Source organism: Brachyhypopomus gauderio, chromosome 5 (genome assembly GCF_052324685.1).
Source record: "Brachyhypopomus gauderio isolate BG-103 chromosome 5, BGAUD_0.2, whole genome shotgun sequence".
In the NCBI taxonomy this organism is placed as follows: domain Eukaryota; kingdom Metazoa; phylum Chordata; class Actinopteri; order Gymnotiformes; family Hypopomidae; genus Brachyhypopomus; species Brachyhypopomus gauderio.
The window spans coordinates 5381707-5525885 of record NC_135215.1 but is presented as its reverse complement, the minus strand read 5'-3'; the positions used below and the strand labels follow the sequence as shown (position 1 = coordinate 5525885).

Genomic DNA, 144179 nt, shown 5'->3' with positions numbered 1-144179 from the left:
TGGGATTTGAGTGAGGGGTTTCAGTGGGACTGAATGGGGGGTTTCAGTGGGACTGAGTGGGGGGTTTCAGTGGGACTGAGTGGGGGGTTTCAGTGGGACTGAATGGGGGGTTTCAGTGGGACTGAGTGGGGGGTTTCAGTGGGACTGAATGGGGGGGTTTCAGTGGGATTGAGTGGGGGGTTTCAGTGGGACTGAATGGGGGGGGGGTTTCAGTGGGATTGAGTCAGGGAGTTTCAGGTCCGTATGACGCATGTTTATGCTGTGTAGTTCAATGTGTGTACAGGGCTGTACATTTTCTGGTAAAATCATGCGTTTGTGGGTCTGCACTGGTTGTTCCATTAAAACAGATAGAAGGCTGTTTCATTAAAAAAAGAAAAATCGCCAGCTCTTTGGGGTGATAAATATGTTCTAGAGGGAAGCTTAATTAGTGAGCATGTGTGGGTAGCTCGCTATATTCTTCACTCCCCATGGTCCATACGTGAACCCAGTGGCACATTAACACTTGGCTCAGATTGCTGCTTTTGGCCATGATTGATGTTCCCCATAATGTTTCGACACCATAGGCAAACCCCAAGACCTCTAGAGGCACACAGAACATGGGGGGGGGGCTTTCCCAGCTAGAACCACAGGAACCTTGCTGATGCACATTACGACCACATGCGCGTTAGAACCACATCAGAAGACCACGTGCTTCTGGTTCCTGTCTAATCACACTAGGCGGCCGAACATCTCATAGTTTCGAGCTTAGTTAAACTTTCAGCCATGGCGAACAGCGTTTGCTTTAATACCCTTGATTTTATTTCCTTAGACTCTCTAATTAATAAAACTAAGGTTTTATGAAACAGGTAAATGCCAGTTTTCTAAGTGGGTTTGTTATGTCATCGGGAGTGGTCAGCTGAACAGCCTCGCAAAACAGTACAGAGTCATCAAAACAAGGATGTCTATATATTGCACAGTGAATGTGACCTTTTGAATGTGAAATATCTTAAATTATTTTTTATTACCTTACTTATTATTACTTAGTTTGATAAGTAATTAATAATTCTCATTACAGTGACATTAAAGAAATTCTAATTCTTATTCTAATTGGAGGTTCTGTTTAAGGTTGCACCCCTGCCAGTGTTTATCCAGCTCAGATCTGCGGGCTTGGCCGGACCTCCGTCCTGCATCTCGTCTGCACAGACGGGGGAAGTCGCGGACGTGCTGCAGACATTGTGCACAGGGTGCAGTCCGCATGGCCCGTGCTTGTGGAAGCGAAACCGATGTGCATGCATGTAAAACATGAAACGGGAGCAGCTCGGAAATCGGAGAGAAAATGTCAAGGAAACAAAGACGGGTCTTCCACCGTCACCAAAACCCAGCTGACCTTTCAGACACTGACCGATTGTTTTTCATTATAAATATGGTTATGTAGTGGTGTTTACTGCTCACAACGTTTCAAGGCCTGGGTTTTGATACACTTGCTGTGATATTGCACACTTGCACACATCATGATTTTATTGAGTCCAGGCGCTCAAAGATTTAGATGATCTATGATTATCTATTATCCAATGAATGCTAAGGTTATCTATTGCTGACTATGACGTAGACTGCTTAGTGCAATTACTGTGAGTGCAGGCCGATGTCACGGTATTGGACGTTCCCAAAGCCTACGGTGTTAATGGGGTTCTGACATGTCGAGGCAGTCCAGCTAACTGCTGGACTACGTGGGATCGGGCGCACAGGAGGAGTCTTTATAGAGCAGTGTTTGAGCCTTGACTTTGACACACCGCCATTATCTCTGCTGTCATACACACTATGTGCCTCCACGCACACACACACACGCACAGCTGCGTTAAAGCCCTCCCCTGTCAGAAATGATGGGTTTTATTAGGTGTGTGGGCGACATCATGAGCCCTGAGCTCTTTGCGGAGAGGAGACCAGTAGACCCCCTTTGCCACAGGCCTCTGCTCTGAAGCGTTCTTCTCTGGCCTGATCTACCAGGCGTTTTGCCTGGTTTCTATTTGTGTTATAGGCTTGTTTTGAAGGATCTTGGTAAGGGCGTGTTGGTTTGCTGATTTTAGTGGAGCTGTTGTGTCACTGGGAAGATCTGTTTTGATGACTCTTATTTTGGCATTTAGTGAGTTGTGTTTGGGTTTGTCGCTGCAGCTCTTCAGACGACCAGAGCCGGCCTGGCTGGGCTGACCCGGTGGTTCTGCTCTCTATGAAGCAGCTGTTTGTCCTTCAGTTGCACTGAGCATCTCCTGGCTGCCTTACTGGAACCTCCATGTTTAATGACTGCTCCCACTTACAGGAATAACACACAGCTCAGACATTGGACAGGGCCACTAGGGGTTTGTGTGGGTGTGTGGGTGGTGTTGGTGTGTGTGTGTGTGTTTGTCTGTCCATGTGTGAAAGATTAATTTTTGCTCTGCATCACATTCGGGTAACTTGCGCTGTGGGCTAATTAGGTGCTTTTAATAACAATAATAAAAAGAAATGCACTCTTACCTTTTCTGACTCAGATATGAGTCACACTCTGTTAACGTATGATATATTTAGCTTTATTGACCTCCTCCGACCCCACCCTACACAGTTCCTCTCTGTCTTTCACAAAAGCACTCGATGTGGTGTCACGACTCTCCAGGCAGTCTTCGTTCGGGTATTTGATTGGTTCCTCTTTGTAAACATGCTGGAGCTGGATAATAGAGCTTCTCATAATAAGCACGAAAGAGTTGTGGGCAGTGGAAGAAGCCTTGTGGGCCAGAGCAGTGCCTAATATGTTCTATTAAGCCATTGATAAGAATCTCATGATTCACTAGCCCTCAAGTAGATAACGAACTCCAAAACTCTGAAACTCACACACAAACATACAGGTGCGCATGCACATATGGGTGGGTAATTATATACAGGGCAGGATAACCTTGTGTGCGTGTGTGTGTGTGTGTGTGTGTGTGTGTGTGTGTGTGTGTGTGTGTGTGTGTGTGTGTGTGTGCGTGTGCGTGTGTACATGTGAGAGTCAAGTACCTGCAGTGTGAGTAATGCTTCCTCTTCAGGGAGGAACATATCCTCCTCACCTTCTCCTCATCCATCCTCAATTGCTTATTTGTCCTTGACATGTACAGATGGGCTTTACGGACCTCCCTATCTCCTGCTATCCCTCTCAGCATCTGCTCAGTGGATCCAGGGAACTCATTTCGCCAGTGGGGGCCATGCCACCTCACTCTCGCTGAAAAGTCGGACCAAACGGAGGCAACTGGAAGGTTGGTGGTACTGATCCGTATGTGTGTGCGTGTGTGTGTGTGTGTGTGTGCATGCATGTGTGTGGGTTGGGGTCTGTGTCTGTCTCTGCATGTCATTTCCTGGGGGAGAATGAAAGGGGAAGTGGAATGACTTGGTGTTGGGAACAACACCTCCATGGTTGGCCTTTCACACACACACACACACACACACACACACACACACACACACACTAAGATGTGTGTCTATATTTAGTCAGTCAGTGCTACTCTGCACTGTTGTAGCTTGTTACATACTGGTGTCGTTGCCATGGCTTTATCTGAGGTTTCAAACGGCAACACTGCCCTCGTTTTATGTCTGACAGAACTGCAAACATTGCAGCTTCCTGATTTCCCAGTAGGATTTAGTAAGAGTTTATCCACATCATCGGATACCACAGGCTATTCAACAGCTCTATTCTGGCAGGACTTTAATACAGTTTATTTACTATTCTGCTCAATTCCCCAGTCCTGTCATGTCCGTGTCCTGTGTTCCTTGGCTCATGCTAGCCTTAGGGCTGTTTACCTGCTCTTACATGTGACCCACAGTTTGAAGTTTTCATTCCGGGAGTTGATAACAGCAGCGTTCAGGAGAGCCTCCGGGGTGAGGAGGGTGAGGGGGTGAGGGGTGTGGGGGCGGTGGCCCTCGTACCGCTTCAGAGATGGGGTGCGCTCGTATGTTGCCACAAAGGGGTGAAAGTGGGGCTTGATGTCGCACCTGGAGGTGAGCTGGCAGGCAACAGCGGTTTAGCGCCGGAGAGACGTGATGGAGAAGCCATGGGGCGGCGGCTCCGTTGCTAACGTGCCTGTAGGCGTCGGGCGGCTCGGCGTGGCACTGGAGCGGCTGGAGCCGCTGTTGGGCTGCTCGTTTGGTTAGACTGTCACTTTAAAAACTGTCGTAATGTCAGCTGTGGCTGAACGGCACCGTAGCACTTGGATCTGCGTAAGCGAACAGAATGACTGCCGAAGAGCTCAGAAGATCTCCCCACCCTGGAATTGTTCCCACCAAATCAACGAGTGCTGAAGAGAGAGGTGTAACAGTAGCTTAGTACTGGAGTTTCACTAGAAAACGATAATTCACGCATGGGTGAATCTGGAACACAGCCTGAACACTTCCTCAGAGAGCCACAGGGCTGCTTACGCACCATTGAACACACAGGAGACTAGATGGCACACTAGTGCTATGTAAAACCGGCCCCCTGGTCACCACAGCAGGGCTGTAAGCAGAAGCGACCAGGACATGAAGCTGGAGAGTTAACCAGCTGCTGAACAAAGTCCAGGCCCACCAGCAGAGGGCAGCATTCTGCGTTGAAAGTGGACACCATGTCAAGAGCTTTGTGTGACTCATCATTTCCAGGTATTGGCTGTGGCCTTCAGGAAGGTGCTGACGTACTTCTTCCACACCTGTGAGTGGAGCGCGCAGTCCCCCCGACCAGCCCAAAGAGACTAAAATATGTTCTGTGACTCTTATAATCATTCAACAACAACGACAACAAAAGCAAAATCAGAAACCAGACCCGAATGACATCAGCACTCAGGGACACACCGTGGTGACTGTGGTGTTCGTTTACATGGAGACAAGCACTTCCTGTTAAAGTGGGCTACCTACTACCACGACCTTTCTCCTTCCCTTTCATAGCATGAACATGAAAACATCAAACACAAGTGTCAATAGAAACATTAACCCTCACCACCTGTAATTTTTTAATTACTATTATTATATTACTTTCACATTTCAGAGGTCAAGAAGACACAACGCTGTGTTAAGGAGGTTGGTTTTTTGAGATCACATTTGAGTTTATGTAGTACTATAGTATAAGCTTGGTTTGTTTGCTTTTCGCAGCACAGGATGTGACCCTACCTTACTGGTGAAGAGAATTAGTTCCCCTTGAAGCCTCCATATGAACTCAGTAGGCTAAACACTGAATTTCTACATGGAGAGTACCCTCTGGAAGCTTCACATTTGTTAGTATCTGCATCTGAATCTAAGGTTGAAATTAAGCTTGAGAATGATGCTATAAAAATGTAAGCCTCAGTCATCATGGACCCATGTGATCCGCTTCCAGTCCTGTTGTGAAAAGTCTTCTCCCAGATGCTGGTTTCAAATGGTGGTTTAGATGTGTTCTGCCAGTGTCTAGCACCATCTGAAATCAGTGTTCTTGAAGAAGGACAGCGCCCAGCATGGATCATACAAGTCCCCTGCTCCACAATACGTTTAAAAAACATCAAAACATTTACCATGGTAACATTGTTGCTTACAATACGATCACAGCTCAGCTCCACCACAGCCCAAGGCACCTACTGATTAAATTACTTCGGTTTATTGTCAACAGAGTCACTTCCTGTATAAGTTTGTATAGCGATGAAGGTTTGTGTTGTATCCTGTGAGCATAGCAATGTGGGCCTGTGAGGAGAGAGCTGTCTCTCCTTCACTCTCTCTCTCTCTCTCGCTGCCCCTCCCCCCACTTCCTCCCCACCAAACGATGACTGATTTCCTTTGGTGCTTAGAGTCCTGCATAGCTTCTAGCACCATTTGAAATCGGTTATAATGCCTGGGGATCAATTCTTCAGTCTCCCGTTCACCTAAGCGAGTCCCTCCTTCCTAGGAATTGTTTATTAAGTTCTACAGACCCGGTATGAGTCAAGTTTAGACCTGCCTAAATCGTCTACTCAGACACTGAGTTGCTTGTGTAAATAAAGTTGCTGTGTCCACTGCATAGTTGAAGTTATATTGCCCTCTGCTGTCTGAAATGCAGCATTATACAATCCAATAAAGTACAGTACTCATCATATTTTGTAAATACTGCTTTCTTAACCTAATGTCTGCACAATAGAAAAGAGAATCTTACTGGTTAAGATATATGAAAAACATCTGTTAAAGACTAAAAACTGTGAATTGAGAAATGTCTGGGCTCCCACAAAAATAAAAAATAAGGATGCAGGAATGAAGGTATGTTTTTTTTCTGAAAGTGAAATACTATATTTATAGGATGACATTACCAAAATTATGTGTGCCAGAGTAATAGATCACTAAGGAATCATTTAGGCTTTATTTTTGTTATGGAAGCCAGATCTTTGTGCTGTCCTGAAACTGATGCAGTGTTACTTATGAATCCACTCTTCCATTTACATGATGTCTGAATTATTTCAGAAGTTTATAAAAGCTATTCTATAATATGCTATTCCATTTAGATTAGAATCACAAATGAACTTTGTGTTAAAAAGCTGCTGTGGCACCAGAAACAATAGATTGTATTTAAATATGACATCATAAAATTGTGACGGGTAGGGTGAGCGAAAATAAATGGAAGCGATCACGCCAAGTCTCAGGGAAATAGGATGGTTTAATATGTAAAGTGCGCAAACCAAAACCCGTGAACTGATCTGAATTAAGGATATAATAACCAGCGGTCAACTGGTACAAAGACAAGACATATATAGACGAACAAACGACCCTCAGGTGAGACGGATCGCGGGCTCCGCCCACCTGAGGGACGAACACAACACCACACCCACAGGACAAGCTGCTGCTGTAGACGGGGGCGACCAGTAGGGGGCCGCCGTACCGTGACAAAAATTAGAAAGGTATTACATTGATTAGCATGCACAGCTCTTGGACTGTGCAACCATCTGTGAGTTTGCTAAAGCACTTGCATGAAATAACTGGAATAGCCAAATACTCCAGGTTTAAGAATGGAACTGCATTGAATATGTTGCGTGTTTATACAGTGGAGAGCTAAATTGATGTCTAATCTCGACGGCATGTTGCGGAGAAAGACAGGAGAGACTCATCTTGCTTACCTGTCTGAGAACGAGTTGTGTCCAACTGCAGAGGAAATTTACGAGAAAACCAAAGGTGGGTCTAAGCTTTTCATTAACCCAGAAGCAACACTCTGGTGTGTTCTTGTTTTGTGATATGTGGATAAATGAGTTATGCAGACATTTTGACAGAATTACATAGTCTTAACTAAATGAAAATTAATGCTCTTTTGAGAGTTTGGGACTCTGGAGAGGTCTGGGACATTCTAAGGAAAAAGTCATAGTTGAAACTGGCCCGCTTTGACACATCAAATGCAGCACAAGCACAACTTAAGGTGTGCTGTTCAGAGAGAGCATAGCTGACGTCTAAGTGCTTCTGGGCCTGCAGCTGGAACAATGTCATTTGCTCCTCCATCTGTGAAACTGTCATATTATGAAATGCACGTCTCACAAAGCTTCGGTGTTTTAACATCCAGCTGTTCTTGACAATATTACTACACCCTCAAGCCACTACACAGATGTACTCCACCCCACCCACTATTAGTAGACTGTAGACAGTAGAATAGTGGGTCCAAGTGGGCCCAGGTGCTCTGTTCATGACATGGGCCAACTGGACTTTGGAATGGTCCGAGTAGCCAAATGATGACGTTGAATCTTTTCAAATACATGAAGGCAAAACCCAAATGTCTGATCAAGGGACAGAACAAGGGACACTTGTTCTGACACACACACTTGACAAACTGTGACATTTAGAGTGGCATTTAGATCTACTAAACAATGACTAACATAGCCTGTTTGAGCCACGTCATCCCTCTCTCCGCTCTCTCCCTCTTTCTCACTCTCTCTCCATCTCTCACTTCCTCACTCAGGTCTATACTGAGCATATGTATATATGTTGTCCAAGAAGCTTCTGGAGATTTGGGGTCAGTGTCGGCACCTGAGAAGGTACACTTGCTTGGTACTGATGTACAAGGCCTCCAAAGCTAACACTGACCACACTGCCCTACTGTTAGCCACCAGCCCCATTAAACACCCCACAGAGGCAAAGGGAGGGGACAGCCCAGCCAAATACCTGCCCTGTGGCATATACAGTTGTGATCAAATTTATTCAACCCCCAATGCTGCAAAGGGTTTTATGGAATTCAGTGCACATTTGTAATTGTGTTCATAATGAAATCTTACAAGGACTTGTTAAAGAACTAAATGCAACTAAGATAGCATCAATTTTTTTTGTCATAAAGTATTAAATGGCCTTTTTGTGATTTCTTCATTGACACAATTATTCAACCCCTTTACGACTACCACTCCTAAGAACAGAGGTTCATTCCAGTGTTTTCCATCAGGTATTGAAAACATCTGTGGATGTCAACGAGCAGCAATCAAGCATGATAAGCACCAATTAGGCAGATTTAAAAGGACTGTGATACTCAGCTCCTTCTAGACATCTACTGGTGTGTTTGCAAGCATGGTAAAGGCAAGAGAATGGTCCCAGAAGACAAGAGAAGAGGTTATTGCTCTTCACAAGAATGGCAATGGATATAAAAAGATTGCGAAGTTGTTAAATATTCCAAGAGACGCTATCGGAAGTATCATTCGCAAGTTCAAGTTAAAGGGCACAGTGGAAACGTTACCTGGTCGTGGCAGAAAGAAGATCCTGACCGCGACTGCTGTGCGCTACCTGAAGCGTAATGTGGAGAAAAATCCCCGCGTGACTGCTAAGGAACTGAAAAAAGACCTGTCAGATGTGGGCACTGAAGTTTCAGCTCAGACAATAAGGCGCGCACTGCATAACGAAGACCTCCATGCCAGAACGCCCAGACGCACCCCCTTGCTGACTCCAAAGAACAAGAAAAGTCGACTGCAGTATGCCAAAAGTCATGTGGACAAGCCACAAAGGTTTTGGGACAGTGTACTGTGGTCAGATGAAACTAAATTAGAACTGTTTGGGACAATGGACCAGCGCTATGTTTGGAGAAGGAAGAACCAGGCTTATGAACAAAAGAACACCTTGCCTACTGTGAAGCATGGCGGGGGGTCAATTATGCTTTGGGGCTGTTTTGCTTCTAATGGTACAGGAAAGCTTCAACGTGTGCAGGGTACCATGAATTCCCTTCAGTACCAGGAGATCTTGGAGGAAAATGTGATGGAGTCAGTCACAAACCTGCTGCTTGGGAGACGTTGGACCTTCCAACAGGACAATGATCCGAAGCACACATCCAAGTCCACTAGAGCATGGTTGAACATGAAAGGCTGGAACATTCTAGAGTGGCCATCGCAATCACCAGACTTAAATCCAATTGAGAACCTCTGGTGGGACCTAAAGAAGGCAGTTGCAGTGCGCAAGCCTAAGAATGTGACTGAACTGGAGGCTTTTGCCCATGAAGAATGGGCTAAGATACCCATAGGTCGCTGCAAGACACTTGTGTCAAGCTATGCTTCACGCTTGAAAGCTGTCATAACTGGAAAAGGATGTTGTACTAAGTACTAAAAAATAATGTCACTAGGGGGTTGAATAAAACTGATAATGATGTGAGCACAGTAAAGACATTTGTGGTTATTCCATCATAAATATTATGTTATGTTTGTCTAATTTATAAGTGCCTCTTTGATATAATTGTAAATAAGATGACTGAAATGATCAAAATCAATGTCAAACTGGCCAAAACACTTTATTTCAGTGGGGGTTGAATAAATTTGATCACAACTGTATGTCAAGATACTCCACCCAAAACAACACAAGCTCCCATAGTTGTAAGCACACTTCTCTAGCTCTCATTTTCTCTCATCTTATCCCAACACTGATGTGTAAAGGTGGAAACATACTTGCTGTTTGCCCATGCGTTCGCGTACACAACCGGCTGCGTTGTGAACGTAACATACTAGCCTATGTGCAACGCGTGAAACTGGAGGCGTCCACTAGAGGGCAGAACGTAGAAAGGGCTTCGGTATTTTAACGATGCAAACATGGCAACACTCGAGGAGATTAGCCTTTGGGTAATTTTACGGTCACGGCAGAAAAAACGACGACAGCGATCCCTTCGTAGGTGGTATGTAAGGCCGTTAAATCAAAGACGTTGTGAGAATGGCGAGTTTGTGTCGTTGCTTATCGTTGTGTTCATCTTGATGCTGGTTAGCGGCTACACTGCCCCTAGCGGTTTTGTGTGTAGTGCACCTCGCGTACGCGTCGCGTTAACTTTTGGAGGACGTGCAAGACCTACGCGCCAAACCGACGCAGGATACGCGAAGCAGCCATGATGCGTACGCGAACGCGTAGTTAACAGCAAGTATGTTTCCAGCTTAAGTCTGCAATGCCTCCTCTGAAGGATCCCATATCTTGGCATCAGCACACTTTGCCGTCTCTAACGTATCCAGTTCGAAGGCTCACTCGGTCCCTGAAGGACACCAGTGGCTTAGGCAGCAGGTGTGTCTTGAAACCATCACTCGTTCCCTAAAACCAGCAATGCTGTGTAGGGCTGGGTAGTAACAAGTTGGGCTTTGTTGAACACAGTCACAGTGCCCAATGTCATTTTAATAAGCTTCCTAGCCAATGACCGAGGCCCAGAAGCACCTAGCTGTTAAGTATTCAATTACTCTTCAAAGCACTTCAGTCTTGATGGTGTGGTTATGTGGTTATGTGATTATGGAGTATTTATTTTTGGACCACCTTGTAATTGTAAGGGAATAATATCCACAGATCTCCTTTAGGACCACCACACGGTTTCTCTGGCTGGTTCTCTGTGCCAGAGCCCTGTGTATTCTGCAGCGCTCATGTTGAAACAAAAAGTGACTTATACTATCCTTACCTTTCCTTAAAGATAGATAGATAGATAGATAAATCTTTATTGATCCCTTTGGGAGGTTTCCCTCAGGGAAATTAAGATTCCAGCAGCATGACAGTAATAGAACAGTGATAAAAATAGAAGATTAAAAAGAGATGGTGATAACAGAGATTAAGCTATTACTAATAATAATAAATACAAACACAGAATAAAAAATAAACAATACTAAAAAACAATGTCACATAAAAACAATAGGATATAAAAACAATAGAATATAAAGAGCCAAAGATGAATTGCACATGCTTTAAAATGTTATTGCACTGGATATGTTGTAATGAGCCTTAAGGTTATTGTGCGTAGTCCGGTTAGTGTTGATTGGTCAGTCCATTTTCCTGTGGCCCCTCCTCCCCTGCAAAGAGGAGTTGTACAATCCAATGGCATGCAGGACAAAGGAGTTTTTGTACCTGTTGGTCCTGCACTTTGGAAGGAGCAGTCGGTCACTGAACAGACTCCTCTGGTTACTGATGACAGTGTTCAGAGGATGACTGGCATCGTCCATGATGCCCAGCAGTTTGTCCAGGGTCCTCTTCTCTGCCACAGTCACCAGAGTGTCCAGCTTCATGCCGACCACCGAGCCAGCCCGTCTGATGAGTTTGTTCAGCCTGTGTGTGTCCTTCTTGGATATGCTGCTCCCCCAGCACACCACAGTGTAGAATAGGACACTGGCAACTACAGACTGATAAAACATCCACAGTAGTTTCCTGCAGATGCCAAACGATCGCAGCCTCCTCAGGAAGTACAGCCTGCTCTGTCCCTTCCTGTACAGGTGATCGATGTTACAGGACCAGTCCAGCTTGTTGTCCAGCCACAGCCCGAGGTACTTGTATGAGTAAATTGTTATAGTTTGGATTAGGGGTGACCTGCAATAGTCGCTGATTCCACTATAGTCGACTATACCCCCTAGTCGACTATGAAGTCATAGTCGAATGTACCATTCTAACTGCATGGGGGTGCCCAAGGATGCTGCTAAGCATTAGTTGTTACATGAAATGTTTTCGTTATATATAGCCTTTTGTCAAATAAAATCATCCTAATTTCTGTTAATAAATATTTTTAAATGATGTTTGCGCATTAACAATAGGCATCTTCCTTACTACACATTAATAAATCACACCCTGCAGTTGCACAATCCAAATGAGCGGAGCTGAATACGCTACACAATACGCAGCATCTGCCGAGATTATAATGGCTACTAAAAAACTTCAAAAGTATTTTGAAAAAGATAAAGATGAATCTGCTGACGAATCAGATTCGACTATGAAAATCCTTAGTTGAATACACCTCTAGTTTGGATCTTTTTTTAATCTATCCTAAATATTAGATATTTACATATGGGCTTGGTTGACATGCCTACCTGTCATACCCTAAAAGGGACGTGATATTGCTAAGCCATGAGTCATTACTGCTCTTATTGATCTTTCTCTATCAGGTTCTCACGCACAAGCAGAACAGAGCCGTAGTGGTCCTCTCTGCGAGCCCCTTAATCTCTCGTCCCTCCTGAGGGTCTCCCCGACGGTGACTGCACCAGGACGGGGGGCATTTCACCACGGGCAGCCACCGTACAGGAATGCCACCAGTAGCACTGACGCCCAGTACACTTACCACAGTGGACACAACTGAGTGTCCTGTAATACATGTTGTGGGAACCGATCATATGTAAGGAGTGACGTCTTTTTGGATGTTTTTGATCTTTTGCTGTCACGGTGCGGCAAAATTTGTGGATTGGTTACCTGAAATAATTTAACAATGTTTAATGAATGCATTGATTACTTTGAGCAATGTATAATGAATGCATTGAGCAATGTATACTTACCTAACAAATCAAAAGTAATCTTCTGGCTTCACATTTGTAATATTGTAATGTATTACTCTCTCATAATTTAAATGTATTACTCTCTCATAAATTTCTTCAAAATATCTCTACATTATGCAGTAGGTAGTCATTCCCAGACTTTGATGGGTGGTTGATTTCTGTGTTATATATTTGTTCTTTAAATTTAATATTGGAGTGAACTTTGTGTTACTGATGAACATTTCAAATAATTACTCGTGGGTTGCCGTTGGAGATGAGTTCATATTTAGTGAAATCTAATGAGTTGTTAAAATGTAGGGGGGTGGGGGGTAGAGGAGTTATACTAAGGGGGTTTTGTTCATTAGACTACAGCAACTAGAAAGGAAAGTACCACACTGATAAACTGAGTTTCAGTTATAAAGCATTTAGATGTGTTTGGTAACAGGCAGCATCCCTAAGAATGTAAAATATGTTCTGTTCTTGGAGATTTTATGGTAAAAAAATGGGATGCTTTTAGAACAATTTAGGATATGGGGTAGAATGACACAAGGATCATTTGATTTTATGATGACAGGTAGGCACATACAGACATCTGGACATTTACATAGCTATGTTTAATCGTCTTTCTCCGTGACACAAGCAACCTGTACGATTCATAGCAAAATACAAGAAAATACTTAAGGCCTCCTAGCGCATAACTGTCACTTTACAGAATTAAAGCAACTAACCACATGTAAGTCACTTGATTTTAACTAGCATTAAGAACCAGAACGTGGCAGTACCACGGTTTTTGTACAACCTTTCGATAGCCTTTGTACAGCTTTATTCAAACGTCCAGAGGGCGTGTCCTATCACCTCAAACAAACATTTAGTACACAGATAATAACGCACACACTGTTGTACAACCACGCACACTGACCGCGTCACGGTGCGACTTTAAGAAACCCCGCCCATGCTCATGCGTATCCTAGCAACCATGACATACTGCGTTTCCTATTGGTCCCGGTTCAAGTTTCCGCCATATTCAAACTCGTCCTTGTCCGCTTGACTCTCTTCACTTCCCCATATTGTTTTTTTTCTCCATTTCCTAAATATTAACATTTGATTACCATCGCTGGCACGTTAGCCGCCTAGAACAAAACGCTCTACGGCCCCTTTGTTTACACTGCAGCCACCAGTCTCGGCCAAACGCCTTCAGATGGAGGACGCGGATGAACAGGGATGTCCGGAGTCTGCGAGCGGGAGGGCGGACAGGACGGGCCGCTGTACGAAGCGCCGCGTCTCGGTCGCCGAGTCGCCGCCCGGGAGCAGCACCGCCGCGACACGGTGAGCGGACCACGGCGGGCCGGCGACCTTCGCCACGTTACGATGATGAAAAGTGCGCGAAAACACGCGGATACCGCACGTTTTAACGGCGCTCCGTGCAGATACCGGCAGGACTAGACGCAGACGTGAGCTGGTACAGCCGGTGATGTAAGATGGCGGCCAACCGTCTGTATCCGCAGGGACGCGGTAGCTCACATGCACTAAAATTAAAGTTTGGGGGATTAATGTAACCTTTTTAAATTAACTTAATGGCTTATGTCAAGGTATAAGTTGTTTCAACACTCCTTAAGCGTGTTTAGAGACGCTAACGTACATTTACGGCGTTTGACAGGCGCCCTTCTCTAAGACGATGTACGACGGTACATGCACTCCATGAGAAACGCGCCTTCTCCAATAAGATAAAGCACAGTTAAACCTGCTTTAACTAATTAAGCCCAATTAAACCTGCTTTAACTAATTAAGCTTTTAAGAGACGACATGGATAATCGACAGGAGTGATTTTTGGCCACACGTAACAGGTTTATGTGGAGTAAACAATGTCATTTTGTTTTGTCGCCACACGATGGCGCTGTGTTCATGTGGGTGAACTGCTTCGTTTCCTTTGCGCCTTCTAAACCCTCAACGTCTTTTGCAGGTGTTTTGCCAGCGAAATCGGTTAAAAGAAAATACATTTTTTGTAAAGTTGGCAATAAAATCATATCCTCATATTACTAGAACACAATGACCTACTACAAAGAAAACTTTCTTGAAAGGTTTATTCGCTGGAAGTGCTATCTTGTTTTTGTGAACTAATGATTAATGACATGAAAATTGACCAGATCTTATACAGCAATAATTTAATTCATCTCCAGTCTGAAGGAATTGCAATATTCTAGCAAGTTTGAGGTTCTCATGATTTATATTTTTAAATAAAAAGCCAGCATAATACAAGCCAAAACCTTTTAGCAAGTCTCCAATAGGCCCTTAAGGGCCTCAGAGAGCACAAGAGGGTTCCAATGTAAGCCGAGATATTTATAGTGCTGGCTAATATTTCAGACTTTTGAAATGTAAATTCATAAACCATTAGATCTCACAGGAAAAACAACACTGAGTTGGATTTATTATGTAAAACTTGTGCTTTTCTTGTAAATGCTTCTGGTCTATTACAGGTACGAAACAAAACCTCACTAATCAGAATAAAGAGTAAAAATGCATTATTCCCACAGCCATCAATAATTCTCTTGACTAAGGGCCCCACTCGGGTATACTAATCAGCAGAATCTGCTTGTCCTCTGGGCTGTCAGGAACTGATTATTCTGCCCTCAGATACATGGTGGAGGTTTTTCACTGACAGATGTTGGTGATTGCTGATGCAGTGCTTTCTGGGGAACTGTGGGGACCTGATTTGTTTGTTTTGGTGGACAGAAATTTACATCTACTACATTTAGTAGACACTGTTGTTCATATAAAAGTATAGAACTGAACATTTATACATGATCATATGTAAGTTTGGGAAATAAACCCAAAGACTTTGCTGGTGTTTTATTTTTTGTCAGCATTACCAAATTCTCTCCGTCACCTTACGACAAATGTCAATTAGATTGTAGTTTCACTCCACTGAGAAGGTTTTTTATTCCATCCTTAACGTGCATTACATCACAGTCATATCACTATAACACTGATGTCGTCATTGACATAAGCACAAGCATACTTAGAAGGCAGAGAAGGAAGCATTCTCACACTCTGAGCTCTCTGACAAACCTGAGGCTGTTCAAAAGAGTAATAAAGAGAGCGGTGTTATTGGCGCTATCTCGTGTTACACAGGCATTGTTGATCACACAGCTCACTCTTTAACTGTTTCTGGATCTTGTGGCAGCTTGTAGGTTTGTGTGTGTGTGTGAGGAAAGGTCCGTGGCTATGGTATGAGGGTCTGATGTACGCACCTGGGTGTGTCAGTGGTGCTGCTCCTTCACACAGTCCATGCCTCTCATACCAGTGTCAATCTAGTTTCCTGGGAAGACTTGAGCATTTGCTCATGAACACCAAATGGGTCCACATCACACATGCACACACACAAAACCGAGGTTTAAATGCTGGTCAGTGTGACAAGATGGCAGAATTCTGACGTCAAGTTTACATTCCTCACAGCTATAATCCCCTTTACCATTGAATATTTTGAGTACTCTTACCTGTATCATTGTCTTTTTGGCAGATGGCCGATGCGTTCAGATTGGTCAACATTACCTCAGAGTAAATTATTCTATGTTAACATGATCCTTAGATCACGCCCCTCTTAGCCACATGCGATTGCACCTTTTCATAGAAACAAGGTTCAGCAAGTTGCATTCCATCTCGGGGATTGATGAGATGGTGCTGAGGTTTTGTGTGAGAGGTTTCATCTGACCTGGCCTTTCTTCACGTTAGTATTACTGTAGACCACCCACAGTGATCCCGCTCCATGTGGAACTGTAAAACAAAGCTCCTTACCCATCATCCTGCACATCCCACCTGTTCTCCAGTTCTCAGATGTCTCGTATCATAGCTCACTGCCTCCCCACACACACACACACACTTTGTGGCAGAATCACTGTATTCAAGCGTTGTTTTTGTGTGTGGGGGGAATTAAACCCAAAAGCTCATCATGATGCAGGCATTTCACAGTACACAAGTCCCCTGTTTGTGCTGCGGGATCTTGAAGCGTCATCTTGTGGGCTTGCATTTGATCTTTCTGAGTGAAGTGCCTTCATTATGTCTTACAGCGTTGGAAAAATGTAATATTACGTATTTACTAAATCATGAAAAATAAGGTATTATAAAAAGACAAGTGTGGTGGTGGAGATGTGAAACTGACCGGGTGCTGCAGCAGGCTCTGTTTCTTGTGCAAATGATCTCCTCCCAAGCGTATGCGTGTAGGCTATGTACTCGCACACCACTCAAAATGCTGGGCATTCCTGCGATTCTCCCCATGCCACCTGCACACATTCCCTGGGGGCTGATGAGCGTGGTGGAGGGTGAGGGCAGCTGACCGCACACACAGCCTACAGGCCCACGGGGGCCCAAGCACCTCCGGCACTCGAACCCAGAATAAAAAAGATGGACATGGGTGAGAGGCTCACAAACCCTCCCCGCTGCCGTGAGGGTAGTGGGACGTGTCTCCTCCACAAACACCCTGAAGAATAAAAGGTTTAGATTTTTTTTTCACCTCCTACGTGTTCAAAAGCATGAATGCTTTATTAAAAGTTGTATACTATTTATGAAGTTTTGCCATGACCCCCGCCCCCCAGGATCTAATCAGTCACTCAGTTTGTTGGACTTTGAGCGATACGTTCATCCCTGTCATCTTCACATTGCAGATAAGCTGATGAATGCGAGAATATTTCTGTGCACTGGCGGGAGGCCTCACCTGTGTTTCTGAAAAAGGACTCTTGTTATCTGTGTAAACATGACCCCACAGGCACAGTTGTTAGCGGCTCTCACATAAAGAGAGCAGCACAATGCTTTTGTGGGGCTCTAAAAGCAGAGAGAGAGAGGGGCCGGGACGGGAGGCAGTGCACTGGCTCTGGCAAACGGTCCAGATATAAGGGCACAAAAGTGAAGATAAAGGTTTGAGACGGGCCTTGATGTAAGGGTTAGTACTTTAGAGCTCACTGTCTCTGGTGAGTCTCGTCTGTCTTCTCTCTCTCTCTCTCTGCCTTTGTGCTGAACATGCATCGTCCGGGGAAGCAGCGCTGCACCAGGCTTGGCGTATGGTACGTATGCCCACAGCATGTGTCGGGGGACCCAGCATTCTGGCTGGGTGATCGAATCTGTGCTGCAAGGTTGGGGTCGTAATTCGGGTTGGTGGCAGAGAAAAGCAGACGTGGACGCGCCAGACAGGTTGTGTTGGTCTCGGTTATAGTGGAAGTACTTTCAGTTTGGAAATAGCACAGATAACCCTTTGAATTCGTATTCGTATTGTTTCAGTTGGTATTCATCGTTTTATCTTATGCGAGTAATTGTTTTGAGCTTTAACGACTAACGCATTCTCCCCTTGTCCCCTCTGTAGGCCTTCTTTGAGACGAGGAAGTTCCTTCACATTTCGAACACCTGGTCCCCAGTGGGACTTCAGCTTGGTGAGTTCATCGTTTTATGTCCTTTCTCTTGTTCACATTCAAATGCACTGTAGTAAGAGTCTAAGAATAGGAATTACGGGACTACATCATGCACTTCAGCTATTTATGCACAAGACCTTGGTGGAGGATTAAAGTGCAGGACGTCTCACGTGTTTGTAAAATGACCCCATGCCCCTTTCCCCACTATGGACAAAAGCAAGAGGCCCTCAGTGCGTGCGTGTTTGAGATTTTGTGCAAAGAGTACCTGTCAAAACTTCCTCTTCCTCTCAAGTGACATAAACAAGATCCTGGTGTGTGTATGTGCCTGCTTGTGCATATGTAGTATATCAGGATTAGCTTAGCTGTAGCTTCAAGATTTAATGCTTTATTCCTTGGTTTGTCTAAACATACCTGTTTTCTGTTCATGAATGTGTAGGCATAGATATTATTTCGCAGTTGTTGAGTTGGAGATGGTATTTTTTGTGTAGTGCCTTAATAAGTTTCAAGTTTTCATTTAAGGCCTAATGTTGCAAAAGGGCTGTAAATTATTGCCCATTAACAGAACTGTTCTTCATGGGTGCTTTGATCTCCCTCTCTCTGCTGTTATAGTTTGGACTGTGATCTACATTTGTTATGATGTGGAGCGGTAGCAAGTGACAAAACACGCTGCTTTTGTTTCCTCACCAGCTGGTGCCAACGGTGGCTTGTATGCATTTGGCTTGTGAGCTGGACAAAAGGAACAAGCAATGATTTGTTTTATTTTACACTAACAGGTTAGGCAGGCAAATCACAAGACAGCAGCTCAAGTTGAAAAGTAAGAGGATTACTGCATTAGGTATTTTAAACACAAAGACAACTTTTAGCTGTGCTTATAACTATGATAAAAACCAGAAAGGGCTACTTTGAGACTGAACTGTATCATAACAGTGTCTGTATCTGTCTAACGTTGTTAAAATCTTCTGTCAGAGACACATTAGGGAATAGTAAGACTGTGGTTTCCTGGTGAAGGCCCTTGCTGTATTCTGTTGTTGCCAAATCCACTATGTTTTTGCCATTTGCGTCTCCCTCTATCACGCTGTAGCTTCCAGCTTGGTAGAGTGAGTGTTAACACATGCTTGCTGCAAGACATATGTGACCAGCCACACTCACATCACTGGACAGCTGAATGCATGTGGAGGAGTTGTTAGTCCTGCAACCACACACACACACACACATACATACATACATACATACATACACACACACATACGACCCTGATTGGCCAGCATTGCGACAAATGTAAGACCACCCTCACCCAGAGAGTAGCTTTCTTAGACCAAACATCACATGTTGCATTATATGCAGAAGTATAAAATGGTGAAAATGTATCTGTATTTTATAGTCTTTGCAAGTCAGGTTAGAATTAACCCAAAAATGAAACTAAAAACAGGTTTTTTTCTTCCTCTGTTGCCTTTACATAAGGTTTAGTTTTTCACCAGACAGTAGTTCTGTCCCAGAGTGATGACATCAGCAGGCCAGACTAATCCTTTCATATGAGCTCTAGTGCCGTTGCGTGACTCTGGCCCAGCTGATCTAGATAAAGAGCTGATTCTCTGTTGGACTTTTCCCACAATCCTCCTTCTCTTCTCTGCAGCATAATAGAATTAACATAGCTCCCATTCCACCTGGATCAGTTAAGTGCCATTTGAAGTAAAGGTAAACTGGTTTCTGATTAATACCAGAGAGCAGAAGGCTAGATTAGAAAGGCAATAAAGAAACTCTGGACATTCCATAGTTTATAAAGGCTAAGTGAAACTCTATCCATCATTCATCTGAGGAGAACGAGGGCAGGAGGGGAAGAGGTGGGGGCTGCTTCATCCTGTGCCAAAATGATTGCTTTGAAATGGAGGACTCGAGAACGCCTATACACTTTAGCTCATCACATGGGACTCATTAAACTTCCAATTGGAGCTTCATTATTTCACCGTCAAAACCTTGTAGAGGTAAAAGATGGGCGTGTAGCCTTCTCCTCCACCTTGGGCTCCACCTTTTATGTCATCTAAGCAATCTCTTCAAGTGTGAATGACCGAGGCTTTGATGTGGGTGCCATCTCCTCAGGCTGAGTTAAGGCAGATTAGGATGGTGGTTCGGTTAGCTGGCGTACTCGCCGATGTCCTCACACAGGGAGATGGGCTTTGAGCTTCTGTAATGTTGAGAGAACGTGTTGGTGTTCTTGACCTGTGCCAAACAGCACTTGAAGCTTCAGTCTTGGGTATGGGGGTAATTACACGAGGATTTGCCAGCACTGTCTGTTTTTAACACAGATGAGCTTCTTGATTTTCAAAGCATATTGTTGGAAACTTTCAGCTCCATGTATGATGCAGCACTGTTTTCATCAGCAGGCTATGTTTGTGCTGTTAACTGGGCATACCCTTAGTATTTTGGGCTTAATGAGAAAGCGACCAGGCATACTAGATTATTTCTGTACCCTTTCCCAAAGTAAGGCAAGGCAAATGTTGACATTTATTATTTTTGGACAGGGTATTGAGCACGGTTAATTCTAGTGTCCCTAGATAACATAAATAAAGCCATGTGCTCAGAACTGCCAACTCCCAATGTGCCAATTTCATATCAAGCTCAGCTGTGTGGAAAGTTGAGATAGAAACAAACACTTCAATCGTCCATCATGGGGAAAATGTCTAATATCTTCTCTGTGCAGCCATTCCTGTGAAAGTGTCCATTGGGCGTGTTGTGTATTCAGGCCGCAGAAGCCCCTGTGTTTCCATTTGAACCTGCCAGACCATGGCACTAACACAGAATGAGGGAGCAGTCCGGTGGGGTGGGGGTGGAGGTAGGGGTGGAGGTGTGCTCCTCCCAAACAGGTCATTTAGGTCCTGCTAGTGTTTTTAAACTTCTGAAATTGGTTTCTATCATCATCATTTTTGGGGTTCATTAGGGTTGGGGTGGGTAAAGTTGTACAGTCCCCTTGATCTTAGTAGTGTTAGAATGTGTGTTTACAGTGAATATATCATTCACCTTATCAGAGATGATTTTAGAGATTAATGATGTTCTCTGAATAGTCTTAGCTCTCTCTCTCTCTCTCTCTCTCTCTCTCTCTCTCTCAGAAACACATTCTCTCACACACAGTTTCTACTTGTGTACCTTTGCTTATTTGTATTCCAACTTATAACTATCAGCTAAGCATTTGCATCAAAATGGGATTATCTTTCATCTCATCTACCCTTTTATAGTCCAATTAACAGTAAATGGGCCTCAGAACAAATAAAGACAGGAAAGCAAGAGTGGAGTGGTTTCAATATCAATAATGTTCTGTCCCACTCTCTTACTTGAATATTTAGGGAGGATCATTTAACCTAATTTTCTTTTCTGAAATTATAAATACTTGCATTGTAGCATATTTGAAAAGCCTACACCTTTTAAGATATATTTATAAAGGCCTGAACCTTTTACTTTGAGAAGTGCTAATCACTGCCTCTGTCCTTGACAGACCTGTCTTGGCTGCAGTCTGCTAGCTCTCTTCTCAAGGGGCTTCGTGTTAATGAAGTGCCACAAGACCACTTAGCTCACAAATGGCTAAGATCGAGTTTTTGGCCCTTAGGCAAATATGGTGGGATGGAGCTCTTCTCCTCCTCTTGTTTTTCTTCAGAAGCTGAGGATGAGGTTTTGTCAGCTTTGTAAATGTGTAAAAGCTGTAATTGGGCCCCCACTTTAAACCATCCTGGCCAGTCTTGCGTTACCAGTCTTGTGTAGTGACTTTGTGTAGTGAACCAATCTGCACTTTTAACCTGCCGAGTCTCAGTGCAGACATACTCGCACCGTCGCACACATACATTAACTCACTTAGACGCTGAAACCTCCCGGCGTTAGTGATTCTCTTCCTGATGACGATGATGGGCCCTCCTTTGGGGCATTGAGGAGACGCCCAGTCTTCGGGCCACTGACACAGAGACGGCAAACAAAAAAACAGAGAGATTGAGTAAGGACTGTAGTCCCATCCGCTTTGTTCCTTGAAGCATGGTTGTCCAGAAATGTTTTGACGGGTAATGCAGTAATGCTTGGGTTCTCTAAGCAGACCTGAGGGAAAATAGTTCCACTGTATGTCTTAATTATTTGATGCAACAGCAATGACCTTGTGCATCTTTCCACAGAAACGGAAGCGTCGAGATAAAGATGATGACGCAGTCAGTCTGTGCAGCTTTGACTTCAAGGTGAGTGGAACAGGAGGGGCGGGGCTAACCCAAAGGCAAAGGGAATAAGAATACTTAACCCTGAACCAAATGTTTTGGCTCAAAGTGCCTAGTGTGTGTACTGGACACAAACAACATAAATCAAGAGTATTCTGCCTTATTCTGGCTTCCCATGAAAATTTGTCAACAAGGAGGGGGGAAAAGATCAAGTTTCCCAGGAACATGCTGGACTGTAAAGACAAATATAGATTGAGCGCTGCTTTGAGTCCTTTCTTAATAACTTGAGTTCTGCCTTAAGATCATCTCAACAAGAAAGTGAAACATACACAATAATGTGAAGCAATACTTCCCAAAATGTTCTTTTGCTTTAGAACATTTTGAAATGCGTCATGTATGCACCTTCTGAGGAAGGTCCTCCCACCCAGTACATCCCAGTACACTGGTGTGGGTAGGTGAGAGTTTCCTTTTCTTAGTTATAGCAACGGTAACTATTGTGACAGTTTTGGAATTGGCTGTTGTCAGCACACCCAGATTAATCACTCAGGCAGACAACGGTACAAAGAAAACTTTTTGTTTTGTTGTTCTCGCATGGTTAAACTGAGACAGCGTTTTCAGTACACTGTGATGAAAAGATTTTGAGCTTCTACATTCTTTGTAGTGTTTTGATTGTTATTAACTGTAGATGTAATCTGAGACCAAGTCCTTATTCCTCCCTCACACGTTTTAGTTTCTTTGAACAACTCTGTTTTGTCTTCTAGTGATCTAGTGTGGGCTAGATTAAACATATCAGTTCAGAGCAATGTTCATTCAATCGCCACGTAATGACCACTAAGTCTCAACCTGTAGCAACTTGCCGCCCACCCCAAAACACTCCTTGGCCCACATGAAAATGTAAATGACCTTTTAAAATGTAAACAAATACAGCACAAGCATCAGCATAGCCTGTTGATTGCATAGTCACCTAAAAAAAATAAACACTAAACATATACGCTAAACAGTTAAACATGCATATATAGGCCATAGGACCCCTAGCAGTACCACTGTGAGGTACAAGTAATTTGAAGTGTGACTTTGTGCACAAATGTAACTGTGTGAATACTTAACCCACTTGGGATTCTGGGGACCATATTCTTGCTAAGACGTAACTAAACACACTTGTTTTTGCTGGAGTAAGGGCATCTTCAGGTGTTTCCTCCACTATGCTAGTATTACCTCCTGCTGTCTAATGTTGAGGGGCTGTAAGAATGAGTAAGCTCATTTTTATTGCTAATGCAAATTGTGATGAGTGATAATTCTTTAAAAACCTGGTTATACCCGATTTCAAACATCCTCCACACTCATGCAACTGCACATGTTTCAAACCTGGACAAAGGGATGGTTATGCGTGTTAGCAGACATTTATTTTTATGTTTCTAGTAGAAGAAAAAATATAAGGCCCAGATGTGCTAAATAGTTCACATTCTGGTGAATTCCATGTGTTCACCAGCTTTACAAATTAATAAGGTTTCCACATAATGCACGGTGTCTGTGTTAAAGTGTCATTGTTAATTGTGGTTACTAATTTGAATTAGGCTGCCAAACAACATAGCAAGACAAGCCAGTGTGCTGTTGTAGCAACATTAGCTTTGTGTGATTGGGTGAATGTCAAACTTCATTTAGAACTACCTCTCCACTCGATGTAACGTCTGTATAGTGAACCACGTCATGAGGTTCGTCACTTCACGCCGCACGCATCTTCTCACTTACGGGGTGCGTTTAGCGTGTTCTAACTTCCAGAATTTAAAATGCAACACGGACACTGCTCCCCCTTCCCATCTACTCATAAAAGTAAGCTTATGAGAATCTCACCCGCTCAGAAGCACGATTTATCTGGAAGTGGATCATCCTACTTCATGATTCAGTCATCATTGTAGAAGGATCATTTCTCCTTATTTTCTATATGTTTAGTGTGCGGAAGTGGACCGTAATTATGCAATACCCATATTATTTGTTTCATTATGATATTTATATAATAATTCATGTCATTTTCTGGAGAAGTTTGCATATCCTCCATTGTCGTCATTTGGGGGTAGAGGCTTCGTCAAAAAAAAAGTAGCAGTGCTGTCAGAAGGCCGTCTGGTCGTCCAACAGCAGGGGGCAGCAGAGAGCTCGGATGTGGCACGTCAGCTGTGGCATCACCGGCAGCGGTATCTCAGGTTAAGGCGAAGACCCTTATATAATCTGGAAGGGATGTTCAGCTCGCTAACCAATGGCTCATCCCGGGCCAGGCAGGCGAGAGCGCGGTGACTCAGTCGCGCGTGTGGGTGGGTGCGTTTTGTTTTGGGAGGTGTGCAGGGTCGTCATGGTTGTTTCACAGCCATTTTTCCAGCTGTTCCAGGTGTCTGGGTGTTAGCCTGCAGGAGGCACCCAGAGCTGACGGAGCGGGGCAGGTCCAGCCACGTCTGCCGGGCAAGATGGCCGCCACGCCCCTCCGTCAGAAGAGACGGGACAATAACGTACGGCCCTTCCCTGTGAAGAGTGAAGCGCGGGGGCCATACTGCTCTCTGACCGACTCCTCTTGTAGTCGGCCTCATTTGAACCAGGCACCTAATGAGAAACGATCGAGTGGAAGTTTTAATGAGTGAGAGCAGGCAGCTGGATTCTTGGGGGGTGAGGGAGGAAAGGCCCCCCCCCCCATGGCGCGGACTCTCACACTTCACTATTGACACAGCGGGGTGAGCAGAGAGTCACCAAGCCACCATCCTCCCCATTTGCTCAGAGCACACTGCCAAGCCTTATTTACACCGTTTTACACCTAGCATGCATGTACATACACAGTGCACCCGTCCATTTGCACAGCTGAGATTCCTGTTTCTTGCTGTGTGGGAAGGCTGCAGTAAATGGCCTCCGGACGTTTAGGCTGGGTTGTCCCAGCTTGCAGTGGGGTCATTTTTGTCCTCCATACAAATGTAGACGAACCAGTTGTGCACTATTATTGTGTGTGTGAGTCTAGATCGAGAGAGGTGTGTGGTTTTTTTTTTTTTTTTTTTTTTTTTTTTTTGTTAAAAGTTTTTTTTTTTGTGGCCCCATTTGGTTTCTGACTTCTGTACTGTGAAACCTATTGTTACCTTCGGACCAGACTCCCCTCTCCTTTAATCAGTACACAGAGACCAGAGAGAGAGGTGGGTGTGTGTTTGGTGGGGGGGTGTGGGTTGAGTAGTGTGAGTGTGTGTGTGTGTGTGTGTGTGTGTGTGTCTGTCAAGCCTTACCCATACAATCTTTGATTGGTATTTGTATCATCACTCCCCGTCCCCTGCCAGATTAGAGTGATAACGACTCTCTCCTTCATTAGGCAAATTTGAGTAAACATACATCTGCCCTTTGCACCTTCTCCTGGCAGAAACCACTGTCCCCATTTCTGTCTCCCCCTCTGATGAGCCCCACTTTCACTCTTCTACAGCAACCATCACCTTTTTTGTGTATCAGCAGTTCAGCAGTCAGGGCAAAATGGAAAAACTGACTTGCTATTTGTTTTTCAGGGTTGTAGAACCTGTTGAGTTTTTTTTTGTCCCAACAGTGAATTGCTTAAAAAGGTTCCACAACAGTTGTGTTAATTTGAATGATACCGGTCAATTTAGTTTGCCCTCTATGTGTATTAGAGGGTGTGGAGATGTAAAATCTCTTATTGAGCAGAAGTGTTTTTAAATATTTTTAAATGATGTAAAACTGGTCTGAATTTTATCAGAGCTCAACCTAAAATGCAGTATTTTAACATCAATCACTTAAGCTTTATGAACCAAACTTGTTTTGTCTGAATTACTCAGTGAACCGCCAGACATAATCTTTTATTAAATTCCTGCTCAGTATTTTAATTCCTGTGTGTATATTAGACAGAAGTGAGTCTTGGGGTTTCTCAGCTAAACTCCTGCCCATTTTGGACCGTTTTGCTTAATCCCACCTCTGGGCGGGGTTTATAATTTAGTCCCTTCCTTCCTAGAATATCTATATGACTGTTGGGTTCCTCCCACGTCCACAGAACAAAGTTGGAGGTTGTCGGAGCATGCTGAATGTGAGCGTGCCTATGTGTGGAAGTCAGACAGTACCGCTCAGGCGGACAAAGTAAATTTAAGGGGTCAGAGACTTTTTTTTTTGGACCCCATCCTAGAGCTTTTTTGTGGATAAGTGGATTATTTCTAAATCTTGGAAACAGCAGAAACACACCAGTGGATTTTATTGAAAGAAATGGTGGCTTACGATGAACCTGGTGTGGTGCCTATCAAACGGACTCTACAGAAGATAGACTACCATAACCAGGCTTGCAAAGAACTTGAGGTGAGTTTAAGAAAGTTAAAGCTGACCTCATACAACTTCAGCTGGTTTGTGGATTTTTTTTTCTTCCCCATTTCCTGATTTACACAACACTGTTTCGCTACATGGTGTTATCTGCTGAATCAAAGCCTTGCCCAGTCTTATCTGAGTACCGTTCATTGGGAAGCATAAGTGCTGTACAAGTGTGTTTCTTTAAGGCGTACGTGCGTGTGTCTGTGTTCACCCAAAGGAGGACAAAGGTCTTTTACCTGTGGTCCCAGTTTTCGGTTATTCTGACTGGTTAGTTATGAGATGCCATAGAGCGTTGCTGTTGCTGTTTAGACGCTCTCCTGTGTCTAACTTGAACAGCACCTGAGGCAGGTCAGCTGTGGACTGGGGGCTCGGGGGGGGGGGGGGCGCAGTGTGAGCACACACACTAAGCCTAAAGCGTTCCAGCAGCTCGGCGTCCCTGAGCAAATGTGGCGGCTCGCGGCCCGTGTGTGGAGAAGCGCGGTGGCACTGCGAGGAAAGAGGATCTGGAGCTTCTCTGCTCGGAGAACCGCTTCCCTTCTGTGGTTTCAGCTCCCTTGATTCGGAAGTAGCGAGACAAAAATCAAGTTCTCAATGAGAAGTCAAAAAGAATGTGAATGTGTTCTTTCTTTGCCTTTTTTTGTTTGTTTTTAATTACGCGGTGGTTTGTGAAGGATAACCCTCTTTTTGAGGAGAACTTTTGAACATTCTGTCTGGTCTGCACTCTGCCGGCAGGGGACTAGACAGGAACACAGATGATTGCCCACCCCTTCACCACCAGTCTCAACAACGGCGGCATTAACTTTTTTTTTTTTTTTTAGACAGCAGAGCCAGAAATAGTTGTTCCTATCAGCCCATCGGGTTTGCCTGTTTGGTGCTCTTTCCACAAGATAATATACAGTTGAGTGAGAGTGGCCATTTTGTTATTACAGGGCAGACTAAAATGACAGGAAAAACGCAATCGGTGGCTGAAACCTTGCCAAGGTTTATTTAAGGCTGCTGATCTCATCAGTTTGTAATAATCTTCATCATCTTAATTTTAATTGACTCGGGCTTCAAATCCCACTCCCAGCCTTAATTTAATACCTCATTTGAGATGATGTTAATGTTTACTTTATGATCTTTTTTCATGACTGTTTTGTTGTTTTTATTATGAGTGGTTTTTTTTGGGGGGGGGGGGGGGGGACGGGGGGGGGACCGCCAGTGGGAAAGGTTCAAATGTGTTCGCTCTACACAGCAGAGTGTAGTGGTGGTCTGTCTGCCAGATCCGTTAGAGCTCTGACTCTGTCTTGTGGTCACTGTACCGCCAAATGCAGGTGGACCTCAGTCACGGCTCTGTGTAATGTAAACTAGTGGATCTGCAGCTGTTTGTGCTGCTCTGAGCCTGAAGAGTGGGACTGTTCATCAGTCTGACCGAGACAAGCTGGACACAGTCTCTCATACTGCTCTAGACAGCAAGCCAAGTGGCCAAAATGAATAGTCAATTTCAGAGTATACACATGGCCATCTCTCTGCCACATTGGACTTTAAAGGCCCCCCCCCCTCTCTCTCCCCTCCCTTCAAGCCCTGGAGTGTGTTAGGACTGTGGTTACAGTGTAAGTAATCCTGCTGGGACTGGTAGTGTGAAATCACTTCTTCAGGTCTGCTTCGCTTTGATTCCCCAAACCCCCCGCCCCCCAGCACGCTCTGATTTGTTGAGGTTGGCTCCAGTCCCAGGTGTGTTATGGGTTTGGGGCTGTAAAGCCGACCCCCACACCCTCTGCTGAGAGGTTCAGGTGTTCTCCATCTCACGCGATAAGGCCTAAAGGGCCTGCCCCAACACGAGGACATCCACCTCACTGCAGGATTACAGGGGAGAGACGGAGTGAAGATGGACAGGCAGTGTAGAGATGGGGGGAGTTAAGTGCTCCTTGTTTACCAGACCTGGGTCTCTCCCACCTCCTGACTCACTGGTGTCCCCACACACACACACGCACACGCGTGCGCGCGCGCCCAACACTCGTATATCATCTATGGAGCCCAGTCTCTGTTTACAGTGACTTAAACAATACAGCGGCGAGTTAGTTTCGCTCTTTCCTGAACTCACACCACTTCACTGAGTGTTGCGTGCACATGGAACAGCTGAGAGAGGAGTCCTGCGCATTCCACGGATGCCTGCAGAACCCCAGATCTCCGGAGTTGAAGTCAGAAAGGGGCCTTTGTGCTGCCTCCCCTCCCCCCAACGCGCGGCTGGGTCGTCCTCACGTGATGTGCCCGACAGCTGCTGGCTTCGGGGGACCTCGTCTGCTGCTTGCAGCTCAGGAAACGCCAGCCAGTCTGACCTCAAATCCACCCCTACGGCTCGCGCTCACACCCCCTGACTAAAGTCCTCTGAGCCGCAAAGCCGTGCGGTCTGGAGGGAAAGTGTGTCCTGTGACCGGTCACGCAGCGACCTTCTTAATCAGCCTTCAGGCTGCGTCCTTAATTTCCGAGCCCCACTCTTGATTGTGTCATAAGAAACAGTTAATGAAGTAAAAAATAATCCACTTGTGGTCATGTAACCGGGTGCGGAACTTGATTAACCCATTTCTCATTTTGCCCCCCCCTCCTTGTTCTTCAGGAACCCAGTACCAAGCGCGTTCGGCCCCTCGGCCGAGTCACCTCGCTGGCGAATCTCATCTCCCCCGTGAAGAATGGGGCCGTCCGCCGCTTCGGCCAGACCCTGCAGGCGTCGTTCCGGGGCGACGGGCGGTCCCCGAGTGTGGTCCAGCAGAAGGCCTGCAGCAAGGCGGCGGCACCCACCCCGCCGAAACGTCGCAACAGCACGCTGTGGTCCGAGACCCTGGACGTGCACCAGAAGGGAACCTTCTCCACCAAGGAGATCAAGAGGCAGGAGGTGAGTGTAGCAGTCCACGCCGCCCCGAGCAGAGCCGCCCAGACGAGTAAATCCCTAACCCCCCTTTCACCTCCCAGCCTGACTGTCCTGAATCAGACTTATTAAACCCGGCGGGCTTGGAAGTTCTCCTGTTCCTCCTCTCTGTCTCCCTCCCTTGCTTCTTCTGGGGCTAGCTGTGTTTATTTGGTGCGTACTCTGGCTCAGACGAGTGGAATGGAGGATTGAGTTTTTCATGTCTGGGGCCAGACGCTCTCAGTTTACAGGGGCTTGCTGGTATGACTCATTGCTCTGCCCTCCCAGGCCAGACGTTGTAGCAGAGAGAGACAGTCAGGGGGAGGTGGGGGTTCACTCAAACTGATTTAACAGAGGCATGTCCTGAAACTGTGTTTTTAAGGTTGTTAATCTTTTTATAACTGATCTCAAAATAACACATAGTTTTGTTCATATGTATGCAGGCAATCTTTGAGCTGTCTCGAGGAGAACAGGACCTGATTGAGGACCTCCAGCTCGCCCGCAAGGTTGGTACTCATTATGACTAGCACTTGTGAAATTAAGAACGCAAACAGGTTGTGTACGTGGCTGTGCTCTCCTACTGCCTGAGTGTTTGACTTGTTTGAGGAACATTGCAGTGGACTGTTGAGATCTAAAGGATGGACTCTCTGTTCACAGGCATACCACGACCCAATGCTGAAACTGTCGATCATGTCCGAAGTGGAGCTCACAGCCATCTTCGGAGATCTAGACGCTTACATCCCACTCCACGAAGGTCAGTATAACATTTACATTTATGGTATTTAGCAGATATTTGAATACACCACCACTCCGCGTGGGTGGGTGTGTATGCGTGTCGGACACATCACGGGTCCCTAATGCCTACTGTCCCCTCTCAATTTCCTTTTAGATCTGTTGGCCCAGCTGGCCAAAGCTACAGGTCCTGATGGTACGGTGGGAGAGATCGGCCAAATCGTGGTCAACTGGGTAAGTGTTGGCGGGCTCACTCACCATCCTCCCATCACGTTTGTAGTAGAGCTGTGATGTTTATCTGACTTCTCTCCTCCCTCCTCCTCCAGCTGCCCAGGCTGAACGCCTACCGGGCGTACTGCAGTAACCAGCTGGCAGCCAAGGCCCTGTTGGACCAGAAGAAGCAGGACCCACGGGTCCAGGACTTCCTGCAGCGCTGCCTGGAGTCGCCATTCAGTAGGAAGCTGGACCTGTGGAGCTTCCTGGACATCCCCCGCTCCCGCCTGGTCAAATACCCGCTCCTGCTCCGAGAGATCCTCAGACACACGCCGGCCGAGCACCCGGACACCGGCAGCCTGGAGCAAGCTGTGAGTAGAAGCAGAGGGAGGGAAACACAGAACATAATGAACACAGGACATGATGAATGTTGTGCAAGGGGGGTGAGTTTTTGAATGTGCGCGTGTGTTTGCAGGTGAGCATCATTCAGGGCGTGCTGTCGGATATTAACATGAAGAAAGGGGAGTCCGAGTGCCAGTACTACATCGATAAGCTCGAGTATTTGGACGACAGGCAGAGAGACCCACGCATAGAGCAGTGCAAGAGCCTGCTGTGTCACGGCGAGCTACGCAACAAGAGCGGCACGGTAAGCTGCGCGTTCGACGCAGGGCGGTGTTGTGGTGTTGTGGGGGCGAAGGGCAGAGTTCTCCGTGTTTACACCGTTCCTCCAGTGGTCTTTAGCGCCTCACCGTCTTTTCTGCCCGGCAGAAGCTGCACGTGTTCCTGTTCACCGAGGTCCTGGTCCTGACGAGGCCCGTAACTCGCAACGAGCGCACCTGTTTCCAGGTGTACCGGCAGCCCATCCCTGTACAGGACCTGGCAGTGGAGGACCTGCAGGACGGCGACGTGCGCATGGGCGGCTCCTTCAGGGGAGCGTTCAGCAACGCCGACCGAGGTAAGACTGGACTCCCCGCTCACAGAGCCTGACCTCTTACCACACCACTCAGAGGGGAGGAGGTGTGTGTGTGTGTGTGTGTGAGAGTTCATTTTTCCAGTGTCTTTATTTTTGAAGCTTTTTAACACCGTCTGCTTTCTCTCCCGATTCTCTCGCAGCCAAGAACATCTTCCGTGTGCGCTTCCAGGACGCGGCGCAGGGCCAGTCGCACACGCTGCAGGTCAACGATGTCTTCCACAAGCAGCAGTGGCTCAACTGCCTGCGCACTGCCGTATCCGACAGCCAGAGCGAGGCTCCCGCCCCCACTCCTCCACCCACCGACGCCTCCGCCATCATCCACATGGAGGAGACCGACGAGAACCACCCACAAAGCCCCGACTCTGCTCCCGGGTCGCCCCAGACCGACCACCCCCCAAGCCCCACTCCCTCCATCACCTCCACCCTGTCTACCTCCTCCACCACCTCCTCCACCTCCTCCTCCTCGTCTTCCTCTTCCACCTCGACTCGTAAATCCAAAAAGGACAAGCGTGTACTGTGCTCCTTAGGCAAGAGGAAAGAGACCATGGTGTAGAGAACTCGATTCTCCCCGGACTGCACCCCCTGCAGGGAGGCAAAGAGGCCTCATCCAGTGGGCTTGTATTTATGTGTGGGACCTGTATGCAGCAGTGTTTTGTGTTACTGTCCTAAATGGCAGCTATATTACTCCCAACTCCAACCCGTCCCACAGGGAAACTAATCCATACCAGAGAGATGCAGTATTGCTGAGGTGGACCATGCAGATCTCAGTGGATTGGTTACAAGGCGTTTCTCTCACCAACGCACACACACACGCACACTCAGTGACTGTTGTGAGTTTGAGCAAATGATTGCATGCCTACCCTGTTTACTGTTGGTTTGGTATTGTGCTATTTTATTATTGATTTTGTTTGTAATTAATTTTACTTTACTTTTTTATATATACGCCAATCAAAAAAATTTACTGTAGCTCTTTTTCATTGAAACAGCACTGTTTTGCTTTCATCTGGAAAATGTAAGATATACAAGAGAGGCAAAAAAGGGGAAGACACACTAGGAACAATCACAACTCCGAAACGTCCAGTGGAGACGTCTCGCTCCCAGCTCCACTGGACGAGTCTTAGTTCTTCCAACATTCCTATCCAACATTCATCAGCCTGACCACTTTGATTATATATGACCTATAATGGTCAAATAATTATTTTATGGTAATGATCCAATAGGATCTATTTTTTCCTCTTCAAAACCCAAAAGAAATCAGCCACCTCGCTGTAATTGACACTGTCCACAGATCAGTATGTGGTATAGAATTTTACTCATGTAAAATTGAAACTGAGCCATGTTGGCTTTTTGTTAAGAAAGCTAACTTCCCACCCAAAACAAGAGATGAATTATTTTTCAGTGTAGCATCTTGCATGGGGCTTTACTTGTTGAATCCTGCCTGTACAGGCAGGCTGGACTGTGTTGTGTACATACTTGCCTAAGCAGAGGTGTTCACCGTAACCCCTCTGTCTCTGATCGCTGAGCAGAAACTTGCATGTTGTATGAGGGCTTGAGATATGTTAGTAGATGAATTGACAAGAACCTAGAGTCATACTGTGTTAAGAGGAACCCATGGCTTCTGTGCCAGGCTTACAAATGTACCAGCAGCCTGATTAGTTGCTGGGTTTTTGTCGTTTTGAATGAGGCACGTATGCTGGGTGCACTGGTGAAAAGCCAGTGGTCGTTATTAAAGAAAGATAAGCATGTTGATAGAAAGTTGCAGAAGGTAGAACGGATGTCAGAACAGCATCAAATTAGTTTGTACAGAAGAGAAAGACTTGTTCAGGTTTGAAGGTTGCAGTGGGCTTGTAAATGTATGATGTAAAAAGAAGAACACTAATTAAATGAACAATAAAGGTCAATGTAAGAGTTGCATCTGAAAACTGAGTTTGTCTTTTCACTTTGTGTATACAATATATATTAGGGTGACCATATTTTTGTTTGGGAAAACCAGGACACTGTGTGTAAGTTGTCGAACGGGGGGCGGGGTGTCGAACGTAAGTTGTCGAAGGGGGGGGGGGGGGGGGGTGGCGAACGTAAGTTGTTGGTTCTCCGCTGAGTATGATGAGGCTCAACTGATGAGGCTCAGGGATTCCGTGTCATACAGCGCCGTGCTCAGGGTCCTAGTGCCTGTAGAATTAATGGCCCGATTAACGTAATTTAAAAACCAGGACATTTCCACAGTTTTAAAAAATATCCCGGGACAGGACGTGAAATACGGACATGTCCCGGGAAATACGGACGTTTGGTCACCCTAGGTTTGAAGGCATCCAAATTCACAATACACGGTCTAAATGATGCTGGCATGTGGATTTCATGTCTGAGAAAAAGTCTACTTTACTGAAAATCAGTTAAAACTTCAGACTTTATCGATCAACTTCGAGTCAGAAATGTTAAAATGGGGCCTGAAACGTTCTCTATTTTTAGTTTCGTAGATGCCGGCGATAAAAATCCTCATTACTACCCACTCCTACTGCTGTATGATCCAGCTGTTGGCAGCTGTACAAAGCGATTCTCCATTAAAACACATTCTTACGTTTATCTCCCGATCTCATTCCAAGATTGAGGTCGCTTACGATATTTAACTCCCAACGGAAACCTTGGCATGAAGCGGCCGACAGGGCCCAGTTTACCGCGTCCCGCCTGGCGAACCACCAGAGCGGCTCCGTGTCAACGATGACGGTGAAGCCGACGCACGCGATGGGCGCGAGCTCGCCGTGTGCCTGGATGAGCTCACGGTCTAAAAAGCAGCGCTCAGGAGGCCGTGATGGAAACACTTTTTTTACGAGTGTAGTCGTTGCTTTGACTGGCATCTCTGGTTTTTATATGGAGATTGCCTCGCGTCTGCCTTCTAGGGATAAGGGAATTCTTTCACTGTTTGCTCATTTCTGTCTGTCTGGTGTTGCTTATTTGCATTAATGAAGATCTCGTTCATGCTGGCGCATAACCGATGGACGCCTCTACTAGCGCATAATGAAGGCCGTGATTGTAAAGAAACACATACAGCATTGTGGTTTTACTTCAAAGGGAGAAACACTGCGTATTTGTGCTGAAAGTCGTGTAGTCAGAAGTCAACCACAAAGGACTGTTAGTGATTGTCATTTTACAACAGAAAACTGACACATTTATCACCAAGTCACTTCATCATATATGAAAGTATGAGGAACAAAACATGTAATTAAAGTAATTGTAAGTGATCCAAATGAATGCTCGTCGGCTTCTTTTAGTAGCACTTTAAAATAGATAATGATGACTTGTAATGGGACAGGTTTTAAGAGCAAATAAACCAGGCAAGCCTGGACATTGGCTGCTGTTTGCTTTCGCTTACGGAAACTCCAAACAAGCAAAGCTAGATTTTAAAGCAGCACGGTTGGATATGTCGCTAATATGAAAAACCGCATATTGCATAACGACACGCGCATGCGCACTTTTATATCGACAGCTTACGTAATATCGGTACTAGACGTTAAGCGCGCAACATGACGTATAGGTAAATGTATTCTTATACACGCACATGGCAAAACACTGGCAGATCTATTGTAGGTTGACTGTGGTCCTAAATGACAAATTTCTGAATCAAGGTGTCTTGTGGGAACTGATGTAATGCCTTTCCACAAAAAACACGAGAGAATATACCATGTGATGGCACTTAGATTACAGTTCTGTTTTCTGTCCAATTAATGTGTAAGACAAGTGGTACAAACGTGATATGCCGTCATCGCTTTAAGCTGCTGAGGTACTGAGGTAGTGAGTGATGAGCAGTTGTGTAGGACACAAAATGGCTCATGCAGATCATTTAAATGTTGAGTCTACAGACAGTAAACAAGTCAGCTAAAACTAGGATCGAATGGATTTCCCTGTCGTGTCATTACTCATGACTCAACATACACGCATACACATACAGGGCGATTGCATCCACATCATTCCCTAATGAACCCCAGGAGAGCGGGCGTTTCAAAAATAGTTCAGATTTCAACTCCATATATTCACAATAAACTAATCGGAGAGAACACGCCCTTCTCAAATGCCAGGCCTGGATTTTCAAAAGCTCAGGCCAAAATGGCTCCATGCTAGACACAGGTGCCCATGCCCAGAAAGGCAGGATGAGGAGAACCTGCTACCCTCTGCCTCCAGCAGAGAACTACCCTGCCTTACCCCCATGTATCGTCCGTTTGAGAGAGTTGGCCGTGAAGCACGTTTCATTGTCTGAAAAAAAAGCTTTCAAATCTATGGGGTGGTTTGTGATGGGGTTTATGGTTTTAGGTCATTTGAATGTTATTTATTGGTTTTTAGTTCAGATGAAGAAATCGGATGTCATCTTACTCTAGCTTGCAACATTGGAAAAATTTTTTCACATCATGTTGTTTTTCATTTGTGGTTTTGTTTTATCTGGGTATCAAAACTGTGTCAGCCACACCTTGGGAATTCCCTAGAACCTCCTGTATATCCTTTCATAATATCATCTTCACTCTCCTGTTCATACAGATTCACAGGAAATTGTTAAAAAAAACTATTATTTTCTGTAGCCATTTCTCTGAAACTGTAATATGGAACATTAGCATAAACCCTTTACACATTCATGTTATGAAATGCCACTGGTAATACACACAAAAAAAGAAACATAGCTGTCAGTACAGGAATTACTGCAAAAAGGACCATGTGTTACCTCAGTTATAACTTCACTGTGTTATGGCTAACACTGTTAAAATGCACATTTACACAGTATCAGTCTTGAACATTTTTACATTAGACTATATCAGGTTCTAAATAAGGAAAACACCACAAAATCACAGAACTACATTGGGCTGATAAAAGTGAAATTCTCATACAAAGTCACTGCAGATTACAAAAGTGTAGAACTAAATCCTCTCATATTGTTGCTGTTGCAGTATAAGGTGGTCAGTTCACCATCCTACAGCTATTGTATTTAATTAACACTACAATAAAATGTAGAATCATCCATGATCTGAGGAACTACCCTTATTTGTGGTTAATCTCCAGTGCACACAGTCCATTGATGACAAAAGGTTCTCCACTTATTACATTTTAAAATGGAGAAAATGTTCTTTTTCAAAACATTTTCGATCTTTTGTCAGTCTAGAATGTGTCCTGTGTGAAGTCTGTGGTTTTAGTACTGCAAATGTGATAGGCTTTTCTGTTTGATAATATGTTCTAGCACTTTGTACATTAACAAAACAGATGTTCCTTTCTTCATGTAGCTTCGCCAAGGTGAATCACACTTTTTAAAACCCCAGGCAGTGCTTTCATTTCCTGCCTGAAAGCCAGAGGGGTTTGTGGGTCTGAGACACTCTCGGATAGGATGTTTGGTCCTGGATCTAATACACTGTGAGTTATGGGGTTTGGTGCTGGGTCTGATACCCTGTGAGTTAGAGGGGTTGGTGATGGGTCTGATACACTGTGAGGGGGGTTGGTGATGGGTCTGATACACTGTGAGGGGGGTGGGTGATAGGTCTGATACACTGTGAGGGGGGTGGGTGATGGGTCTGAAACACTGTGAGGGGGGTGGGTGATGGGTCTGATACACTGTGAGGGGGGTTGGTGATGGGTCTGATACACTGTGAGGGGGTGGGTGATGGGTCTGATACACTGTGAGGGGGGTGGGTGATGGGTCTGATACACTGTGAGGGGGGTTGGTGATGGGTCTGAAACACCGTGAGGGGGGTGGGTGATGGGTCTGATACACTGTGAGGGGGGTTGGTGATGGGTCTGATACACTGTGAGGGGGGTTGGTGATGGGTCTGATGCACTGTGAGGGGGGTGGGTGATAGGTCTGTGTTTGGTGCTGGAGCAGTGGCAAGTTTGTCTTTTGTCAGGGTTCCTGGTCCTCTCATCCTAGTCTACTCAACACTCACTTCCACAGATGTGGGTACAAGCTCAACTATGCATACACAGCAACACTGACACATCTGGACACTAAGACTAGTACAGTCTGGCCAGAACAACATGTCCATCCTTCTGTCGGTCTGTTTGTTTCTCTCTTTTTCTTGTCTCTCTCTCTCTCTGTCTTTTGCTCATTGCCATTAGCTGCATTAGCTGTATATACTGGAATTTAGTTTTAGTGCTTTATAATGAATGAGAGGTACACAGGAAAAAAAGAAATACAAAATGAACTTCTCATTTCTACTGCTGGGTAGTCAGGGTCGATTTTTCCAACGGGTGTTCCAAATTTTATGCTTGCTCTCTCTTTCTCTTTCTCTCTCTCTCTCTCTCTCTCTCTCTCTCTCTCTCACACACACACACACACACACACACACACACACACACACACACACACACACACACACACACATCCATACTCACTTTGTTAGCTACACTCTTGAGTCCAAATGTTTTTAAAATCACTTGCCATCTGAGAAAGCCATTTGGGCTTCCAAATTCTCATAACCCCTGCTGGAATGTTCTTCACAGGAACGGCCATGGATTATTATGGTTATTTGAAGGATGAACATAAAGGAAGAAAAATATTTGTGGGAAAACAGTCTTATTTTTAAATACCTTTATAAGTATAGATCCCTTTTGGAAATAAGCTCTTACACAGAGGATGAATTGGGATCTGTACAATATTCGTCAAGTACATCAACCTACTTCTATCTATTTGATCTACTGAGGTATATTTGTGATGAGCTGGTAAGTGAAATATTGAGGTTTTTTCTATGTGAAACCTATAATTGAGCCAAACCTATGCTTGAGATAACTGACTTAATGTATTAAATTTTAGGGAAGTAATTCACTAGAGATTCACATATTTTTTCATCAGTGATCTTAATTACTTTAACTACATTTCTGATAAAGATACAGCAAAAGGTTTGTGTGTGTCCCTTGATGAATAAAGCTACCTTAATGGCTACCTTGTTCATTTTTTCATGCAAATGTTTATTATAGCTTGCACAAATCCCATTAAACAACAAGGTTTGGCAATGCTTTAATGTGTAAGTGTGGGTACATTCGGGTATGAGAGAGAACTGGTCTGTCAGGGTGTGTAACACACCATAGTTTGTTGCATAAAGAAGCATGTTTCAGCACTGGTCCTCTCTTACAGGTTTTGTACAATATTGTTTGCAGACTAATGACATACGAATCGTGGGCTGAAGCTCAGGTTGCTGGTGGACTTAAGACAGGAGTCTGGCCTGTTTAGGCTGCCTGTGATGACCAAGCTTAGAGCATTGTAAACATGCCAGTGACAAGACTGTGATGTGCATCCGGAGGCATTTACGTCGGAATCGTCATGTCCTCCATCGTGTCCTAAGGTACTTCTGGGTCTGAGCTCACATGGTGTGTGGTGTGAGGATGGCCTCGCATTCCACACTAAAACCTGCGTGGCCTTGGTCAGTGTGCATGCGAGGCCCAGGACCGTCAAAGGACCCACGCCGGTCATGGGTGCCTGTTTGGCATCCTTACTCCTGCTTTCTTTTCATCAAGCGCACTTCAGTCATCTCTAAAAATACTTGGAGGCTTCACGGCGGCCCCTAGAGAGAGGGCAATGTGCACCCCGATTTAGGATGATGAGACAATCATGTTAAACGATAAGGATATAAAAAGGCCAGGGTGGGTGGAGTCAGACAGGGCCTGCTGCTGATTGGACAAGGTCCAAAACACACACACATCACTCCCAGGGACTTGTGCTTTCTCAGTAAGGGAGCCTCCTCTCTCTTCCTGTGGTTTTCCTGCCAAACCTGATTTGTGGTGATAGTGAACTCTGCTCCATTGTTCTGTCTGTGACCCCCTGCGACCTCTGGGTCTACCAACTCCTGTAATGCTGCCGATATACAGACATCAGCACTTTTGAAGAGTCCCAGAGGCACACTCACTTTACTATATTTAGACCACTTAGATCAGTACATCATGATGTTAAATGAACACATTCCTGGGTTAATTTCAATGTCCTCCCAGAATATCCCATCTTTCTAAGCATACTTCTATTTTAAGTATCATCCTTCTATTCATAGCATAAAGGCAGTACCCCAACAGGCCTGAGTGAGATTGTTGTGGGATGCTCAAACTGCAGGGCCGGGTTGAAACTTGAGTATTTCTTCTGAAGACAGCAGGGGTGTTGCAAAAAAGAACCTCAGTGCCCTCTCCAAACAAGCATCAAAGACTCTGGCCCCAATTATGTGTTCCTGACTTGAACGCAGCATTGAAAGGCAAGCCAGAACAGCTCCAGGACCAACAGCAGGCCCTAATCCTCTCTCGCTACATGTCTCGAAGATCACAGCGTCTTTCTCCCCATCTCGTGCCGCACCATATCAATATGTCAAGGTACTCCCATCCCCTGCCTTGCTTTGCCAAAAAACATAGAAGCACGATTCATGCAGTCCATCTTCTGCGGCACATGTATTTGGCCAGAATAAGCATGTTAGGAACATGGGGGGAAATGATGCTGTGTAGCACTCTCATCATGCATGGATAGCACATTCAACGACGGTGTTAAGATGTCCCTTGTTTTGCCTGCGTCCTGCAGGCAGTGGTGTGTTGTGGGTAAAGCACATGAGAAAGAATGGTGAATTATCAGGACGTTTCGCATCTTAAGGCCACAGGAGCTGAGACTGTCAGCACAGTCAGGTGATGGCAACGAAGTGGGTAAGGATAGAACTCGAAGTTTACAGGCACGCGGGGGATCGCAGGGTAACACACGGTAGGCCTTGGGCCATCCAACTCAGGAGTAATATGTCATAAGGGTTAGGTTACACACGTGAAGCGGTAATCATTTGACTCAGGTGTTACGTATTGCACAGCTGTCTCTGGGTTGGTTCAGTAATGTATGTCAGTGTGAGCAATGTGTTTGTATTGGCTGTATGTGTTGCTAAGGACTCTTATCTCTACGTTTACGTGCACTGTGTTTTATGGAGGGCAGATACAGTCAGCATATGTGTTGACGGTGTGTGTGAATTTTTGTGTGTTGAATGCGTGTCTGCGTGTGTGTGTGTGTGTGTGTGTGTGTGTGTGTGTGTGTGTCTGTGTGTGTGTAAAGTGGGCACTGTCAGATGTGTGTGCTCATCCTCTGGTGTTTTTGTGTCTGCGTGTGTTTGAGGGACAGCAATCACTGGGTTTTGAAATGTTTCGCCTCTGACAGCACGTCCCTGGAGGTCTTCCCATCACGCCTTCCCTTCGCACACTACTGGGAAGGCGAAGAGGATTTATGGCTTCTGTTCCTGGATCTTGGTGTCTACCCCAAACATCAGGGAACATAATGGGAAAACTGACAGGGCCAAAGAGTTAGAAAAGTGTGTAGACAGCAGAAAGGAAAGAACCAAGCTCCATAACGCGTTTACCCCGAAGCCCACGTTTATAGAAAAGACCACGCGTAAGAATGGCTTCGTTGGCACCATAAGTAACCATGAGTAGGTCGTGACGGGCCTGTTCATGGTTGCGTGTGAGAGTCTTACTGCGCTGGACTCCAGCCATGGCCTTTAGGCAGAGCTCTGCTTAATCCAGCCTGTGAGTCACATAGATATCACACACAGACCAACTGAGCCTGTCACGTATTACCACCAGCCGTGCTGTGGTCTCAGTCTACGTTCAGTATGAAGTTTTGGTGGAAAGAAAGAAAATGTGGAGGGGGAAGGGAAGGATGGCTTGGGGGGTGCTAGAGTGAAAGAAATGAAAACAAAAAAATGGATAGAGAGTTGAAAGCTGACAGGAAAAGAAAGTCGCAAGCTTGACAAGGTTTAATGCTGTGTTTTTCAGCAGTTGCATAACAGCTTTCAAAAGCACACGTGAATATGCACTGACACACAAACCTGCACACATACACACACAAACATACACACAGACACACGTGTGCATGTATGCACACACACACACACACATATACACTTTGCTTTCAGTCTCTACAGCAATCCAGCCTCTGCTCAAGACTCTCCCTCTGCAGTGCAAATGACTACAGCAGACCATTACCCAACATCTCCTCGGTGCAAAACAATATGCGCCATCTCTGCCTCTCACTGGCTAATGCAACATTCCAGCTTTTATACTTAAACCCAGCAGCCAAAGTGCATATGTGTAGAATGCCAGCGTTCTTCCAGCTGCTGGTCTGGAAACAAATATGCTTCCCAAAACGTTGAAGGTTAGAGGCTTTAATAGGTGGTGTTTTGTCTATGTGGGTCAGAGCAGCCAGGGTAGCATTGGGTAAGCTGAAGAATTCATGCTGATACAGTGGATGTCAAAGTGGGGATTTTAGAATTGAGAATTTGAGAATTGTCTTGTGTCTAATACATTGCTCCTTATTTTTGGGGTATGTTTATTTCATGCCAATGAAAGCCAATAAGGGAGAAACTCTTTCTCAGCTTCCTGTAGTGAAATTCATTAAACTAGTGAATTCTGAAGTCATGTTTAGAATTGTTTTATTGAAACAATAAAAAACAATAAAAGTAAAACCCAGAGGAACAGTAACTTCACAGGCCATCCAATTACAGAAACCATTCACGACATAAACAGCACACCGGGACTACAAGACATTGGTCTTGGTGGGGCTCAGGTATACCTATAAAACACTTTGCCTGACAAAGTTTACTTCATTGACTGGTCATTACAGGAAGTCATGAACAATAGTTTATTTTATTATTTTGTTTTTAATGAGTGAGTCGCATATTTTTCTTACAGACAATCAGCAAAGCATTTGGAAGAAATTATTTTGTAAGTGAACTACAACTACTGTTCCAAATTTATATTCGAGAATCTACTATTTCTTATTGTAATTTATCTGATAGGCTATATCCTTTACTGGTAAACATTGACCATTTAAAAACTTGTTACAAATCTGCTTCACAGTTATTAGACTGTATAGCTCAGCTAATAATAGCTAATGAAATAGCTTGATCGGTGTATACAAATTACTGGGACAACGGTTGTCAATTAGCTAGCCAATCTTTCCCTGTTAAATAAAGAACGATTCTGTCAGATAAACAGAGCACCAGGAAGTGCAGGGAACAAGGAGAGGAACGATTTAGCGACAAGTTTATTTGTCTTGTGTTGGTAGATGTTAATGGTTACAGTAATTTAGCCAACAGATTGGCATTAAACCCCATTAAACCCCAACACTTTTAGGAAACACACCCATATCTACATGATAATATCATTTTTAACAGGAAAATGAATTTGCTATCATTAATACAATTCAATTATTTATATAACATACTTAGTTTGTTAAGTATGTTCATTTCATTAATAATACTGAATTAACCTAGCTATCTGTCCAGATATGAACACATATGATCATGTCTTAGTGAGTCAGAGAAGACACAAACATGGTTGTTGTAAATAACACTGGCTGTTTGAGCTGTGTCTTAATTCCAGCCAGCAAAGCCGACAAACGTAGCTTGTGTCGTACTGTTGTAAAAGCCTTCCTCGCATGATCTAGTGGAGGGTTTATTGAAATGAAAACCATCTCACCCAGAGGAGCAGTAACTGTGTGGGCCATCCAATTACAGAAAACACTGACGACATAAACAGCACCCTGGGACTGCAAGACATTGGTCTTGGTGGGGTTCAGGTATAGCCCATAAACAACACAGTTCTGCCTGCCTACATTCACTTCTTTGGTCATTACTTGAAGTCATGAACAATATTTTGTTGTTTTAAAGAGGGGGCCAATAAAATTATACTGTACAGGACTGCTCTAGACTCTCTGACGACAGCGAAAAACTGCTTTCTATCATGGACAATGACAGTCACCCATTGCCCAACATCCTCGTGAAGCAGAGGAGTGTGTTCAGGGGAAGGGCAGAGGAGTGTGTTCAGGGGAAGGGCAGCGGAGTGTGTTCAGGGGAAGGCCGCGGTCACAGAACCGTTCAACTGACCGACTCCAGACATAATTCATTCCAAGAGCCATCAGACTATTTAACTCTGATGATTCTTAATCTTAAGATTAAATACTAGATGGTTACTTCATCATAAATCATTATGGGCAACACATATTCCATATGCATGTGTGTTACATATTACATATATATGTATTGGTCTCATTCTATTCACATATTTACATATTTATGCATATAGATTCTGGCCATATGGTTTTGGGTTGTACAGTTACTGGCTAATACTTTTGCATCTTTGCATATAATTGTTACTTTTATTTGCCAAGATTTCATTACATTTTGCATTTAGTATAGTTTATTCTTTTATAACTCCTTATATTACACCAGTTTTACATCTCTGTTGTAGTGTATTGAACAACAGAAGCTGTTCCAATGATAACAATGACAACCCAAGCTTATCATTACTTCTTATTGTCATTTGTCTGATATACCCTCCAGTATTAATACAATTCAACATACCCAACAATTTTCTGAGCTAAACATAGAGGCTTAGCTAAAGTAGTCAATGATGAATAATGTCTGTGTGACATGAGGATGAGTGAGGTCACCTTGTGGGTGGAGTGGGGGCGTTTGATGGACTGTGGGAGAGTCCTACATGGAGCTGTCAACTTAGCAGATGAAGAGTAACTTGTTGGCACAGTGCCATACCATAGTAATTTTGAGACAAAACCGGTTCAGCATGGGACTTATCAGCTATGACCAGACTTTGCTATTCTAGGTGTCTTTATGAATGTACACACTGGTGTTTTCTGTAGAAAAATGTCAGAGAAGAGCTTCAGTATTACAGGCCTATGTGTGTGGGTTGTAATAGCCAAAGGCATGTAGCTCACAGGTCTTTATTAACAGAATAATGTTTTGTTTAAAGATATTTAGATATAAAACGCAACCTGCATTTCCTTTTCAGCCAAGATGTTGATTTACAATTACATTTTCTGTGTACAGATCATTGTTTGGACAATCTGTAGTAGGTGACTAAAACCCAGAGTGGATTGAGAGATAGATAAACTGAAGGAGGGGTTGAAAAATTAGATTAAACAACCTGATACCATCTCCCAGTCATCTCAAACCTATGTGCACACACGCACACTGGACTGTGGTCTCTATGTGTTCCAGCTTATCGACGTCTCACTAAATACGTGCTGACACAATGCCATACTGTGTTTCACTGTGTCCTTGATGGGTGCGACTGTTTACCCTGTGACACTGAACACTGTGCTGCCATAGAAACTTGACACTGACAAACTGCCCGGAAATGATACTATTGAAAAACACACAGTTGATGTCAAAGATGTCTTTTAACAGTGACTTTGATGTATACACCTTACCTTAAAATTTTAACCATTCAAGAGAAAGAATGTCCTCTGTCCTGTCATGTATCAGTTACTTATAATAACACATTAAAGATGAGAATACAAATAGTATTATAAAAATGGCTCCTGATGTCAATGCTGTATTACAGGTATGTCTCTCTGTGTAAGACAGATGCCGATTAGACTAGTACGGAGTCAGAAGAGCTGCAACCCCTGAACATGACTATGCTGCACAAATACATGGCTTATGCCATATGTACAATATAGGGTTTGGTTCAGGTGTAGACACGATAAAAAGAAATAATTTATTTATCACTGAAAAACTAGGGACAATGACCGGTTATAGGAAGAACTTCAGAGAAATATTCGCTCTATAATCTACTGTAGAGTTTTAACTAACACACACACACACACACACACACACACACACACACACACACACACACACACACACACACACACACAACACACACACACACACACACACAGACTCCTCTTGGGATCTTGCTGCAGCAGTAACAGCTGGTGAGTGCGTTACTGTGATAACAGACAAAACAAGTCTCTTGGCGTGAGCCTGACAGGAAGCCCCTGATGAAAGCACTTCCTGTCTGGCTGAGCGACGCGGCGGCAGTGTTCTTGGTGTTGGTTTTCTCCTGCCGCTGTGTTGGCCCTCCATCTAACCATCTATGCCCCAGCGTGCTCCCGACTCACAGACCACAAACACTGCTAATCAAGAAATCAAGAGACATGGTTACAGTCTGTAGTAGTGACTGTGGTTGTGAATGAAGGCCTATCTACTGCTGTTGGGGTTTTAACTTTGATTGTGAAAGACAAGCAAATCAATTTTACTCTGGCCCCAGTCTTGAAGTGGTTCTTTTCTTTTTTGTATGTCAGTCAGAAGCCCATGCCCTGTTTGCTACAGCTAGAGAGGAGATTAGTAATGTGGGAAAGCTCAGATGTGTGGGCTTTGTCTGGCATGTAATCTGATGTTCTGTGAGTGTTTTGAAAAGGCTGGTTTGTCTGCATGTCTGAGTTTAGATAGCCGTCTATGTCTTTGCTTTGAGTCAAAGTAGGGACATATGTGCTCATGCACATGCTCACGCCGACGAAACCTCTCAGACGAACGTTTTCTCTTAGTGAGTTCACTGTGGTGACAGACATCGGCGACAGGGGCACGCCTCCTCTGCCGTCAGCACCACCACCTGGATATGACCCCTTGACTGCCTACCCCACCTGTAACAAACCTTTCAGTTAGCCTTTAAAGACCAGGGAGTGTAATGGAAAGAAAAATACGGAGTGTAAGAGAGAGCTTTAGACCTGTGATTTACAGCCAGCCTGTACTGATTTAGGCCAAATTTATGCTCATGGGGTAAAGAGAACCCCAAGGCCCTTGTTCAAAGCTAGACTGCTCAATCTAATTGTATTATTTAGGTCATGACATGACATTTTTTAATGAAGATCAAGTCATGACAGGATTTCTGGTGAAGGATTTCCTTACTCCACTGAGCCTGGTGCTCACTGGGCTTGGGTGACATATGTGCCAGGATGGCTTTGGAGAGAACTGGCATCAAAAATGCTCTTTCATTACCATAATGAGACTGACAGAAATTCACAAAAAGACACAATTAGCCACAATTAGCCACAACTGACCAGCCAGCCCTCGGAAAAAAGGAGGTTATTCATAGATGTGTCTTTCTAGGAGCTCCCTGAGAATAATGGACTGTGATAGTGTTTCTGTATCAGTATCGCTATGACATCATAGCTGGAAAACGTGTTTTCCTATGGTCACCTGACATTTTATCTTAAACGTCCTCCACATCCTCTTATCTCTACCCCCCCACTCTCTTTCTTCCCCCCCCTCTCTTTCACACATAATTGCGCACACACACGCGTGCACACACATTTTATCACTTCCTATCATTCCCTTGTCTGGCTTTAAACAATCAGCGGGTTCTGTGTTTGTCTTTTGGACAGACGCCACCTTGGCCACCTTCAATGGGTGAAGGTGCACGGTACAACAGAACAGGTTTGCTGAAAGAACACCCTGCTGTCTACAGACGTGTGGCACCTACAGTGAGCTGTGCTTTTGTCCTACACAAGAACCTTTCATGAAGCTCAGATGACTCAGGAGTGAAGCACGCTCTGCTCGTTGGAGACTGGACAGTTTTGTTGATCAGTTGATCAGATTCTCTCCTTGTTTTTTGATGATGAGATGCAAGAAACAGTTTGTATCTTACTCATGTTTGACTCAGTTTAACACAGATAAACGGTGTTAAGATAAACTGTGTGAAGTTGTACACGTTCATATAGATGGGTTTCCGAGTGTAGTCGTCAGACTTGTTTTAATAGCTACAGGCCTTTTTTTTGTAAAAGTTCAGACATTAGGTGTTCACAAGCATAGATTCTCCACTGATATTCATTGTGTTTATGCCTTAAGCAGAGGGAGTGTTGAGTGTTAACCCAGATTGGACTGTCATTCAGTCAATAGTAGAATCCCAATACACAAATGACAATTTTTTAAATATTAAATTTTAAATATAAAATCCACATTTCCATTATTTTCCATACATCAACTCTACATCACAGTGAACCTGCAGAAATTACGCAGGTGTGATTTGATATCAGACATGTGTCAGCTCTGTGCATGTGTTAATAGTTTTAAGACAGTGAGAGCGGTTTATGTTTCACTCTGATCACACTTTCCTACATGATAGTCAGGTGATGAGAAGTGGGTTAGAGCTTGACCAACAGGGAGCATGCAAACATCTTTGAACCCAGACACACGTGCACGCAAACACACACTTGCTGTCATATGAGGGACACGGTCAAACATGCATTCATCGCAGACCCATGCTAAACAAACATTTACATGTATTAAAGTCTCCTGTGTGGAGTGATGAACTTTCTCATACCAGGTCAGGCAATGCAACCTGCCCTACACAGTTCACACACGGCTCCTTGTCACACGGGTCACAAAACACTAATGCTAATGCTAATACCTGCTCGACAGTGTTGTCATCGGTAACCTAATATGACCTCTGAAGATCAAAAGCATACCCCCCCCCACCTGCAAATGTTTGCTTTTGTGAGCATGTGTGTGTGTGTGTGTGTGTGCACGCGTGGTCACGTTGCACATGCTTTTGTGTAACAGCTCGTTCGTTAGAATCACTGGATTACGTTTATTAGGTTTACATTTGAGTGAAGATTAAAGCTGGCTTGCATGCATATATAATGCGTATATATGTCACTCATGTTAATGAGATCAGTGATGTGCTGGTTTACTATTACGTGACTTGTATGTGAGCACAAGCCAACCACATCCCCAACTCACTGAGGCTTGTGTGTGTGTGTGTGTGTGTGTGTGTGTGTATGGTGTGTGTGATCTAGAGAATGAATTAGAGTAAGAGTGTGTGTTGTGTTAGAGTACATGTTAATGCTCCATGTGGTTGGCAAAATATGTGAGAATAAACGTAGCATGTAAACAGGCACCGTAGCGTGCAGTTTTCTCATTAGTCTGGGAGCAGCCAATCAGTAAAGTCACGCACTACACACACACACACACACACACACACACACACACACACACACACACGCACACACACACCCAAGTGCTTGATCCCCATTCGCTGTGGTCGCACCGAGAATGATGATGTCACTCACCTGTGGCTGACTGCTTGATTGCACAAAGCTGTCTTTGTGTGCCTGAAGCTCTCTCACATGAAGGAGCCAGGCAGCCATGCTCCCAACCCGAGTTCCTCCCTTTATTAACTGCCAGGGCTCTTTAGTGTCCTTAACACTGATCGGTGAGACAGTGTTAAACTGGGAGCAAACCAAAAGCCTGCCTGGAGCATAATCTCACCATGATCCTAAACTCTATTTATGTCCCATTTACATAACAGGCCAAACATTTTCACATTACACATTTATTCTTTGATCCTTTTGTGGTATACTTCACATTTCCAGGTAAGGACGTTCCTGTTTAACTGTGTCCACATTCCCTGTCCTTTTATGAAGTATATTATACTGCAGTACTTTTATTTTCAGTTTATAAGCGTAGCTGATTTTATCAGCTTGAGTCATGTACTGTATACCTCTAACCTGCTTCTCAGCCTCCTGAGATGAATGCTGAGGGGTGGCACCAGCGGAGGTGAGATGCTCGTTGAACGTCACCGAACATTAGCGCATTGGTTTATATCTGCATATCTATATCGCGTCATCGTCCGGTAAGAATGTCTGATTGTTCATTTGTATTTGCAAACCTTAGGAAGCAGTTGTGCTGAGGTTGGTTTACATCACACCCGCGTTGCGTTTAGATTAATTAAAATGTCTTTTTAGATTCAGTGACACATGAATAATCAGCTCAAGTGAAAGAACTTTGGAATTTGTATGTGTAAACCTTATGCAGTGTCACTGTGGTGGGTTAATGGAGGCTTTCAAGCCTGCGTTAGGGTCATATTTGTTATGGTTTCAGCAGGGCAAAATGGAGTTGAGTGTGTGTGTGTGTGTGTGTGTGTGTGTGTGTGTGTGTGTGTGAGAAAGAGCTTATCCAGACACCCTGACATGTCTATACCTGGCTCACAGTAAAAGCCCTGATTTGGAATACAGAGGAGCAGTAGGCCACACTGCTGATGGATGGCCAGTGTGTTAGTGCCTCCACACACAAAAGCAGAGCCTTGTGGGGGTATACAAGTTTTCACCAAAGTATGGTGCTGTGAGGTTCATGACCTGCTGTAACACTGTCAGGATCTCCAGCAGTGTCATGATATCCACTGATACGTTCTCATGATTTCAAAGTGAAAGGTGCGTGATCTCCACACGTGGGCAACAGGTGAGATCACGTGTGACGCCTTCCTTCTCTGTGACATGGGCTCAGAAAAGTTCCTGAAGTTCTTTCCCAAGTTGGCTTGGCCACACCGTAAGCTAAGCCATGGCTTGTATCAGTCAAACAAACCATGGACGTGTGGAAACACCGCTCTTATTTAAAAATAATCTTCTCACACTTGTCCATAATCGGCCTCGGACTCTCAGGGTATTAAAATATTTAATCCATTTCATATATATATGTGAGTGAGCAGAGTCTGAATTTCCTTGGGGAAGTGCTGTGCGTGTTTTCACACCATGGCTGTGTGTATCTTATCTGTCCGGGCTGGAGAGTGACTGCTCAGAGAGGGGCAGGCTGACGACCCACCATGGCCTGACCTACAGCAGGGGCTGCTCTGAAACGAAAGGTCTCTGCTTCTCCCTGGACATGGGAGTGAACGGCCCTCTCTGTTATGAATGGCCACAGTATTGCTTCACTATTTTTGCTTCTCCTATTACTCGTAGCGTAGGGTGGTCATAAAATGTGTCCATAAATGCAGGTCTTGTGTCCTTGGAGGCTTTTTTTCACTGCATTACGCCATTCAGGAGTTGGTGTGCCATCGTTTTAAATGAGGAACTAGGGATGATAATCTAGTTGAAAATTTTGAATTTTTCTACACATCTGTGTTATCAAAGGATGTGAGGTGAAGAGGAGTTGCTACTTGCTATGGAAAGGTCTTATCTTAGCGATAGATGTTAAGAATATATTAGCAGAGATATTTGACTTGTAAAATTACACAGCAGTCTCATTGCTCAGTGATCCATGCCTTTGTTGAATTCCTCCCCGCCCCACCACCCCCACTGTGGGTAATGCAGGAACATGGGGACAGAAATAACACTCAATGGTGTTGGGCAATATTTACCTAATTATAGAGGGACCTGTCTGAACTTTGACCTCAGTGTGGCATGTGAAACAGACACCTTTTATTCTCTCCTTGATTGATGACCAAAGGACTGCGACCTTGTACACCCCCCAACCCCCCCAATGTTCACACGCCGATTGATGGACCCAGTGAGAGAACGAGAGAGGCTCCATTTGCAGCCGTCACCTGACTGGAGGATGCTCCTGCGTTCTCAGGCACTCCTTTCTTTTTTGCTCGCACCCAAAACGCCTTTGGCCCTCCTGCGGTGTTTACCCAACAGTCCTCGGCCACTCACCCGAGGCCTGGGTGCCCCAGACAGGCCTCTCGTGTGCCGAACCCAAGGAACCAGGGCTGGTGCAGCAGGGGGGAGACAGGACACCTAAAAGTGCCACTTGCCATCATGTTGCGCTGAACCCACCAGCTCCTCTCCCAGCGCCATCGGGGCGCTGATCCTGGAACAGTCCCATAACAGATGCCCTTGTATTGCAGTCCAGCACACAGAGCCACCCATGAAGCCTGGCTTCCTTTACTGCTGAGCTTTAAACAAGCACAGTGAGATGGTGATTTATTTATTTCTTTTTTAAGCTACTCCTTGGACAGAATGCAGACCCTGTCAGGAGAGGATTTTTAGACTCTGGGAGTTTTCTTTCTCCTTTTCCCCTCTTACTGCCAAACGGAGACTTTCACCCACATGATATGAAAATAATCGAGTGAGTTTTTAAGCGTCTTATTTCTCCCAGCTTACTTTACTGCTGTCTCAGTGACATGTCTTGAGTCAGTATGGAGCTCAGTAGTCTGCCCGATCAAATGATGTGGGTTAGGCCCAAAGCACAGAGGACTCTCCCTCAGGCCAAAAGGATTTCTGAGAGCAGTGAAACCTAAAAGTCAGGAAATAATCAGTATTCTCTTTCCGAGCCTCTCCCGCATCATGTCTGCTCCGCAAAAGCTCTTTCCACGAGTGAGCAGACCTCTGGGTTTTGTCAGCGCAGAGAGCGGCCACTCTCTGCCAAACGTCCCTTTGTGCTGTGGAATCAAAGAGGCTGCCTGGACACAGGAAACCCTCTGAAGGCCTTCGCCCGAGCGAGGCGTCCCCCTGTAACTCATCTGTCATGAGCACCGTTAGGCCTTTGGCGTGCGCCCTCACTCCTCCACGCCCCTCCACGCCCTCTCCTGAGCGCCCCCCTGAGGAAAGGAGGTGCATGCTACCGAGTCTCTGAGCGGACCCCCGCCTGTTGTCCCGTTACCCCACTTCGGACGGTGCGGCGCGGTCTGCTTTACACTCACAAAGCCTCTTCCTCTTCCAAACACACGTACACACACACAGACGTCTCCGGGCCTGACACGTAAATCCTGCTCCTCTCTCCACTGTAAAGCCCCAAGAGAAGCCCAAGTCTTGCTTGCGGTCTGTTGGACTTTTATTTACTCAGAGCACCATAATGACAAAGTAGAAGCTGCCTGCGATCTCCTGACTAAGCACGAGACTCCACCCTGACCTTGTCTGGGTTTCTCAGCACCAGGCTGTGACGTCAACTCCCAGATTTGTTTTCACAGTAATGTCATGAAGCGGGTTCTCCTGCCGCAGGAGTGAGCTTGAGGAGCGATCACGGTTCAGCGCGGCCATTACATGCACGGTTTCATCAGACTGCAGTGCCAATCGGATCCGATCAGACCTGAACTGCAGGAAAGGTGAACGCGATGGTCGAGCGGGGGTGGGGGAGGGGCGAGACGATCAGACACCTGCTCCACTGGGCTAAACAGTAATTACCTGTCACCGCAAGCAAAGCTGACCGTGTTTCTAATCATCACCCACGTACTCGCTTTTCTCTCCTGCAGTGCATTTGTCAGGTATTTTTGACAGCGTCTGTGGGTTGTAAGAACAGTGTGTGTGTTTTGCAATGTTGCTTGTAAATATTACATTACGTAATGCAGGGGTCAATGTTTCCCTCTCTGCAACATTACCTCCATCACTCTTCTCATATCTTTTGTCTTCTCTCTGTCACTCTGCCTTTGACCAGTGTCTAACAATACTAAACTTTGATAAATCTAGTGTGTAGAAACACTGAAGTGTGTCTAAGGGACAGACAGTGTCACACAGTGTCACACACACTGTTAGAGACTACGCTGTTAGTGGAAACTACAATATATACACAACCAATGTGTTGCAGTGGAATACACGCCAGTTAAAGCTGGGCTTGGCTGGATGCCAGCTGACCTGTGCAGCTAATGGGAGAGTGACTGTGGCTGGCGTCTCCCAGTTTAATTCTTCTTTCTCTCCCTTTTTCTTCCTGTCTGCTGGAACACAGCACTACTGTAGAGTTCTGTTAAACAAAGCTCCAAGAGGTCCCTGCTGACAGAGAGAGAGAGAGAGAGAGAGAGAGAGAGAGAGAGAGAGAGAAATCTGAGCTGAAGCCTCCTGCATAGTCACGGTTAATGCTAACGACTAGGCTAATTATGCCCGATTCTGCAGTGGAATTCATCCTCCCTGTCCTTGTGTGTTTGGCCTGGTTCAGCACTAAATTTTAATAGCTCAACTGAGTGAGGGAGTGTGTGTGTTTTTTGTGTTCTTGTGGGTGAGGGAAAAACTGCATATACGTTGCAAATTCTGAGCAGCCCCAAATTAACTCATGCTCCCAGTCAGAAACGTTCAATCACTGGTCACAGCACTGTAAGCAGCACACACGCACACACACAGACACACACACACAGACACACACACACAGACACACACACACACACACACACACACACACACACACACACACACACACACACACACACACACACACACACACACACACACACACACACACACACACACACACACACAGTTGTGGGAGTTGTGGGCTTGTTGGCCTGATCCTCCATGCTGCTCCTCCTCGCTGCTCCTCCACGCTCCTCCTCCTCCTCACGGCTCCAACTCACTGCTCTTCCTCCTCACTGCTCCTCTTCGCTGCTCCTTCCTGCCTCTCAGCTGTTTTCTTTACGGCTCCACCACAGGCTGTGCAAACAGCACCACCCTAGCTCTCTTTCATTACTCTCCATTTCCCCTGCAGCACCCGCAGAAATGATGATTGTGCACACACACACAAACACACACGCACACACCACGCACGCACACACACACTCGCACACACACACAGCTTTACAGACTCATTAACACTCTCCTCTGAAGCACTGCAGTACAGCAGCATACTGGGACCCAGCCTGCCAAAGTTGGATGTTTCTACCAGATGTGCTGGAGCTGCACATGGTCAGGCCTTACTGGCAGACTTTAAAGAAGGCCCTTTTTTTCCCTCCCGTTTTTGCGCCAAACGTTTGGTTTCCGTCTGGAGCTGCGTGTTAACGCGGATGCAGACTTCTAATGGGCCCCTGAGCACTGGCACTTTGAACACGGGGGCCAGTTACGGCGGCTCCTCGCGCCGGTCATTACTCACTCCCTCTGTCTGGATCTCTCGCTTCCCAGAAGCGTTCAGGCCCGGTCCGTCTGACCTGGAGCGCGCCTCGGCCTTGCAGCCGTGCACGTGTGGGACTGCAAGACCTCACGTGCACCAGCAGCAGCTTTGTTTCAGTACACAGAAAGTATCTCCCTCTCTCTCTCTCTCTCTCTCTCCCTCCCTCTCTCTCTCTCTCTCTCTTTTTCTCTCTCTCTCTCTCTCTCTCTCAGAACGTCTCTTCCTCTCTCCCTCTCTCTCTCTCTCTCTCTCTGATATCTGAAGAAGACATCAGCAGCAGAACGTGCTTCTTCACAAAGCGTCCGTGAGCGCTAGTGCATGGGCAGCTTTGTTACTAAAGTTTACAGCAGTGACTGTTATTTAGATGCTGCTCTGAGTACGTACCCTCTGACCCTCTCTTGACATCCCACTGGCACGGTTAGCAGGTGTGGCACCGTCGTCCTCTAGGTCTTCCTGGACCCGGCGCAAGGCTCACATCCTGTCCTAGCATTGCTTTCCTTGGTTTCGTGGCAGCCGTGAGGCAAGAATTCCCAAAAGCCTTGGGTGGAACAACCACGAACACACTGTTGATTTCACTTTATGGTGCAAATGATCGTCTGGGCTGGGTGAGGCGGCGGAGCTGCAAGCTAATGTCACAGTGAAAGGTTTCTTTGTCTGAAAACGGCAGACTTAAAAAACACTGACATGTGGTTCTAATAGAGATCCGAATGTGTTGTGTGTACCATGTGATGTAACAGACGAACACGCTCGTCTGGCCAGAGCAGACGAGAGTAAGGGAAAATGGGGTGACTAAACATAAATCGAACAAACGAGTGTCTGCAGACAGTCTGATCAAAGTCTGTTTCTCATGAGTTCCTGCAAAGGACCTTTTAATTACCTTAATATTCTGCAGTATTTTCAAGGGCTTAAATTTGCCCTTTCTTAAGAATAACAGCAGTTGCCTGTTTTGTACCACATGCACACATTGTCTGCAAAAGTGTTATGTTACATGCTTGTGCGTAATAGAAACGTAATAGAAAAATGCATTTTATTACTAGCCAATAAGTCAGTTAAAGAAGCCTAGCAAATTCCTATAAACTAAATTTGAATGATGAACAGGTCACTGATCAGGAATGCATGCAGCATTCGGACTCTGCAGTGAAGACAATTAGCATTTTAAATGCTCCACCCCTACTCAATCTATTAATGCATGTTTGTAGGCCAGATAACCACATGCACACTTATCAGTGACCTTTAACTATCATCGAGGTTGCAGGCATAATTACAATTACAACAGTCTGCACCACACCTGGTTGACATGGAAACCCAGCAGTGGGTGTTTCAGACAGAGCACAGTCAGCCCTGTGCAGTGCAGACCTGCCGATCTGGACGTGTTTGCCTTAGAGAAGAGTGACAGGAGAACACCACAATAGACTGGGCTGCAGTCACAACACGGCTCCTTTTACTCTGTCTGGAAAATAGAGATAAAATACTTAAACAGGTGAGATAACAGGAATTTATGGATTGTAGAAAGCAACCATGTTATCTTCAGGATAATCACATAAAGACTTTAATAAACTCATTACTACCCTAACAGTTCAAAAACATACTAGATGATAAAATTGCAGTAGATAAAACTCTTTAACTTGCTTCCATCAAAAGGAATAAGAAAGTGTGAAATTTTGATCAAGGATTATTCCACAATACACATACATAGAGCTGTGTGTATATTATTGAACATCCTCAGTAGGCAGTTTGTTAGTAAAATGTGAAATGAGCCATATTTTCTACTCTGGCAAACTCTATGGCCGCCACAGGCCCTGACACCACATTCATAACATAACCTTTGACCCATCAGTCAGCAGTTACCTTCCCAAACAGAGGCCCACCTGACTCTCTGTTTCAAAGGCACACACTGACCCTGACTAAAACTTGTCATGAGTACCCATGCGTGAGTACCCGAAGAAACACACAAACTCCAGCTGCACCCATGCACCTATGTTCATAATCAGGAGCGATCAGTCACAAGTATTCTAACAGCACATGGAAAATATGCACATGAATTTCCTCTCATGAAAACAGGATCTACTCATTAAAACCTCGCATGATATTTAAGGCTGCCAACCGGCTGGTAAACGGCAATAAAATGGCATCAGCTGGTTTTAACCTACACACATCCACGCACAGCCATAACACACATTTAACAGATTCTCTCCTTACACTAGTCTGGTTTTCACAGTTCACAGTCAACGTCTCTAGGCACGGGCTGCGAGGCCGTATGGAAAATCAAGGATCCCATGTCATTACACGACTCTTTAAACCCACAGAGCTGCGTGTTTGTCACCCACCATATGACAAGCACATTAACTGAGCATGTATATGTTTGTGTGTGTGTATATCGTTTCCCTCCTAACCATAAACAACCCAGACATAACAACCCTCAGTGAGTGAGGAGGAGCTGTGCAGAAAACCAGCAGACTTGGTGTTCAGGTCTCCGACCACAGGGTCATATGACATGGCGGCCTGTGGGCGTGTAGCTATTAGTGGCAATTAGAAGTTTTAATTGAAGTGGTTTTGGGGTGGGTGAATAATTCACTGAGGAATTTGTCAATACCCAAGTGTCACGGAAACCTTAGTATATTCAGGTTTTCCCAATTCCCTGTTGTACCAGGCTGGGTTAAGGTGGAGGCATTTCTTACTGATATTATGGCATCCCAAAGGTGGATCTTACCTCATACTACATATAAAACACCCTTCTAATCGGCTTACTATGGGAAGCAACTGTTACTGTCACAAAGTTGTCCTGCAAAGAAGAACCGTTTTCTAGAGGTCACTATGATGATTTCAGTCTGATGTATCGTCGCATGTCGCAGTGAAATGCTAATAATTAGATGCAGTGGGTTAACAATGGACCATCAAATCGAACACTCAGCGATCAATTACCCAGAAAGCCAGTAATGCAGGGTCATGCACATAGTGTTTTCTGGGTGCTGTCATGCATTCATGTGTCTGTTCGTGTGAAAGAGAGGGGGGCATTTGGAATGTAAGTAATGTGGGTAGATACCCCAGTATGCTGCCCTGTCCACTCTGGGGCGTTTGTCAGTGATGGGCCAAACAGCTGAGAAGTGTCTGCACTTAACACCCATGGAGCCCTTAAAGCCTTTTCAAACTAAAGCCTTTTAAAAACCTCTGCATGGAGAAGTGGGAATGGTTAAGACAGGAAGGATGAGAACTGAAAAACACAGATAAGAAATATGCTAATACCTGCACATAAACACTAGTTTCAGATCCAACTTCAACAGACATGTAAATCTAATGAGTGGGGATTTCCAATTCTTCTTAATGACGGCTTTGCAAAATCCCTTAGTGATGGATACACTTGACCTACCAGAACACTGACACTGACGTTCCGTGGAATTCTGTGAAGTGCTTACACCAGTCCAAGGCCACGGGGGTTCAGAGCCTATCACCACAGCTTACCCATCCATCACAGCGAGTTGAAATAGCTGCAAAATTACCATTAATCGGATTATCAGACGTGGAGTTATGTAAGAGAGTTATGTAATTGAGTTAACAGGTTATATAATTTAGTTATCAAGTGTCAAAATGAATGCAATGAATGCTAGCATAGCCACAGTTATGCTCAACTTAATGTGTTAACTGGCAGTGATTTAAAATGTCAACGTTTCCGTAAGCACTGATGATAGATAGTTTTTTTTTTCCATGAAAAGGCTTGCACTCAAAATATAACTCAGTATTCTTTTAAGTAGTATTGCCATGGTGAAATAGATAAATCCAGACAGCTATTATGAAAGTCAATTAATAACTATTAAGATGTCATGAAAGCCCTCTCCTCCTCCATGCATGGAGACACCTGATGTACACTCCGTCTTGCAGTTACATTATTTTTGATAGCATGAAATGAGGCCTTAGTGAGTGATAGGTGCAAGAAGGATGAGTTTAGAAGAGAAGAACGCATTCAGTAAAAGCTGGAGTTTCCTTTTCAGAACGCTGTGGCATACCTGAGCAAAATCTATTCAAAATAAATACGAACACATACACACAAGGGCATGCCAATTAGCTTCCAAAAGTTGAGCTATGCTAGCTTTGGGTAATCACTGGTGGACTGGTGGAGTGGTTATTACAGCAGCATTGTTTATAGAGACAATTTGCAACATCAGAATTAAATACTAAAACATAATACTTAACAAGGAATGCCAGCTATTCCTTTCTGGGACACTTTTGTATTGAATTCATAGAAGTTTCTAAAACTGCATTATTCATGGGCAGGCAGGGCAGTTGCTGTTGCATGTCAAGCAAAATGTGTCTAAATGGAGCTTGCAGTGTCTGTTCATGCTGGCCCACACACATCCCTGCCCAAAGTGGACTGACATCGAGGAGTTTGGTGTGTGATGAGTCTTCATCTGACACCGAGCACATCAGTACAGCACAACCGTGTGTGTCTGACTGCCCTGGTCTTTGATGGAGTATGAGAGTATTGTGAGGTTCATATCTCTTTCTCCCACACTCCTTATTCTTGTGAACATTTGTATACAATATGTCACTCTGTAACAGAAGCTACTCAAAGGTACCCTAATATCTGAAATGGGAGTTCTTGGTGGAAATACATGGAAACATGGTGAAAATGGTGGAAATACATATTGTGGGAGAATAGCACACACATAGTTGTAGCACAGTATAATCTTGTTGCTGGAGTTATTGCTGCCGTAGACACATGAGTACATTGCCAGTCTAGCCACAGGTGTCATGTTTCCTGATAGGCAGAACTCAGGCTAACTGTTTGCTGAGAAATTATTGCAGTAAAATTCTTAGCTAGTTCACAACTTAATTAATAGTTTAAACTGAGCAAAATCAATCTACCTACCGATACTTGTGTTGACCGGTAGATCAGTACATCATCTCTAATATTCACCTGGCTAACACCACTGAGACAACTGACTCCCAGTTGATTTGGAGAGAAAGTTGACTCTCAGTGAAACAAGTTCACCCTCTGTTTAATAAAGCACATAAAAATCTGTTCTGCCATCTGTAATTCCACATTGTTAATCACATCTGAGTACTTCTTTCTACCTGGTAAAGCACACCATAAATGTTTGGGAGAACACAGTTATGTCATATAACTACAAAATGCTTCCCTTCACCAAAGGGGAGGAAAATATGTGCAGAAAAGGGTTGATTTTTGGCTGGTCAGGTTTCTAGCCTCCATGGAGCCGTCTGCAGAGTTCCCCTCCGTGTACTGGCGATTTCTAAAAAGAGTACTAGAATTTTTACTGGCCCCTAGGACCTAATGCTGGCGCCCTTGTGGTAGTTTTACTGCAGTCTTTCTTATCTCAAAACTGATCCTGCTTTTAAACAACCCTGGGCCTGGCACAAGAACAATAACTGTCCAGAGATTTATGTCAACCTAATTTACTTTAAATCATTTAACTCTTATTCTGATCTGTGAATTATGTTGAAAATGTTGTATCTGACGCCCTTGGGTACCTTTGGCATTGTCTTGCAACAGGTTTGCTAGATTGTATATAAACTAAATAACCAAAGATGTCCCGATAATGTTTTTTTTTCTTCTTCTTCTGTGATTTGGATAAACATACCATTTATTTTAAGTGGAATGGAGCCCAGTTTGTAAGATCCACCAGATTGTAACCTTTTCTCCTACCATGTCTGTGGTTCTTCAAACACTTCAGAAAATTTGAGGCTTAGATTCTGAACTATTTACAACCCCTCAACAAATTCTTTCAGCTCAGGGTGCTCTTGCACTGAGTGCCTCCTCCCAACGATATCTTTATCTTCATCCAAACACACAGAAATAGCCTTCAGATGATTGTTTTTTGTAACAGTCAACAAAACACATCTTACATAAGACCTACATGAGGCCCACTCCTCTCCCAGCGCGTTAGGCCTCAGGCATAAAGCTTCTCAGACCTCTAACATCCAACAGACCCAAGCCGAAACCTGAATTAAGAGTATCCTGTCACAGAAGGGGAGGAACTGTAAATACACACAGAACAAAACATTAAATCTTTTGGCTTGCGCTTACACCATGTCATTACATGTGGCTAATTAATGGCTTGGGATACAGAAGGCCACTTGCTGAAGAACATTCTGTTCTTGTTGTGTCTCGGGGATGTGGAATCTATGACAAAAGGTCAGTCCACAACTACAGGTGTCTGCTCAGTAGCTCATTACACGACCACGGTCTCTTCTGCAGCTGCCAGTTAAACTTCCATGGCATTACATCTGCTCAAACGGCATCTTCTACCCATTACCTGCGCCTCCAGGCCCCAGGAAGCCTCATGAAACGGTACCAATTGCAAGAATGAATTGTGTAGTAATTTTAAGTGCAAATAAGTGAATTATGTTTTCAACTGCATACTTAGCAAGGAACAAAAGACAAAAGAAGGCAATGGTAGGGTAAGACTTAATAGAGGTAATGGCAGTAAATGTCTAGCTCTTAAGGACAGTAATCCCAGGAGCAGTTCTGAACAGATTTTATTTTTAAAAAGACTGAAAAGAAAATGAAAAGAAATGCCTACAGAAGAGGACATGTGGGAGTATGTTCTTGCACTCACGCTGCTGTTATGGGGACCACTGCTCTGCTGGGCTTGGACTGTACAGGCTTCCTCACTCTTTTCCAGGGGTGCCGGAGTAGCTTGACTTGCTACTCTAACAAAGCCCAATCCACAGTCATATATTATTATACATATTATATTACAACAATACAATATATTGTATTTTATAACAATATTATAAAATAGACTTCATTGTTAATTAATTGTTGTTAATGAATTATGCAATAGTTAAGACATTTCATAAAATATTACCAGGCTCTACATTTGGGCTAAGGGCCTTGTGGTTGTGCATGTTGTTGTTGTCGATCGCTGCACAAAGCCGGCCCCAGATGTACTGGTGACGCTGCACATCTGTTTCTTCTTGGAAGGATCGGGGGCGATTTGTGCGGGGGATTTGTTTCGGAACCGTAATCCCTTTTATGTCGTCCCCCCTTCAGAAGACCCGGCCATGACCTAGGTTCCTGTCCCCTCCTCTCCAGAGAGTCCTCAGTCTCTCATGGTTACCTGAGGAATCACTGCAACAAACTGCCTGTTGACTCACCTCCATGGAGAAGGCACTTCCTTCCTTCATCAAGGAGACAGATAGGTTTCAAGCCGGTAGTCTGGAGACTGTGGAGGTGTCTAACAGGCAAAGTCTTCGCAAGTCTCGTAACTTAATCTTTCTCCACTGCAACTGTATCGAACTGCCTAATCCCACAGACAAAAAAGGTATCTGTGTGTGCTCATAAGAGAATGGACAACTGTGTATATGAAAGCACACTTGCAGGGTAACTAACATTTGCTATGATAAACAAATATATTTGCATGTATTTTGAGAATCGTTTGCACTATATGTAACTACTGTAACAGTCTTATACAAATATATGTTTACTTGTAATAGAGGGTTTTGCATTTTAAGCTTATTTATATAACTTTTTCGTGCCATTCTGTTTCAAATGTGTATTGATTCATGAAAAAATGCACTAAAATGTATGTAGGAGACAGTTCACTACAGTTGTAATAGACAACTGATGTTGCCTTTGGTCTTGAACTACAAAGACAACTTGAATTCAGCTTTACACGTGACCGATGTGAAATGTGGATCTACGATGAGTTTGTGCAACACGTCTTCCAGATTATTTAGGGACTGTATTGATGTCCCCATTTTACTTTTACAGCAATTCTTGCCGGTCCGAAAAACATTTCTCCCACACCTAACTTTGCACGTTTACTTTGTGAGCTTGTGTGTGAAAGTACAGGAGGATGACGAGGATGTCAGGCAGCCCGGAGCTCTCGCGCATCGCAGCAACACGAGTCCAACATTCTCATCGCACAGTCGTTTCTTTAATGGAAACTAAACAGTCTGGACAATGCATTACTTTCATTACTTTTTTATGACCTGCTTTGAGAAATAAGAGAAGATATTGGGAAGGCTGCTTATTTTTGAAAACAAACCCAAGAGTAACTGGAATCTCGTTCATAAAATGAGCAGGTTATAATAAGTGGCCATCAATCAGTTTAAACTCTAGTGACACCTAGTGGTATTAAAAAGCTTAAAACGGGTAACAAACCTGCTTGAAGACGTGTTTCCTGTGACTTAGCAGTTGCATTTTATAGCAGGTTAATTTTATTTTAATCATGTTTTCATTAGGTGTTCTCTGCTCTTCACTATAAATGCACTGCTGAATTATTTGGATTAAAGAATGCAAAAGACTAGATACTGTTTACATTTCGATTTTTTATTTCACAGTTCAATGACAATATATATCCCCAGGACCCAGTAATACAGCTAGTCTGGCCATTTCTGACTTGCTTAAAAATGTAAACAGAAAATGTATTTAGCCGATCAGGTTTTACTAGCTATGACCTAGCTATGTAGTGTTCAACACTAGAATGAGGGTTGGCATCTCTGAAAGAACACAGTGCTATTTTTGCCGTTCGGCTCGTACAGTTAAGGCTGGTGCAGAAAAACATCAGTCCTTTAAAGGTTCTACCCAGGGAGGGGGGCAGAGTGGCGGGAGGAGAGGTGGATAAAAACACCACATTCCACCCATAGCTGCCGCCCTGTGTCTGTACGCGCAGATCCAGAAGAGGGGAAGTGTTTCCGAGCAACATTTTTCTGCATCTTCTCAGCCCTGGGAAAAGTGCCTCAGTGCTGCTGAGCACCAACTCATTTGGCAAGCTGAAGAGAAGAGCTATTCCTGCACTGCTGACCCATTTCCGAGGCTATCGGGGTCACACGGTGGAGATGCAGGGGCAGAGGGAACCATGCGGGGAAGAACTGTCTGACAAATAACTAATTCAATAATTCATGTGAAGGACACCAAAAATAGGCCCAACACAAGTCCACTCATGCTAAAGATGTGTCTTTGCTCAACAAGCAGGGACATTAGGGAAGCTATATCCATGCTCTCACACACTAGTCATCATGGCATGTTATTAAGGATTTGAATGAAAAGAGTACCTCCTACATGTTTTTCCCGAAAGCACTATACGCTGTATTGCACACATTCAGTACTGTGGTGGCTTAGGCCACCATTGGATTTGTTGCTTTAGCAACGGTATTATAAGATACTATTTTATCTATCCTGAATAAAATTGCACATAATATCAAAATAATATAATGATCATATTTAATTAGTCTCTATTACAATATAACCAGGACATACGGAGAATGCAGTGGTAAAAAAAGAAAGAAAGAAAGAAAGAAAGAAAGAAAAGAAAAACAGCCTGTATAGGCCACAGTGGGAACATAGTGTGCCCTTCCTGTACACTGGAGCAGGAAGCTGGCTCTCATAAACCTAACACCTGCTGAAAGAACGGTTGAAAATCTGTCGAAAGATCACTTCAGAAAATGTCAGGACACTCTCCAAGAGTTCAAGATGTACTTGGTGCCAAGGGAGGTCATAGTAAATACCGACTTCAGCCTGCAGAAGCCATTTTGTTCTGAAAATGTTGTTGAAAGCCTTTTGTTCATCTTCCTGTATTTTCTGTTTGTCTCTTTAAATTAAATATTTAAATAAGGTCATAATACCATTGCTAAAAAAATGTAATGTTGGCCTAAGACTTTTGCAAAGTACAAAGTACACGTGCCTTAACTGAGCCGTTAATAGAAGTCTTCAGGAGCAGACTCCTATGGGGAAAGACCTGTCACCAGCAGCAGGAGGCAGAGGGGGAGGAGCCTGGGGCTGGGACAAAGAATCCCTGGAACGCCATTGGTTTCATGATTAGCAAGTAGGAACCCTGAAGATTAAACTCAAAGCTGCCACACGCACAGATTAAATAAACAGCCTTAAAATCCCAGTGCCAATTTTACAGGATGCTCCATAGCTGCACAGACAGCTTATACGGAATTGAGGCATATGTGCAGGGCACCTCAGTGATCCGTGGACCTGCGTGCCTGGCTATAACAGGACCTTGTTGGTAGGCCAACGTGTGGCTGTGTGTGACCCCGCGTCTCTCTGCTCATGAGTTCAGACAAGGGGCAGGTTCCTTGGGTGCAAGAAGCTACCAGATTCATACATCTCCCCCACTTTCATCGACACTTTGCTTAAATTTGATTTTTTCTCTTTTTTTCTCCCAGTTATTGTGTCTCCAATATAATTCCATATCATAAATTCTAAGACCAAAGTGCAATATGGATGTTACACTTATGTTCAGCGTACTTGAAAAGAATCTGTTTTCCATCTTATATATGTTTAGAATCTTATTAAGAAGACGTCACGATGAATGATGGTGTGTGTGAGGTTGTGTGCACAGCAGGTCTCACTGGTAGCAGAGGTACCGAATGATACGGTTTGGGAGGTCCAGTTTGGTCACGACCTGTGGTGCTCTGGTGCCGAGTACAGCCCTGAGTGCTATACGACTGAGCTGCAGGAGAGACAGGGGAGCACCTGTGGGAAACACACAGCAGCTGAGCATGGACTGTTGTTGGGAGAACCTGTTCTGGTTTAATTGAAAAGGCCAAACACAAGATGGACATAAAATCTGGGTGGTCAAAGTCATGACCTTGAGGCTAAATCCATCACAACCTGTTTGCCACAATTTCCTGTTTGTAGCTCAGTTAGCACTATTTATAGAGCGATGGCACACATTTAGACATTTTAATAACAACAGATCGGAACACACCACCTCATTGAGGAAGTTTACATTCCTTAATGGAGTGTTGGCATGTGCTGCTGAGGCTGGGTTAGCCAAAGTCCCTCCTGGGACAAACCTGCAAAGCATTCCAGGAGCAGTTCGTCTACACTGGAATCGTCGAGATCTGATCTCGGTACTCTTCCTGTTTACTTTTATTCTGATGCAAAATATCTTCACCAGCATCAAGGTTTAATTATGTGTCCCCCCCACAGAGTGGATACTCAATATTAACCTTAGCTACAGCAAGTAACCACACAGAAACCCTGTTCAAGCAAGCAAAAGGAAGCAACAACTGACGTTACACACTGTTTCCTAATTTTAAGGAAATTATTGTTGTTAATTATCTATCTCTATGATGAGTATATTTATTGCTGCGGTCATAATTAAGTTGACTCTCAGTACCAAAGAGCAATAACTTAAGGAAAAGGGTTCATGTAGATCCAGTAGTATCAGAACAGAGGCAATGAAAGATGGAGAATTCAAAATTATGTCAAGTATGCCACTTGGTGGTAATTTTCTGAACTGCCAACTCATCCATTCTACTCTTACATACACAATTCATAATCAGCACAATGTACAGTCATCTAAAAATCGGCTATTACTGATAGGATTAATGAAAAAATTATTAGGTTTATCTGGTAACGTTTTGAAGCCTGAAAGTTTGCTGCCTGCTTTATTGGCGCACTGCTGCTAGACCAATGGGTTTCTGAGCACCACACCACAGTGTTCTCACACACTCACTCTCGTAAAGCTGCAGCATCACACCGGAGGCCGTGGTGGGTTGTGTGTAGTCCGCCGGCCGTTTCTCGTGCTTGTCTTTGGCGTAAACGTTCGCCCCAAATTCCACCAGCAGCTCAATCATTTCCACGTTGCTGGCCTTGGCAGCATGGTGCAAGGCTGTCTCGTGCAGCCGGGCTGCATTCACTTTAGCTCCTTTTACACACACACAAACAATGAAAAAGGAGTCATTTTGCATCTGTGCCAAAACAAGAGAAACACATGTTTCTTCCCATATTTACCTGCAGTAAGCAGCACCTTAACACACTCCAGGTGTTGACTAGCACACGCAACGTGTAGTGGAGTTCCACTGTACAGGTCGTACGTTTCTAGGATGGCTCCATTTGCTAACACTAGCTTAACACACTCAGCATTACCTAAACACAACACAACACACACAGATGACAAATGAATACTATAAACTAGGTACTAGGTTACGTCAATGTTTGATGTGAATTTGAAATATCAGCTAGGGAAATACGCTGCATCTCTCCGGCCCCTTGCCTCCCATGCAGGCCTCGTGTAGTGGGGAGGTGGTGCGGGAAGTGAGAGCAGAGTTGACCTTTGCCCCATACTCCAGCAGCAGCCGCACACACTCCAAGCTCCCAGCAGAGCATGCCTCACACAGCGGCGTGCTGCCGTCCACGTTCCTTGCGTCAACCTGAAAGAAAGTCCGGCCAGGGAGAGAGAATCCTCACGTTATGTCTGTTCAGTGGTACACGATGGGCTCCACTAGACGGGAAAGTATTAGCCAAAGGAAGCTGCTACCACACAAAGTATTATTTAGTTTATAAAATGGAGTCAGATGTGATGGTGGAATTGAGATGGTTTGTACCCAGTTCACCCTGGAGGGCCAAAGCCCAGCACACTGTTGAAAGTTCCTGATTGAATTTGACAGTTAAGTTTTTGGTTTAGTAGGTATATCACAGAAGCCAAATGACCACCACGTCTGCATCTGCCCCCATTACAGACGTGCAGATCCCATACCAACCATCATCCTCTCTTCTAACCTGTGCTCCGGCATCCAATAGCAGCCTCACACAGTCTGTCTGGCCCCGAATTGCAGCTTCATGGAGAGGTGTGATGGAGTCTACAGCCACTATATTTACTGAAGCTCCACTCTGGATTAGATTCTGAAGCTTGAACACCTGTCCATAGTAAGCAGCTTTGTGCACCTCTGTCCGCTCAGACCAGAAACCTGCAGACAACCACAAATAAAGCACACCTAGTTAGATATTAGTAACACCACACCGCAAACGTCAGATATAAAAACATGATGTCCATGACATGAAAGCTATGGTGGGTGTAATGTGCTGTAGTCTCAAAATTGCTTCAAAGTGATAGATGCATTTTGATATTTTACTAATACACATATTCGTCTTAATATGTAGCACTAATGACAGATAGAGCTTTTCGTTGTAATAGTAGGCTGCATATCCTATGCGCTAAAGCATAGATAGTATGGTATGTGCCGCGTTTTCTTTAGATAACCTAGATACAGCTGCTGCGCAAGGTGTTTGCTTTTGGTCTTACCGATATCCCCGAAGAAATATGGTTTTGATGTTTCTACATCCATATTTGACGCGAAATTCGACATCAAATTCGATTTAATAATCGTAAAACCACATAAGCCTGCGGTGTTTATCCGGTAAAGCGTCACGTGATCATTGCTATTTCGGCTGCAACTAGCGGTATTCTGGGAGATGTAGTGTCTATGTTCCCATATATTATTACATCAACAAAGACAGTAATAAAAGCGATTATGTTTATTTCTATTAGCATATTTAAGACGCTCGTCAGCTGGTCACACTTACATAAGTACTTCCTAATTTAAATGTAAATCATTTCTTTCGGTTCGGTTTAGCGTTTTTATCAGTGACGGTTTCAAGTCCACCGTCCTCTTCTGCTTTATCCATAAACGCGCTGAGCTTATACCACATATACTGCATCACTTATAACAGAGGTAATCGATGATGCGCTGGGAGATGTCCAGTTTGGTCACAACCTGCAGTGCTCTGGTGCCGAGTAAAGTCCTGAGCGCAATACGGCTGAGCTGCTGCAGAAACAGAGGAGTGCCTGCAAACACACACACAAGCTCCATTAACTCATCCAGGAGAGCAACGGGCCTAATAGAGAGCTCATTTTACAACCATGTCACAGAAGAGTTGACCATATGCAACAGTAGCCTTACGCTCATAGCGACGTAGGCAGAGGTGAGCTGGAGACCCTGAGGTGGTGTAGTCTACGGGTCTCCGTCCCAGGTTATCTGTAACGTTAACATCGCCCCCAAACTCCACGAGAAGCTCGATCAGCTCCGTCCGACCCACTCTCGCTGCATGGTGGAGGGCGGTCTCGTGGAACTTTATGGCGTTCACCTTTGCACCTAAAATAATGCATGTTCTTTCGTTTTAGATGTTAGATCGAGATTGCACAGCATCCTAACGTTGCTAAAGCTTTATTAGCAGGTTGCCTGTTTAAATAATCTTCAAGTCTTTCATAGGCACTACATGGTATTCTCCCAAAGCTTCTGCCCAAATGGGACATGAACACTGAAGACGCACCTGCGTTCAGCAGCAGCAGCGCGCACTCCACGTGCGCTTTAGCGCAGGCAGCGTGCAGCGGCGTCCCGAAGTGGAGGTCGAAGGCCTCCAGCAGGGCTCCCCTGGACATCAACAACTTCACACATTCTGGGTTACCTGCTCCGAAAATGCGTAATGTTTCTCGTGAACTAATAATATGCACACGAGTTATTCTAGAACCAAAATACCGATTAGATTGTGTTTACCATAAGGTTGATTGGATAGGCTATCCAGATTAAGAACAAATCATGATCGCGTGTGTCGATTTTTAATCTGTGCTTCGCTCTCCATCTCCGGTCTGAGTCTCACCGCGTATGCAGGCCTCGTGGAGTGGGGAGGCGGTGAGGGCGGTCAGGGAGGGATTGATTGACGCTCCGTGGTCCAGGAGGAGTCTCGCGCTCTCCACGCTCCCCGCCGCACAAGCATGGCAGAGAGGGGTACTTCCATGGATGGTGCGTACATCCACCTTAAAGACGACGCACAGGACGAGTGAATTCAGATGACATCAGATTGTTTAATCCAAACTCTGGAGGGGAGAGCGCCTTACCTGAGCGCCGGCGTCCAGAAGCATCCGGACACACTGTGGATGAGCCTGCACGCAGGCATCGTGCAGCGGGGTGATGTTGTCCACGGTCACTATGTTAACGGACGCACCGCCGTCAATGAGCTGGCGGAGCTGCAGCGCGCGCCCTAAAGACGCAGCCTCGTGCACCGACGTCCGGTCGGCCCAAAAACCTACCCGACAAGTTCACTAGATGAGCAGAAGGTCCGTGAGAGATGGGATGCACAGTAGGAGCTTTGAAACTAATGCAAAAGCTTATGTGCCAAGCCCAACGAGCACAGATAGATCTACAGTAACACACCAAGAATGTTTCTATATATGCACGATGTAATATTTCACGTTAGATCCTGCATGTGTGCCTCCTAAAAGTGAACCATTCTTTACATCTTGAGGTATATCCAGCTTACCGAGATCTCCGTAAGTCGTCGATCGGGCAGCAGCTATATCCATTATTTTGGGCAGGGCACCATTACCAAACAACTCACATGTTAATACATACACAGCTGTGTTTATGAGCAAACGAACTCACTTTATTTTTAGATGATTCATGTGAGCAGTGAAATGGGAAGTCATGTGTTCAGGAAGAGGATTCTGGGAGGTGTATTTCGGGGGGGGGGGGGGGTGGGGGGGTCAGAACGCGTTCATTAATCTTTTTTAGTAAATCCACAATGTGTTATTAAAAGGTTTTACACTCTGGTTATTATAATATAATCCAACATGGTATATCGATTATATGCCATGAGATTTTACATTAGAGATAAATCTTACATATTCAAATTGAGTGGATGTCGAAAAAAAAAAATGTAATAACCGATCCATTAAACTTCAGTAACTTTTATATTTGCCAAATGAAACAAAATGATCATTCAAAAGAAAAACTCAGTGACATTTCACAAGTCAACATTTTTACTTCGCAGTACAGAAATCATGAGCCCCATTTGCTCGGCACAGTTAATCCGTTATTTAAAACACTGATGTTATCTTGCACAGGGCCCCGTCATGTCAATACTGCAGTAGACATTTGGTCCTTTCTAACGCGACAGATATAGAGAACTAGAGCACTTCTCATCTGCTTTTAAAAGCTTCTCCGTGTTAGATTTAACAGGGCCATGGAGACAGCTCTTCTAAAGCACAGTGTAAAGCAGTGACTGAGTCAAGTCACTTTCCTGGTGACATGCGACAACCCCTCTGACCAGTGGCCTGAGAATCACACACTGACCCTCATAACAGATGTAAAGACGAGATCTGGAAAAGCTCCAGCCTCTTGCCAACAGGCCACACAACATACAGCTAATAAGTCAGTTTTTTTGTCTTTCAAATTAATACAGAACCTTAGTTGGTGTTTTAGTTAAATGGGTATAATCAGTGACTGGACAAGCGCTATGTAAAGGAAAAGAGGATTATATACATTTTGTGTGCTTGATACTCCCTTACAGTTTCAAAGTAAGTTTTGGATGTACATTGCTTGTACATCCATACAGTTCAGTAGCTACTTCACCAGATCTGAAGGAAAAAGCAATGCGTTTATTACTTTGAGGTTCTTGAAGTTATTTTTTTCCCCCCACAACCTTGTCAAACAGACCATTTTATAGCCCTCCCCCCAATAGCTTTTACACATGATTACAAAAAAATACTTGTTAAGTAATGTCTTACCGGTGGCTTTAATGTATGTGACTCGAAAACATCCGATCATTTGGCATCTTTGGACTATATGGCTGCCCTGACTGAGCAGGGAGACCACACTATGACATGATGGTAACCAGATCGTCAACCAGCTATCAGTGCAATACGTCTCATAACCTGATTATACAAAGCACACTGCCAGAGCCTCTCCCCCCCCCTTTATATGATAAATTTGTAACTGTATACATGAAATTCCTTTATGGGCAAAAACGTATACTTCAAATCATTAGCTTGCCCATTTTGGTTACCTTTTTTTTTTCTCATCTTTTTTTTCATATTTTCTTTTTTCCTTAGAGATTACCGTCCTCTGAATATGTGATAGTGAACAGTGCCTGGGCGGTGCCAGGTTACTGGTCAGCTCCGTCACCGAAGATGTCGTTTTTCTTGCGCTCCATCTCGGCGAAGTCAAAGTCTGTGCCGGTCATGCGCTTGTAGATGTCTTTGATGTCGTCGCAGGTGGTCTCGAAGTGGGTTGTAGCATCGTAGGAGCGAGAGATGAAAATCTGAGTCCAAACACAATGTTCATGTAAATATCATTCCCAGCAGAGATGAGAGAAATCTTTGTCTCCTTTAACATATGTTTAACTACTTGTGTACTTAATACAAGTAAATGATTAAGTAATTAGCTACAGAAGGACCCAACAATAAAGCGATCACTAAAGACTTGGTGTCAGAGAGGGGCCTCTGTGTTACAGACTGACCTGACTCTCAGCTCCTAAGTCAGTTGGAGCATAAAGATCACTGATGCTCACAAATCTGTGGATTAAACAGACATCGGAGTTAACAGAAAGAATTTACTTTCAATACAATAGCTGCATCCTGACTCATGCTGTATCTATGTATGCACACCACACAGAGATATATAATATAGTATGTGTATAGAAGTATACACATACTTCTGCTCAATAGGTTCCAGCAAGTCCAGCGCCGGTTTGATCTCTTTCTCAGGGTCATTAGTCTCCACGGTGGTGCTAGCAATGGCTATGTATTTACCTTGGGCAGCCACATTGTGTGCATATGAAATCATGCACACATAGATATCTACAATAAACAAGAAAAGATAAATGTAACGCATCATGTTTTGGAAGCGATAAAGCCCAATATCAAACACTGAATGAGAATCTTAAGTGAACAACGACCCTGTGCAGTGACATCATTTCCTGCATGCCTCACCATGCTTCCTGTTGACCTGGTTCTGGGGGATAATGATTTGGCAGGAGTTGGCATCCGAGGTGCTCTTGATGGGATGGCTTAAGATACAGATGGCTCGGATCACCTTGCCCACAACCTTAGCATGGTCCAAGACGTAGCTGGGGTCACAGATCAGCTGTTTGCAGCGGGCAATCTGACGGCACCAAACAAACGACACCACCACAACGGTCAAGGAAATGCTTTTTTCATTTCTGTAAACCTAGATCTGACTCCATAATCAGGCAAGCGGGTGTAGACTATGCCATAAATTTAAAAAGCCTTGACTTTTTTATTGTGGGCTGGTTGCAAACACTTTTCTGGGACTTGGTGGTAAAAATAGTTTTGAAAGAATACAGAGGTGGGGGAAAAAAACCTCTTAAACATCTCACCTCTCCCTCTGATTTAACGCCCACAACTTTGCCATTCTCGATGATGATCTCTTCAACTGGCTTGTTCAGCATGTAGGTACCTCCGTAAATGGCACTTAACCTGAAGAAAATGAAAGGAAAATCCCCCAAATGCTTCAAGTTAGCACCTTCTAACACTGAAGTAGTAGCACAGCTAAATTATTTGGACATCTGCGCTTTAAGGAGTAATAACGCCGGATCACATGAAGAGATGATGCTGACCTGGCGAATCCCTGGGGAAGTTCTCCCAGGCCATACAGGGGGTAAAGGTAGGGGCTCTTGCCGTATCTTGCCAAGGACTCACTGTACAACTTAATCCTGTTTATCGTCGCTATGCATGGCTGATCCAGATAACTAGAGAGGGGGGGGTGAGATGGGACACATTTCATTGGCTGAAAAAAGCGAACAGCTGGGATCACCATCTTCCAGTCTTCTGACTTTTGTTGCTTGAGTGATACTGAACAGGACTTACTCATCTGTGCGGTAGAGGGCAATGGCATGTCCTGTGAAGTCAATGACATCCTGTCCCAAGTCAAACTTCTTGTAAACCTCACGCATGGAGGTTTTGTTGGGGTCCACACCCTCCATCGTCTTGGGGTCGTTCTCATCAAAGTTGGCCACAAAGACCAGAAACTTCCGGAATCGCCTCTTCTCAAACAGCCCCATCAAGCCTGGGAGAGCAAAGAGGACCTTTAAAGTGGCACCCGGAGCATAGGTAGCAGAATCTGGCCCATTTCCTCAATAACAGGCCGTTCAGCTTCTGAGTTAAACTGAGCAGCACCAACACCTTTAAGGAACTTTCTAGCTAGTTGAGGGCAGGAGAGGAACTGCACTCAACGCACAAACAATAATCGGATAACAACCACTCTGCTGTGTGCTGTACATTAAAAAAGGGAAGCAATACCAAAACCAACCTTAGCGAGAGCCCAGCAAATTCCTGAACCTGTTCTGTTCTGAACTGCACCATCTTAAACACCGTCACATTTTCGCCATCATGCCTGTAGCTGTCTGTCTTCTACAATCTACAATACCAGGAGAGGGCTGTGACGTACCAACCATATAGCATAACTTCACAGCTCACTTACTGGAAGCCAGTGCCTCAGTCTCGGTGGAGGGCACTTTGTAGATGCCACCTTTCTTGTAGACAAAGCTTCCCTCGATCACTTTGAAGTCCAGGTAACGGGTCACCTGTGTGATTAGCAGCATCCGCACCAGCTGACCTGAACAGACACAAACACCCCCACATTTTAAGGAATATTTTCACTACATAATTAAGATCAATTAGATCAATTTAGAATCACACCCCTGTGCCTATTTATCCCATTAATATTTTTATGTTAGCCAGTATGGTGAATGGTGGACAAGCTACCAGCTGGTATGAGTGTTAAGACACAACTGGCTGCTAGGCAACAGGACAGCAGAGCTCTGAAATGAGGCGTTTTTTTGGAACATGACTTGGTTTTGTTCGTCCCAGGCGGTGGACCCTCTCAGCACCAGCATGCGAGACCGCACAGGAGGCGCCGGGCCCTTCTCACCGTTGGCCATGAGGAACTTGGGGATGAGGTCCACGTTCCAGTCACGGGGCTTCCCCATAGACTCGGGAGGGGTGCCAGGCAGGCTGAAACGCTTATACAACTGAGGGAGGAAGTCACACACACACACACACACACACACACACACACACACACACACACACACACACACACACACACACACACACACACACACACACACACACACACACACACACACACTAGACTTAGATAAACAGATTTTTTTAAAAGAGAAATTTGACAGTGATATCAAGGTTTCAGTGTTGTCTGAGCGATATCTCCTTAACGGTTCAGGGTTGTTTGAAAGTCTTACGTCATCCAGAGGCGTGATGGAGGCACTCTCTCCTCCGTAATAGGAGTTCCTGTCCATGTGCAAGACCTTCTTCCCCTTCACAGACATGATCCCCGACAGGATGCATTCCTGTGGGAAACAGGACACACACAGGGCTCACTTTCACCTCCTGTCAAGCTCCCGCTGCAGGACGACAGGACGTGAACACGCCATTATTCCCAAGCTGCAGGTCTCCCCTGCATCTCAACAGGTAAGAAGACAGATGCTTGGGAAGGGATCGCGCTCAAAGCACCCGGCTATGTGAGCATAAGGCTACAAATTAAAAATGTTGAATTTATGATGCAATCTAGTTCTATTACAACAGCCTACACTACAGTACAGACAATGACGCCTAAAGTCTGAAATTGATTGTTCTCCACCAACAGGCTAGCCTTCTCTTTGTGCAAGCCTTGTTGTATTTTTACATTATACAGTAACCCATGTAGTGTGATCTATTTAAGGTGATTCATTTCCTGGATAGAGAGCTTTGTTGTACAGTAAGCACAACCACAGGGAAAAAAACATTTCACCAGTACAGAAACGAAAAGAAAGCAAGAGAAAGAATCGAAGATGGCACATATGTATGTGCAGTGACTCCAGAGTTAACTTTATCTGCTCCATTTCGGGGCAGGAATGTGCATGGGCCGCAATACTACCCCACTCATGGACAGACACCTCTTGAAATAAACAACATGTTGGTGTCTGTAAAACTTCATGAAGAGTACCATCATTTGAAGGGGGCCCATTCTCCCAGTCTAGGAAATGACAAATAAGCATGTGAAACACTGAACATTTCCCCAAAGCCATAATGCGATTAACTATAGCTGCAGAGGTGAATCTCAGTGTCATGTGATGGAACGGCCTTTACACATCATGCGAGCTTTTACAGCCACCTTTACAGAAAGATCAGTGCTTTTAATTGCGTCACTTCAGACAACCTGGCTTTCTGCATTATAGAAGGTCAATCCAAATCAGACCAGGGGAGCGTTGCAGGTGTGTAGGCCACACAGCACACAGTGCTTTAGGAAGACAAGAGAGCCCAGCTATGAGCATTAGGAAGCGTGCAGGCCAAAGTCCAAGCATGAAGAGTCTATCTGCACGACAGCAGCTCCAGCAGTGCCAAACCCCTACTGGGATGGCAGCGGTATCGTCTGTAACGTATTCAAGCCGATCTGTCTCCGTCTGTGGAACGCAGACTGAGCTTCAATTGTGGCACAGGATATGAAGCTAAATGCGTGTTGTTTTTGACTTCACTGGCCATTCTTCTGTCCATATTCAGCCTGTGCCAAAACACCCCTCACACACCCCTGCCCGCTCAGTATACAAACACAGAAACGCCTTGCGCAACTGGTAATGGCTTTCTCTGGCATCCGTGGCTTCAAACTGCTGTGCCATAAGGGTGGTTATCGTCCCCGCCTTCAGATAAAAATCAATGTCTCGCCTCCGAGCTGAAACGACCATCACTCATCTCCATAGTGCAGCAGAGTCGAGTGTCAATGCAGCATTGACACAGCTCACTTCAAATACTCCTGTGTGACTGCTGAGGGACAAATCTAAAGACAGTCAGAATGTTCCCCTTTGGACATAAATTATGTATGGTATGATTGCAAATGCTAATTTGTTTTCCGGTCAAGAGCAAAATATTTTAGGGCCCCAAGACATGGATCCTTAAAGGCACATTCTCAATATAAACAGGACGAAACGAAATACCGCAGTAACTCAAGATACTGATAGGAGTGGCCTAACTTTTAGCTACCACTCCAATGCAGCATAAAATACTTTTTGCCATTCAAATGCAGTGTGTAAGATACCCCAACCACCTCCACCCCCCAAACAAAGTTCAGGGGAGACAGACTTCAGTCAGTCACATGAAAGGGTGCTAGTGTCAGGTAAACTGACATTTCAGCTTCTTTTTCATGTCATCGACTTCCTGCTGGGACCCACAAGCTTGGTCTGTTAGGCAGTCCCAAATGTCAGCATAAAATCACGGTGTCAGAATCTGCCAAGCTTTGCTATTCTGTTCACCCATCTCCTCTTCTTGACTCCCTCACTTTCTTTTACTGTGGAGTACTCCAAACTCAAGGCTTCAATGATTACTTCTTTTATCCCACTAGCTGAATGGACAAATGATGGACATTTTGTATGAGGGGAAAAAATAAGAGGCCCAAGAAATGAGTAATAAGGGCCTTTGAATAATAGCTGTCATTACAAGACAGTTGGCAATCACTGTGTAGCTCTGAGTGTGTGGAAGAGCAAAGAGGAGAGATAGGAAAAGTTTGTGTGTTTGTTTTGAAGTTAACAGTAAATGTGTTTTGCATATCCAAGAAAGACAGGTATAAAAAGAACAAAACATGAATGCAATATAATGTTCTACGAAGAGGCACTTAGTTTCATGTCTATGTGAAATTCAAGGTAAATGAGGCCAAAATCACATTTTGGTAATTCAATGATCGTGTACAACCCCAGTAATACAACTCTGCTACGCTTCTCTATTTTTCAGAAGCAAACAATTTCAGACTCTCACTTCCTCAGTGTTGCATACACATGCTAATTTGTTCACTAGAAACATTAAGAAGAATCTACAATAAAGGTGTTCCTCCAGATTCTCCACTTCTTCTTTCCTGTTCAGATACGCTACACCCAGAGGCCTGTCTGAACCGTTTCAATAATTCTCAGTTTCAATGTTTTACACCATTAAAACCTGCAATAAAATGATGATTAAAAACCTCATACGTTACCACTCCAAAGTTAAGAAACTATGAAGATCTTTATCACCCCATGTCTATACTAGGTTGACGTGAACATCGCTCAATGCACAGCAACTGGGTTAATACTCATCACGGGCTTTTTCCTTGACATGCTAGACGCCCAAGATCCAAGTAAAGATACAGGTCGTCGCTATGATTTGCAGAAATATCTTGCATTTCATACCAGGTTACTGCACGCTGAGTAACTAAAACCTCTTGCTACGTTCGGCGCTGCTATAAACTTTAGCAGTTTTACCTAGTCTAAAATATACGAAGTTAGTAGTTACTAAAATCAAAACGTTGTTCCTCTCCTCGAGATTGCTCTATTAGCAAACAATGATTATATGACCCGGGTTAGATGGGTTATTTGGTAAGAATACACATTGAAGAAGGGTGTGGCTGTTTATTGAACGTTGTCAAACAACGCGGACAGCTAACTTTAAGTACAACACTCTTCCGACATGGGTACGTTAAACTAGCTAAACCTAAGAGGAAAGATCCACACCCAAGTCTAGTTGGCTGGGTTCGCCAGTTAAATAACACGTCAGATATTTTTTTATCGAATTTTGCGAGCTCGTCGGCGAGTTTAACTACTTAATCTAGGTCACACCAACTAGCTAGCCAGCATTACTATCTAGATGGTTAGATTAGCCACCGAACAACTAGCCAGCTAGCTAGTCACCTAGTAACCAACAGCCCCGTTAGCGAGAGCGGAGCGTCCAACCTCCACGTAAAACTGCACCGGTACCGCAAACGAGACCGCAAATATGTCCCGAGTGAGACGAGTCGAGAGGGCAAACGCAGCCGGCCGGCCACTACGGCTTCAAATGGGTAGAAAAATCTGGAAAATAAAGTTAAACAGATACGCGGCCTAACAATCAATCGTCTTGTGTTGTCCGACGTGAGCTTGCTAGCACAGCTAGCTGGTAGCTTTGGCATTTGGCGCTATTTCAGAACGGAGGGACGGTGGGCTAGCCGTGTGGCTACTGTTAGCTAGCACCCTCGAGCACAATTACCATAGACCTCAATGTAATTATCGCTAACTAACTAGCTAGCTTGCTAACGTTAGCTTGTCAGGCTTTAGCCATGCAAAACCAACGTATAAAATCGAAAGAGGGTGCAGATAGAAAAAAACAACACATTTCAAATCTTATCTAAGCAAACATGTACCGTAAGTCCGGTTCCCAAAACAATAACGTCGTATTCTTCATTCATTTTTTCACGAGTTTAATCCCCTTTTCCTGTAAGACGGCCTGAAGAAAATGGAGATCCGCAAAGCTGGAAATGAAAGAAGCGGTGTAACGTCAAACAGGTTGGGAGAGCGATGTAGGAGGAGCCCGCCGTTCACGTCTAATGCTTTTTTATTTGTATCACAACAGCTTGTTTCTGTTGAGGACAAAATGTAACATCGAAAAATAAAAATATTCTAAAGCAGGAATTAGTCGTGGATATATTAAAATTTTTATATATAAAAAATATCGAATTATTTATTCCATGCCTGCTTCGCCAATAGGCAGCATAACAAGGCTGCCACAGAAACTACATCCTACCTATATTTAAGATGTATGTGAAACAAATATATGTAATCATTAAATTATTATGCTGTGTATTCTCATACAGCTTTATCTTTATACGTATAATCTAGACCGCACTTCACATTACCCGGCCAAATCTTATAAACGCAAGATTAACAAAGCCCTCTTTACCTATTTACAGTCAAATATAACACATAGTCGAGCTAACTACCAGCGAATACTACTACGGCAATAAAGCAGCTACAAAAAAGGCGTTTAGACAGAGTGAGTTGTTTACTTTTATTTCATTCAAAATCTCCAGACCCCTTTTCAAAATAGGAAGTAATACTCTCATAGCGCTTCACAGGGAATAGGAAGGAAAATGACCCACATTTCCACACAAAAGTACTTGATTTATTCCAAATATATTTGCAGATTTTTCCCAATGTATTTAGTACAATATATTTGGTAGATTTGTTTATTTCAGGACCACTTGGTAAGGCTTAAGCTGTACAGAGCCATCAAACAATCTGATTATTTCTGGTTTCTTGGCATGTTGCCTGGCCGTTGTACCCGTGGAGTCCTCTGCATCCATGAGCCCCAGCTGCAGTAGAGTTCTGGCTGCATCCACGTGCTGGCCCATACATGCCATGTGTAAAGCTTCGAATTACAGCAGAGACAACATACCCTCTGAACTGTGTTTTTACAAGCATGTGGGGATTGGTTTTACTTTGATGGGACTGTCTATAAATACGTTTTAATTTAGACATCAGCAGATCTGTCACTGCAAGCTAATTAGTTCGGTGGCTAAATAGGATGGGGTAGACATTCATTGAACAAAACCAACTGGAAGTTTGAGGGACACCACAAATAATCCTTTTTTTTTATTTACAAAGCTTTTTATATTTAGCTCTAGAGATAAATGTGGACATTATAAAAATATTTTTTTTATATTGTTAATATCATGTAATGTGACCCAGGATGTCCCTTACCGGATCGTCCTTTCTTATCTACTGCATGAAGATCAGCACCCAACTGCAGAAGTGTTTTTATGGTGTTCGTATGACCCTCCTGCAAAGAAACAGCAGCTCTGGGGTGAGTATTCCCATAGCACGACCCCATAAATATTACTCCACAAAGATTATCATTAGTTTACAATGCAACTATTGACAAAGGTTTTTTCAGTTCATTTAGAAAGTGGTGAAACAGAATTTTACCTTGGCAGCATAATGTAGGGCTGTAAGATCCAGATTTGTGGCTCGTGTGTTCACATCTATGCTGAAATCCTGCACGAGGAAACACAGAGCCTCTTCCTGGGCAGTCACAGAGGCCTGGTGTAAGGGCTGTGCTCCGAGAATATCTACAGCAGTGGGAGAGGCCTTTCCACACACACACACACACACACACACACACACACACACACACACACACACACACACACACACACACACACACACACACACACACACACACACACACACACACACACACACACACACACACACACACACACACACACACACACACACACACACACACACAAATTACTATTTATTTTGTGACTCAGTCCAAATCTTCCAGTTAAATTATCCTTATCTTACTTGGTGTCTCTCCAGGAGCAGCTTGGCTACAGCCAGCTGTCCATTTCTCACGGCGTCCATAAACGGAGTAACTCCACAGCTGTCTCTCTCGTCAGTCGTATAAGCACATCTGGATTGCAAATATTAATTTCACATACAATGCTCTTTGTAACAGATACAAACACACTTCAACCATACACACATACCTGAGCACAATCTCAAGAGCTCACCTGTCGAGAAGAATCTTGATAACTTCTAGACAGCCATGCATAGCTAGGTGAGGAGTTATGATCCAAAGAAAGACAGAAAGAAAGAAAGAAAAACCTCATCATTTTCATTCAGCATGCATTAGTATTAGTGGAACTAAATAAACTATACAGTGATATTAATGGCAGTTGCTTTGTCACTTAAGTAATCTAAACCTAAACATTTTGCAGTTTATAACTAATGTTCAGTGAAGGTGATTATATGTTACATTCTAAAGTTCATCTTTATTGTAATATTCACACTCAAGTTTACTACAAATTAAATTGGATTTGTTTAGGAGCATAACATTGCTATTGCTACATCTTCGTCGAAAAAGAATAGATTATTTGCTAATCTGCACCTGTCACTCAATTCCCGCTGGCCTACCAGCAGTATGTAGTGGAGTCCGGCGGGTCTTGCTCTGTGTCCTCCACACCTCAGGTCTGACCAGCAGGAGGTGCTGTATCACAGCTGCATCCCCCTCTCGGCATGCAATGTGGAACGAGTTCCAGCCGTCCTTATTCTGTAGAGTTGGGTCAGCACCGTGATTCAAAAGCAACTGGATAACTTCAAGGTTCCGGCGGGTGCAAGCCATCATGAGCGGAGTCCTAAAGAACAGAAATTCAGGTTATGTGCATTGATAAAGACAGCATCCACATGAAGCCAAGGCGGTGTAAGGTGAAACTGACCATTTTGGTGTTTGTGCACAGCGATTATGTTTTTCTGAACGGAGTTTAACTAGTGGCGGGAAGTGTTAGCATAGTGGTGTCAGGTGTAGGAAAACAGCAATATGTGTCATGTCATGAAGGGCAGCAATCTGGCCTGACAATTGCCAGTTTAAAAACGATTAATGCCGTTTATTCCATAGTCTAAAAGATGAAAAATTCCTTCGAGCCGGATTCGAACCAGCGACCTAAGGATGACAGTGATAACCGCTACAGTCCTCCGCTCTACCAACTGAGCTATCGAAGGCTATACGCTAGTACGTCACGACCGACGTCACATTCTTATTAATTTTACCAACGTTACATATTTACCATTTCCCAAGAAAAACTGTCTACGTTTGACTTACCAGTCTGCTTTCTTTAGACAGTCAATTATTGCTCCTTTTTCTATAAGATACTGAACGCATTGCTGATGACTCATGGAAGAAGCTTCGTGCAAAGCCCTCTTGTAGTCATTATTGTACAGCTCGACGTCCATGTCCATGTCCTCAACGAAATACCTCAGAATATCTAAATGCCCATGTCGGGCCGCATAATGTAAAAGAGTATCTCCAGATTTGCCTAAATGTGCATTTATAGATTTCTTAATTCCACATTGTCCCTCCAGTAACTTTCCAATCATGCACATATTTCCATCCTGGGTTAACTTTATTAAGAGCTTAAACGTATTTGATTCATCCATTTCTTTCAACTGATCCGTGTCGTGTTAACCGAGCTGTTACCGTATACACACGACACAACTTTCTTATTTCAGTTTGTTGATGTAACGCGTGTACACACGAAGCCAGCAGCAACATCAAACTGAAAAGTCCGTGGGTATATTCTCCTTCAAAGTAAAAGTCGAGGTTTTAATTCATAGAACAGTGTCACACGGGAAATACTTAAATAGTATACCTCATGACTAAATAAATTAGAAATAAAATACGTTTACGTGCCTTACAGTCATGCTTTTGGTAAAAGTGGACATATGAAGTAAATTTATTTTTATAATTACTTTTACCTAAACGCCTTATTTCTTACAAAATAAATTTGAATGCAAAAAAAAAAAAAAAAAAACAGACACACAGCTCAGGATCACTCATGTGTGGAGACAGTTCACACGTGTCTACACGTGTATGCGTGAATGAGCAAAATTCAAACCAAGCCTATCAGGACTTTCGTACAGAGCCCGTAAGGTGACATCATGTAAAAAAAAATAATAACGCGTGGCCACGCCTTATTAACGCGTGGGAACGAGATACTAATGTCGCCTTTCACGCGCGGAAACAAAGTTTTTTTTTCACAGCAAAGCAGCTCCCAGGAGAGGATTTCCACTAACTGACTGCCCAAGGAAGGTAAACCTGGCTTTATATAAAGTAATACGTAATTATCTCATTCCCACGCGTTAATTATCTCGTTCCCACGAGTTTATCTCGTTCCCACGCCTTAAATATCTGGTTTCCACGCGTTAATAAGTCGTTCCCACGCGTTAATAAGCCGTGGCCACGTGTTATTATATTTTTTACATGATATCACTTTACGGGCTCCGTACTTTTGCATCAAAAAGAAAAACTGTGTACTCAGGTCTAGAGCTGCGCGATGTGGCAAAAAATGTTATCACAATACATTTTTCTATAGGTATTGATCGATCTCAATTATTATCGTGATATAAAATCTTGGAACACTGTTTTAAAGAACATCTTTCCCAAAGTCTGACTGAGCACAGCGTATACAAATTATTCAAATCCATTTTACATGTTAATTACCATGCCCAATTAAATTAAACCTGACTTTTCTAATAATTCTATAAAAAATTTTTATCAGTGTCCCGAGTCATGAAAACACTTCTAGTATGTTTTTGGACGGGGTAAAAACAGTCACTATTGACTGTTGTTTAAGAGAAACACCACTGTTTAATAGCTGGCTAGCTCCATTGTTTAGTGGCTGAACATACTTTTACACTTTCTGTATAATCGACTGGATGGATGGTATCATTGAGAAGAGAAGGCTCACCTTCATCTTTACATTTTCTCTCAGGGCTCTTTGTACCGGCTATCATTCTATGACGTATTATAAACGGTTTCCTCCAAATGAGCATGCTAATCAGCATTCAGTGTGATGGTGCACACTCTGGGGTGCTATTTAGATGGTAAATAGATACAAAAAAATGATCAAATTATATTGCCCAAAGCTTATCTAGGAAAGATTTATGATTGTTTCTATCAATCAGCACTACTCAGGTCACAATACATTAAAGACCCACTTCTGGAACAACACAATTTTCCACACCAGTGGTGGAAGAAGAACGCAAACACAGAATGAAAGACATATTCATGGAAAATATTACTCGAGAAAAGTAGGCCGACTTCATTTACATTTTTACTTGAGTTAAAGTACAAAAATACACACTTTAAGATGCGCACAAGTAAAAAGTAACATTTTGTCTGGGTATTGCATAATTCAGAGTGGGAGAAATCAATTATTTGTAATTTAGTGATATGTGGGGGTTTAAAAATAGCATTAACATTTACATTATCACATTTAATTATTACATGTATTATGCATATATCCTAAAATAAAAATACTCAAAGTTTAAATACTTCAAGACTGAACTTGACTGAATATATACTTAATTACAGTGAACTAATGGCTCACAGATTTTTTAAGTTTGTTAAATGCACATTTGACTAATTTTTGGTATTTTTATTGTTCTGTTGTTATGATTTCTAAATTTCGAACATAGTGCAAATTCAAAGTTTGATTTTAAATAAGAGTCTTCCTCTGTGAGAATTTTACATATATTATTTAATATTTAGACTCAGGGCAACAGCCTTTTTTACAGCACAATTTGCATAAGTTATTAATACTGTTTGTATACAACCACAAAAACCATGACAATAATTTTTTTGTTTGTTTTTCAGATTACATTGAGTGGAAAACCAGACAGATTATACAAGCATATCTTTGTACAGTCAGCATACATCTTTAGATAATAATTTCAATTATTTTTCCCATAGTCTTGTTGCCTTTCGTGTTGTAGAATAGAATCTGGACACAAAAATAGTATGAACAAACCACTAACAAAACATGCAACATCCAAAGTGAGTACATCACAGGTCTCCTGATACTACTTGAGTGGACAAGGTCAGCTTTAGTTCATTTCTATACATGATTCAATTCTGTGTCTGTTGTGCAGGTTGAGTCCAGTTTTGTCATAGGCAAGCATGGCGATTATCTTTCCACTAGTGCATGTGTTGACAGAAATGCACACAGATAAGGAGAATCTTGGTCCCCTTCACTGTGCCTTCACACATGCTCTGTGTCAAGCTGTAAAATTAATATAAGCTCCTATCTGTAGAAAAAAAAGGTTGTTTTATATACAAGATACGAAATACTTTATTTTCATAGGTCTGTGGTGAGTTGGGGGTAATGTCGTCATGCAATGGAGGAATGCTAACATGATTATTAAAGTTTGAAATGAGAAACAAAATGTTCACATGGAGTTTTGTTTAAAGAAGTACATAAAACCCTCTTTATTGGGAGGTGGAGATTTTCATGTATTTTATATAAATTAAAAAGGTCCATGTTATAGATCATAAACTGGGTTGATTCTGCTAAGTGAGTACATATGAGGACAGGGGCTCATCAGTCCACGTCAACGTTTGTGAACACACAATGTTCATTGTGCACACGTCAATATTTACCATAATTTATGTACATCAGATCTTTCTCACAAACTAGCTGTTGGATGGAATGTAAAGGTTTGACATGTTATCTTCATTTTTGTAATGTTGCATATCATAACGTAAATATAATTTTAAAACAGCATTAACATTTTGAGTGATCAAGCATCAACCTAAAACAAACAAATATACATGAAAAAAGCATACAAAAATGTAAAAAAGAGTTCGCATTCATAATGCTTCATCTGTCAACTAAATAGTACATATTCCAGATGCATTTAGGTTGCATAGAATTGCTTACATAGAACCTGTGGATTTGGTCAAAATTTGGCACAGGTTAAAAGTTCCCCATAACCAGGCCTTCTTCATATGTGTAACCCTGCACAACCAAATGAAATGTATGGATGTCGTGATGAATCTGGCGTTTTGATATCCAGGTCAATGGCTACATCCTGTTCTCTCTTGGGATAATGGGTATGGTATCCAATAACAGAAAGTCTTATAGTCAAATTAATTGAAAGACTTAAAAAATACATTAAAAAAGTACAAAAACAACAGATACGCTAATGGCACACTATCTAAGTGCACAACTCTGCATCCAGCAACAGACTTTCAAAACAACGGGACTCTGGGGTTTGATAAGAAGTTTTGCTTTAGCTGACATACAAAATAAACGTGATTCTTTTCCCTTAATACCTACAAACATAAACACTGCATCTAAGGACTTCAGATGAGCTGGACATATTCAATGTTTTTTTTATAATTTACATGGGACATAGCTGTTCAATAGTAAAAGATACAGTGATATTCCAATGTAAATCCAATGTAATGTCCTGTAATCGTTTGAGAAAAACTTTTCCAACCACTATACCATTATATTCTAGACATGCTAGAGACAAGGTGCAAAACATCTACGTTATAGTGCTGGACTTCACAACATTAACCTGAATGCTTGCAACATCTTATGGCAACAATTATCAAACAATAAAGGGCCAAACCAACTAGACATCAGATCTATCTGATTTGTCTGATGAGGTTATATCTTCAGAAGAAGAAAATAAATTTCCCTAATGAATATCAGTTCAGACTCAATTAATATGTCAGCCTGATCTCCATAGAATGGTAGGTTTCTAGAGCAGTCTAGCTCAACTTAATACAAAGTGAAAGTCACATCGGAGGAGGTCAGTGCTATTTATGTGCAAGGAAATATGAGGATATATCAGCCACAAGCATTTCCACTACATCCAATAAATCATATTTCAGTCTTTTTAAATCTATATCTATAAAGTATTTCAAAATATACTCTAAATCCACAGATATCTCTTCTTTCAACACATTATAACATCTGAGATGACAAATGTCTAATGATAAATATCTCTTAATAATGAATCTAAAGCTATTATACAAAAATAATATATGACCAGTCTTCTGCAGACAATCATAATTAAAACCTTTTTCTAAGAGAGTACTAATACAGTGTTTTTTTACATGAGTAATTCCAGGACCTGGACTTGGCAGTCAAATTAATAATAATAATAATAATAATAATAATAAAATACAACAATATAATGATTTCTGTCCAATCTCTAGACTATTATGGCCTAGTTAACAACGTATAAGTACAAATATGTTTACGCACATGGGTAAGCACTGTAGGTGGGTGTAATGGTATGTTTGTGTGTATGTGTGAACATGGAAGTGTGGGTGTCTGGTGAATGCTGGGTCACCACTGCCCTCACTTGGCACCTCCTCCTCAAATCCTCCACCTTGTCTTAACATATACCAACATTTTAATATCTATTTGTGCAGGATTATCTCTTGTGCACAGTATACCAGCACCCCCCTCCCACCCCCCACCCTCCATCCTTAACTCCACCCCGCCCCGCCTCGCTCACTCAGTGTAATGAATGTTTGCGAATAACTCCCTCAGCATGTCAGCTCCGCCTGTTCTGCTTGGTCTCAGATCCACTAATCGTGTTGGAAAGTCCGTGTGAGACTGTCCTTCCTGGTCCCGTCGCTCTCCTTCCGCCTTCCTCTTCTTCTACGCGTGGATCTGGGCTGTGGTGGCCAGCAGCTTGTGCCAGCTGACCACCCGCTTACGCAGGTCCACCTTGTCCAGCCACACGTAGGCCTCACCAATCAGAGTCTTCTTTGCAAACTTGCCCCCATTTGAGACAAGGAAGAGCTGCAGGGAAGACAATAACGTGACGTTTTTTTCATGGATGCCTTGTCAGAAGAAGGCTGGAGAGTGGTCTGAAGTGTTGTAAATTGGCACTGCCCCTGTAGCTGTGAAACTTTAATGTGCTCAAGTCACAACCAACAAATCCTCTATCCCTGGGCTACTGTGAGAAACAAGAAAATGGTTGCTGGATCAGCAAACGGTGTGTGGTTCACCTGAATGGAATGTCCAGTGGGGTTCATGCAGAAGCGGAAGGTTTCGTTGAAGGACGGCTCACGGTCGTGCCGACACACCCTGGTTTTCTTCTTAATTATCCTTTTCTGAGTGGCTATGTTTACGACATACAGCTTCACGTACAGGTCTGTAGAACAAACAGTGGCAGTGAGGGTGGGTGTGTAGGAGTGCGTGTGCGTGATGTGTGTGTGTCCGTGATGTGTTTGGACTGTTCCGCTGTCACCTGGCAGGTGGTCAGGAGACTTGAATTTGTAGGTGATATTTCTACACTGTAGAATCTCCAGTACTAGGTGCTCCCCCTCAGTCTTCATCTCCTTCTTCAGAGCAATCTTTATTTCCCCCATCACCTGGGTTTTACCTACACACACACACACACACACACACACACACACACACACACACACACACACACACACACACAGTGGTAGTTGGCTTGTAACACCCTTCTCTCTTCCCTTTACATGAGGTCCTCTCTTCCCCCCTTTTCTGTCATTCTTAGTTCATTTGGCTGTTTGTTTACAACACTGTCAAAGCTTTACATTTCTACAAGAAATGGGATGACAGAACATTCCCATGTGTTTTAATAATCATGTTACACACAAACTAAAGATCCTTTAATATCCCAAAGTCAATAATATCTAAACAGGCTGTATCAAATGTAGCCAATTTCTATACAGGTAATATCAAATGTATTCACACTGAATGTACGGAATTCCCACATTTCATTATCAATGTGCAATGTGTTTTTTGGAGTGCTGATTCAGTGTTCAGTCTGACTTAAAATGACTTGATACTAAAATTCCATTTTCCTGAAAGTTAAACATGGAATTGAATCCATCACGAGTTAATCACTTTATGATTCTGCTCATGCATTACCATAATTCGGTACGTGATTCATCAAGACTAGCTATCGAACACAAGTCCTGCTGGGGAATTCTCACTTGAAAAATCAGTACACTATTTTATGAGTAGATGTGTGTGCCAATTATACAGTACCTCAGTCTTCAGTCCCCAGATGAAAACACACAATGTGCCTACATGATCTCACCCACACACAACCCACGCCTCACACAAGACTGTATTTACTGCGTGTATACTGTGTATATTGACAGACCAGGGCATGCTTATAAATATATATATATATATAAGAGAGAGAGAGAGAGAGAGAGAGAGAGAGAGAGAGAGAGAGAGCGCCATACATGTTATGGAACTTAAGCTTGGGTAGAAAGAGAGGGAGTCAAAATACAAGGTTTCCAGAGAAACAGGACATTTTGGAGAGGAAGTCCTTCATCAAATGTGCAAGCAAAGTGCTTTACAAAGTTCTTTGGAAACCTTGTATAGAAAAATAACGAGAGAGAGAGAGAGAGAGATTAAGCTGAGTCAGTCAGATTACATTCAGTCAAGAAGTCTCTCAAAAGAAAGCAGAGCTGCATTTTCTGTTCTGTTTGTAACCATGACAACTTAATTAAATGTCTCCTACGGCTTCAGTCTCTATGGTTTTATTAGGGAGGCAGGGGCAGAATGACTCTGTGTCCTGTATGTGTCTGTGTGTAACTAAGAGGATATTACAGTGGGCACAATTTGGTTGGCAGGACATTTTGAGAATGGGTGAAGTAGTCTTTAATCAATGGACAGATCTGCCTTCGTGTTACACAGCATCCTGCCTCTCACAGCTTAAAAACAAGTTTTTCTTGTTGCTGGGAGTTTATGAGTCATATTCATGTGAGGCTGGAAGGGCAGTAACAGTAAGTGTTCCACTGCAATGCTGGAGAAAGACTCCCAGCAGTGGTGAGCATTTAGTGAAGACTATAATTAATGTACACATAACATATTCAGGATGTGGCACTGCAAATGAATAATCAAATACAAATATTTGGAAAATATCCTTTTGATTAACGAAAATGGCATTTTTGTTCAGTTATTTCTGTGTGCGCGCGTGTGTGTGTGTGTGTGTGTGCGCGCGAATCCTAATTTTGTGGTCATGTCCATAAATTGTATACCAAATAGTTAGCTGCATTCTGCAAAGTGCAAAGTGACAGATGACTCATGGCCATGCTTCCATTACTAACAAGAAGGCTGAGAGGCTGAATGCCACAGATGCACACACACACACACACACACACACACACACACACACACACACACACACACACACACACACACACACACACACACTCACCTTCTGAATCTCCATGTAATGACTTTATCACATCTGTGCCATTTGGAATTTTTCCACTGTATGAAAGAACAACAAAAGATCAAAATCTACAATAATAATATGCAGAACATGGTAGAGAAACCATTAAAACACCGTTAAAATGCTGAACAACTGAAATAATAATATTACAAGGCAAATAAGAATACTTTACAGTTGACTACACTACATGACACTTACAGTATACAGGTTTAGCACATTGTAGCAATATAATAAGGGTGTGATTGCATAACTGAGAATGAGAATGACTGACATTTTACTGAATTATTTCAAAAGTCCAAACTTACAATCTAGGAACCTGGAATATGGCACTGTCCACCGCATTGGTCTCACTCTCCTCTTCCAGAAGGCTGAAGGCACTACCATTCAAACCGCTGTCCAACGAGGCTGCAGTAACAGGGGCATCAGCAGACCTATGGCTGTGGGATGCTGTTTTGAGAGTGTACTATGAGTTACACTATTATCTTATTCACCACAGTGCACAACTACCACTGGCCTAAGACATTATTACCAAACGCCAAGGACGGAGAAAACATTTGGAGAGTGGGCAAACATGCCCTCCGGGACAAATTCTGCCTGCATTTTCTTGACAGCTACGTTTTATGTAATATGTCTAGCATTAACACAGATATGTACATATATACATCCAAAAAACACACCTGCCCTCCCACACACACACACACACACACACACACTTACACTTATCCATAAGTATTAATTACATTTAAAGAGCCATATCACAATATAATACAAAAGATTTACAGGACATAGATATGCACAGAAAACACTGAAGAACAGTTTCAGAAGCATTGGCACACAGAAAATATAATTAAAGTATTAATTAGTAATTCCAGTGTATTAGCAACTTGTGTGTATAGTCTGAATGATCACATTAGCCTAAATCTGGTACGTGTGTGTAATTCTATTTAAATTACGGTTAATTATTATTAATCATATTTAGGCAGCAGTGAATTTAATTTCCCTATTAAGTCGTATATAGCACTGATATACCATGTGGTTGTGAATGATGGGTGATGGTGTGAGGTGGAATGCATGATCTGGTACGACACATAATTCATGCACACAGCCTTCCCTGCACAGACTCCCAAACGCTGGTTCCAAGAGCTTCACTAACGCCAGGCATCGACTTCATAGCGAGGTCGTGTGGAGGGGCCTGAGTCAACGCCACCCCTCCCGGCTGTCTTTATGGCAGTCTATCGGAATCCAGACTGATCTTCTGGTTTTAGTGAAGCACGTTGGTAGGCTGTGGAACAAGACTGAGTCTCGCTGCATGAATTATCTGTGGAGTGGCACAGTGTGTATGCCCCTTCATCTTTCTGTAGGTGTGCGTTAGTAACTCAACATCCTCTCTCTCTCTCTCTCTCTCTCTCTCTCTCTCTCTCTCTCTCTCTCTCTCTCTCTCTCTCTGATTTCTGCAGTTGCTCAAGATGTTCATCTCTCACCTCCTTCCAGCTTCTGCTGCTCTTCCGACATGGCTTTTCGGAGGGTCAGGTGATGGCCGTCCGCAATCGCATTGGATGGTGCGTTGGACGGGGCTCTCTGTATGGTGAGCACGCCCACTACGCTGTGTCTGTGGTGCCTCGTGGGGAGGCGGCCATTTTTGGCTGGTGGGGGTTTGGTGGGGTGAGGCCACGTACAAGCCGAAGGGGTGGGGGGTAAGGGGGGAGGTGGGGTTCGGGGGGGAAGTTCGGGAAATGGGAGTTGGAGGGGTGGGGGGTACGAGATGGAGACTCAGAGTATGAACTCCTTACAACATGGACACCACCAGCTTTTTACTGTACTCAATTGTCACATGCAGCCAGAGGTCGTGCCCCTCGGGCTGCGGTAGGTGGGGTTGGAGGTGGGGGCATAGCACGTCCGCTGAGGCGCAGCTATGTGGGCCAGCAGCAGCTGTGGGGAGAGAGGAGGAGGAGGCGGGCGGAGGCAGTGGTGTGGTTGCAGGTGGAGGCCACATGCGCGGCCGGCTCTGCAGAGCCGGAGTTGCAGAGGAAGCCGGCCATCGTTCAGGATCGAACACATGACCCAGTGGTACAAAAGGATGAACAGGGATCTGATAAATGAAGCAGGAGGAAGAGGGGTGGTTGGGGGGGGGGGGGGGGGGGGGGGGGGGTAATGTCTGGCTCAACAACGTCCCTTGGTGCTCAAGGTGTTGTGTGCCAGCATGGGGCTGAGCCGCTCTTAATCTGCCCATAACGTGTTCAGGCCCAGCGAATGTGCAAACGCTAGTTCCAGCTGCAGGTCCATGTGTCCATGCAGGCATCCTTTGTCAGACCGCCTCCTGCTATTACAGGGGAAGCCTGCATGACACAGCACCTGAAAGACCAGGTCAGATCCTCTGACAGTGCCTAACAGGTCAAGCCCCTGTGCCTGAAGAAGCAGCGTGTCTATACCTGTTGGGTACTGTAGGCTGATGTGCTTCATGGACTCCTACTTATTTTTTACATTTTACATTAAGAAATTCTTATAAACACATTATTTATTGGTTACTGCTTTGGTTAAGTATGTTGCTGATGAATGGATGACATTAGGTATTTATTTTATTGTTATTTTATTTATAATTGTTATCAATATTTTATATGATTATTTAATATGCTTTGGTTTAAAGATTTATTGCTGGTTTAATTAAAGTTTATTTGTCAACTTTGTTTTTTAATTGCTAGCCTTGAACATTTTATTTCTTTAAGTAAATGGGTATTTTGCTCTGAATAATTGAAGGAACTGTATTAGGGCTCTACGTGTGTGTGTGAGTTTGCGTGTGTTTGTGTGTGTGTGTGTGTGTGAGAGAGAGAGAGAGAGAGAGTGTAGTGAAGTGTCTCCAGTACAGGTGAGAACACAGAGGAGAGAAAGCGGTGAAGTGAAAAGACTGTGACAACAAGGGGACCAGAATAAAGGAGAGAATAAACAAATAAAAAAGGAGGGGGGGGAGGTAGCTCCTCTCCTCCCCCCCCCCCCCCCCCCCCCCCCCCCAAAAAAAAAGGAACAGAAGGAGGAAGGAGGAACAGATGAGCATGAAGGCAGCCATGCTGTGGAGGCTTTATTTGCGTCGTTTACTTGGTTGTAGGCGGTGCTGCTGGCCAGCAGCTTCAGCCGTTGCCATGGTGTCGTCGAGGGGCGCCCGGACCGCGCCACTTTTGCCATGAGCACGGGGGGTTCCATGGGAACGGGCTTGGCCCTCGGAGGGAGATGGCTTCGATGTGCTGGGGCTACTGTGAGATTTCTCAATAGTGGGAACCTGCGTGTCTAAAACAACCAGAACCAAATCATCACATCGAGCCTCTAATTTCCTGGTTTTCCCCCTTTCCTGATGATTTTCTGCCTTTGATATTCATGGTATTATTTGGAAAGGCTAATGTGATTGCAAGGACCACCTTAAGGATCCGAGTGGCTTCCTGGTGGGGCAACCCTTTCTCACCTTGTGTCGGAAGGCTAGCATGGAGCACTGGAGAGCTCAGTGCCATTATGGGCTGAACACACATGTGGATAGAGCATGAAGCCAAAGCTACAGCGAATGAATGACACAAACCAGACGTATAGAGCGAGGGCCAGAGACAGCTGAGACACAGCTTAGAGACAGAGACAGAGGACAGGGACAGAGGGAGAAAAGACAGAGAGAGAGAGGGACAATGGCAGGAAGCGCAGGAAGGGTAGTCAGGCTGGAGTGGACAAGGCTGCGGACGGAGACGGTTGGAGGTGTCGGTCCTACCCTTGGCTGGGTCGGGGAAGATCCCATGGCTCCGGCTCTTGATGACGGAGGACTTGGGAGAGTCCTGGCCGCCGTGGCCGGAGGTTTTGGCGGCGTGTCCGGCGGGCGGCTTGGCCGTGTGCTGCCGGCCCTGCGCGGAGTGGGAGCGACGGTGGTGTTCGCCTTCACTTTGCTCCTTCAGCTGCAGCCAGCGCGGCATGTTATCCAGCTGAGCCGTGTTGGACAGGTCTATCAGCACCTACCCCACGCAACACGGCCTTGTTAATCCACACGCCGGATCTGTGTGTAGAGGTGCACTGCAGGGCACATCTGTTTGTATGTGTGTGTGTGTGTGTGTGTCTGTGTGTGTGTGTTCATCTCTGTGTACAATAACTGATTCCTCACCTCTCCCAGGAAGTAGTTGGAGGAAGATTTGTCATAGTCCCACACACTGACCTCCAAAGTCTTCTTCCTCAGCTAAACACACACACACACACACACACACACACACACACACACACACACACACACACACACACACACACACACACACACACACACACACACACACACACACACACATATGCACAGTCCAGTCATAAGACATAAGTTTCACTTGATACATATTGATATTACCAAAAAAGCACCAACCCAGCAGATTTACACATAGGCTTTGCCTTTGAAAATGTCCTGATAAAAATGATTATGCCTGCCATAGGAAAGTGAAAATCATAATCTAAGCATTGATGAAGTATAAGAGATAAAACCACGAATCAGTCCCTATTACACTGTCTGGCACTGAATCGAGGAAATCCAGATGGTTTGTTTGCTAAAGTCAACTTTCCACACTTTTCAACCTTCTGTTCTCACTCAATTAAGACCTGTTCGCTTTGCCTCACCAATTCAGCAACAGTGTGTCAGTCAGTGCTGTCATTAGCAGCCTCTAGAATCTGAGGACACTGATGGAGCTCAGATCTTAATTAAGCTCAAACACTTCTGGGAGCCTGCTTCTGGGTCCCTGTTCACAGTAAACCCAGAGACGTCCTCTGAAGACCTCTTATCTAACTCAGATATCAGAACAGTTATGGACTGTTGCCATCTCACACAGAGGGCCTCCACTTGAAGGGACTTTTGGTGGTTACTGCCTATAGCTTTTATTGTTGATGTTCATTACTTTAACTCCATATTATAATCACTGCACTCACTGACATTCTGTAATATGATGACAAATGTGTCTATAAAAAAAGAAAAATGATAAAAAGTGTTTCTGCATGACCATATATGCTCAAAGTCTTAATCACATATGATCATACAAGTCCTGATCATACAAGTCCTATAGCCCATCACATGTCAGAGGAAAATACCCATGAATTTATGATAATTATAATTTGTGTATGTTGCAATGCTTCTCATAAATCATCAAATGAAAAAGGAAACCCGGGCTGTCCCGCCTACTTCTTCTGGAGCTCAAATTGTACAACGACCAACTCCAATGTATGTTGGCAAGAAAGAAATGGTGGCTCCATCCAATTGTGAAGGAAAGAGAGGAACATGGTGTTTCAGCTGTTCAACAGCATTATACATGTTTGGATCAAAACCTTGTTGTGCTAGGACACATAGCTAGACTCTGAAGGTCCTGTGGTCATGACATTGAAGGTTACAGTAAATGTGAGCACTCATTCACACAGCTGAGTTCTATGTTTACATAAACTATTTGTAGTTATGAGACAGGTACCTTAAATGGTACAAATTTGATCTTCCTTTGTAAGAGAATCTGTTAGACATTAACATTCTCTGGTATGTGGAAGTAACCTAAGTAACACTTTACCAGTACCCCATCTCAGCACTCGTAAAAGAGTGCAGTTATAAGTAGGGTATGGTTTTTTTATAAACTTCTATTAGGGCTGCCCCCTTAGGGACTACCAAACCAATAATGTGCTGAACTGGATGATGGGTACTCCACCTGTTCCAGGTGGATGTTTTTGTAGATGACTGTCTGATTCCACTCTGGGTTCAAGCTCTTCTGGGCATGTTTAGACCTTCTCTTGTTCTCAGCGCTGCAAACAGGTCACAAACCACAAGGGGTCACTCCACAGCCCAACACAAGGACCAAAACATCAAACGACTGCGGGTTACAGTTAGACTATTTTGAACTCGCACACCTCACAAAAATGTTCTCTGTGAAAAATGAGATGCACAAAGCACAATGCAGTATACTGTAGATCTGCAATAACCACAGGTCCATACTTCATTTACAGCGATGATTAAAAGCTATGAAAAACACATGTAGAAAAATCATCTTATGGTTGATGAAACTACTTTTTTTGTTTAGCCATCCATAGATGTTGTGGAGCAGCTGAGTGGAGTGCTGATGGACGTTCAGGAGAGGATCACATACCTGGCATTTTGCACAACCATGACCTGACTGTGGAGATCCAGCATGCAGCAAAAACAGAAAACAATCCGTAAGGCATGGGGAGTGCGCTGAGATGTGTGAGCGTGTGTGTGTGCACAAATGTGTGTGTGCATGCATGTGTGTGAGAGAGAACGAACGAAAGAGAAACTGACTGAGATGGATAAACTCATGCGAAGGCTGGCTTTTACACTTCTGTTTGAGGATATGCGAGTGTATGTGTGTGTGTGTGTGTGTATGTGTGTGTGTATGTATGTATGTGTGTGTGTGTATGTATGTATGTGTGTGTGTGTGTGTGTATGTGTGTGTGTATGTGTGTGTGCGTGTGTGTGTGTGTGCGTGCGTGCGTGTATGTGCATGCGTGTGTGTGTGTGTGTGTGTGTATGTGTGTGTGTGTGTGTATGTGTGTGTGTGTGTGTGTGTGGGGGCGTGCACTGGTGATTATGCAGGAGTCCATGCGTACATGCCTATAGGGAGCACAGCAATAGCGTTGTCATATTCTGCAAGATATGTACAGGTACTATGGTCAAATGAAAACTGGTAATGGTCCTAACACAACGCACACATATACACACCAACAAGCACACAAATGCACCCAAGACAGAGGAAATATTAAATTTAACATAAACCAACCAGACATATTGATTTCCCTATAATCTAGCTCACCCATCACACACACGCTCACCCTGCCGCACACACACACAAACCAGAAGTACACAGCCAGGATTGGTTAGATTATAACATAAGATCGAGGCTTTTAAAGGCTTCCGTTGTCAATCATAATTGAAAACAAGAGCCCTTTTATCTCACTGTCACAAAGCATCACTCAGCAGCCCAGCTGGTAAGGCCTTTGCAATAGCAGATCTACGAAAACAGATGACACTCATATACACTGATCCATCGCCGTTAAATACAGTAAGTTACTATTACTCAGCCTTCAAAGACCAGGTGGTGTTCTGCCCCTGCACTTTACCTACCCTCTACCGGGCAACAGGTAGACCTTCACAAATGGGTCAGAGTAGCCATTGTTGTCACGAGGTGCCAGGTTCCGTGCTTGGAGAACATGAACGATGAGGTTCCCCAACTGCTTGTCATAATTGATTTGAAGCTGCGAATGCAGGGGAGAAGAGCTCGGAGTGAGATGCAATGCCCCGTCTGGAGCACCTCCCCACGTTTCCACAGCTGAGGAGCCATGTGAGGGTGACACCAATATGATTGAAGTATTTATATTACAGCAAGTAAACAGTGAGGGACAGAAACGGATGTTTACCTGGATCTCACCAGTGATTGGGTGCGGCTGGGTTTTTGCAGCCTCCAAGGTCTATTGAAAAGACATGTATAAATATATATATGTATATGCATATAAGACTTATGTATATATGTAGACATTGGCAGTAGGTATGTTTTTATGAATGTAAAACCTGTTGATTTTTCTTGGGCTCCCTATGGATATCTTCTCTGCTCCCAGTTGATGAGGAGGGTCTGTTTTTGTGCACTGTGGGTGTAAGGCATGTCTGAGTCGCGGCGGTCTGTGGGTGTGTGTCTGCGCGACTGGGCACCTTGCTGTGGCGTTTCTTGGTGATGGAGGGCGAGCCGGGCTGCCCGGGGCTGGCCACGGCGGTGGAGGTGCCCGACGCGGAGGCCTTGTCCGGCGGCATCAGGGAGGCGGAGGAGGAGCTCGGCCCCTGCTGCTGAGACACCTTCTGCAGCTCCGCCGCCAGCTGCTTGGGGTCCACGCCAGGCGAGCGCGGGACCCGCTCTGCACGCAGCGAGAGAGCGCAAGGTCAAACGACAGAAGCGTCTGTTTCACTCTCCCTTCTTTTAATGAGGTAAGCCGCTCGAGTGTGCGATCTCGGAGGGTTGACCTTAGCGGTAGTGAAGGCGCTCTCCGGCAAGACCGTAAATGTAGTTTTAACGGGAGTGCCATTTTGAATTATTGACATACAGATGCGTGAATGCTTTTGCTACCCAACCATGTAAAACTCTTTCGGAACATATCAGTTAAATTCTCAGTAGCTGCTGAGGATAGGTCTTGTATACCTGCTTTGGTATGATCATGAAGGTCCAGGTGGGAGCCCTCGGAGTCTGAGAGCATGTTCAGATCCCTGACACAAAAATCAGAGAGAAATAGAGTGAGGACACCAAACGTAGTCATTTAAGCACCAGTAAAGTAACAAATGTGAATCCATATTAAAGATGAGGCCGATACTTACAGTCTGACACATATTTCCGCCTCTCCACACTGGTGACCGACCAATCCCTGAACTTCCTCGTATGTCTTACTTGACAGGGGAATACCATTCCATTCCAGGACCTGCATTCCTGGACACACACACACACACACAGACTCACATCATAAATACAATCGCAAAGAAGATCTTTTTGAGAATTCATGCCCTACCCTTTCACAAACCATAAACACCACATCACCCCCACGAGAAGAAGCCTCAGGAACAAATGCCCCCCCGACACTCCAGACGGAAAGTAGGTCAGCAGCACAGCATAACCAGAGTGTAGTTCACGCCACAGCAGACACGAGCGCAGACCGAGGCTCGCTGTCGGAGCACTTACACACATGAACGCGAGCCTTCAGGTAGGCCAGGTAGGCCCTCTTTCTGTACCGTGGTGCTTCCACCTTCTTGGGGATGGTTGGGGTCCCTGCAGATTCAGTGCACGACTCGATTACACGTCAGACACTTAACATGTGCAGCCACTCAAAGGCGTTGGCGCTGAATAAAAGAATCTCAATAGACCGTTCACACTTCTCGGATCCTTCACACTGCCCTGTTCTGCTTGGACCACACGCGTAACATCGAGCAACAGCACGGCGGTATCCATGCCGACCGCACATGCATCCGACACCTGCGCACGGAGCTGAAACGTTGGATAGCTTGTGGTCATGCGCTCTCCTTGTTTCAGGCGTATCGTGGTGGATTGCGGTATGGAGAAGACGTGAACTTGAGCTGACAGGAGGCAGACGTTATGGCAAAAGTTAGATTTGATCCTTGTCCTCTTCGCTTTCATAAAACATGAAGGGGGCACGAAGGAGCAGAAATTAGACGGGCGGACGTGGCAGGAAGTGGGAAAATTAACCTTTGAAATTGAAGATACAGGACACAGACAGAAATAGGTCAGATAAAAAGGACCAAAGAAAAACAAAAGTAATATGACCAGTAGTGGCAAAGCTCTGGACCCCCCACCGCCCCCACAGCCCAGCTGTGTCCAGGCCTCATAAATAAGCTGGATCAGAGACAGTGCCAGCGCCGTCTGCTCCGTCAACTCGGCCCTTTGTGAATTATGACCTGCGGGATGCAGCACAATAGGAGGAGGCCAAGCAGGCATAATTTAGAGAGCCCCCATGTCTGGAGAAAGGCCCTGCATTAGTGTTCCCTGTCAGCCGCATCTGTGGTCGATACAGCCTGCAAAATTCACGATGGTCAAAGTGACTCCCAACAGCTAATTCCAGGGTCTGTGACAGCCAAGACCTATAAAGGCTGAAAATCATCATTTCACTCCTGACAACATTGAAAGGTTGTGATACTGTACTTCCTGGTTAAGTACAGTTGACAACATAAATACAGATGGGCAAAACAGATGTAATGTCTTTCTATGAACTATGAAAGACATTAAACAGCAACAGAAGTTTAAAGAATCTCTGATTCCTACATGTAAGAGACTACTGTCATGAAGATGCACAAGCTATCTATCACATTGCAACATGCACAGTTTGAAGAGATTTTCTGTACTGACATTTGTAGCACTATTTATTCCTGTCTTTCTGACTATCTTTCCACTTCTTCACATCACGAATGAGTCATGCCTGCTGTGTGGAGGAGTAGATGCAGATAAGAGTCTGTTCATATCCTTTCTCCTCACTCAAATGTGACGTCAATGTATGTCAGATGTCATAAGCCTGGCCTTTCCACAAGACCTGAGAGCTTGTAAGGACTCACAAAAGTCATTAAACATAGTGATCAATTAAACAAACTAAGAGTGCTTGACAGGAAACATGTTTATTAAAGCCTTTTACCTTCTACGATCTTTCCAGTCTGTTCTACTGCCCCTCCAGGTAAGACCTTTGCCACGTAGGCACCGATCTCTGCGTCGCTTCCTGGGACCTCTTTACCACCAACAACCCGGATACCCAGGCCATTCCCTGCAGGCCAAACCCATATCACAAACATGTTCAACTGAAGGTTCATCTCTTTTTGCAAATCACCTTAAGTGGATTTACTAACTAGATGAATAAAAATATAGCCATTACTAACCAAATGTATACTGTTTTGTCATACCGTATTTCAGCCACAAGGAACTGCTATTGGTCTGGTCATACACCACACCATTGTAGATGTTAGATGGGTGTATACAAATCTTAATTGTGTTGCATGATGAGGGACAGATTATCTAGTCACAGTGTGGCACAGCTTCTGTTTCTAGACTTGGGGTTTGTTTGTTCACCGGTTCCTTATTATGAGGATAATCCGACATGGATTACACACCGTTTTTGGGCTTTGATGATTGACAAAAGTGGAGGTGCCAATTGACTAACATGTAATGAAATGTCTGCTCTTTTTTGTGCCTGCCCTATAAGCTAATGTTAGCACAGCCACACCGACGCTCTATGAGCTAACGCTAGCACAGTCAGAATCACGCTCTATGAGCTAATGCCAGCACAGTCACACTGATGCTCTATGAACTTATGCTAGCACAGTCACACTGATGCTCTATAAGATAACGCTGTACACACACTGATGCTCAATGGGCTAACGCTAGCACAGTTACAATAATGCTCTAGCTATAAGCTAATGCTAACACTGCCACACTGATGTTCTGTGAGCTAATTCTGTGCAGCCACATGACAGAGGAACTCAAATGTGCATCTGTTGACAGTCATCCTGGTAACATGGCATAATTACAGGCAGCAAGAAAATGCTGGAAGCAAACTAGGGACAAACTTCCTCATTAGCCAGCCAGCCTTTTAAAGAATCAGGGCAAAATATTCCTAAAATGTTAAATCATCTATCCTGAGGTCTCTTTTCACATTTCACTGAGCATTTTCCACATTTTTGGAGAAATGTCATTCCATCATCTGGATTGTTACATGGAGGGGCTTATGGGCCAGTGCATACCTGATACACTGCGGTCTTTAGGGTCCCTCTGCAATTTCACTCTCACATAAGGAAATGGGTAGTGCTGGGTCTTTGTCTGTGGTGTATCACAAAAACACACAAAGCCATGTACAGACACACACCAAAAAACTATAATGTGTATACTGTACCACATTAGAATGACAGAAACAGCACAGAAAAACATGACTACATGTCTTACTCCAACATAGATGCTTGATAAAGCTGATAACACAAAACCTCTACTGTAGGCTACGTATTCTTATGAATAATTTACCTGTCTCATGTCCAGGGCCTGGCCATCATCCCGTGGCTTGTCAAACCAGTCAGTCTCTTCCTGGCACAGGTGGTAGGCTTCGGGAAAATTACATCAGAGTCAAACGTTTAAAAATATGTTCACCCACCAAGTGGCTTATGAAACGCTAGCAGTTCCCTTCAGACATAAAGGTTGGTTTTAAACACCAGACAGATGCAGTGTAAAGAAGCCCTAGTTTTATCCTGTAATTGCAAACATGCAGAGGAGGGATAACACTGGAGAGGAACATTCATAAAGGAGACGTCACCATAGCATGCAAACTCCCAAAGAGCAATCCAATGGATTCCTTTGGTTGAGCTGTTATGTCAGTATGTCTTTAAATCACCCCTCCTTATTAAGACTACCCTTTGGTTTTAGAAATTCAAATGGAGGAGTCGGGAACAGAAACAGACCAAAGCAGGAGATAAAGCAGTACTGGAGTGAAAGATGGCAGAGTCTCACTAAGTAGGTGAGGAGAGGTTTGGAGAAACTTGTGGAAGGCTGAAAACCAATGCAGGACTTTTCCAGTGTTTTCCATGATGCAGTCAACCAATGAAACTTACTGTTATGAGAATCTTTCAGTTAGATTTTATATTTTAAGGCTGTACATATTAAACATATTGTACTTCATCATAGAGCTAATAACTTAATGTGTTAATCATAGAGCTAATAACTTGATGTGTAGCACAATATATGGACACCAACCTGATACATTAAAACTCTGACATTCAACTGTGGCATGACATGGAGCAAAATGAATATTTATGTATTTATATTTAAATAAATTCCATAATTTTTATTACATTTTATGTACCTAGCAAAATAGCCAATTTAACACATATTTACCAAATGAAGAAAGCGTTAACAAGCACGTGAATTAGAACTTTCATTAGATTTGAGATCTAAATGTATGAATGATGCAACAATGCCTTTTTGGTTTTTAAATTGTGCCATTTTTGGACAGTAAAACATGGTTTAGATTTACAGAAATAGGAGCATGAAATTGAAACGTGCAAACATAATGTATGCACGCAAAGAATGAAATATTCTATGGTTGCATTGTTCAATAGTAATGTGTGCATTTGTCATACTCCCCACAAAATGTTGTTATGGAGATGAATTTGCTGTCGACCATGGACTGGTAGACAGGTGGTCATGGTGTAGTGAGTGGGTGGTACTTGGTGAGAGAGGGAGGGGTAAGTGGTGGGTGTTAAGGGTAGGGGTAAGTGGTGGGTGTTAAGGGTAAGGGTGGTTTGGTGGGTGTTGGGGGGAGTGGTAGGGGAGCTGGAAGCTAGAGTGATTATACTCTACCGTCTGTGACATTCTCATGTGTGTTTCCTTGATCGTCTCGGTTCAGACCCACCAGGGAGTCACTTAGTGCTGTAACCAAGGCAAATGCATTTACTTCCAGATGGAGCATATGATGTGTTCATCATATGGTATTACATGTATGGGGACCATAGAATTTTTTTTGTTATAAAATGAGTGTTGTTAAATGGGGCTATAGGTTTGGCTTGGAACAACAGGAAAATTTATTTTACAGGTAATGAAATTATTGGTGTATTAGATTGTGGGTACCAAGTATAGTAGAACATACAGAGTAGTACAACTTCAAGACTTAATTTGTGCATATAACGTTCATTCACACCCACACACACACACACACACACACACATACTATGAAATGGGCAATTATTCAGAACACAAATCTAAATAAACAGAGCATTTTCTCTTCGAAAGTAGTTAAATTAGTCATGCAGCAGTATGCAGACAGCCATGCAAGAAAGAAAAAAAATGTTTATTCACAAACAAACAAAATGAATGTTCGTTTTTATAGAAACACCAAACATACATGCAAATAATGAGCAAGATTTCAATAATAAAAAATACATAATAAGTGCATCACAAATCATTGAGAGAGGAAAAATAATGTTTGGAGGTGTTAAATATCGACAGACTTTAACCCAAATTCTCTCCATATATATAGTATATCTGGGAATATATCAGCAAAGAGATAAAACAAATAGAATTAAGTAAATTAAGTAAATAAATTAATTAAGTAAAACAAATAGAATTAAGAACAATGTAATAAAACTTGTCAAGCTACTGACATGTATTTGGTCCTCTCAAAGTTACATAAAGGATGCCTTATTTTGTATTTTCATCAAAGGTTAATTAAAATGCATAGAAGCATGCTGTATAAGTAGGAATGTGGTACAAAACAGATAGCAAGTAAAGAAATATACAAAGAATACAAAGCATTTACATTTATAACCATACAAATAGATTAACAAAACATAAACACACAGGTATAAAGAGACTTTTTGAGTTTGATATGACATTAATTCACATTCCAGTATTTCAACACAGAGCAGAGAGAGCTCGAACATTGAGATACATCCATTCAATGAAAAGTTTTACAGAAACACATGAAAAACTTTCAAGAAGCAAAATACCAGCCAGTTGCCAAAGAAAGAGTAAAGAAATCAGGTGAGAACTGGTGCCTGAGAAGGACACTCTAAGAAGATAGAAATTACCTTCACTGTCAGACATTGTGCCCTGCAGGTCATCCATGAGGGCATAACCACGCCCCCGGGCAGGGTCCTCTCTAAGATGCTGCTGCTGCGGGTCCTGAAGGGAGAGGCATGACCCAAACTGGTCCCGGGAGTCGGCGGATATAGGCGGGAGCGGACCTGCAGATGCCCGTGCCATACCCATCGGCTGACCCACCGGACTCAGTGGACTCTCTTCCTCAGAGTTCTGTGCCACAATAGGGATTCGGCCCCGTCCACCTTGGCCAATAGGCAGGCTGGTAGGCTTTGTCCTACCCGATGGTGTCTGATAGGCTGAAGTCTCTGAGGAAGGGTCACCCTCTCCTTTAAGCCTCAAAGACGTGCTGGAGGTGTCTCTTTTGATGGAGAGGTCCAGACCATACATAGAGGTAGGTCTAGAAGAAGGTCGGGATCGGCTTCCACTAGGATAAACCGAGTCCTCTCCCAGGGATGATCTCATACCTGTGTTTAAGTTTAGCGAGCCAGCTAAATTTGCCCCTAGTGTAGAACCGAGGTACTTCTGCTGTTCTGCGATGTTCTTACGAAGCCCAAAGGTGATCTCATCCTGCAGTAATCTGCTCGACCTTGGTGAAGCACTACTCGATCCCAAGTAGCTGCTATAGTCCGTCTCTAAGCCCCTACTGTCTGGGATGGAGGAATATTTTCCAATGCTGCTGGTGCTTTTGTGTTTCTGGTAAAGCATAGATGCTGGAAGCTGCTTAGCTGCCTGCTTCTCCAGTGTTAATCTACTTATGCTGTACTTCTCTGTCTTCGGGTAGGCCCTATAGCCTCCACTGGTTACAGCAGTATTAGAGGTGTAATGATGTGAAAGGCTAGCCAGCTGCTCTAAGCTTTCTGTGCCCCCTGTGCTCCTCCTAAACTCTTGCTTCAGTTGTTGCTTCAGGAGCTTCAGCTCGTACGGTTCTTCCATTGGGTCCTCATCATCTTGGGTCTTTCCATAGGAATGGAGCCTGGAAGATGTTCCAAGGTAATCTGTTCCCACATCTGCAGCTGTGCGTCTCAGTAGGCGCTCTGCTTTGGCCAGCTCCCTCTCGGCAATCCCATAAGTTGTGGATGCAAGGCCAGTTGTGCTTTTGGCAATGTCGGCTGCATCCTCTAAGAGCAGGTAACTTCTGGGTGTCTGGTGATGTTGATCCAAGTCAGCATAGAAAGAGTCTGCTGACACATTGGACACTGGACTTTCTGCCATACTGCCTCCACGGTCTTCCAGACTATGTAGATCAAGATGATTTCCATACTTCCCCCCCAGATACGATGAGGTGTCATAATTGGTGGACACTTTGGTGGCATCTAGTTCAGACAGAAGGGCAGCTTGTTGCCTGGCTTTCTGCTGCAGTAACAGCATCTGGTGGTAGCTTTGCTGTTGTGAGGCAGTCAGAGAGGGCACAGAAGAGTAGACTGACTGAGACTGGTAGGGCTGTTGAGACTCGTACAGGGACTGCTGGTATTGTGGGTATTGGTACTGGGAGTACTTGCCATACTCATGTTTGGTCTGTGGTGGAACAAACTCATCTAATTCTGACAGTGGAGCAGTGCGTGGTCTCTCAAGACCATGTCCACCCACCACTTCCTCTCCGCTTCCACCTCTCCTTGTTTCACGGATGTTGTTCACTTCGCTATCAGACATGTAGTCACGATCCTCTGCAACACTTTGGAGATACGCCCTTTCCCTTTTCTCTCTTTCTTTAAGTAAGGCATCTTTCCTCCTGTTAATGCCCATCTCCAGATATCGCAGCTTTGCATCAATCTCTTTCTCTTCTTCGTCCAACTCAGCCTGCTTTTTGCGAAGTTTAGAGGATTCTCGTTCTACAAGGTCAAGTTCACGATCAATGTCCTGCAAGATTTTGGCCCTTGCCATGTTCGAGCTTCGGCAGAGACGGCGGCGAGCAGAGGCAGTACTGTATGCCGCTTGGCTAGTGTTGGCAGCCTCCTCTTCTGAAGGGGGGTTAGGAAGGGTCCTCTTCACTTTCTTTTGTGTACCTGAGGGAGTGCCACCTGAGGGAGATCCTTTACCCTGACAGGGAAAAAAGAAATGCAGTACAAATGTAATTACACTATGTTAACACGTCAACTAAACAAATTGATTTACAATGACACCTATTTTAATTATTTTTGCCATTATTATTACTTAAAGGGGATATGTGTTTCTTGATGCCCACTGAAGTGGAAAACATATTTTTAAGCCCTAATTAATATTTTAATTTGATTTAATTATTAAGCATTTTCTCAAACTCGACAGAGTATTCAGTCACTTACCACTATATCTGTGTATACAACTAATACTTTTTGGAGTGATTTATTTTTTTGTTGGAATGAACTTAAAAGTGGAGGCTGTACCTTTCATGTGTTTCTTTTGTATTGCAAAATATTGTTTATTCTTTTTGACAAAATGAACATATTGATCGTTTTTTAGTTGCAAAGTTTTGTGATGTTCTTACGAAGCCCAAAGGTGATCTCATCCTGTGGTGATCTGCTTGATCATGGTGAAGCACTGGATCCCAAGGAGCTGCTATAGTCTGGTTTTAAGTTCCTACTGTCCTGGATGGAAGAGCATTTTCCAGTTCTGGTGTTTATGTGTTTATGGTTAATAACAGATGCCAAAAATTGTTTCACTGCCTGCATGTCCAGGATTAATCTACTTATGCTGCATTTCTCTGGGCCTGTGGCTTCCACTCGTTATATTTGTTTTAGGTGTGTAATGATGTGTGAGGCCAGCCTACTGCTCTAAGCTCTCAGTGCCTCCTGTGCTCGTCCTACACTCTTGCATCAGTTGTTGTTTTAGGAGCTCATACGGTTCATCCATTAGGTCCTCATCATCTTGGGTCTTTCCATAGGAATGAAGCCTCGTGGATCTGCCAAGGTAATCTGTGCTTACACTAGATCTTAAAACTTACTGTTTAACTTTACTTAGGTTTATTGGATACCTTTAATTAAGAGGGTAAATACATAAGTATAAATCCTTAAAGGTTATGCCTTTTTCTGTATTTCTTCTGCCTTGTAATGTATTATCTGTCATTGTTTATACAATTATAATACATTATTTTAATTTAAAAGCTAGAACACCAACATTAAAGCCAGCTCAGATAAGAACAAAGATACTTAGCTTAGATACTTATCTGTATTAATGATAAACTCTGCATACATGGTGAAACTGCATACACTATAAAACTTTGGAAAACTCCACATACATTTTAAAGCTATGGCTTGAGTGTTAATAATAATAATAATAATAATAATAATAATAATAATAATAAATGTATTGTTGTGATGCCTTTGAAAAGCTATGCAATAAGATAGCAAACAAGTAACTGAAAAGAAACAACAAACTGTGAGAACTATGAGCTATTTAAACAATGATGCAATAAATTTAAAGACAAAGAAAAATAATACATTTATTAAAGAATGACACAATGATATTATGTACAAAATCACACTGATTAACACAAAAAATATTGCCATGATAAGGAAACGGGTACAAAATAAAGACACAACATACCAAAACATTTATTTGCACATGAAAGGTCAAATGTTTAATATTAAAGATGAAACAAAATGTGTACTCACAGAGTAACCCTCAGAATACTGGAAATTGGTTGCTGTTCTCTCCTCTGCAGTTGGACTCATGGGTTTGGGGTCAGACATTGACCTCTGAATGACTTTGGGTGCCCTGGGACTACCAGGAGGGACTCTGGATTGGTCTGCAGCATGTATTTTCTGTGGGCTGGTGTCCCCAAGAGATTTTTCATAGGACACAAATTCAAGAGATTTACTAGGGGACATACAAGGAGAAATTGGTGAATAGAGGACTTTGGGGGATTTGGGAGGAGCTGGATCAACCTTAAGAGTGGATGTGTCTGCTTGTAGAGTGTGGTTTATCTCTAATGGGGTAGGGCGTATCTTAGTTCTGTCAGAGTCAGGATAATCAACCCTAGTGTCCAGTTGTACAGTGTGTCCTCTAAGCGTTCCTGAGGAATCTGTTTGTACAGAAATTTCTGTAAGAGCCTGCACTGAAACTCCACCTTTCTCACTTGTGTTGTATTTACAAACTCGTGGCCTACTACGTCTACCTCGAGCAGGACCCTCCCACTCATCCTGGTCTTCATCATCCGTCTGCACACAGCTGTCTACGCTTCTCTTGGCACTTTTCTTTTTCCTGCCTGCAGAGTAGGTGCTGTCTGTATTGTCCTCTTCATCAGTTTGACAACCACTGTCCATCTTTCTGTCTGTCCCCATCACAAGAACTTGTGGCTGCTCATAGGTCTCATCTGGATACATTTGGCTGTATTTCTGATCCTCCAGTTGCTGTCTGAGCTGCTCTTGGAGCCTCTGAATCTGCTCCAGCTGCTCCTGTTGCTGAGCATATGTTTCTTTTTGCATCATGAGGTGCGCTTGCCGTTCTTCTTCCTGCTGGCACAGGAGTTGCTGCTTCATAGCCTGTAGCTCCTCAAGCTCCTTCTGTACTATGAGTTGGTCCTGCTCCCGGAAGCGCTGGATCTCTTGCCTCTCCCATTCAAGCTCTTCGGCAAGACGCTGCTGTTTAATCTTCTCTAGCTCCAGACGCTCACGCTCCATCTGATACTGCTCATCACCTGGAACCATGGGCGAGGACAGTGCCTCCAGTGAAGCTGCAATTGCCTCTAATGAGGCATCTGTGTAGTCCAGTGTCGCTACTGTGGTTATTGTAGGAAGTGCTTCTGAGACACCTGTTGAAAATAGGTTCTCGGAGAGACCTGTTTCCAGGTTCAAGGGCACGATGCATTGATCGGCTGTTGTATTCACATCAATGATGGATAGGTAACTCTGTGATCTAGTGAGAGGCTGATTTTGCATGTCTGACAGTGATGGCATTGTTTCACTAGTATGCATGCCTGAGAGAGTGTTGTATGTTGTACTGAAGATAGATCCAGGTTGGGTAGTTATAGCATATGTAGAAGGAACTGGTGCTGCTACAGAGGAGTAAACCACACCGTTTGAAGATCTCAGGACACTAGAAACTCCAAAGTGAGTTCCAACAGCAGATGTTATTCTGGCCTGGGAGTAATGTGGGACTGCTGTAGCTTTGCTTGAGTAGTCCACAGCTTCACCTGTTAAAAGTTCATAATGTAAATAATAAGCTTTGTCTATAAAACCACTAGTAAATACGCCAAGAAAACCATGCTGTGTTTAAATAATGTCATGCAAAAGGAACTTTTCGCCAATTTATTGGAAGTGGAAAACATAAATGAGATTAAATGGCATGCAGAGCCATGCACCCTCTTACAAAAATAAAAGAAAATGAAAAATACAAATATGCATAACCACTCCATATAAAAGACACAATGCACATAATGCATTTAAAAAGCACAAAAAGTGTTAGATGGGAACAAGCATAGGGAACTCAAAATGACACCTGTGAGAAAGATCTGTAATATTGCACTGACCTGCCACTGCACATTGTGTCCTGTGCAGACCAGAGGTTAGGTCTACAGCACCCTCCATTGCCCCGTTGTAATCATAACTATTCTTACTCTTGTAAAGGAAGAGACTGGCCTCAGCCAAATTTGTGTCAGACATTGAGGGCTTGATTCCACCAAGTCCTCTCATGCCATAGGGAGAGCGATCATACTGGTAGTGATCATCTCTATAGCCAAAGCGGTCCTCTGGCAATGGAGCTGAGGGCTGCTGAGTTGTGGCACAGCTACCTGCAAATGGAAGCTTATAGACTACATCGCAACAGACTGCTCGTCTTCCTGCTGTTAGGTCTACTGGTTTACCCTCGTCTTCAGTCATCACTGCTGTAACAGCATCTGAAGTGAACCCATTTAAAGAGACCATGGTTTGAACAGGCTTTACAGTGGTGAGGTCAACTGCACCACATACATGAGTTTCTGGTCGAGGTGAAATTGTACTTATGCCATTCCTTGCAATTGTGGGAGCTAGTGTCACAGGAACAGGGTGAGTTTTACCCCCAGTTGTGGAAAGATTGATTGGCTTTTCTGGTTGAGAACCAACTGGATGGTAAATAATTTGGGAAACAGGTTCAAAGGATTTAGCTGTTGCAAGTGAGAAAGGTATTGAGGTAGCTTGGGAAAGATCATTGTTTCTGTAGGCCATAGTGTCTGTACAATTGAGGATGGTTATGTCGTCAGTTACAACAGGTACTGAAGAAGTATCGACGCTCAGGTTCATTACAGATGACTGAATAGCACTGTGCTGCCGCCCACTCGCACCAGCAAGGAAACAATGCTGTCGTGACTCAGAGGATGACAGATCCATACCTTTCGCAACAGTTTCTGGATCCAGTTTTGGAGTTCGTAGATCAACAACCTCACCAGAATGACAGGGAACCGCAATATGTTCTTGTACTGGTTGTGATTTCAGGTGTTCATGGACACTTCTCCCAGTGGGAGATGGTGGTGGTGGTCTTTCTTGCACAACTGAAACTGTTGTTCTTTGAACTACCTGGACACCAATATTTGGAATGACTACTTGCCCAGGACCAGAAATTTCTGGGTTGCCTATGGTTTCTGTAACGTGCGTGAATGCTAATGGTACCCTAGGTGACGTGGGGCCAAAACTTATTAGGGCTTGGGTTGTCACACCATCTACTGGTGAACCAGGCTGGGATGGCAGAGTAATTACTACATAAGTGTCATGTAAAGATTTGCCAAACCTTGGCGATGTGGGGGACCTAATGGGTGATGTTGCCCCTGACTTACTCTCAGCTGAATGACTCAGATTCAGAGCTCCATGTATAGTGCCTGGGAGAATGTTTGGTCTTGTTGGAGCATAAGAAGAAGGTGGCTGGGGGCTTGACATGGGCTTTGGAGCTATGGGTGGTTTTACAGTCTCTCCCAATCTGTGACTGAATGTCAGGCCTGCAGGTATTGAGGATGGCTTTGGAGGCACAGGAGGAGGAATGTGGGGTTTGTATAATAGAGCTACAGGCTGTCTAATCTGTGTACAGGGGGCTGTTGCTGGCATTCCAATAGGAACAGCCCTTTGGGGAACATGAGGTGGAATTGATTTGGGATAAACAACAGGCTTGGGTAGAGTAGGAGGTGGTAGAGGTGGGGGAGCAGGAATTTCTGCTGTTTCCTGAGCTCTGCGTGCAACTATTGGTTTAGGAGGGACAGGGGGGGCGGCTGATACAATACTAGGTACTGTTGGAGTGTACTGTGGTACAGTAGGTAAGGGTGACACTGGAACGGAAGGTCTAGAAGTTACACTAGGAACTGAAGTAGGAGAATCATCTACGTGATTAAAGTCTGAAGATTTTGTCAAGTCAACAACATCAGAAGTAGAACCGGCAACAGCAGCAGGCATTTCCTTTGCCTCAGCCACTGGGGTATGTGTTGATGTTGATGCAGTGCCCTGTTTTTGACTTAAAATGCTCTCCTCTCCAGATTCCTCTTCACCTGAGGAACACTGTGTCACTGTAAGATCTGGTATAACAGGTCGAACCCTTTCTTGAGGAGCATTCTCTATTTTGGTTTTAGAAGTTTCTTTAATTTCTTGTTCTGTGCTATTAAGTTCAGGAGTTGATTGGGTTGGGCTTGTACCCGGCGTAAGAACAGTTTTTTGTTTTTTCATAAGTTCTTCATAAGCTTCTTCCGCATTCAATAATGGTTTTCCATCCTTGCCAAACTGTCCAGAGTTGGTTGTGCTGATGGTATCTACTTTTGAGTCATTTGGGGGAGGCTTTATATCTGGTTTGGGGATTTCATCCATGGTGTGATCCTCTTTCAGATCTTGCACTTTCTTGGTCTGCATTGTCTCTTCATTGACTTCATGAGTAGAGTTGAGTGTTTCTGCCTCTTGTTCATTTCTTTCTGTGTTTGGAGATTTTGCCCTCAGTATTATTTCTTCATAAGCTTCATCTGCTGTTTTTAAAGGTTGTTTTTCCTTTATTTCTTTGGATTGACTATCAGCATTTTGCTCATCTGTTGGAGAACTTAAAGACACTGACGTTGGCAACTGATACCCTTCTTGCATAGCAGCAATCTTCTCTGGAAGAATTTCAAATCCTTCTGGTTCAGATTCCATGCTTGGGGAGAAATCTGAGCAGGAGGATCTTCGGAATTCCTCCATCTCTGCTTCTTGCCGTAGCTCCTCTGTTGGAGAGGCATCTTCAATTGGTGAGAGATTGCTTGGTGGAGTTTTTGGCCGCTCCCTCCTTCTCTGAGCTCGTATCTCCTCTTTATCTTTCTTAGATTTTTTTCCAGAGGTCTTTTGTTTCTCTTGTTCTTTCAAGAGTTCTTCCTCCTCACGCAGCTCCTCTTCTTCAGATGAATCTTCAATTGTGGGCAGCATCTGGCCTGGCTGCCTGTGCTTAGCTTTTCTGTGCTGTTTGCCCTCACCACTGGACCGAATATGGCTTGGGCTGCTGCTATCACTGTCTTCATCAAGAGAAGACAGCGAAGTTGGAGATGTCCCTGGAGTAAAGCTAGAAGCATGCAAGCTCGAGGAGCCTTCACCTCTGGATCGGTCATCAGGGGAATCTGTAAGGCTCTCTGGTTCACCATCATCTGAAGTTGGCTTAACAGTAGCCACACTGTTGAGTTCAATTGTTTTGAAATGGCGGATACCAGTCCCATTTTCTGCCACAGATATTTCACCTTCTTTTTTAGGCTCCTTCTGCTCACTGGACGGTGATTTAGCCTCATCAACACTCATCTCCATAATCTGCTTACGAATTGACTCTTCATCTGCAATGCCTGGGCTCTCCCTGTCTACCTTCTTTTGAGGAGAAGACTCTCCCTCACTGCTGTTCTCTAAAATCTCTCCTTTATGATCTGCTGAGACGTCTAGCTTCTCATGTTTGCTCTGCTCTGTGGGGATTTCTGGAGACTCTAGAAGGCTGCCGGTGTTCACAGTCTCACTTTGTTTTTCATCTTTAGGAGGTGTTGTCTGAGCCTCAAGTATTGGAAGTACAGTATTCTCCAACTTAGCGATATCTGAAGGGCTGGAGGGACTGCATGCTTGATTGGCTTCATCTTGGCCACCGGGTTGCTTCAGGAGATCACTTTCCATTTTCTGAAAAACAAAAAAATCTGAATGTCAAAATAAGCCCAATATATAAAGAAGGTAAACTGTGTATCCTAGCCAGAGGCGGTCTTTGCATAGAGGCATTGCTAGGCAACTTCTTTGGGCCCCTCCCACTGCAGCCCACTGTAGGGGCCCCCTGACTAGCTAAATAATTTCTCGCAAATTAATGTTGATGGGCCCCCTAGATAAATTTGCCTTGAGCCCCCAAATTACTAAGTCCGCCACTGATCCTAGCAGTAGCATTTCTCTAAAAAGTTCTTTAAAAATTATTCAAAGTTTCTTCTCTAAAAGTTCTTGGTCCAGTATATTCAGTACATCTACATGCTACATATACAATAACCTCTATCAACTCATCAAATTATTTAGGTGTAATCAAATACTTTGGCCCATCTTCCTTTGTCCTTTGAATGTCTGGACATTGTACTTCCACAAAACATATGCTTTTTTTCTTGTCTACTATCTCCAGGCTGTGGAGGAGGAGGTTCTTCTACATCATCTGAGGTACAGGGTACACTTTCAGTAATAGATTTGGTGTCAGGATTTTGTTTAGACATGACTGAGTAAAGCCTCACCTCCTGTTCCTCACTAACCATTTCATTTTACTCTAAGGGGCACAGGAGCAGAAGAATATATCTTTTGGGCAAGTTGCGCAAGGTGTGTACAATATACAATTGTAAAGCTGCTTTGTGACAACATGTGTTGTAAAAAGTGCTTTATAAATAATAATTTTGACTTGACTAGTGGTAGCCCCTCATAATTAGCATCATTAATAAATTATTTGTAATAAACTCTGCTCTGATATTTGCTTTACCTGGTTTACTTTTGGCAAACACTTGAATCCCTATATCTTTAGAGGTTTTTTGCCTGCAAACTGTGATGTGTATGACATATTTAAATACATTTTCCAGAGATTGATGCTTTTTAATTAAAAGCATTGGCTTCACATAGAAATGTACCAACTTCTGCTTTTGTGGGGTTTGTGGTATAGATTCTTTTGTGTCTTTTTGTGTCTTTTACCAAAAATAGCAACTGCTTCCTTAGGAGGATTGCTAGCAACATTCTTTAATACTGACAACGATGTGCTTTAAAGTGATCGCCCCTATTTTCAGTCTTATGATGTGTGTTATTTGAGGTGAGGCTTGCTTTGAAATGTAATGTTTTGTTGTTTAAGTTCAGCCTTTATCAGGTTAGCTGGGGATGCAGGGGTTGATACGAGAGTTTTAGCAGGAAGTGTGCTTGCTGTGCTATCTACACATTGTAGTGTTGACTTTTGCTCTACTTAAAAAATTTCTGTTGACTGTTGTTGTTTCACCATTCCTGAACTTGTGCTTGCGATAATTATTTTGTTTATTCTTTTATTATTCCACACTTCAGCTAGAGGCGAATCAACTGAATACTTCTGAGAACGAGACCATTTTCTATTATTGTGTGTACTATAGACTCTTGTCTTGTAAGGAACATATTCAAAACCTTTGACCTCTGACTCTATGTTGAGGCAAAACCATTTATAACCTCCGTTGTGCCACTACCTGCCTGACCAAAACGTTTTTTTTCTGGCACAACATCTATCTCCCTTTCTCCCACTTTAATTGGAGTGGCAATTGTATCTGCTACAGATATATCTTTATCATCTGATATATTTCCTGTATTGCATTGCATGTGATCAGATGAAGCTGGTTTAACAATACATTCCTGTTCTGAAAACTGAGGTGGTGAAACCCCCCCTCTGTGCCTTGATCAAGTTGCCTTCTGCTCAGTTTCACTGATAACAGGATTTGAGTTTTATTTTGTGCAGTTATTACCTCTGTGGATGGCTTAATGTGTTAATTGTATTATTCACAGCCTGTCTTGGTTAATCTCAGCCTTGTTATCCAATGGCAGGAACTCACTGGGGTTCTCAACCAATGTTACAACTTGATTCTGTTCTTGCTAATTTTTTTCTCCCTCTTGCTCATGGGAATGTTCCAGTTTGGTCTGCATCTGCCTCTTTAACATCTGCTGTATTATTTTGGTTACTATTAAGGGGAGGGGTGGCAGCTTTGACTGTTTGCTCAGATGGGGCTGATATGCCCTCTGTGTTTCCTGGTGTGGTATCAAGTGTTTGCCGCTCACCATTGCTCAGGAATTACCTGTGTGCTCTCCAGCACTGCATGTTCCCCACCCTGTTGCACTGCAGCTGACTCTGCTACAGGCACGACATCATCCGTGGCAGCTGGAGCCTGACTTACGCTTGGTGGTGTGGGTGTATTGGCGGTGGGAGCAGGTGATGCTTGGGTGGAGGAGGCAGCTGGATCTGGGGAAGGTGGAGGGGTAGGTTCAGATTTAGCTGGCAGCTTTGGAGATGGTGGGGGGGTAGGTTCAGATTTTGCTGGTAGCTTTGGAGATGGTGGTGGGGTAGGTTCAGATTTTGCTGGTAGCTTTGGGGAAGGTGGCAGTGGTGTATCCAATTTTCCAGAGAGAGTTCTTTGTGTCTGGCAGTTCAGGCATAGCCATTCGTTCTGCAAGGCAGTAAACAAATATATTAGCATGGGTGCAACACAGAACGTCTTTGGAACATGCAGCATAATTCACATGTATGCAGTGAATTAACAGACAGATTTAGATGGTTATTGTCCTTTTGCAGCTACAGTATTAGTGAGAATATGATGATTGTGACTTTCTTGTTTGTGACTCTCTTGTGTTATACCCGATGAACATGGTATATTGAATAAACCACACTAAACAAAATTATGTACATTTTGATTTCATGCCATTTACATTATGCAGGTTTGTGCAAGGAGAGTCCAGAATAACCCATTCTATTTCTGGGGAGATAGTTACATGTAACTTAAGAGATAGTTCATTATTCATGGTAATAGGACAAGTCGTCAGAAAAGCTCAGGTTAGCTGCAGGTGTGCCACAACAAACCATTTTGTTTGTTTGTGTTTATGACTGTGTGCACATTTGCAGATTCTGTCAGTTGTGCTGAGTGTATAACCATGAGCATCAGACAAATTCCACAAGGCCCTATAAAGTCCTACCCTGAAACCTTCTCAGGTATCTGATAAATCACTGTGACTGACTTTCATCACCATTATCACATACGACTTAGTTGTTGCTGTGTTCAGGATGAGAACAGGATGTGAAGATCATTGGCCCCGAATTGTAAAGACGAGGACAGTATAGATGAGCAGTTTAGACACAGACCTACACAGAGACTCCATACATATTTCAGATTACAGATTCGCACAACCATAACAAAAAAGGTCTATCATATGGTAAGGTCTAATACATTTGAAGTACTTTACTCATCTCTGAGAATTGGGAATTTAAACCATGTTGCGGTATGAAGGAAAAAAATATATACAGAAAGGACCATTTAAAATAGCTGGCCTGTGCATTCAGATTACAGATTCAGATTACAGATTCGCACCACCATAACAAAAGAGGTCTATCACATGGTAAGGTCTAATACGTTTGAAGTACTTTACTCATCTTTGAGAATTGGGAATTTAAACCGTGTTGCAGTATGAAGGAAGAAAAAAAGATACAGAAAGGACCATTTAAAATAGCTGGCCTGCGCCTTCGTTCACATGACTAGCACTTCAGAAATTCTGCATCTTTAAACTATCAGGGTGGATGATAATAGGCATCTGATTGTTCTGGTGGGATTGTCCAGCAGAATTAACTAAATGCCTGTATTTAGAGCCAATTAAAGCTCTCACTAAACAGAGCACAGTGAACAACAGCAGAGCTGCTCCCTTCATGTTGACTATACAGTGCAGGATTTTTGCAGTTTGATTTAATATTTAGTCCAGATGGTTACAAGCATCCTGAGTCACAGTCCTTTCAGCAGTAGCTTAATTAAGACACACCTACAGCAAAAACATTGCTTGCACTCATTGAAAAAAAGCAGTGTAAATGCTGGAACTATATTTGAAGTGTCTTGTGCAATATATCGCCATGGCACACAACCTCAGAGAGTGCTAAACCCAAAGATAAACATTATATACTCAGAACTGAATGAGAATGGCCCAAAGATAGCAGTCATACCACCAGACTGCTCTCATTTCAAATGCTGACATAAATCCTGAGGGTTTGCTCTCTCACATTAGAGTGCTGAAGCTTGACGCATTACACTCAGCATGTCTGCGATTCACTACTGGTTTAACAGAAGGTCTTAACCTAAATGAAGCAGTCCTGTGTGTCCCAATGGTTTAAGAGAGCAAGCAGACCAGAAACTGGTGTGTATTACAGCCAAGTAAGAAAGGAACTACGAGAGACACCACACCTCAAACACAGATCATGTACGAATGAAGCACAGTTTAAAAATAAAGAAATTTGATTATTATAAGATCACAGCTTCAACTTCAGATATAAAATATTGTGTGTCATACTGTTGAAGCAGATGAGAGAAATTAAGAAAGTATAGGCTGGAATATCCCCCTCCTCCGTGTGCAGTTCCAGACGCTGCCCTTTAAAGGTACCTTTACTAATAAAACCATTACTGAATATTTTCACTGTGTTCTCTTTTTCTTGCAGTTTTAAGCAGTTTTATTGCATTGCTGTACAAAATAATTATGTTCTTTATTACCCTCATCTGCACTTTACACCCAAGTTAACATCTAAGATTGGTGAGTGGTAATTTCTGTTGTAGCTTGGACACAAAAAGTAAAGCCAGCCTGCATTCTTCTCCTACTCACAAAATTCATCAGTTCTGAGGCAATCAGGCTGTGTGGAGAATGACATTTTGTTATCAGATCTTACTAAGGAAGAGACAAAGCTGGATCTGAATGAAATTGCATCTGTTTGACTCAGGTCACTGGCAATGATTATGAAACATCAATAGTCGTTTTGTTCAGTCGCTGCCCAAATAAAAATCAAACAGAATAGTGTGATATGGCCAAGGTCCTTCAGAGTCCCACAATGCAATGGTTTTTTATGCTCTCTCATGTGATCTATTAAATCAAATGGGCCGAGAGGAAGATAATCATAACTGATGTGAAGTAATTGACTTTGTCTTTGTGATTTGTGATTGCGCCTGAAAACCACATTTGTCTTCTCCATTGCAGATTCTGTCAAATGTGCTGAGCGTATGACCGTGAGCATCAGACAAACCTTTATAGAACATTCCACAAGGGCCTATAAAATCATATCCTGGAGCCTTCATGTGTCTGATAAACCATTGTGACTGACTTTCATCACCGATGCCCAGCAATCATTATCACAGATCACTATTTTGTTGCTGTGGAAGGTCCACCTCATCTAAGCTTGTTTAAGTTCTACTGAGTCACATGTCTAGCACCACTCATCTCTGTTCAGGATGAGAACAGAATGTGAAGATCATTGGCCCCAAATTGCAAAGACGAGGACAGTATAGATGAGCAATTTAGACACAGACCTACACAGAGACGACACATATTTCAGACTTCACATTCGTACCACCATAACAAAAGAGATTCATCACATAGTAAAGTCTAATACGTTTGAAGTACTTATCTTTGAAATTTGGGAATTTAAACCATGCTTCGGTATTAAGGGAGAAAAAAATACAGAAACAACTTTTAAATAGCTGGGCAGTGCTTTACTTCACATGACTAGCAGGTGGCAAATTGAAAGGGTCTCTAATATCACAAAAGGAAGATATTCAGCAGTGCTGTGCACGCGCTCTTTGGCTCTTAGACAAACACGAAGGATGCAATCAAAGCACAGAGGAAGCATTGCTAATTAATATATCCGGAAGATAGCATAAATATAAAACCTCAAAATAATGACTCTCTCTCTCTCTATCTATCCACCCCCCCCTTCCCCGACAAATATCATATAACTTAGGACAGAGGGGAGTTTTCATTTTGTCTATTTTGATGTGAGTTGAATTCAACAGCCGATTAGGAAATAAGTGCTTAGAAAAAAACATCCACAACTCCTGATGAAAAGCGTCGGAGAGGCTAAAACAGGGAGGAGCGTGCTTTCTCATCTGTGAAGGTGAAGAAGCTAAAACTTGTGATTAAGTGCTGAGGAACAAAATATGCTAACAACATGAAAGACAAGAAAATGTCACTGTCAATCTAGTGTACAGTTTCCTACATGGTATTTTGAGCTAGTTGAAAGGACTGAAGTGGGAGGGTGTGTTCACTCCCAGAGAGAGCTTCCTGTCAATAGAAGAAACAGGAATGTGTGTATGTGTGTGTATATATGTGTGTGTGTGTGTGTGTGCGCGAGTGTGTGTGTGTATGTGTGTGTATGTGTGTGTGTGTGTGTGTGTGTGTGCGCGAGTGTGTGTGTGTGTGTGTGTGTATGTGTGTGTATATATGTGTGTGTGTGTGCGTGAGTGTGCACGAGTGTGTATGTGTGTGTGTGTGTGTGTGTGTTCGCGTGTGAATTCTGGCAATAAACGTGGGAAATGAAGCTAAATTTACTCATAGCTCTGGCACTCTGACTGGTTTCTATTCGTCAATGCACCCTGTGGTGCTATTCACTGAGGAGTGCCATGGCTAACTCTGATATAGTGGATTACATATTACTGTATATCTATGCATCACCACCCACGTCATTAAAAACACCTTTCTTGCACTTACAATGGTCACTGCTCACTGTTTGCAATCTAACAGCTCACTTTATATGCATACAACTACATCCCAGTACTTCTACATCCTGATCCTCACTGATTAGCTTCTGAATACAGGACTCCTGCTGGTATGGGAGTGTCATGGCAGGTGGCCTCAGAAAGGCTGGATCGTCCCCAATACTCGAGTCATGTCCACTTTGGCAGATTGCTCCAGTGCTCTTCCTGTCATGGCCCTCCTTCTCATTCCATCGTTACTATGGTCACCTATTTCCCTCTACTTCCTAGGCCCACTCTGTCCCTCGCTTCTCATCTCCTCTCTCACATCTCTCTTCCTCTCCTCATTATCAAGACTGCAGTAGGTCTCTAGGAGGCAACATCTTCATGATCTCCAGGTGATCGCGTGTGTGTGTGTGTGGTGTGTGTGTGTGTGTGTGTGTGTGTGTGTGTGTGTGTGTGTGTGTGTGTGTGTGTGTGTGTGTGTGTGTGTGTGTGCATTTGGGCTACTTGTCTAGCTACAAGTCTGACAACTCTCTACATTTTGAGTCTCAGTGGGCTTGAGCCAGTACAGAAGAGAGCTCAGACTTATTTAAGGACCCAAAGTGGAACAGTTTGGTAAACTGTTTGGATTTCCACAATTCACAAAAACAAAGAATTCCAAGCAAACATAAAAAGAGCCTAACAGAGACACATATAATGTACATTTTGAGCACAATTGTAACAAACTAGGGATAATCACTTGCCTTTAGACACAGCTGAACATACCTCCTTCTGTCTTACTGTCTCATTGTCACTGTCTCATCTCTCTCTCTCTCTCTCTCTCTCTCTCTCTCTGTCACGCACACACACACACACACACACACACACACACACACACACACACACACACACACACCTAAAACGTGATAGGCTGACACATGTTGGACAGGAGTCCGCCCAGCCTGAGAGAGAGGCTTTTGAAAATAAACTCAACACACACATACACACATATCCATCGTGTACACGTGGAAATAAAAGTCCGGTGACATAAAGACGCCCAGTATCCCAGAATGCCTTGCAGTCATGCATGGCCCTGCCTTCCCTTTTCTGTTGTCATTCTGGCTATTTTTGCATCTCTATGACTGGCAGGCAAAATGCAATTACATGAAGGTAACAGCTAACATACAGGTGGATGCAGGCATGTTTCAAATGTATGTAGCATATTTAAGTCTTACATTGGAAATCCTCAGATGTACATGATCTAAGACTTACAGACAGGAGTACCATCATATTACTGTAAGTAAACACAGACAGAGAGGCAGAAATGAAGCTTCTAAAGGTAAGCACAGAACAGACAGAGCAAGAGAGTAAACATCACGTGATCAAACAGACAGGTGGACAGATATCCATGGTGATGGAGATCACACATACACGTAAACACACACACACACACAAACACACATGTGTACAGATTACATAAAACGTAACTAGACTGTAGCTATGGGAACAGAGCTCACAGACGCAGACAGGCAGAGCGGAGTGACTGATGGCTGAGCAGCTCAAGAAACAAAGTCCAGCCAAATGGCAAAAAACAGACAAACGTACCGACAGTGAAACACCCACAATACTCATTCTTCCAGGGGACAGAAAAACCAGACCCTCTGCTTTCACACTGAAGCGTTTTCTGCCATCTCTCCCATTGATGCCAGTATTTCTTGTGGATCTGTAATGGGTGAGGAGTCATACCATGGTGGCCAGCTCACAGCCGTACGAAATCAGCCGGAGGAAATCAGTCTGCCACTGTGGAGACAGTGGTGAGTTATATAAGAAGCTCAATGGGAGGTCAGGCAGAACAAGTGGCCCAGAGAAGCAGAGGTGGGGTCAGAGGGGCGACTAGCTCAGGTGCTGTGCCACTGGGCAAGGAGTGGGCTGGTGTTGGTAGGTGAAGACGTGGTTATAACAGCGGAGGACCCGGACACGATGGATTCTCAAAGAGCGCAGGAAGACAAACAAGGAAGCAAGACGCAGGCGTCGGGCCGAATGGACGTAAAATAAAGCTGTGAACAGATGAATGTAGACTGGGTATGTTTTGGGAGAAGGTGGGAGGGCATCGGAGGAGGGGTAACACATCAGGGGGTTTGGCTCCTGAGTCAAAGCCAGTAGCAGCAGATGGCCAACTGGGAAAAAAAAAACATGCCCATGAAAAGGGACCTAAAGCCCGGTCCAGCTCACTGCAGGACAACCGTGACACCATCAACACTCCGATGCATGCAAACGTCACACCCAATGACAGCCCACTTAAGAGTAAATAGCTTCATTGGTCAAAGGGTGGTGCTTGCCCCTCTGATTGGTTCAGCTCCTTACAACACCGACATATCTAGCTGGGTCTACATATGGCGGCAAGGAGGAGACAATAAGAACTTGTCCACGATAAGAGTGGACAGTCATAAAATAATAATTCTAACCAGGCTGGACCTTTAGTTGTTTGAGCAGTAGTGCAAACAGGGTGGTTGCATCAGCTGGGAAGGTAAGTACTGTCAACTTAAGATTGACAGATACAATGCACCTCTCAGCTCTGATGTATTCTCCTGTTATGTAATGATTGTCTCAGTAGTGCAACATAATTGTTTGCTAGAGGGGACATGGCAGTGTTGCTATGCACTGTCACCATGGAGTAGAGATGTTCTACTTCCATTTCAACAGCAGAAGTAGTGAAGGCATGCATTTTGCACACGCTCCCTTCAGAAAGGGGTGGGGCACTAAAAAGGGTCTGAAGCGGCCATTAGGCTGCTCAGCCTTGTGGCACAGCCTGCTCAGCTAAGGGAGTGTCTCAAAACATTCAGCTCAGGGAACAACCAGTTGAAAACAGCAAGGACTATGTTTGAATAAAAATGTGGAATTTACTCATATGAAATATTTATATTAATTTGAGAAAAAATCCTAGAGTGTGTTGTGTCTGACCTATTTCAGATGTGATAATATGCATAAACACAGAGTGAAAAGTGTAAGACAAGCACCGTAAGGCATTGCAGTCACATTAATAAGTGAAAACCCCACAGGAAAGAATGAGTGTTGCCTCTGGAGAGATAGATGGGAGAGAAAGAAAGATAGAGAAAGAGAGAGCAGGAGAAAATAAATATTGCCGTCACAGTATGAAACAAATATGGACAGATTAGGAATATTATTTCAGTCCAACATTACATCTCAATTTGAGTTCTTGCTGCCCTCTGTTAGCAAGGGCACACCATTTATGCAAAACACACATAGGACCATACATGTACACGAACACACACACACACACACACACACACGCACACACACACACTCACGCACACGCACACATACACACATACACACTCTATTTAGCAATATGCATACAGCAAAAACACAGGAATGAAAAAAAATTCAGACCGTTCTATTTTTGTGCAAGAATTGAAATGCACTTGCAGGTTTAAATCTTATTACACCATATTTCAGAGGGATAACCTAACAATAGTGATATGCCTACAGCGATGCTTCTTAACCCAGTTCTCAGGGGCACCCAGCCAGTCCACATTTTTCATCCACTTGCCAACACATGTGAAACAAGTAACTGGGAGCACTCAAGTGTCTTTATAGCTGAAATAGAACAAAAACTATATTGGGTTTTTGGGAGCTGGACTGGGAAACACTGGCCAAGGGCACCACCCACACCTTTGCCAATTGTCCAATCAATCCGGTGCCGAGCACTTAGGAAGAGCACATCCTAGCCAATCAGATCACGTGATCAGTCAGGTGGGGAGGGAGTAAGACTGAAGTTAAAACAGAGTGTTCCTATAATAGCAACGCTACAACCACATTGTGTTCTCTACTGAAGCCCAGCAGAGCTTGTAACAACAGACTCTGGCCTGGTCCTGTCTAACCTCTTTTATTTATATTGAAGCACATTAGTGGTGCTTCTGCTGATACAGTTGTGTACAGTTGGACCCTTGACTTCACACTTATACAGTGATACAGTGCACATATTATATGTTAACTGCCATTATGTATTACAGAGGCATAAAGGTGAAGTTTTGGCAACAGTGAGAAAGAGGGAGCTTCTCCACCACTTTTGGTAAACTGTTATGTAAGAAGTGAAGTCACAGGTTCAACCTTGTGAGGTCTGGCCCAATGGGCCTGTCTGGGCCCGTCTGGGCTAATCTGCTGAGCTCACTTGAAATAGACTCACAGGATTACAGTGAGTGAGCATAAGTAATAGAATGCAGGAAAACCACCCTTTATCTTAGATACATGCATGTGTGCACACACACACACACACAGCCTAGCAATGTGCTGCATTGCATCTGCATTGTAAGAAAAAACATGGGATGACTTTCTTAATGGGTGTCTTATATGACACTGATCTAAAAATAAGATGAACCTTAACTAAATGTTTCCCAGAACAATAGTTAAGATGGTGTCTCTTTAGCTTCCTTGCAGAACGGATATCTAGCGTGCTCCATTTAGCTATATAGTTTGTCCTGCAACTTCTCAGAATAAAATGTCGCAATTCACTGTGTTCAGGGTGTCAAGTAATGATGTCATGACTGCTGATTCATGACTAATTCAGGTGGGGCCATTAAGGTATAATTCTCTCATGCTGTACCTGTGACACCACTGAAAATGGAAAATGCCCTTTGGAGATCAGAAGGCCACTGAGCAGGTAATCTGAGATGGAGCCAAAGACTTTCTCAGGCTCCCCCATCAGAAACACACACACGCGCACGCGCACACGCACACACACACGCACACGCACACGCACACACACACACGCACACACACACGCACACACACACACACACACACACACACACACACAAACACACACACACACACTGCAGTGTACTGAATTAGGACATTGGCAGGACTCTTGAAAACTACACGTGTTCCTTCATCTTCGTTAGCCCCAAATTCCAAAGAATAAGCTGTGCAACGAAGGGGAGGGAGTACATGAAGGATAATCCCATCAGCCACAGCCCACACGCTCCCATCTCAGACAGACACATGTAGTGGGGTCGCCAGCCCAACCAGTTCAGATAACATCTCTGATTGGGGAAGTGTTTGTGTTCGGGCAGTTGCTGACAAGTGCACTACAACTTTAAATGTTTAATGTTCACACGTCAGTGCTGTACATCCTTAGGCTCTACTTATCTGACATTATCACTATCAAGGCTCTCAGCCTCCCCTTAACCAGTGTTAAAGAGGAGAGGTCGAAGGTTACTCCTCTGTTACTTTCATTGTCTAATTGATTTTTATCATTGGTACAATGTTTACTACAGATTTACTTACAGACTAGTTTTACCCAACAACCACCAACTGTTTTGCATTATCAATATCTGGGATAGTCGACTACGTCTTGCATTCCACAGAACAGATGGGTGTACATTCATGGGTAATACTGCAGAGAAGATGCTTACCTCTGAGACATGTGGCATGGGTTTGAAACCACACTGGTTACACACAGTCTTCTTGCAGTCTGAGCATACAGAGTAATTGGGAGCAGATCCTGATCCAATGTTCAGTTCCTGTTTACAGAGTGGGCAGTTGGATTGGGTCCCTGAACCTGGGGCTGTGTTTTCAGGCGCCTTGGTGTGTTTATCTTCTGGGACCTTGGGGTCAGGGGCATGAGGTTTGGGAGAGGCTGGCGCTTTGGAAAAAGGAATTGGGGTACCACGTTGCGAGCCGGCAGGTGATCCTGGAAAGGAGCTGGAAACAGAGTCAGTGGGAGACTTTGGCTCCTCCCCGGTGAGGAGGCTGGTGGCGGAGCTAATGAATGATGAGCTGAATCCGAATATCTTCCCTGACATGGCCTCGGGCGGCGGAGAAGCAGCCCCCGATGGCTTGGCAGCTTCGGTCTGTCCACCGAACCCACCGAAGAGCTTCCCGGTCACAGACTCAGGGGCCTGTGCTGGAGTGCCACCCTGAGGTTTGGGTGGGCCGCCAAAACCACCAAAGAGCTTCCCTGTGACGGTCTCTGCTATAGGGGCTTTCGTTGTGTCGGTCAACCCTCCAAGACTGAAGCCCCCAAAAAAGCCACCCCCGTCCTGCTTGGTTTTGGACGGGGACACCTGGGGACTGCCCCTTGGACTGGCCCCAGGCGGGGCTGTGTGTCCCAGTGTCCGCTGCATTTGGCAGTTCAGACATAGCCACTCCTTCCCCTGAAAAATGCCAACAAGGGAAAGACACATAACAGCAAATACAAAAAACAAGCACAACACACACACACACATTTCAGCAAGAACATCAGTTTTACTTTCCCTTTATTAGAATATGACACACTGGTGGCATAGAAACTTCTCTATACTTAGCTTGTAGTAGATTATCAGTTATTATACTCAAAGGTTACATGTTTAAAGAGATTGGACAGCATTACAGTTACTCATTATTAGATTGTACGAGTCCCTTCTTTATTTACAGTTAGGTATGGAAGAGTATCACATACAATAACAAATATATTTAAAATTTCTGTTAGAAAAAAATAATCATCACTGGATAAAATGAATACAATGATAAATTGATCAATTGGCCATTTATTTGATTTTTTTTCATATATAAGTATGTATACTGTATGTGAAATACATGCTTGTATAAGAAAATCATACTTTGTGCACTATAAAACAGCAAGCTCAGATCTCAAGGTTTACTGTACTGCACACATTATTAATTCCCTGCTCCAGCACATTAAACCCATTGGCTGAAGATCAAGGCCTTCTTGAGTTGAATCATGCAATAGGTAGTAGGATGTCCTAGATGTTATTCCTAGGACCTCAAAATAAAATATCTGCCTTATATTTTGTCACTCTGAAGGGAACAGTTAACAACACTTTTTGGTGCTCTTGCTATTCATACTGGTCCCCAACACAGTGAATGGCAGCCTACTGCACTTCCTGTCTGGATGTCATGAGTCACCTTGATAATCTTCCCTCTTGGACTCCATATGGTCTCACTTCTCTCTGGGGGAAACCGATACAGGCTACAGCACAACCAAAGCATCTTTTCAATCAAACCCAATCATGCTTCAGAGATTTCAGGAGACTGATGTTTCGACACTTAATACCTTCAAGGGAAAATGTAACTGTTTTCCTTAAACGCAGTAATTCTGTCCAGATGATTCATGAAAATATCCATACTGATATGCTCCTGAAAGGCTGGATTTAACAGTGTGCTCACACTAAACACCAAAATAACGCATTAAATTTTTTAAAGGTCCCGAGTCAACACTGCATAGAAACATCACTGAACATTTAATTTCAGAAAACTGAATTATGTTATCTAATAATATGCACCATCTGAATCCACAGCTCTGGTGTCAGAATTTGGCTCATGCTAGTGTTTGAGGGTTTGGGATGGTAATGATGTGGTGGGGCGAGCCAGGAATCTTACCGATGAGTCCGGAGGGCTGAAGCCGCACAGATTGCACACCTGCTGTTTGCACGCCGTGCAAGTGTTGTAGTTGGGTGGCTGGTCTTTGGCCTGCAAGTTGAGCTCAGTGGTATTACAGAGAGGACAAAACCCCCCTCCTGCCTTCACCGGGGGAGGGCAAACTTTAGCCGGGCTTGCAGGCCCGGGACTAGCAGGCTTTCCTGCTGACCCCTGTGGCGGACCTGCCGGCTTGGGTTGTCCTTTAGGCGAGCTCTGCTGAGGGCTGGGCTTGGCTTTGTCATCTTCATCGTTACCGAAAAGGCTGAACTTTTTGGTACTGGCTGAGGAGACAGCTGAGGTGACCCCACTCAGGAAGGAAGAGGAGAACATGCCTGTGTGGGTTTGCTCAGGGCCTTTGGGCTCCTGTCTGAAGCGAGACTCAAGGAGGCTGAGGGACGAGGGACTGCGGCCCGGCTTTGGCTTGGGCGGTGGACCCTCGCCAAACGCGTCTACGGTTCGACTCTTACTGAGCCCTGTGGGACCTCGTCCTCCAGACGGCTGAGGTACCGGCGGCCTGTGTGGCAAACACACAAAAAAAGGGGGTGAATTCACCATATTGAGTGAAATAATGGGAAAACATGGGTAGTATTCATCACAAATGTAATAATATGATGCCTTCTTAATTGCCATCATGGAAGACTTCCAAAATAGCTTTGCTCCCTGATGTGGATATTCTTTCCAGACAGACTGATCAATAGCTGACCATAATAGCCAAGCTCTGAATTCAGGCACTGCATGACAAAGCAAACTGACATCAAATACAAAAATACTGGTAGGTAAAAGCCTCCAGGTTTAAGCACACAACTAAAGCCCAAAGCACCATCTATGCAGAAACAATCTTTCTTACACAGACCACATAAGGATATTGCTTTTAAACAACATCAGAGAAATCTACACCTTTTTCATCAACACATCTGAGACCTGTCATGCTGTGAAAGAGAATCTAGTTGGCATCTGCAGCACTGTACAATGCCATAAAACCAGATCATTAAGGTCTATTAAAACTACACACAAAAAAGCGTGGAGGTTAAGGGAATTTGATCGTCGCTATTCATTTTAATCAATACTTCATTCTATAAGAGAATTATACTCTTGATTCAGAAAGAGCTGTACATAACAGCCTTTAATGTACTGAGTGGGATTTGAATCCCTACTTATTTGAACAGTCTATATTTGAGAATCATACTCGAACTGTCCACTCGTAACAACGAGGCGTTTTCGCTTTCATCGAGAAAATCGCTTTCACTACACACCCATGATGCGATTTTCAGCACCATGGAGAGCGAACGTAACAACTAATGGACTTTCTCACCTGTATACGTAGGCTATACCTCAAGATAAGAAGAGAGAGTTAATAAGCATCGTGGCATTCATGCTTAGTGTGCTATATATAGTCATTAATATTTATACCCCTCCCCCAGTTTTGCACAGATAAAAATAAATTTCACGAATAGGAAAGGCAGGGTACTGTGCTTCCTATTTAACGCTTCGCGTTTTTGTTTTTGAGCCGGGATGTCTAAGGGAATGATGACAGTATTACTACATTTGATCGAATTATCACGCGTTTTGTTTCAGTGGCGTGTTATTCCCAGCCACTATTTTCCCAAAGCAGCACTTATGACATCACCTACACAACCCATAGGAGGGTATATGTGTAAATAGGAAAAGCGGCGATCATTTATAGATCGAAGAATGAGGAAAAAATGCCAAAACAAAAACAAAATAAACAACCGATGAAAACAAAAGACGGATGCACGAAGAGGTCGAGGAAGCATAATTCAAGGGAGAACAAAAATACTTGGCAAGGAAATCTTTACCCATCAAGCAATTCGATTTTTTTCTCCAAGCAATGCTCTATGATAGAGCAAATTCAGTACAACAAACAAACAAACAAACAAACATCAATCGATTAAGTCTTGAATCAAATCCATCCAATCATTTTATTATACGGCCCACTACAAAAACGCTTAGACTGGACATATGTGTTTGTTTGGCAAGAAGCAATGGCACTCCTCTTTGCCAATGAATTCAATGCTTATAGTAAACCCAGATAACTGTGCTCTAGATTTAACACCAAAGAAACACTTTATCACCAGTCCAGACTTTCCCTGTACCTTTCGCTGCGTTAGCTGATTGTGATTACACATTTGAATGGGTGTGTTTTGCCCCCGTGCTGCGGTCGTGATGTGCCAACCTGCAGTGCCCCGTTCAAAACACAACATAATCGCACACGCCTTCTCCGCGCAGCCTACAAGCCGGGCAATGCACTGGAGGGCTTCACAACCTCACGGCACGAAAACATTTTAAAAGCGCCACTCGAGCCCACTTGTACGTTGAAGCCTCTCCATAGCCCGCAACTTGCCTGGACTGAGATTTTGCCATAGCAGCAACGAGCTCCTTCCTCTCCTCTTCGCTCAAATGGCTGAGATCCGCCTCTTTCCCTGCAGGCATCTGGATGAAGCCACCCTTTCCGTCAGGTGCAAGTCCCGCTGGTAGTCCAGCGAGACCCCCTTCGCCGCCTTCCATGCTCGCCTCGTTCCCCATAATCCCTTTCCTTCAGCAAACTACGCGGCAGTACAGATGTTTATGTCCGCAGAAGACGATAAAATCGGTATACGCGGCTGTCGAAGGGGTGTCATATTATTTCTACATGTTTACTCGCCTCCCCTTCGACTGTCTCTGTTGATAACGCACATTACGAGAACGGTGCCCCTCTGTGCGCGTCCACTGTTGAGTGTCTCCTCCCTTACCCACGGCGCGCATGTGCTGCCCCTGACAGGTGATCAGAAGAAATCTCCGAAGGAAATACAAAAATTAAAGGGGAACCAGTCTCTTTATAACCAACACATACTGTAATTTTCATAAATAATGTGTCCAGAACAAATAAATAATTCTTTAATAGCTATGTGTTCGGTTGTTTCCTCCCTATAGGGTACGGTATATCATTAGTGTATATATTTGCCAGCCACTTTATTAAAAACACAGACTTTGTAGATGCTCTCACGGGCCACACATTAGGCTGACCGCCTCTACACGTGCATTTGTAAGCATATAATACAAACTGTAGCCCGTTAGTTCACAATTTATCAGCCACATGCTACCCACTTAATAGCTACTTAGTTTCTGACCATAAGATCGTTGATTTATTTGCACACAGCTCTAATCCTGACATTGATTATTTGTAGTGTCCGTGCCTCTGAGAGTGGTCCACCAACCAAAAACAACAAGCCAACAGCTGTTCTGTGGTCAGAAACAGATCACTGACAAAAAGAGGAATGGTAAGAAGTCACTGAACTAGACTAAGCTAAACGAAACTACGCATCCAAGAGGGTTACAGACCTTCCAGCTTTCCAGCTAATAGATATTTCGAGTGAATCCTCTGGTGAGAGTATCTGCAGCTGAACTGCATAGTCCTATTAAAAAGATACTTTTATTAACTGATAAGAAAGCCATGTATTTAAAAAAAATTCCTTTTCAAAAGGCCTATTTCAAAATGTACAGAACGTCTATTTGTATTTCTATGGAGGGCTTCAGTAACCATAGCAGCATGATTGAAACTGCAATTTAGGCAGTATATGAATTATATAAATCTTTTTATGTGTTTTCCTCTTTACTGAAAATTAATTTATTAACATGAATTCATAATATTCATTCTGTTCTTACGAATTCACACTTTTGAATTGCACCATTTATAGTGCACTGTAGAGTACATATACATAAGAGTGCTTAATATGATCTCTTAGGGGTTTTTTTTTGGGTGTACCGCCCCCTAACCACCATTTAAGAATTACAGTTTATTTGGCTCTTAGACGCTACAGATGACGTTCATTGACCGCAGCCAATCACAAGCTACTTAACATTACATATTCATAAACGTGAAATTGGCCTCCCACACTCCACATGCACCGCGCAGGTCTGGTTTAACTAATAGGAGATGGCGCGCAGTGACGAATTTCAACTTTTGTGTGTAGGAGGTAGTACGATGTTTCTGTTTAATATACCCGTAAGGTGCCTTAAACAAAATGGATCCAATTTCTGTCTGAGCTGAAGTGACAAGCGAACACAATCAAGCATTTTACTGTGGACCCTTTTAAAAGTTGGGCTCAGTAAATCCTGGATTTGCCAGTAGACTCAAACTGACATGAACAGCTTTCCCAACGTTTACTGCAGGCAATGTGGACACTGTAAGTCATTTTAAAAATGCATATTGATTTGGTTTGAGTTTGAATAATGTAGCTAGCAATGAGGATGTAGGCTGCATAAATACGCAGACTAACCAAATAGCTAATAATCAGCTAATTTTAGTAATTTATCTAAATTAGCTTATCTGTGATGAATCAGTTACAAAAGTGTAACCAAAATGTGACATGTGTTGAGACAGCCAACGACCGGTTAGTTAAGTCAGAGACAGAGTTGACTGGCTAGCTAGCTAAAGATGTGGAGAAACTGGCAATAAATACCACTGAGAAGTTGTAACAAGCTGCAAATGTCATTAGATTCTTGACCAGTCTGGGTGATGTTTGATAAGCAAAAAAAACATAAAAAGTAATATTGTAGCATCGGTGGAGAAGAATCATGAAACACCATGTCCCAGACGTCCAAGTCTCCCTGAAGCTGCGGGAGTCTCCCGCATTTCGGTAGTGTCTCCCTGATGCCCGCGAGTCACATATAATCTCCCGGAATTCAAAGAGTCACCCCCTCGCAGTCCCCCCCCCGCTCAACAACTTACAGGGGATTTCTGGGGTAACCTCCCTGAAATCAACTTTTGCAACTTGGGAGCAAAATTCTATAGAGCAAATATCAACAGAAACTGAAATATCAACATGACTGAAACTGGAAAATTGGGGAGAGTTATTAACAACCACGCACATCTGTTATTAAAACAGTAAACTTTAAATGTAGCTAAAAAGAGCAGAGTCGCACGGCATCCTGGGAGTCCTTTCCATGCTCTTCTCTTCTCTCTCATTGGCCCACAGTCTGAGGCTGTGGAGGACATCACGCCCCCTCAAGGGTCACAAATCCCATCAGCCCAGACAGCTCAGACATATTCCCTGAGCTGTGGAGGCATGTGCCCCTCACCCTGTGGCCAGCGCCAACAGTCCCTTCGGTCTCCTGGTTGGCTAGAGTCTCCCCTTCATGGGGTTGGTATGGTGCACTGTGCACATTGTGCACCATTTTAGTCCACATGCCCTGCCCGTTTATGACGGGTGCTGGAGTTACCCTGGTGGTTTTTGTCGAACTGCTGCATGGGGTGGTGGAGTCGCTGGCAGAACTCCCCGATATGACCCGCTCTGGGCTTGCTGCCCTCCTCAGTCCCCGTGGACGAAGCAGTTCCTGGCAAAGGAGACCCAGGATGTTCTTCCCAAACCTCTCCATTGGCTCACAGAGCAAAAAGACTGAAGCAGGGACCATGCTGGGCCACGTTCTGTTCACTGCAGTGTGCATGTGGTTCCGCGTCCATGCCCAGCCAGGTGAACCGCAGCCGCAGGTGAGTTCTACTCACACTGAAGCCCCGTGCGAGCTGGCCTGTCCACCAGGCCCAGCACAGCTACCGCACGTGCTGCCCAGGCACCTGCCCTTCCACATACGATACAGCAGCCCATCTTTCATTCGGAGAAGCTCCCAGCCTTCGCAAAGTGTCTTAATGGTGGGCTTGTGCGTCACCGTGTCCACCCAACTCAGTTCAGGACAGCTCTACAATGCCTTCATTGCACTAGGCGTCGTTGAACCTTGGACGGACCCCTGTGCCGAAATGAGGGAGAAGTCAATTGGGCCTCTGGCGCTCCCTCCTTGAGCTGCACGTGTTTTCTTCGGCAGCGCGTGAGACGAGGCGATCGGCGCGGTGTCTGATGGCGAAGCGGTACTCCTGCAGTGCCGTGAGCCACCTCGCCACCCGACTCTCGTGCTGTCTGAACTGCACGAGCCAAGTCAGTTTGCCGTAATCGATACACGGGGCGAAACGGACACCGTAGACGTAAAAAACGCTGTAGCTCCATTACGACAGCACACAGCTCTCTCCTCATCATGCAGTAGTTATGTAGTTCTGGCTTTCTCGTGTGCTGGCTGTTGACTTTCTCAGTCCCATCCTGCACCTGTGAGAGGATGACACAGATGCTATTATTGCTGGTTTGTGTGCGTCCACAGCCATCTTGCTGCCTGCCCTGGGAAATCCCAATGCTGGTGTTTCACAGAGCCGACGTGGAGAACAGCGTAAGCACAGCATCTTCATCCACAGTCGTTTTCACTATGAGTAACTGTAATTGTAATTGGAACCCCAGTAAAAAAAACAGTGCGGAAAAAAAATTCTTTATATATCTGAGCAACCACAGTAAAACATGTCACCATTTTGTTACAAAAATAATAACAGTGAATGTGTGAATGTAACAAATATATTGAATTTTGTTATTCAACTAAAAATTATTTTATGACTGTTTAAAGTCATAAAAAAGTAGCTTGTTTGATGCATCAGACATATTTTGAAGGAGCTAAGCAGATGGCAGGCTCTTTGGAAGCCGTACACTGATAGCAGCATAACAGCACATACACCACTGTTTCCTTTATTGAGAGAAAGATGTGTTTAACTTATTTAACATACTTTGATAAATGATTTGTGAAGACTTCTCTGATTAGTTGTAAATAGGGCTGCCACAAAAGATTATTTTTAGTCGACTAATCACCGATTAATTTTGATTAGTCGACTAATCGGATCACATGTTAATTGAATATAAAACATACAGCTTATCGCACTAGAATGCAGCTGCTATTATATAACCATCATTGGATTTCAGCTATATGCTAATTTTAAAAAAATTGTATATCACAGTTCATTAAACCTTTAATGAAATATGCAGCTTGTTGCAACAAACAATTATTAAAATAAGGATAAGGCATTGGATTAAACAACACAAAAATAAATACATTAATAAAGAAATTGTTTTTTTTTTTTAGGTTTTTCTTTCTTTTATTTGTCTCTGGCATCAAACTTAGCTACATTTAAATCAAATTAGGTAGATACCTGAAACTAAGGAATTATTCACACTGGTCTCACTGACGTTACAGAAAACACATGAATACAGAGGTGTCAATTCCAGGTTCAGAAAGTAAAAGTCCTCACCAGGATTTTGCTCAAGCTTGCTAGATTTTCTAATTAGTGCAATCCAGGTAAAATTAATGGAATCAACACAATCCTGGAAGCCTGAGCAAAATCCTGGTGAGGACTTTTACTTTCTGAACCTGGAATTGACACCTCTGCATGAATGCGTGCTGAGGCTAATGAAACAAATCGCCATCGCTAATGTTAACTTTTACAGCTATCAAGATGAGTAAGTACTAACTTAAAGCTCTGTTTACGCTAGTTTTAGCAGCTAACTAGCAATTTAGATTACTGAGATGACAATCCCTCTTCATCATTGTCACAATCAGCCACAGCATGCTTCATCGCTCGTGCATCGCGGTTGTGCTGCCGTGGAAGGCAAGTTCTGCAGTTCTTACAGATATTGCATTGCACGCGTTTCTCTTTCATTTTCTTAAAGTGATCCCACACTTTTGAGTTCCGTAGCCCGGTAGCCATACCAGAGCACGTCTCTATAACGTCCTGGGATATCATCCACTGCCTACCCCGGTTTCCACTACTGCGCACTACTGCGCATGTGCGTCAGTGGAAACCGCCGCAGCAGTTTGGAGAGAGAAAAGTAAAAAACAAACAAACAAAAAAACCACGATGCATCGACTTTTAAATTAGTCGTAGTCGACATAATCGTGACTAGTCGACTAATCATGGCAGCCCTAGTTGTAAATGGGTGTGTCGTGACCAGGACACCCACTGAAGCTTCACTGGATGTCAAATTAATGGTGTCATTGTTGCTTAATTGTTTTTTATAAGGTACATTGCACATTCACTGGCCACCATAGGCCACAAACAAACACAAACAAGCAAGTGCTATTTTCATGCTTGGTCACTGTTTTCAACATTTATGTAATTTTTTGGAAACATTAATGTTACTTCAATAATATAAAAATCAAATATTCTTTTTTGCTCATAGTTGCTTGAAAGCATCCTCAACACATAATTAAAATCATTTAAATGTATATTTTCCACACATCCCTAAAACGTTAAAAATGTACTGTTACATGAATGATTCTATATTCTGCAACCAGCACAGGCTGAGGGTTTACAGCCCTGGCAGTAGAGGTGTAGGCAGAGATTCACAGGCTTAAAAGCTTGGAATCTGTGCTCCAGGTATACAAGTGTGCAATTAAAGTTAGGTGCACGGGGCAGCACATCATTTAGATAAACGATACACTGATTGTTAGGGACACCAGCATTTTCTCACTCCATCATACACTCAGACATGGCGGGTACTGAAGTCCTAAAGCCATAGCCTTGTGGCCAGTGTTGCTCACCAGTACCTGCTCCACAGATCCAGTGAACAGAATACTGGGGAGCCGGTGAGCTCCTCCAAGGCGTTATCGATGTGTGGGAGTGGATATGCGTGGGGCTTAGTAACACCACTGAGCCACTCATGGCCCACACACAAGCCCCAGCTGTTGTCCTTTTTCTTGCCAGGACCACTGGCGCCACCCGGGGGCCGTTTGATGGCTCAACGATGCCCATAGCTGTCATCCCTCTCACCTTCTGCTCGGCTGCCTCTTCTCAGCCAACACGAGTCAATCGGAGAGGAATCGGTGCAGTGTGGCTGGTGTTAATGCCGTGTGGTGCTGAATCTGTCCATGTGCTTGTCGTTCTCCATCGCAATATCAATGCAGGAGCCCGCACAGCCACTGGTTCTGTTCAGCCCAGCCCGCTCCACTGCCACAGTTTCTTCAGCATCTCCTGTGCTGCGCTGACCTGCTCTTCACCGCTGGCCTCAGTGCTTCCTGATTTTCATATCATTGACGGTGACGAGGGCATCTATCCTGGAAAAATTCGCTATGCCTCTGGGGCAATCCCATGACCCATCTGTGGAGATCCACAAACCGATTCTGATGCCACGTCTTCAGCTTCTGACGGCCACAGTCCCTGCTGGGCTCCTCACTGGGCAGCCCCCTCTCCTGATCCCTCCTGGAACAGGTTGGTGACACTGATTGGCCTGGTGTTGGACATTGATTGGCCTCCTCCCACTGCACCACCAGCACACTAGTTGTTTTGTCACCACTCTCCAGTTGGCACGACATCTCTTCCCGAAGCCCACACAGATCAACTATTAAACCTATTCTACCCCATTGAGAAAAGATAACGCAGTTCCTTGGGCTCTTGATGAAATGTCTGACCTGCTTTGGTCTAAATGTCACAAGGACCAAGCACCCCACCCCAATCTCCCCCCGTCAATACATCCAGCCACGTAGGTCTTCTGTACTCTGTACATACATGCAGGTCGTGTGCTTGGCATGTGGCTTCAGTCTAATGCTAGTGGTTCTGGTGTTTGTGAGGAAAAAAATAACGCACCTTCAAAATAGTTCTCAAGCTGTGGTTGGAGATGCGCAGATGGGGGTTATACTTCTAATGACTTCTGATCTAGAAAGGGGTTGACTAATAATGTTGGATGACTTGTTGCCCCTTTGTTTGACGTAGGCTGTCCTCAAAAACAGTCGGATTTCTCTTATTTCACAGTCTGTGTTGGTAGGCACTTGACATACCGAAATATAAAACTCAGAAAAAGTGATTTTTTAAAATGTCCCCTTGACATAAAAATCCTCACCAGGATTTTGCTCAAGCTTGCTAGATTTTCTAATTAGTGCAATCCAGGTAAAATGAGTGGAATCAACACAATCCAGGAAGCCTGAGCAAAATCCTGGTGAGCACTTTTACTTTCTGAACCTGGATTATACACCTCTGAAGATTTCAGCTGAAAGGTTTCTTTTAAAGTAAATAAGATTGCAGAATCGTCTCATCAAGGAAATTATTTTATTATTTTGTTATTTATTATTATTATTATTATTATTATTATTATTATTATTATTATTATTATTATTATTTTATTTATTGTTTCAAGCTGTCAACATCAGCCTTTGTTGAGAATATAGGTTGCATATCTGGAGAAAATGCATTTGTTTCTATAACATGCCTTCATTTCCCAACATCCACCACTGCTGCAGTTCACAGAAAAATCATTCAGCTCCACTGGCACAGATATAGCCAAGCGTGACAAATGAGAAAATGATGAACTATGAGGTATGAGGAAAAAACAAGGGCAAACGTTCGTCTTCTCAATCTAACGTTAAGTGTAATCCCCACCCACTCTGTTTAATGTCAGAGGGATGACTGATGTGTACAGTGACAGTGGGGTGGGGTAACCTGTCCTCTCTTTGTTCATACTGACATCATTTCTCTGGGCTACACCAGGACGATGGGATCCAGAGAGCAAGAATGACCTCAGCACATCGAAGATCTAAGATCTAAGGAGATCTGAATTAACTGTCTAAGGTCTGCGTTATCAGTTATCTGCTTTTGGCACAAGGAATTCTAACACAGAAAAAGTCACCGATTAAGAACGCCATTGCTTGACTTCATTGTTCTTTTCGCTCCATCTCTAACCATCCTTCTGCCTGTGGAAACCAGTACAGAGAGACTTTCCCACACACGTCTCTCCAGTAGAGCATGTAATGTTCATTACTCTTTAAAGCGAAAGCATGTGCAAAAGGCACCACGGTTGCCAATGACAGCCTTACAAACAACCCGTGTGTGTATTTGACATATTGTGTCTCTGTTGTGAATGTGGATATTGTCTGTTCCACAAGCATTGTGTAACCGAATCCCGAAACTTGATCTCACACACTGTGACCTTCATTAAGTTTGAATGCGACTTCTATAGCTCAAATATGGTGTGAGGGACACAAATAGAAGACCACAACAAGCTGTGGGAGCCAGAAATTTGTGATGATGGTTGTAAAGTTAATTGTGATGGATGTTGATGAAGACCCAGCACCTCTGCTAAAGTTTCAGTCTGGCTGTTAACCCAAAACCTTCGTCTACCGGACAAGACCTGTCACCCTTACAGTGCAGACAGCACACACAGACACAACGTAGACTTCAGGGACAGCCATGAGAAACACCGTGCTCTTCACGGAAAGTTGTTGAACTGAGCAAAAGCAGGGAGTGACACAGAGAGAGAGAGAGAGAGAGAGAGAGAGAGAGAGAGAGAATGAAAGAGAGAGAAATGAAGAGTGATAGAGAAAGGCAGAGATGGACAGAGAGAAACCCCAGAAGAGAGAGGGTCACATACCTTCACAGCATATTCCGTCTCTTCTGTGTCAACAGGTGCGTGTCACCTTGGGGTTGATGTTTCATGTGTAGAATATTAGGTTCTTTGGTCCACACACATCCTTCTTTACAGTCTGCATGAGCCTAAATCCAACCTTAGTGACTCGTTCTCCTGCCCGACGAGAACTGATAACTGCTCATCTAAAAATACTCTCTTAAAGGGACAGTGTGCCTTATATCCCTTGATCCTGTCGGCACTCACATTATCAAAAGGGCACACCCCCTTTAATACCCACAAGCCTAATCCGCTTTCTTATGACCTGACAGACAGCGAGGGAATTCAAAGTGCACATGAAGAGCCTGTCAGAGCCTCAGGAGAGATACATCTCATATGCACACAGAGTTATTGATCGAAAAACATGCTATAAATAAAGAGCTTTTAATCTTGTAAAATCTGTCACTTGACATTGTCAAACACATCACCTGCAAACTGATACAGGCCTTGTGCAATGGCAGATCATATAATCCTGTCATTCATAGCGAGCATCGTAAATCATTATTACAGATAATAATACTTGAAGCAGAGAGTTATCTTCCTCTCTCACACAACAATGTTGCCGTGGCCTCATTTGAACATTGCGATGCGCTTTCGCTTTGAGCGCTGTGTGTAGATGGAGCCGGGTGTTTTTTAAAAGTCAAGGCTAGATGAGGGGGACATCTAGCCCCCAGTACAGTGAAGATCACTGTACTGGATTTATGAGCTGACTTCCTATATTTATCACGAGCTTCAACCTTTCAGTTGGCACAAGAAGCCTGTCAATTAATGTACAGCTATAATACAATGATACCAGCGCCTTGCAGTAAATGTTTCTGTTGACAGAGAAACATAAATTTGTTATGAAGTTTTTGTTGAAACATATTTTCATATTAGCAATTAAGGGAACAATAATGAAATTGGCTTCGGAGTTGTGTAACCCTGGGGCACCATAGACAACTCCCGGTCTCCCTCTACACACACACCCCCACACACACACACACACACACACACACACACACACACACACACACACACACACACACACACACACACACACACACACACACACACAGAATCCCTATAAGCCAAAGTTATAGTTAAATATCCAGCATAGCTACTCTCCTGAATCCTGATTAGCCAGCATGGCATATCCCTATGGGACCCAACGTTGCAATGGCATTTCTCTCCAACTGGGACCTGTAATTATGGGGTTCTTACCAGATGTCTTGTGTAATCAAGGTCACGACTAAATGAGTGTAAGAGTGTGTGTGTGTGCGCGTGTGCGTGTGTGTGTGTGTGTGTGTGTGTATGCATCCAGGTGTGCTCTCAAAGTACTGCACACATAATCGTTTGCACAGCAGTCACTGCATGTGCATGGCCCTTCTGCCCTGGTCACCAATACTGATCCATGCATACATACTTTAGCTGGAGAGAGAGGGAGAGGGGGATAACATATAATGATGGAGAGGGTCTTGCTTATCCATAAGGCTCCACATGTCCACAGACAAATCCATGCAAGCTCAAGCAAAGATTTACAGACAAAGATACACAGGTATGAATTCATTAGGACACATGCACAGGATCTCACAGACAAATGCATACAGCATACATTTTTTGTTATATGTATATAGAAATCATCTTGAACATCACATTCAAAACGGCTATGACCGAATGTAGCGTCAGACCCCTCACTCCACATATTAAATGTTTACTGCTGTCAATTTCTATCTCAAGAAATGGTCTACCATCTAGTGGTTGTATAAAGGAACTGCAATATAAAGCTGCAATATAAATTTTCAACGAGATCATTCAGTGAGTCTCATAATTAGTTGTATGAAACTCAATTATATATATATCTACCACTAGACTTTAGCTACCAGGACAGTAGTGATAAAGCACTACTCTCTCCAGTGTATCTAAACACCAGGGAAGTCTTTCTAATTTTAGCATTCAGGTGACTGTAATTTACAAATGCTGACTCATCTATCCTCTCGTTCACAACGGCTGGTGCTAAGAAAGGCCTGAACCCCTCACGATAAACTCCCTCTTTGGTTAGGTGTGTCACAAATAGCTTGTTCAGCTCCATTATTAAAACCATTATTATGATGTAACAAAAGTTACCACGTTAACCATTTAGCCACAAGTTGGCAGTTACATCACCAAATGTCCGAAAGGAAGCTTTCAAACATTTTAATAGTACCCAGTCTGTACAGTTTAGTGAAATTACACTGTCTCTTGGCATGATATCAACTGTTGTAACAGATGATAAAATATTGTAAATAAACAACTTTGCTTTAGAGAGGAGTGAGTCAGAAAATACCCTTTTTATGCTCAGTGAACTCAAATCGGGTGCGATCAAGCAGTCAGAGGCACTCTGAGGCAGAAACGCATATCAGCAGAACAGGAAGTGGAGTGAACCACTGATGGCAATAATTAAGAAATGCTAACTCCACAAAACCACTCTCATCAGTGGTGGAAATGTAACCTGAGCTTTTCTAATACATTCATTGTACTAAAACACAGTAATCCATTCAGTATTTAATGTGGTATATAGTTTGTATGGGAGAATCAATATAGGCAATGTGATTAAAGGAATGAAGATTGGTGATTAGGTGATTGGGCTTCTGTTAGCACTGCACTCCTGCTGAAAAACAGAGGGAACATACAAAACGAATGGTTCAGTATTCTCATTACAAAGAACAGCTGAAAAGCCCCAGTAGTAAAATGAAGTCAGGGATTCATGTCTCAGGACTGGCAGAGACCTCCCAGACACACCCTTAAAAAAGTATAAACAAATCACACCAATCTACCAGGAAATATCTGGACAAAGTTGCCCATTTCAGCACGTTTTATACTTATAACGTGTAAATTGCTTCACAAAAGCACACAGTACAAACATGGCTAATTCCTTTTTTGGGAAAGTTTTTTTTCCATCATATGCAACCTGTACTGCACTGGCAACTGTTGGATAACCATGTTCTCCAGAAAAAAACCACCTCAATTTAATTTATGTATACAGTTTTAGATGTGCATTCATATTTTTAATCATTTATACTAACTCAAGATGCTATATAAATGTTCATAGGCTTTGGAGAGCTGGGTCCTCACATACATTTCAACAAATCGTTCTAGTTGGATTTCAGACAACGTTCTCACACAGTTCTTGGAGCATACTGACACGGAAGAGCTGAATAGCAAAAGCAGCGGGGGGGGGGGGGGGGATCAAATGTGCTCTTATCATGCCGTACAACGTAGAGCTGTCTTCATTGGGCTTGGGCCCGAGGCATAACTGTATCTGCTCTGCTCTTCCAGAACCACAGGAAACACGCCCACCCAATTATCATTCAGTCACTTATAGACTGCTGATGAGTCACTCACCAATCCAAATGTTGAGACATCGCTACTTATGTAGACCCATGATTTGTACTGAGGACAAATTGAGTGTGGCATAGTCAGGATTTGCCATTAAGAGAATATAGAGTAACATGTGTTGCAAGGGCTTGCAAGCTTGCTAGCATTCACAAACAACAGCTTGATTTATCCATATTTATAAATATGTTATTAGGTTATAGATATTTAGGCATCTATTTAGGTTTAATAACCATGTCAGAGTGAAATGTTAACTCACAGAGAAATCCAGGCCAATATTCACTGATGAAAACTTCCAGTGCCTTCAGAGTAACTTATGGATAAGTAAGTCACAGATTGTTAATTAACCTAACAGCTTCTTCTCATTAGAAAACTGGAACCCACAAAGTTAGTTAGTGCTCTTCTGAACGAGCATCTTGGCTTGTTTCAAAACATGATGGTATTACAAAAACAAAATTTTTATGCACTTTTAATTAATTTGTTTTAAAGAAAAATGGAAGCAACAACTCTAAACATAACCTTAACAGTTGGAAACAAACCCACAGCGTGCGTGGTCTTCAGCGTGGCGCTGTTGTGGGATTGCAAATTAAGGGATTTATTCTTCTTACCTTGACCCACATTAGGAATACAGGGGCACTTATTTAGCATTTAATTAAGAATATGATTGTTTGTCCTGTTTTTTGGCCCTGTGGAAGCAATGGGCGTCTGGATTGTATCTCAAAAAGCCCTCAAACTCTTCAAATTGCAAACTGGGAAATACCTCTTCAAAAGATCAGGTTCCGCATCATCCCTCTTGCTAATTATTGGCTACCTGCCTGCTGTGTTTTGTTTAACTGACAGACCTCCTGCATGATTGTGATGTATTCCAGGCCCTCGCCTGCAGCTGTAATTTTGGGATATTCTCTGTTTCAACCACATTCTCAATTGGAGGCCTCTGCTTATTGCATTTTTCCTTTTGATATGACATACATGAAGATATGGTATCCAAGTGTTTTTCCAATGCTTTGAGGACATTAGCAGGAATGTCCTAAGACATCCCCTCGTACTTGATTGCCCATGTCTTCATCCTGCTGTCTTCTATAGGTTCTCCAAGAAAACAAGGAATGTGCAAATATAAAGACCACCCTAAAATGATAGAGGAAATATTTATTTAGACAACCAAATGCATGCCAGAAACACCCACTGACAGCTATAAGAGCTTCCAGCTACCTCAAATTACTTGTCTCCAACCAAAGACAAAATGGGTCTTTGGCAAGGAGTGCTGAGAGCGCCAACCTGTGGACATCATTGTGTATTGCATCGAAACATCATACATTTGGGGGGTGGGTGGGGGGGGGGGGGTGGTATGGTAGTGGTGGTGGTCTGTTTGTACAAAAGATGACAGTTTTATAATACACAAGATGGGCATATTTATCTTTGCATAAGTAAAATGAAATAAAAAAAAGTTCACATTTCTTATGCTCGTGGCAAGGAACCGACCTCACACAAAACACTGACAATAAAGACAATGCACCAGGGTAGAGTTCACATGCAGCTTGAAGAGTCAGTCAGACTTTTACCCTAAACATTTCTACAGAAGAGATTCACAGCTAATGGTGTGGGCATTCAGTATCTTACAAATTATTCATTCTTTGCAATATTTTGCTATTTGATGAGCAGTTCTTATAGAGACAAGGGAGTGAAATATAGACATAGTTCATTTGGGGGCATTACAGTCAAGGATAGGAGGAAGCAGACTTCTCAAACCTCAAACAAGAGGAAAAACTAAAAAAAAAAAGACAAAAAGTATTGGTCCATCAATGTGCATCACCACATTTGTGACTTCAGGTTACAATAGATCTCAAAACATCATAATATCAAAAATAACTGTAACTCCTAAAAAATCAGCAATAAATAGTCAAGTGGTGTCTGGCTGTATATATTTACACTCTCAACACAGACTGCAAGAGCACATTCGTATGAGGCAAACAAGCATAAAAATAACTTAAAGGAAAACAGTTGATGTTATGGCAATAACCAAACACAGCACCTGTTCAAAGATGCAGAGTTTGGCACAAGACGTAATTTATTTTTTATTTAAAATAAAATTATGATTCAGATAAAAAAAAAAAATAGATTCAGATCTATCATAAGCCACCCCTGTAATTTGAAAATTAATTTTTTTAAAAGTTCATCTATGCAACTGGCTTAAGAAAGCTTATGTATTTAATGAAACAACATGCACGACATTTGAATTCTGTACTTTGGGGGAAATGCCAGTCTCCTCTTAGATCTCCATCCGGGTCACTTTTCTATTGTGAATATACAGCAACTAATTATGCTAACATTTAAGTCAAAATGGCCACAAGAGTCAGCAAATCGGATCAGTTATTCGGGCATGCCCAGGTAAAGCATGCCTTATGGCCAACGACATCTCGCATCCATGATTGCTCTTTTTTTTTTTTTTATACAGTGACCACTATAGTTTCTCCTGTATTAAATCTTCAAAAGTCAGAGTGACCAGAATAAGTTCAATTTCCCATTCTCTGTCAGGCTGGTGAACAGTCCATGTTATGGGATGTTGTCTGAACCAGAACCATGGTGACGGTATGGTGACAACGAACGACGCAATCCTCCTGGATGAAGATTGAGAAGGGGACTACACAAAACATCTCCATTTCTGTGGAGGCTCACCAACCTTCTCGCAATAGCTGTTTGAACAGATGAAGCAGTTTGGAAATAATAATCCTTCTCCTGCTCCAAGACAAAAGTCTTAAAGGTCATCACACACTCACGCCCGTCAGCATAGGAGCACTATGTACAGTTGATTTGTATACACACTACTGTTAAATGTCTTTGATGGTACATCACTGTAATTGTGCTTCCTATGGTTAACAAGTTTGATAAAGTTCACTGTTTTATTCAAACTAGTACAGGTCTTCTAAGGGTACAGTTCTTTTCTGTATATTGTGCTTTTGTTTGAATGTTTGTAATGTACACGTGTATGAAGGCTGCTGGGGAGATATCTGCATGGTTGATGCGTGTCGTGGGTGTGTTTTTGTGACTGAACCAGTGCAGCGTCTGTGGCTTCACACACTGCGAGGTGGTCTCTGTTGCTCGTGGGTCCGGCGATTACGTCCCCTCTTGTTCTCCTGAATCTGTTTCCACTTGGTCGTGTTGGGAGGTGTTCTTCGGGCTGGTGGGCTGCCTCTCTTCCCTTGATTCTGGGCTTCTTGAGTGTTTAAACCTTTGGGAGTGCTGGGGCTTGATCTGAGGGCAGGGGATTGGCCCTGGCCGTGCGGGCTGGTGGTGCCCTGTGGGTTTTGGCCTCTCTGTATCCCTGCTGCTTTGGGCTGATTCATGCCACTAGGGACGCTTGTGGCTTTCGTGCTGCCGGATGCTTTCTGGTCGTTCTGGTTCTGGCTGGTCTGTAAGCCCTGGCCACTCCTGGGCGGCTTCTTGCCACGCTGCTTCCGCTCCTTCTTCCAGACGTGTTCGCAGAACTCGTCCACGCTGTGAAGGTCTGGGTGTTCGAGCAGGCTCAAAAAGTCCCGGTACCATGGCTTGTGCTTGAGAACGGGCTCGCGGTCATCGGCGCCACCACGCAGGAGGAGCAGCTCCCCCACGCGTTGCGACGGGATGACCTGGAGGGTGAGGCGCAGCAGCGGTTGGATGAAGCCGTGCTCCACGGCGTGGCAGTGGTACGCTCCCGTGTCGGCCTGGGTCAGGCTGCGAATGAGCAAGCCACGGTCAGTGTGGGTCACCCTCTCAGTCATCATGATCTGAGGGAGACAGAGACACAGATAGAGACAGAAAGAAGGAGACAGACAGAGAGGTTGTATTACAATCTATACAATAGCATGGAATTTTGGAATGCTATAATACTAGGTTGGCCAAAGTTGCCATT

General features: G+C 43.7%; 7 protein-coding genes, 1 long non-coding RNA gene and 1 other non-coding gene across 22 annotated transcripts in view; 2 read left to right on the top strand and 7 right to left on the bottom strand.

The window, feature by feature from the left end:
- The window catches only part of LOC143514235 (uncharacterized), an 8986-nt gene extending 5529 nt beyond the window's left edge, over positions 1-3457 (top strand). The window contains exon 3 of the long non-coding RNA XR_013130805.1: positions 3105-3457. This is a non-coding gene — a long non-coding RNA (uncharacterized LOC143514235). The remainder of the gene's footprint in view (positions 1-3104) is intronic.
- Positions 3458-13724: 10267 nt separating this feature from the next.
- On the top strand, positions 13725-33274 carry net1 (neuroepithelial cell transforming 1). Of its 3 annotated transcripts, none has more exons than XM_077005139.1 (11): positions 13725-13973; positions 17998-18064; positions 22192-22251; positions 29147-29422; positions 29878-29940; positions 30092-30188; positions 30324-30400; positions 30493-30750; positions 30855-31025; positions 31148-31334; positions 31493-33274. In XM_077005139.1, the coding sequence occupies exons 1-11, from the start codon at positions 13846-13848 to the stop codon at positions 31903-31905; spliced, it is 1797 nt and encodes a 598-aa protein (XP_076861254.1). In that variant the 5' UTR covers positions 13725-13845; the 3' UTR covers positions 31906-33274. The 3 variants fall into 3 exon arrangements, with proteins under 3 accessions (XP_076861254.1, XP_076861255.1, XP_076861256.1); XM_077005140.1 differs by lacking the exon at positions 13725-13973 and adding an exon at positions 17643-17701; XM_077005141.1 differs by lacking the exons at positions 13725-13973; positions 17998-18064; positions 22192-22251 and adding an exon at positions 26238-26541.
- Positions 33275-61986: 28712 nt separating this feature from the next.
- On the bottom strand, positions 61987-66886 carry asb13a.2 (ankyrin repeat and SOCS box containing 13a, tandem duplicate 2). Its single transcript, XM_077005148.1, has 6 exons — positions 66712-66886; positions 66189-66376; positions 65683-65839; positions 65421-65555; positions 65143-65334; positions 61987-64154 (listed from the first exon to the last, which is right to left on the bottom strand). Exons 1-6 carry the CDS (start codon positions 66773-66775, stop codon positions 64027-64029), a joined length of 864 nt encoding a protein of 287 aa, XP_076861263.1. The 5' UTR covers positions 66776-66886; the 3' UTR covers positions 61987-64026.
- Positions 66887-66929: 43 nt separating this feature from the next.
- asb13a.1 (ankyrin repeat and SOCS box containing 13a, tandem duplicate 1) lies at positions 66930-69059 on the bottom strand. The gene is made up of 6 exons (XM_077005149.1): positions 68727-69059; positions 68305-68492; positions 68067-68223; positions 67740-67874; positions 67370-67561; positions 66930-67254 (listed from the first exon to the last, which is right to left on the bottom strand). The coding sequence occupies exons 1-6, from the start codon at positions 68767-68769 to the stop codon at positions 67127-67129; spliced, it is 843 nt and encodes a 280-aa protein (XP_076861264.1). The 5' UTR covers positions 68770-69059; the 3' UTR covers positions 66930-67126.
- Positions 69060-70191: 1132 nt separating this feature from the next.
- Positions 70192-77561, bottom strand: gdi2 (GDP dissociation inhibitor 2). Its single transcript, XM_077005142.1, has 11 exons — positions 77402-77561; positions 73467-73574; positions 73136-73235; positions 72686-72820; positions 72073-72271; positions 71823-71954; positions 71583-71682; positions 71176-71347; positions 70899-71043; positions 70704-70758; positions 70192-70505 (listed from the first exon to the last, which is right to left on the bottom strand). The coding sequence occupies exons 1-11, from the start codon at positions 77444-77446 to the stop codon at positions 70350-70352; spliced, it is 1347 nt and encodes a 448-aa protein (XP_076861257.1). The 5' UTR covers positions 77447-77561; the 3' UTR covers positions 70192-70349.
- A 470-nt stretch (positions 77562-78031) lies between these two features.
- On the bottom strand, positions 78032-81093 carry ankrd16 (ankyrin repeat domain 16). 2 transcript variants are annotated; one of them, XM_077005146.1, is made up of 7 exons: positions 80644-81093; positions 79959-80179; positions 79556-79598; positions 79347-79455; positions 78963-79124; positions 78738-78816; positions 78032-78379 (listed from the first exon to the last, which is right to left on the bottom strand). In XM_077005146.1, exons 1-7 carry the CDS (start codon positions 80976-80978, stop codon positions 78267-78269), a joined length of 1062 nt encoding a protein of 353 aa, XP_076861261.1. In that variant the 5' UTR covers positions 80979-81093; the 3' UTR covers positions 78032-78266. The 2 variants fall into 2 exon arrangements, with proteins under 2 accessions (XP_076861261.1, XP_076861260.1); XM_077005145.1 differs by having other exon boundaries at positions 78032-78405; positions 80644-81092.
- trnay-gua (transfer RNA tyrosine (anticodon GUA)) lies at positions 80457-80543 on the bottom strand. The gene is given in 2 exon segments: positions 80457-80492; positions 80507-80543. It is a non-coding gene; the product is annotated as a tRNA-Tyr (tRNA).
- Positions 81094-85829: 4736 nt separating the features above from the next.
- pcloa (piccolo presynaptic cytomatrix protein a) lies at positions 85830-137030 on the bottom strand. 11 transcript variants are annotated; one of them, XM_077005110.1, is made up of 26 exons: positions 136910-137030; positions 125649-126201; positions 123683-124423; positions 113853-114221; positions 108117-111711; positions 106261-107780; positions 102661-104710; positions 101435-101503; positions 100106-100182; positions 99832-99907; positions 98733-98858; positions 96916-97024; positions 96743-96807; positions 96124-96461; positions 95973-96023; positions 95680-95810; positions 94688-94714; positions 94253-94346; positions 92695-92766; positions 92311-92548; positions 91659-91847; positions 88874-89015; positions 88551-88606; positions 86595-86729; positions 86353-86498; positions 85830-86143 (listed from the first exon to the last, which is right to left on the bottom strand). In XM_077005110.1, the coding sequence occupies exons 2-26, from the start codon at positions 126015-126017 to the stop codon at positions 86000-86002; spliced, it is 10929 nt and encodes a 3642-aa protein (XP_076861225.1). In that variant the 5' UTR covers positions 126018-126201; positions 136910-137030; the 3' UTR covers positions 85830-85999. The 11 variants fall into 11 exon arrangements, 10 of the variants coding, with proteins under 10 accessions (XP_076861225.1, XP_076861216.1, XP_076861218.1 ...); XM_077005101.1 differs by lacking the exon at positions 136910-137030 and adding an exon at positions 128050-128418; XM_077005103.1 differs by lacking the exon at positions 136910-137030 and adding an exon at positions 128050-128418 and having other exon boundaries at positions 88874-88973.
- Positions 137031-142677: 5647 nt separating this feature from the next.
- The window catches only part of sema3aa (sema domain, immunoglobulin domain (Ig), short basic domain, secreted, (semaphorin) 3Aa), a 27997-nt gene continuing 26495 nt past the window's right edge, over positions 142678-144179 (bottom strand). Inside the window, exon 17 of the mRNA XM_077005128.1 lies at positions 142678-144054. Within this exon, the coding sequence (XP_076861243.1) occupies positions 143362-144054 (693 nt within the window). The 3' untranslated portion in view covers positions 142678-143361. The remainder of the gene's footprint in view (positions 144055-144179) is intronic.

Coding starts and splice junctions, on each gene's coding strand:
- net1 (XM_077005139.1), top strand. CDS start 13,846: ATGGAGGACGCGGATGAACAGGGATGTCCGGAGTCTGCGAGCGGGAGG. Junction 29,941..30,091: donor ACCTCCAGCTCGCCCGCAAG/GTTGGTACTCAT, acceptor CTCTGTTCACAG/GCATACCACGACCCAATGCT. Junction 30,751..30,854: donor CCGGCAGCCTGGAGCAAGCT/GTGAGTAGAAGC, acceptor GTGTGTTTGCAG/GTGAGCATCATTCAGGGCGT.
- asb13a.2 (XM_077005148.1), bottom strand. CDS start 66,775: ATGTCGAATTTCGCGTCAAATATGGATGTAGAAACATCAAAACCATAT. Junction 66,377..66,711: donor ATATTTCTTCGGGGATATCG/GTAAGACCAAAA, acceptor GGTTGTCTGCAG/GTTTCTGGTCTGAGCGGACA. Junction 65,556..65,682: donor ACACGAGGCCTGCATGGGAG/GCAAGGGGCCGG, acceptor TGTTGTGTTTAG/GTAATGCTGAGTGTGTTAAG.
- asb13a.1 (XM_077005149.1), bottom strand. CDS start 68,769: ATGGATATAGCTGCTGCCCGATCGACGACTTACGGAGATCTCG. Junction 68,493..68,726: donor GACGACTTACGGAGATCTCG/GTAAGCTGGATA, acceptor CTTGTCGGGTAG/GTTTTTGGGCCGACCGGACG. Junction 68,224..68,304: donor TTCTGGACGCCGGCGCTCAG/GTAAGGCGCTCT, acceptor GTCGTCTTTAAG/GTGGATGTACGCACCATCCA.
- gdi2 (XM_077005142.1), bottom strand. CDS start 77,446: ATGAATGAAGAATACGACGTTATTGTTTTGGGAACCGGACTTACG. Junction 71,955..72,072: donor GCCCTCTACCGCACAGATGA/GTAAGTCCTGTT, acceptor CCCCCTCTCTAG/TTATCTGGATCAGCCATGCA. Junction 70,759..70,898: donor CTGGAACCTATTGAGCAGAA/GTATGTGTATAC, acceptor TTTAATCCACAG/ATTTGTGAGCATCAGTGATC.
- ankrd16 (XM_077005145.1), bottom strand. CDS start 80,978: ATGGATGAATCAAATACGTTTAAGCTCTTAATAAAGTTAACCCAGGAT. Junction 80,180..80,643: donor TGTCTAAAGAAAGCAGACTG/GTAAGTCAAACG, acceptor TCTGTTCTTTAG/GACTCCGCTCATGATGGCTT. Junction 79,456..79,555: donor ATCAAGATTCTTCTCGACAG/GTGAGCTCTTGA, acceptor TTTGCAATCCAG/ATGTGCTTATACGACTGACG.
- pcloa (XM_077005101.1), bottom strand. CDS start 128,231: ATGGGGAACGAGGCGAGCATGGAAGGCGGCGAAGGGGGTCTCGCTGGA. Junction 101,504..102,660: donor CACAATGTCTGACAGTGAAG/GTAATTTCTATC, acceptor CCTTGGTTACAG/CACTAAGTGACTCCCTGGTG. Junction 86,730..88,550: donor ATTACATGGAGATTCAGAAG/GTGAGTGTGTGT, acceptor GTGTGTGTGTAG/GTAAAACCCAGGTGATGGGG.